Source organism: Chelonia mydas, chromosome 1 (genome assembly GCF_015237465.2).
Source record: "Chelonia mydas isolate rCheMyd1 chromosome 1, rCheMyd1.pri.v2, whole genome shotgun sequence".
In the NCBI taxonomy this organism is placed as follows: Eukaryota; Metazoa; Chordata; order Testudines; family Cheloniidae; genus Chelonia; species Chelonia mydas.
In genome coordinates, this window is record NC_057849.1 from 306,109,740 (window position 1) to 306,230,126 (window position 120,387).

Sequence of the window (120,387 nt, forward strand, 5' to 3'; positions counted from 1 at the left end):
TCTCCCTCTACCTGATGTGGAGCAGGGACTTGAAGCCAGATTTCCCAGGTGAGTGCCCTAACCACTAGGCTATGTGTATTCTAGGGGGGGTCACTACCTCTCCTCTTGAAGCTGTTCCATTTTGTATACATAATTACAAACCTCTTGGAACAGGGCCTGCGGCTTCTAGGTGAGTACATAAACCACTAGGCTAAAGAGTCACTCACTCTCTCTCTCCCACTGACTATTTAAGTAAGTTTTTATGTCACTTTCTGAAATGGGACTTAGGCTCCGAAGTCATGCGAGACCTTCTGAACATTTTACCCTTTGTTGTTTCTTGATTGCTGGAGGAACAGAAGTTAACTCTGGAGGCTGAATTACTTCATCTCTTCAATGTCTTTTGCACCAGTCCATTGACTTACAAACCTCATCCTGCTCCTCCAAGATTTTCTATCTGCCTTCAGTTCCCATTGACTTCAGCAAAAATGCTTAGGAGTTTGCAGGTCTGCACCCAAAGATGCACTAGTACAGATTGTACAGCATCACAGGCCACCCTACTGAAGTTGGGCTAAAATACATGTCCTCTTTGAGCAGATAGTTGATGTACCTTGTCCATTCCACATTCCTTTGTTGAATACAAAGTGACCATTCACATTAGTCATTTGAACACTGATTGCTTTTGTTGGCATAATGACTGCCAGGGGATGTCATAATGAAAGGAGATGTGGCAGCCATATTAACGTTGTGCTGAGCAGGGAAGGAGAGAGTTTAAGGAACACACCTATTCCCCACTTGTTACTTAGGTCCAAGTTAGAATTGTAACATCCAAATTACTGTTGAAGTCAGTTTTTTGCCACTTGGAGCAATACTTTTTCACCCCCTGTTAATATCAAAAACAAAAATTGTGACAGGTGCTAAATTGTGTAATCAAACACTTTTAAAAGCAGTCTTTGTGCCAACCCTGCATAAGTGGAACTAGGATATCATGTTATGAGTAGAAGTGGTCGAAAAAGTTTTGTGGGACATTTCTAAACTGTTTCTGGGTTTTGTGAAAGTTTCCTTGACATTCTTATGGCTTTTTAAAATCAAAATTCTCTTTAGAATCCTTATCAAACAGTTTCATTTACCAAAAATTGTATTTTTGGTGAACAAAAATGTTCAATAATTTTTATACAAATTTTGATTTTTAAAAAATGGGTAAAAAAAATCACAAACTTTGGAAAATTTCAGTGCTGACAATTTGCACAAAAAATGTGACTTTAAGAAAAAATCGTTTGTCTGCAGAAAAGCCTTTAATGTGAAAAATTTCAAGCAGCTCTAGTTACATGTGATGACAGAGAGGCCTATAGACTAGAAAGGCTGTACAACAGCTCCACAACCTGGCTCTAGTCTGAAGATTTCACCAACACAGAGCCTGATGTGCATGGAGTTAGTTTTATCCCAGTGAAAACAAAAAACACCAAGATTAGGAAAGTGTTGGTTTTTTAGTCATTTATTTAGGATTAATGACTTCGATGAATGGCACCTCTTCCATTTTTTCTTGTTTCTCAATAGATTTGGAAATGGGTTTGGATTTGCTCCCACAGATATTCAGAAATGATGGTTAAAAACTTGTAAGTTTCTCATAGCCCTAAAATTTATTCATGCCCTTAACAAATGAAATGCTACTTGCCTTACTCACTTGATGTCTCATCCAGGACTGAATGTAGGCAATCCTGGAAACCTAGTCACGTCATAACTCCTCCCACATAGAACTTTCCTTTTTCTATGTCCTCCTCCTCTCCTGACTTGCTGGGACACGAGCATAGGCCCTCCTTCTTCTCTCCCAGCAGCGGCAACAGGGTTCCTCCTCTCAGGAGCTGCATCAGCAGGCGTCCCCTCTCCCACCTTAAGGATGGCAGCAGGGGATCCGTAGTATTTATCCCCAGCAGCCAGGATGTATTCATTTGGTTGAGTGGAGTGAGCCCACTGCACTCTTCTCGTCCTGCCACACTTAGAGCCCTTTGCTGGGGTGGCAGGGACTCCCAGAGCAATGTACATTGGAGTTAACACTTCATTGTGATGCATGGGGCTATTCAGTGTCTCTTCCCTCCCCCCCCCCCCCCCGAGCTATTACTGCAGGCTGTCTGCAGACTCAGGCATACATCACATTTCCAAGCTATTTTTTGTAAACACGAGGGCTAGATACTTATTCTGTTTTGAAATGAAAGCTTAGATTCCGACGTAATCAAATGACTCCAGAAGTCAGGGCCTTATGTACAGTTCTGTAGTGTCTGTGCCTTAATCCAGCCCTGACCTGATCCACTTCCCATTAATGTCAGTTGTAAGACTGCCATAGGTTTCAGTAGGATATGGATCAGGGTCTTGAATAGTCTCATGGAAAGGACTTACATCTGGGATGAAATTGCCTTATTGAGACTACTCATGTAAGACAAGTAGGATTTGTTTTATATCTGAGCTTATGTCTAAGTAGTTGAAATCTTCCATTACTTTGTCCATAATTGGTTTCTCAAAGGTTTCTAGTCTTATTTGTTTCCATCACATACAAGGCTTTTCCTTTCCTATTATACTTCCTAGCACTTTACAATATCTGGCAGTGGATAGTACTATTGATTTTTACTTTTCCACTACTACTAACCACTTGAAGTAAAAAATTCCTAGTAGTTTCCAAATAGGATTAGACATTTATTAATGTGCAGTCTCTCTGGCTGAGATAACATCTGAAGAGCTATTATGATTCTTGGCATAAAATGAACATCAGCTGGAGTCAGGAAACATCTCCTTTCATAGTAATGTATTCTACAATTATGTACATCCAAGGGTATAAGCACAGCTTCTGGTAAAGCAGCTCGTATTGTTCATCTTTGCAGACAAGATCACACACTAGATGGCCCAAGATTCACTATGCGCTTCCCACCTGTCCCAAACTCCCGTGCTGTGCTGGCTTGGGAGAGGATGTAGATAGTATATGGAGGTTTCACATTAAACAGGAGAGGCAGCAGGGTATCTGCCATATGTCCCAGTCATAGCTGTGATGAAGAGAAATTCCGCTTCTCTCCAACTTCACATTATGATCCTCACAGAGTTCTGTCAGCGTCATGCACTACATTTTCCCTCCAATGCAGCAATGGCGAAGGAAGCGTAAAACAAGACTTGTGAGTGACAGCCAGTGCAGTTGTCGGGGTAGTGACATAGGCTGCTCTGCTTTGGACTAAAAGGTACTGGATATAAGGCAGTATTGTACAAAGAGCTCCTCACAATTAGCTCTTTCGGGGTCAGTGCTTTCAGTATATTACTGTAGCAAGGCGTGACTCACCGGCGCAGCGCCTCCCACTGGTCATCCTGGGAATTAGCTCTCTAGCCTCCGGAGTGCCCTCTGCAGGCTGGTGTCCTGCTTGCTTCAAGCCCCTGTGTCCTTCCCGGACCCTGGTGCCCCTCTACATCAGGGTTCTGCCCCTTGCAGTACTCCCACAGTCTGGGTCTCCCCTCCCCGGGGAATCCACACCCTCTATCCCCACCTTGCCTCAGCAGCTACTGCCAGTCCTCGTCTAGCTACCGTACACTGGGGCGGACTCCAGTCTGTACCACTCATCATCGGCAAGGAGGGTTTGGGACCTGCTGCCTTTGCCTAACCTTGGGCTGCCCCTCTGCAACTCCAGTACCTGCTTTAGGCCTTCAGCAAGGCCTGCAGGCTGGGGGTTTTCCGGCCTGGAGCTCCCCAGCCCTGCTTCACTCTAGGTACCCTGGTGAGCTCCCAAGCAGCCAGGCCCTTCTCTCTTCACAGCTAGAGAGAGACTTTCTGAGCTCCTGGCTTACAGCCTTTTATAGGGCCAGCGGAGGCCTATTGGGGCGTGGCCCCAGCTGTGACTGCCTTCCCCATCAGCCTAGCCTTTGGCTCACAGCGCCAGCCCTCTCCCAGGGCTGGCTGTAACCCTTTCTGGAGTGGGTGACTACCCCGCTACAATTACTCATGAAATATTGGAAGGAATCATAAGCCAGTGTTGTGCAAACTATAACTGCTTCCCTGGGATTGTACAATGCAAACAGTAAAGGGTTAACACTTGGTTGGAATGGATGAATGGTTCACAACATGCACACAGCTCCATCTGCTTTTGCAGTACGAACATTGCAAATTATGGTATTTTCTATGCCACCCATTTTCTCCTCCTTTGATACGTTATAATAGCACCTGAACAAAGCAAGTGACATCTGAAAAAAGAAGGAGACAAGCATGTGGTTTTTCTAATGCTATGCAAACCAATCTTTTCAAGTCAATCAAGGATGTCAACAAAAGGTGTCTCAATCTTGTATCTGGATCACTGCCATTTTTAGAGGACAACAAAGCTTCAAACTGCCAGCTTTAGCTTATCAAACCTTTCTAAATGCTTTAAGTGTATGGCAGTAACAAGTAGAGTCTTGCAAGATGCTATAGATGATAAAAGCCAATTATTCAGACAGCTTATTTAGGAGAGCAGGAACTCTTTGCACACACTTTTATATGTAAAAAAGAAAAGGAGGACTTGTGGCACCTTAGAGACTAACAAATTTATTTGATCATAAGCTTTCGTGAGCTACAGTTCACTTCATCGGATGCATGCAGTAGAAAATACAGTGGGGAGATTTTATATACACAGAGAACAAGAAACAATGGGTGTTACCATACACACTGTAAGGAGAGTGATCAAGTAAGGTGAGCTATTACCAGCAGGCGAGGGGGGAGGGGGGAAAAACCCTTTTGTAGTGTTCAGAGTAGCAGCCGTGTTAGTCTGTATTTGCAAAAAGAAAAGGAGTACTAGTGGCACCTTAGAGACTAACCAGTTTATTTGAGCATAAGCTTTCTTGAGCTACAGCTCACTTGTAGCTCCCGAAAGCTTATGCTCAAATAAATTGGTTAGTCTCTAAGGTGCCACTAGTACTCCTTTTCTTTTTCCTTTTGTAGTGATAATCAAGGTGGGCCATTTCCAGCAGTTGACAAGAACATGTGAAGAACAGTAGGGGGAGAAATAAACATGGGGAAATAGCTTGAATTAATATGCAAACTAGATACCATTAACCTGGGTTTGAATAGAGACTGGGAGTGGCTGGGTCATTACACATATTGAATCTATTTCCTTAAGTTAAGTGTCCTCCCACCTTCTTGTCAACTGTCTAAATGGGCCATCTTGATTATCAGTACAAAAGTTTTTTTCTCCTGCTGATAATAGCTCATCTTAACTAATTAGCCTCTCACAGTTTGTATGGCAACTTCCAACTTATCTGTATGTATATATCTATCTTACTATATGTTCCATTCTATGCATCCGATGAAGTGAGCTGTAGCTCATGAAAGCTCATGCTCAAATAAATTTGTTAGTCTCTAAGGCGCCACAAGTACTCCTGTTCTTTTTGCGGATACAGACTAACACGGCTGCTACTCTGAAAAAAGAAAAGGAGTACTTGTGGCACCTTAGAGACTAACAAATTTATTTGAGTATAAGTTTTCGGGTAGCTCATGAAAGCTTATGCTCAGATAAATTTGTTAGTCTCTAAGGTGCCACAAGTCCTCTTTTTCTTATTCCACTACTGCTGATTCAAACAGTTATAAGTAGCAAAGTAACCGTATAAGTAGTATAAGTATTCGGTGTAAAAAACCCGCATGAACCTTGGTGATGCTTTGTATACTGAAGAAAGAGTTTCTCAGGGTGATAAATTACTTTGAAACCTGTTTTAAAATGCACCTGTCCTAAGCGATCACCCCACATACTTTACTATAGACTTTTTTTCTTGTCTAAAATTTGTATTCTTATAATAGGAAATTCACTAACCTGGAATCTGTCTCTTGGGTTCAACGATGGATTGACTGTTTAGGGGTATGTATATTAAGCTACTTATATAGACAAGCCCTCTAAAGCCATTCAGAACTGGGCCCAGATATAGTAGTTCCTAAGAGACCAGGTGAACTGACTTGGACTTCCATGCACCCATGGCACAGAGTGGGCTTAATCCAGGAGCTGCCACCCAAACCAATGTCTGCTGAAGTCTCTGGAAAGATTCTCCCTGACTTTAGTGGGCACTGGAAAGGTACCCAGTGTACTGGAGATTGCATTTCATGTAGATATATGGATTGCTTTAACCTTTTATACTGAACCTCCTGATCGCAGATGATAGAAAAGCGTTCCATCTTTATTTCACCTCTCAACAAGATGCCTAGTGGAAAGACCAGTGTTTCAGCTACAAGTGACTTTATATATATTTTAAAAACTTTTTTTGTTAAGTATTTACATTTCACTAACAATAAAAATGTGAGTACTTCAGCATTTGCGTCTGAAAGTATTTTATAAGCTAAGCAGGGCTTTTGTTGTTGTTAAATACCTATAATTTATTCCCTAATGAGATTTCCTTTAGGTTTATCCATGATGGTCCTTTCCTGCAATGATTCTGAAATATTATGACAATAGAAAGTATTTTAAATTCTCAGCCACCTTTGTCAAAAGGCTGCCTTCCTTCACAGATCAGGACCCATTAAATGAACACTTAACACAGGTTTCTCTGTACAACATTTGGCAAATATTACTTTTACAAGTAAGATTTAAGCATGTGAAGGTATAGCACTGTCATACAGTAATTGTACATTACACAGGTAAACTGAAAACATACAATAACTTCCAAGAACAGTGGGGGAAAAGATAGCACTAAAAAGCAATTCTATGTATATTGGTCAAAAAGAGACTAAATATTTAGTCAACTTTACAGACACAGGTGGATAATTTATTGTAACATTGATGTGGTATTTCCCTCAGTCATTAATATTGTATGATTTTCCTGATGCTTCAGTACTTTGGGGCTTCTTAGTGCTGCTCCAACGGCACAAAGAAGCTCCAAACCTGGCAGATCTGGCCACTGAAGGATTTCCCCTACATGGGGGAATTCTTCTGTGGTCTAGAGCTGCTATAGTGATTGCTACACTCTTTACTCCTGGCTACTAGTGCAAGAGGGTGGAAAGGGAAACACGAGTGTGGTGAGAGACCATGCACTCCAGCTGTCATCAACTGTTGTAATGGTATCCAGGGGCCATTGGCAATTGGGCATAAGTTGCCGCAGCCTTCAGACTGTTGTACTTGACACTAGGGTCAGCTTGGCATTTGGATTCTCAAAAGACTGAGGGAACGTAAAGGTGGTTTTGAGCCACCTCTCTCCGTTTTGAGCCACTGTGCTGAGTGCTCCTTCGCTGCAGCTCAGGGTATGCACTAGGTGGGTGCGCAGGCCAGATGAGCTGAAGTTCCTTGAAGTATCTGATTTGTATTTTCTGATAATTTGAACACATGCCTCCAAGAAATAAAGTGAGGGAAGGATAAACTAAATACTGAACATCAATAAAAATAGCAAAACAAAGGCCTGACCCTACGCCTATTGAAGTAAAAAGCAAAATTCCCACTGAATTCCTCAGGTGTAGGATTGGGGCCACTAGTAAATAGTAATTATATTACATATCCTAAATGTTACTTATATACTAAAACATTCTACTTATACACATTAATGGAAGAGGAAAACACATTCATTTTTATATTCATTTATGCCTGAAGCATTAAAAATATTTAATATATTCATCATATTGGTCAATTGTTAAGAATAATTTTGACCATTTGCCAAACCGTATACATCCTCTGGATAAAGCCATAAATAACTAATGCACTAGTGACAAAGAGGACATTTTCCTTTGGCAATTGGAATGGTGCCCCTTGCAGCCTGTCAGAGATGAATCAACCCAACCTGTAGAGCCTAACATTTTGTATTTCTATTTTCCCTCTATTCTTAACCCTTTAGAACCAATACTTTGTGGTTAACATTATCAGTTCTACATCTGCAAACTATCCAGTTTCTTTTCCAAATGTTAGATTAGAGGGAGGCATAGTCCAGATTGCTAGGATAATCCTAATTATGCTTCTCTATTATTACTGAGGTTTTAGTTTAGTGTAAAACATTTTTGAATTTCCATGCATTTAAGCATTTGTCATTTTAACTGACTACTAACTATCATGATGATGTGAAGCTCGTGGCAGACTATTGGCCTGCAGCCAAGATTTTCCAAGACAGTTTCTAGTGTATTTCATCTGCATAATGCAAGTGCAAGCCACAAGCTAAATGTTTTCCTCAATGGCCAATGTCTGCAGCATGATCCAAACCCGGTTTACCTCAGTGTGACATTGATCATTAATGGGCCACAACCACTTGAGACAGATGGTAGCCAAAGTCAGCACTTGGAATAACCTGCTCAGAAAATTGGTTGGTTCAATCTGGAGTGTGAGCACCTGGACCAGTGGTTTTCAACCTATTTACCTTTGTGAACCACATAGGCAGCTCTCTCTGTGTTATGTGGGCTGCATCCACACAATACATATACTACATGTATGGCCCTGAGGATGTCACATGGGCCGCAGCTGTGTGCTGTCTGGGCTGCAAGCAGCCCTCGGGTTGAGAACCACTGGCCTGGATGCTTAGAACACCAGCCCTTGCCCCCTGCTATTCAACAGCAGAGTACTGTGCTCCTGTCTGGTGTTGCTTGCCTCACACAAGACTGGCTGAGATAAAGCTTAACAAAGCTATGCATATTGTTACCAGGACTTTACAGACAATGCTGCCATTGCAATGGCTACTGATCCTTAATAACATAGCACTGTCCCATATTCGCCATGAGAAGGCCTCTGTTATTCTGCTGGCCAAGATCCATGAGAATAGCGACCTGCCTTTATAGGCAGACCTTTTTAACCACCCACCAACTTGCCTGACTTCTAGATGCCTTTATGGTCATTTATGCCACCACATGACAGGACAGTGGAATGTGCTTGGCTCAATGAGCTATCAGTGATGAGTGTTATTAATCACTCTCTCATCATTTAGTTGCTGATTGGTCCTGCTTTGAGCAGGGGGTTGGACTAGATGACCTCCTGAGGTCCCTTCCAACCCTGATATTCTATGATTCTATGATCATTGACCTAACCATCTGTCCAAAAGGTTTTGATCTACCAAGGCACCTGTAGTCATCTCTGACCTGGTTTCGAATAGGACAGGGCAACTGTGCAGCCAATCTCTTTAAATGGGGTTTTTCTAATGACCCACGATGCAGCTGTGGTCAATTTCAGACTATGTTGCATATCCTTGAGGAGTGCCCACTAACTTATTTCAACAGCGGGCTACCAGTGCTCCACCTAGCTGATGATGATGCCATCAAATGGCTGGGCACATTGCGCATATGCTGATATATTTTAACTGAAATATTCTTTAAAAGATTTTTCAAAAAGGTTGTTATGTCTGAATTTAACAAAGCTGGTTTGTCTGCTAATTTCCTTAGTTTTTTAAAAAAAGTTTAACAGTGGTTCAGTCACAGGAATCCCACATTCACTCAACCACCCACTCCTTTACTCATGAAAGGATAACATTCTTTTAATGAAAATTGTGCTCATTTTAGCTGTCACTACTGTCATGTGATATAATAATTAAAATATTGATAAGAATAAAAATCAACTCACTCACAGCATTGCATTTCATTTTGAAAATAGTGCTAAAGGAGTTGGCGGCTGTGATTGCAGAGCCATTGACCATTATCTCTGAAAATTCATGGCGATCGGGGGAAGTCCCGGACGACTGGAAAAAGGCTAATGTAGTGCCCATCTTTAAAAAAGGGAAGAAGGAGGATCCTGGGAACTACAGGCCAGTCAGCCTCACCTCAGTCCCCAGAAAAATCATGGAGCAGGTCCTCAAGGAATCAATCCTGAAGCACTTACATGAGAGGAAACATCTCTCGGTGTTACATCAGGAACAGTCAGCATGGATTTACCAAGGGAAGGTCATGCCTGACTAATCTAATCACCTTCTATGATGAGATTACTGGTTCTGTGGATGAAGGGAAAGCAGTGGATGTATTGTTCCTTGACTTTAGCAAAGCTTTTGACACGGTCTCCCACAGTATTCTTGTCAGCAAGTTAAAGAAGTATGGGCTGGATGAATGCACTATAAGGTGGGTAGAAAGTTGGCTAGATTGTCGGGCTCAACGGGTAGTGATCAATGGCTCCATGTCTAGATGGCAGCCGGTATCAAGTGGAGTGCCCCAAGGGTCGGTCCTGGGGCTGGTTTTGTTCAATATCTTCATAAATGATCTGGAGGATGGTGTGGATTGCACTCTCAGCAAATTTGCGGATGATACTAAAGTAGGAGGAGTGGTAGATATGGTGGCAGGTAGGGATAGGATACAGAGGGACCTAGACAAATTGAAGGATTGGGCCAAAAGAAATCTGATGAGGTTCAACAAGGATAAGTGCAATGTCCTGCACTTAGGACGGAAGAATCCAATGCACCGCTACAGACTAGGGACCAAATGGCTAGGCAGCAGTTCTGCAGAGAAGGACCTAGGGGTGACAGTGGACGAGAAGCTGGATATGAGTCAACAGTGTGCCCTTGTTGCCAAGAAGGCCAATGGCATTTTGGGATGTATAAGTAGGGGCATTGCCAGCAGATCGAGGGATGTGATCGTTCCCCTCTATTCGACATTGGTGAGGCCTCACCTGGAGTACTGTGTTCAGTTTTGGGCCCCACACTACAAGAAGGATGTGGAAAAATTGGAGAGAGTCCAGTGAAGGGCAACAAAAATGATTAGGGGTCTGGAACACATGACTTATGAGGAGAGGCTGAGGGAACTGGGATTGTTTAGTCTTCAGAAGAGAAGAATGAGGGGGGATTTGATAGCTGCTTTCAACTACCTGAGAGGTGGTTCCAAAGAGGATGGTTCTAGACTATTCTCAGTGGTAGAAGATGACAGGACAAGGAGTAATGGTCTCAAGTTGCAGTGGGGGAGGTTTAGGTTGGATATTAGGAAAAACTTTTTCACTAGGAGGGTGGTGACACACTGGAATGCATTACCTAGGGAGGTGGTGGAATCTCCTTCCTTAGAAGTTTTTAAGGTCAGGCTTGACAAAGCCCTGGCTGGGATGATTTAATTGGGGATTGGTCCTGCTTTGAGCAGGGGGTTGGATTAGATGACCTCCTGAGGTCCCTTCCAACCCTGATATTCTATGATTCTATGAACATTTATAGCAAATATTACTATTTTTATAAGTTTAAATAAGGACTATATTTTGTAATACACCCAATACCTCCTCCATATCATCCAAAGTATGATATTCTCTTATGGTTAGTGATCATATAGAGAAACACCTTATATTAAATAAGTTTGGCAGAATTTGATTTTTATTTTTTTATAATTTTGACAAAATCTATTAATTTGTAAGCATTTTTTTTTTCAATTTAAATTTTCAGTTGCTCAAAATTATGGGTTAAGTTTTTTTAATATTTATTTAAATTTTCACACCTGCAGGAAATTTTAGGGGGATCAGAAAATAGCGGGGTCAGACGTTTAATGACAATAGACACTGAGATTCAAAAAGTTAAAGCTTTATAACCATTAACACACAAATTGTTGACATCACATGACAAAATATACAAGGTAAATATCTTTAAATCAAACTAATAAGTTCTCAAGCAGCATTTTTGTTCCTATGCTATCAGTAAATTTCAATCATCATTGATGGAAATATTTTTTCTTCAGTTTGTGTGTGTACAGTGAAATCAATATTTACTGACATTTGCCAGTAAAAATCTAATCCTTCCAAGCCTAATCATAAAGAACATGGACTCTCTGAAGGCCCTTTCAGGCCAGAGTCAGAACATGGTAGAGTAGGAGGAATGCATGTCAGGAGGCATTGGGAAGTGTCCTCTGCTACACACTTTAAAATATCCAAAAATAGAACAAATCACTGCAGTTTATATTTTCTGTACAACTCTCACTTCTCCCTCCTGCCCCCTGCAAACTATTCACTTCAAATACAATCTGTTCGTAAAAAATAACTTTTAAGAGTACATCCTTTCCTGAAATGTTTAAACTTGTCTCCAGTTTATTTGGATGCTTTTTTTATGCTGTCAATGGGATCATTAAAAGCCTCTAAATAAAACAGCAGTAAAGCTAACTGACAGTTCTACTGTACAAACTAAACCTCAGTTTTATAATGAAACAGTTGTATTAACTGTTAAGGGGCTGGCAAAATGTAACTAGTCAGCATTTTCTTTAATAAAGATGGGGAGAATACAGGTACCCGAGCATGCAAGCTCCAGGAGCTACATTCTGCTTTGATAATTGCTTGCTGGGACTAAAACTCAGGGGGCCACAATGCCATATTCAAGATGACAATTTCAATCAGTGCTGCTGTATCAACATTACAACACTGGGTTGTAAGCAATAAGCAAATTGCCTTGGTTGGGCAATATTTAGATGCCCCAGAAATAAGACAATAGATATCCTTGGGATTGCAAAGCCTGGATAACTAAGGATGTCACATTCATTGTGGCAAAGGCACAAGAGGTTTGCTTACTTCATGTTTTCCATAGCAGAAGAAAATATGCCCCCTTTCTTCAAACTCGCCAAGAAAATATCTTTGTAAAATTTTGCTTCCTGGGATTGCCTGAAGAGACACCAATCTTATTTTTGTGAGGTTCCCCCGGGGGAAAAACACTCCTATCGTCCCATCCCACTAGGGTTTACACTGTTTGTAAGGCAGCCACAAAGGTGGACCTGATCTCAGGCATGCAGACTTGAGTCTGTCTAACACTTGGATTATGGTACACATAACTCACTAACTACTGTAAGAGGAGAATGTTATAGCTCTTAATCTGCAAAACACACTATAACAATGTAAATGATCTCTAAACAGCTTTTAACTGTAAACTTCCTCTTCAATCACATGGGCTTTTTTAAGGTTTCTAACATTAATACATTCTAGGAAGCTTAAAATTGTACCTATCCTGAAGGGGATATTAACTTGTTAAAGAGAGTTGAATTTTAACTCTCCAGGACTATATACTGTGTATTAATCTAAAGAATGCATCTATTGTTTTGACAGGTACTGAGCAGAGAATGATTCTGATAGGGTTTATTCTTCACTCTTATAGGCTCCAATTCAGGAGAGCATCTCTATCTAGGACAACTCTAAAGTATGTCCTTAACTTTAAGCAAATGCTTAAGTCATGCTGACCCTGAGCTCCAGCAGCTGCCGGCCCTGGGTACAGATCCCCGGTGCGACAGCAGGTGCAGACCCCAAGTGCCAGCTCCAAACCTGCTGGCAGTCAAACCCTGGCTGTGTGCTCTGACCCCCAGCCCTGGCCGCTGACCCCGGCACTGCTCCTGGATGTCGACCCTGGGTTCCGGCAGGTGCTGGCCATGGGGACCGATCCCCAGCCCCTGGTGCAGATCCCCAGCCCTGGTCACGCAGCAGCAGACACCAACCCCAGGCTCTGGCAGGTGCTGGCCCTGGATGTCAACCTCCAGTCCCCGTTGCACAGCAGCTGGCTCCGGTGGGTGTTGGCCCAGGACACTGACTCCTAGCCCCATCAGTGCAGCAGTGGGCACGGACCCCAAACGCTGACCCTGGGTACCGACCCACAGCCCTGGTCGCACAGCAGCAGGTGCCAACCCCCAGCTGCATGGCAGTGGGTGCTAATCCCCGGCCCTGGGCGCCAATCCCTGGCCCTAGCCATGCAACTGCGGGTAATGACCCTGGGCTCCAGTGGGTGCTGGGCCAGGGCACTGACCCCCAGCCCCAGGTGCTGACCCACACCTCCAACCACGCGGTGGTGGGGCCCCCCATCCATCGCCACTGGCCTCTGCTGCCTCATCCCCCAGCCCTCCATCCAGGTCTTAACTTGCCAGGACTTTCTGTGAAAAGTGATATTAACAAACACACAAATATCACTTTTCACAGCATTATTTTTATTGAGTCTGAAAAAAAAAATCCTACATAAATAAATTGCATGATCTGGATGTGTATACATGCATATTTATTTGTTTTTCCTAAAATTAATTAAGTATTTTAGGGAAAAGTGTCAGTGTGGCCACCAGCAAGAGTTGCAGCCACCAGCTGCACTCTGAGGCCACCAAAAAATTTGTTGTGAGAACCCCTGGCTTAAATGCAGTCCTGAATAGGGATAGATTTAAATAAATGCTTCATTGCTTTCCAGAACTGGGGTCTGAATGATTCTCCTTGCAGATAGTGAGGGGACGGCCAGAGAAACATTGACAGAAAAGCGGTAGTATAAATGCCCAGGCAGCTCTCCACGGGTTGTACTTTTCCTACAAGATCAGATGTATGGACAGGGCCGTGAATGGATTGTTCAGACAATCCTCAACCTGACCTTTCATTTGTAATCGTCATCATCATCAAAAATTTTATGACTTGGAAAAAAAAAATACAGTGTGTTCTACAGACCAGCAGCAAATGTTCCTACAACATTTAAAATAGATAGCTCCTGTTATTTTGGACCCCAAGAACAGAGCCAATTTGGCAATTATAAAGAACGTGCACATTTATAGATGGTACTCGACAACATGTACAAGTAAAATCTGAATAAGACGACCTGGATAAGAAACACATTGAAGCTTGATGGTGTTTGCAAGGTCCATATTTGGATAACATTATTCCTGATTAGGATCAGCAGATCATCAGTCCCTGGGACTGGGAAATATAGATCACTATCATTATTGTGGTGTATTTTGCATTACTACTAACTCACCAAATAATAGTAAAAAACCCCACAAAAACCTTGCCAGACAGTTTTTACGGCCCTGTGTTATTCACAGTGGAAAGATCTGGTGCCCAACTTGGATATGTGGAAAGATTTAACAGGGGCACTGCCCATGTTGTGACTGCAAGCATAACTACAGCAACTCCGATGATATTAACACCCAAGCCAGCCTTCACCTAGAGTAATAATAAAAATCAAAAGTTGGTAACAGGAAAACTAAGCAATTCTGAAGAAAATTTCCAAAATGGCAAAATCAGACAGCAGCATTAGTGTGATTATCAGAGAGCAACACTGGATGTTATGGAATTTTTGTTAATAACTCACCATTTCAATAACGTTCAAATGACCATATGAATATACAATGGCATTGGGTGGATTTGATACGGGAAGCAGGAATGCAAATGAAGTACACAGTGTAGTAGGTATCAAAATATAAAGTGGATTCACATGAATAGCTTCAGCCTGCCAGATGGTAAAGATAATGAGAAATAACAGATTTCCAGGGACACGTACCTACAAATACTTACTTGCTACAATAATACAAGTGCATGAATGAACTGAATAACTTGTTCAAATACGAAGGAACAATCTTCTAAAGAACAACTTATTCGTTTATATTGTGTAACAAAATATTATAATTGCAGCATGATTACATTATAATACTTCTTGTAATTATAATTAAACATTAGCATAGAAAATACACAGTGTTTTATGAACCACAGACTAAAACAAGGGCCCCTGCATCAGAGTGTTTGCATTCTAGCAGATATGGTGCAACAGTTGCAGGAAGAGCTTTGAAAGAGAGTGTGATGAACTTGAATTTGGATGTGGTAAAAGACAGGAAGCTAGTGAAGGGATTCAGGAAGTTAAGTAACGTGACTGGAGCAGTGGGAGAAGAAGATAATTATAGAGGATGGGGGAGCCAGGCAAGATGAGAAGGGGGGGAGCTGAACATAGTAGGTTACAAAGGAGGAGGAAGAGTAGAGAACAGAGAGGGTGCAAATGGTAAAAGGAAGGAGAGGATGAACTTTATGCCATTCCCCCAGTATTTGATCAGGAGGACAGTGATTGACAGTGGGAGAAGTGATTGAGGAAGTGGGAAATACATATTCGGGTGGCTTACTACTGTTTTTCAGATTGAGCTTGTCAAAGATTTTGACTTTTGATTTTTCAACAAAACGTTTTCTCAAAAATTTCAATTGTGATAAAACCCTCTTCCAGAAATTTTCTTTGAAACGCTTCCTTTTTAAAAAACAAGATATAGAGATTGTTGGGGATTTTTTGATTTGAAAGCATTCAAAAGTCCATCAAAATTTTGAAAAAAAATTAAAAATCATGTTTTTTGTTTGTTTTAACTATTTCTTTGACCAGCTCAGTTTTTACACTGATGGCACCCATGCTTTGAAAGTCTATTATATATCATTGTCACTGTTTCTTGGGATAGTCTCTTGAGGGGTCTCAGCTTCTCCTGACTGACCCACCTTACTTTGTTTCTCAGTCAGGTCAGTTCCTGGACCCTCACCTTCAATTAGGTCTACCAGTCCTTCAATTTTAGGCCTTATAGTCTCCTTACTTTTTCTTGAAGGCAGCCTGGCACAGGACTGTCACCCCTTTGCTAACCCAGGACTTTCTACTCCCCTTCTGGCTCTGTACTCTCCCCTTTATAGCAGGCTTTGTTTTCTCTACTGGTTGCAGCTGTGGGTGCCTGCTTCCATGATTGGCAGCTGCATGGTGTGTGTGTGAGTTTATAGACACATTACAATTATATAGTGTATTTTTCTTGCATAGAGCAAGGAACATGAAGGTTAAAACAGACCCAGATAGGGTACTCACCAAAGGTGCTAATATAGGCAAGAATATAGTGATGGTAGCTGGATTGCTGGCCACTTCTGTTACTGAGGTGACAATCAGAGATGATATTAGGTTGATCAACCACATTGGTAATGATCCCAGAGGGGTTATTTTGCTTCCTATCCAAGCTGATAGTTTTGAAACCTGAATAAGGAATAGGATATTATTATGACAACAATTATTGAATGAAAAATGTAACCAACACAGTATTAATGAAGTTTATTCACTTATTAATATGTGGCATATTTGTATAGTTAGAGATAACAGATTATAAAATATACTTCATCCTACCATGTGTTTTTATTGCAGTGCTCTCATATCAAGACATTGGCTTATGAGAAGAAATGAGAAACTATACTGCAATGTTTATACCTCACAGATGTTTACAGAGACAACCTCAAATGTTTTTAGTCTGCTCAAAAAAGAACTAGATAAATTCATGGAGTATAGGTCACTCAATGGTTATTAGCCAGGATGAGCAGGGATGGTGTCCCTAGCCCCTGTTTGCTAGAAGCTGGGAATGGGTAACAGGGGATGGATCACTTGATGATTACCTGTTCTGTTCATTCCCTCTGGGACACCTGGCATTGGCTGCTGTTGGAAGACAGGATACTGGGCTAGATGGACCTCGGGTTTGACCCAGTATGGCCGTTCTTATGTTCCTGGACAAGCTCTAGGACCAAATCCTGCTCCCCTTAGTTATGGGATAAATCAGTGCTGCTCTACATGGGAACTCCACCCATGCAGAATAAAGATGGGAGAATTTTTTTGGCAAATAGTTTATTCACTGAAAAATGCAGTTTTGGGCAACCCGACACTATCTGTGAATTTGTGTTTTCACTGTATAGTTTCAACTGAGAAACCTTTCAGTTTTTTGGGCTGGAGTCAGAGCTCTCATAACTTTTAGCCTGGTGGTTGGGGCACTCACTCAGGCTTTAGGTGACCCAGGTTCAGTTCTCCTCTCTACCTGATGTTGAGAAGAATTTAAACTCAGCTCTAGCCTATACTATAGGGAGACTGCCTTAGCCACTGAGCTATACTGAGATGGGTACATCTCAATCTCTCCTGTTGAAGCTGTTCTATTATGTATAATTAATTAACTAACCAGTGGAGTAGGGCTTGAACTTGGGCCTCTCTCATCCAAAATGAGTACCCTAACAGCCACAGAGTCTCTCTCACTCACAGTTTCTTGCCAAACCTTGGATGTGGGAGACCAAAATTCAAATCTTCTTTCTGGAGTCATGTTATTTGTTTGTATAGTTTGTAGTACAATGGGATTCTAAATCCCTCTTTGGATCCCTAACAGCTACCATAGTAACAACAACAAGTAATACAAATCTGCGACAGGATTAAAAGATTTTGAAATGACTTCACTGACCAAAATATTTGTATTTTTTTCTCCAGTTCATTGCTTGCCTTTAGATTTTTTCCCCTCAACAGCAGAAAAATACAACTGTTCAGGTAACAAAGATTTTGGATTAACTGGGAGTCATTTATATGCAGTGAAATTCAGCAAGTAAGTCTTTATGTCAAACTTCTGTGCACAAAGACTTAGATGTTACTAGCTTCAGGCATATAATTTATGAAGTCTGTTAATTGAGGCTTGACTCTGTTTTTTTTAGTGTCCTATCTGAATATTCTTGAATCTTCTCTGCATTTCCATGTTCCAGGTTTAATAGTTAGCAAGATACACTGGTAAAATGACATCATAACCTTGAATAACCTCAATAACAGACTTAAAAGTGGCAATTCTTCAAAAAAACCCTTCAAAAGCAGACTCCAGTGAGAAACTGCAGAACTGGAATTAATTTGCAAACTGGACACCATCAAATTAGGCCTGAATAAAGACTGGGAGTGGATGGGTCAGTACAAAAACTAATTTCCCCCGATGATAGTCACACCTTCTTGTCAACTGTTTGAAATGGTCCACCTTGATTACACTGGCCTCATTAGCACGAGAAAAGTGATTTCCACCCCTTCTTGTCAACTGTTGAGAATAGCCCACCTCCACCTTAATTGAATTGACCTGTTAGTACTGACCCGCCACTTGGTAAGGCAACTCCCATCTTTTCATATGCTGTGTATTTATACCTCCCTACTATGTTTTCCACTCCATGCATCTGATGAGGTGGGTTTTAGCCCATGAAAGCTTATGCCCAAATAAATTTGTTAGTCTCTAAGGTGCCACAAGGACTTCTCGTTGTTTTTGCTGATACAACACAGCTATCACTCTGAAACTTGAATATGCCATTAGTCTGTGTTCATCTTGGCACAGGTCATGTTAATTGTTCAGAATCTTGTAGAAATTGCATTACCTCACAGCCCTCTGCCAGTGCAAAACCTCCACCAACAAGAATCATTATCTCCCAGGGCATGCATGACTGAAATTCCTTCCAAGTAATCAGCGGAGTGTAATCAAAAACAGCTAGGGGAAAAAACGTTTTTAAAAGACCTTTTGATACAGCTTTTCTCCAGATACACAAGTGAAATATTTAAAGCCAAATCTTTATCATCAAATTAGGAAGGCTTTTCTTCTGATCATCTTGAACTTCCTGGGGCAGACCCTTTGCAGCTGTGAATTGTCATTACGCCATTGACTTCAGTGGAGCCATGATACTTTACACCAGCTGAGAAGCTGCCCCCTTATGAAAGATAGCTATTGATGAGACTAATGCAGCAAGATGGCTACTCTATTTAAACAGATTGCAGTGTAAATTCTGGGCTTCACTGAGACACATTTAGGGTCTGATCTTGTATTCCTTGTTCATCTAAAAAACCTACTGATATCAGTAGGAGTTTTGAGTATGTACAGAATTCAAACTCGGGTCATATTCTAATCTAGGTAAATTACTTTCTAAAACAGAAGAAGGGAATGAAAATAGACTCATTCACCATTTTATATTTTCCTAAGGTTAATCTAAATAAGAGCTGAAAATATTTTGTTAAAAAACAAACTTTAGTGTCTGATCCAAAGCCCACTGAAGTCAATGGAAAGCTTTCCACTGAATTCAATGGGCTTTGGATCACTAAGAGTGATCCTACTTCGAGTGAACTTCTGCTGCCCTTACACTGAGTCTGTTCTTACTCTGCAAGTATTACCACTTGATTTCCTTGGCAAGGAATTAATTTCCTGCTAAGGTATTACTCATTGTGATGGTGGCAGAATTAGTCCCCTAGTGAGAAAAGAAACCCCCCCCCACAAACCAATAACACCCCCACAAAAAAATCCCCCACTTTTTATCTAGGAAAAAGTATATATATACAATTCTGATTCTCATTTATGCTACAGAGACTTTACACAACTCTACCAGTGTAAATGGGCCTTAAAGCAAGTGTAAATTTCAAGGCCCCTTTCCAATATGCCCTTTTAAAAACCTCTTTCCACTGCCAAAGCTATGTAAAGCCACCTTATTGTAAATGAGAATCCGGCCCATATATGCACATATCAGTGAACCCTTTTTATGAACACATGTAGCTAGTTTATGTACGATAGCAACAATAATATGTAAAGTAACATTCAGTGTTACATGGAGTTAATCTGGATTTACGTGAGTGAAACTGAACAAAATCTGGCCCAAAAAATTTTAACAATCAAATGTACTTCTCGCCACTTATCCAGCTATTTTTAATTTGTTCTATTTGGTTTTCACTCGCTTTGGACACTGAAATGAAGCTCAGTATCATTTTCTCTTCATAGGTCAATTTTGCTTTCTGAAGGTTTGTCATCATTACCAGGGAGATTGACACTGCTGCAATTGATGCAATGGGTGTCAATTTAGCAGGTCTAGTGAAGACATGCTAAATCAATGGCAGAGCGCTCTCCGGTCAACTCTGGTACTCCAGCTCCTCGAGAAGAATAAGGGAAGTCGACCAGAGAGGGTATCCCGTTGATGCAGTGCAGTGAAGACACCGAGGTAAGTCAACCTAGACTACGTCGACTCCAGATACGTTATTCACATAGATGGAGTAGCGTAATTTAGGCTGAATTACCCCAGTAGTGAAGTCGAGCCCTAGATCTCAGGAGTTAACTCAGTGCTCTTGTGTTATGGTTTCTAGCACTGCAGGGGGAGGTTTAAATGGGAACAAAAACTATTTGAATTGATATCATGAACATTTTTCTATTTCTATCAGGTTTTTCTAACAACTCCCACCCTCTATCCACTTTTCTTTTTGTTTAACAAAATCTGTACCTGTTGGGCTTAAATACCTGATAGATTTCCTAGACCAAACACTGAATTATATTCACATAGGGTCACCTACAGTCCTTGCTCTAGCAAAGCTCCAATAAAAATATACCCAACTGTTTTCTCCATTTGAAGTCTTAGACAAAATTTTTGCTGGAATAACGAAGAAGAGGAGGCCAATTATTAAGGCAGCTGTTGAATCTGTAGCAAAACCTGGGTATCTAAGGAGAGATTAAATGTATATTTAGTAAAGAAAGAATAAAGGATATACAGCTCCAGGAAAAATAAATATTCTGTAGAAATATTATATAACAATATTATAAATACTAAACCTTTTAGTCTGCATGTGACTGTACAGTAATTTGTCGCATTCTATCAAGTTTATAAATCTGTAGTTATAGGGTACTTAAAGATTCCCATTTCCACACAAAAAATGGCCAGATTCTTGGGTGTAATATAGTTGCTTTGCACTTCTCCCAGTGGTAGAATCTAGCAATAGAGCCAATGTAACTGGTCCCAGGAAGATCATTCCTGCCCAAAGGGGAATCCTCTCATGATCTAGAGATGACATGGAGTCTTTTATGGCAACCTCTCTCTGCTGCCACCGTAGGAGGCATAACCATAGAGTGTGGGGTGCCCCTATGCCGCACTTATCTCTTGGTGCATTTTCAGCTCCTTGGAACTGTTTGCAAGTGGTGCAAATTAGAGTAGCCCTTACACTGCTCTGTTTACTACAGGGGATCAGCTCAGCATAGAGCAGGCTCAGGATCAGAGGAATGAAAAGGTGAACTTTATACCACCTTAACACACAAATACTCACCCAATTTATGCTGTGTGCTTCTCAGGCACAGGCAAAGATCTAGTCGATTGTGTCCAATTCTGCACTTCTTACTCAGCCAAAACTCCCATTAAGTAGAATGAGAATTTTGCTTGAGCGAGAAGGATCCGAGCCAATGTCTTGTTAGTGGTTTTTTTGGGGGGGGGATCTCCTTATTTTTGGATTGATACAGAGTATTTTTCCTTGCAGCATCATGCCACATTTCCACATATTTCTGGTCCTATCCTGATTTAGTATGTTCCAGAAATAATTTGGCCCTTAGGTTTTGTATTATGTTAGTTATTTCCTTGGAATAAAACATCACACTTTCTTACACTTTATAACATTGTATAATCCAACAGGGCAACCTAGGGAATCCTAGATTTATTAACAGCGCTGAGTGAAACTCAAAGACATTTTAATATGAATATTGCACTGAAACCACCTCATAGCTCTTCTAAAACTAATTTTGTCCCACAAACTCTCATGTGAAAGGAATGCTGCTAGCTAGCTTCTTAAGGATGTAAAAAAAGGAACGGTCCATAAATGCTGGGAGTGTGCTTTAAACATATTTTTGTTCTGTTGTCTGCTACCGCGGAAAAGATTTGTTTTTGCAAGCTATTATTTTTAGAAATATGTAGGACACATTAATGTCCCTGCTACTAAAATATCCTTATGGCCGCATGTACAATACTCATGTGAGAATATTGCTCAACTTTCCCACTAGCTTCATCAGTTCCTAGCACAGCCCAGAGGTGAAAGTAAGCCGGACCGGACCGGCTTCCCCAGCCCCTTTAAACCACCGCCCGAGCCCCTGGGGTAGCGGCGGCAGGGCTCCGGCAGTGATTTAAAGGGCCCGGAGCTCTGCTGCAGTAGCAGCGGCCGGAGCCCGGGGCCCTTTAAATCGCCCCTGAGCCCCGGGGCTCCCAGCCGCCTCTGCAGCTGATAGCTCTGGGGGTGATTTAAAGGCCCCAGGGCTCCCAACCGCAGCCGGAGCCCTGGGGCCTTTAAATCTTGATTTAAAGGGCCCAGCCCCACCTCCTCCTGTTGAGGCCACACCTCTTCCGGTCGAGGCCACACACCCCTGCTCAGGACTCTGGAGTACCGGTAAGTCCTTTAAGTTACTTTCACCCCTGACACAGCCACATACTCCCTGGTATTCCAAGCAGAAATTTATAGGAGGATCCATTTCTGCACTCTGGTATGAACTCACTGGGAGTTGTACTGGAATGTAGGATTCGGCTTGTAATGATATAATGCCTGCAACTACCATGTCCAGGCAGCAGACACATCTGTGAACAATAGTGAGGTTACAGAATTAGATTTTTTGATGCAATTGCATTATTCCTGGAAAATCTGCTCTTGGGACAATATTGCATACACAGAAATGGATTTAAAAGGAGAACAGTACCTGAACTGGAATTAAAAAATGGCAGCTGTCACTGCTGTTTGGCCTGATGGGCATGGGTGTCTCTCTAATTGTAGTTTTCCAAAGATCACAGTGTATTGAAATATAGGATTTTTAAGCACCTATTTGCCTGACTTGTGATACATGGGTACAAAATATGTATCAGCACGAGGTCCTATAAAAATAATTGCCCCATATATCAGCTCAGTACTGTCCTGTAAGGAAATCTCACAATGGGCTGATTTGAAGCAATTCTGGGAAATAGGCCCAGTGGCAACCTAATGTGAATGATTCTATTCAGGTTCTTGTCCCACATTCATCACTGTGGTCTCTGAACACCTTCCAGAAATGCATGTAGATGGCCTAGTATTAGAATTGAGTAATAAAATATAATCAATATATGTCATCCTTGCACACACTCCACAGTACATTATTATATTAAAATGAAAGTAATTCAACCCCTTGAACAAATTCTCAACTCCCTGCTGAAACTGCAATGTACAAAACTTGGACAAAACTATATTTATGATAAATCTAAGGAGGACTGTAAGAATAAGAATATAACTGCTCATTTTTATGGAAATTATTACACAATTAATTAATTATAACAAGAAGAATACTGAATAGCAAGACATGTTATTTCTTATGCTTTCATTGTAAAGAAGTACAGGCTTTGTATTTCAACAGGTTAGGTCAGCTATCATACAATACAACATGATTTAGCCTAATGTGAAATGGCACATGTTTGCATTCTATTCCAAATGAAAACATTAAAGGACATCCACAAGTAACACACTTGTGCAGTACCTGTAACTAGTGAATAGTATAGTTACACTCCACTTATCTCTTTTTAAGATCAAGATAGTTTGATAAACAATAAACAGAGAAGATAATATAGGAACATATCAGGGTGTGCACCTTTAACAAGCTGTTTACAATTGCTTTTTTAGTATCAGGGATAGGTCATTCAGTGGTGCTATCTGAACATTACATGCTATTTTAAAGCAGGTAGGCATGGCCAAGGCAGCTTGATTGCTTGATTGGCTGAGTGCTTGATTAGCTCAGCACTTTAAAATCTTTTTTAAAAAGATGTTGCTTCAAGAGCAAGAGCAAGATCAGAAGCTCTTCTATTGTTGCTGTGGGGATAGATTTTTTTTTTTGTGCATTTTTGCTACTGTTTGAAGAAATATGTTTAAAAGATAAAAAAACAATTTTAAAACTCCAAGATGCTTTATACCGATCAGGATAAACTGATGATCTTTCTTTGGGTGTCACAAAATAACTCTACTTAACACTTTACTTTTTCAAAGAGTTACAACCATTAACTAATTATTCCCTATGATACCATCCCGGTGTACGTTTTGGGAAAGCAAGCGACTGTGTGTGTGTGTGTGTGTGTGTGTGTGGGTATTTATAGACAGTAATGAGAGAACTTACTATCCCAGCTGAGATAGAGATATAGATCTGGGCGTCATTATAGATAGTATTTAAAGCTAGCAGAGCGAGGTTTGCCCAAGGAGAGGATATATAGAGAGAGAAGAGTGGGGCCAAGGACAGGCTCCAGGGGGAACAACAACAGACAGCTGGAGAGTTGAAGAGGAGGAGGAGCTACAAGAGGATATGCAGAAGAATTGGTTAGGGAGGTAGGAATAGAACCAGAAGAGATGAGAGAATAGTGAGCTTGGGGAGGAGAGTTTTCAGTATAGTGAAGTGATCAACATGTCAAAGGCAGCTGACAGACCAAGAAGGGTAAGAATGGAGTTGAGTTATTGATGAAGTGCCCAAGAAATTTGAAAAAAGAAGAAAAGGAAGATGGGGTGATACCTGGATAAGCAAGTGGGGTCAATACAGGCTTTTTGAGAGAATGAGATGAAGGGTGATGAAAAGGGAGGAGTTGAGAAGATCAGGAGACAGAACTGGATTGAAGGACATGCAAATGAGAGGAGGTTGGACACTTTAGAACCAGAGATCATGCTAAAGGAGGAGAAAATGACAGGCTGTGGGAAATGGGGCAGAGAGAGGGGGATTGTTTCACACCGGCTCACACTGATTTTTTTTTTGGAAGAAGAAGTGAGTCAGATATTGCAGGTTGAGGAGGGCGTTGAAAGCAGAGAGTGCACTTGTGTGGAGGAATCATGCAGAACTAGTTTCTGGATTTTCTCAAGAGTCATTCAGGGTACACAAGCAGCAGCAGACAAAGAAGATGCAAGGAGTGAGCCAAGCCTGGGCATGTGTGGGATAAATATGGCTGTTTGAGAGAAGTGCAAAAATACCTGAGAATGGATGAAAAGATAGAGTTGTGTGTGGAAACTATGGAGTCGATGTAAGAGTGAGGTAGGACAGGGAGGAGTGGATGGAGGGCATCAGGTAAAGTGTTATAGGACATTTTAATGTAGGTTGCCAGATGGATTCCTTCCAAGCCCAGAAATAACCGAAAGATGCACTATTTGGTGGCTGCATTATGGTCTGCATGAAGTTATTGATATTTATTATTTTATGACACACACAAGTGTGCTAATTGCTTCACAGAAAAACTGCAAAAGGACAGATCCTTGCCCCCAACACCTTCGAATCCAAATGGAAGACATAACCAGCAAAAAGAAAAACAAGGTGGTTAAAGTGGCCCATTAACACCCCTCCAGTCAGAGGGAGAAAAGAAATAGGGAGGGGGGAAGGCAAAGCAGCTCAGGAGAGTTGTTAGTGGATTATAGATTGTTGTAATAAGCCATAAACAGCCCCCTCCCCAACTGGAGAAGTGTTAATGGGCCACTTCGCCATGAATGGTCCCTTGAAATATGTGTTAACTACAGGTGCTAAACAATTCGTTCCACCTTGTTTTCAGCTGTGACATTCTGTGGCCAGGTCTACAGTACAGACCTATATTGGTATAATTATGTCGCTTAGAGCGTGAAATATCTATACTCCTGAGTGATGTAATTATACTGACCTAACCGCCTACCCCTCTGTGTAGACAGTGCTGTGATGAAAGGAGAGCTTCTACTATCGACATAGCTGCTGCCTCTTAGGGAGGTGGATTAATTATGCCAACAGGAGAGACTTCACTTAAGCGCTACAGTGGTACAGCTGCACTGTGTAGACCTGCCCTGAGTTAGTTTCCCAGATCTGAAGAAGAACACTGTCTAAGCTTGAAAGTTTCTCTTACCAACAGACGTTGGTCCAGTAACAGATATTACCTTACCCACCTTGACTCTCTAATATCCTGGGATTGACATGACTAAAACAACACTGCATGCAGGCAAAAAGGAAGGGGAAGGTGAGAAAGGGGCACAGGTTATGTACATGTGGTTATTCCATTTAAGTAACACACTGGTCATGATGGTTCAAGAGGTTTGTTTTCTGTTTTGACTGAAACAAGGTGGTGCTTTCAACTGAATTCCTAGTAAGTGGTTGTCTACATCACATCTGACACCACTGTTTGGAGTTTCAGCAGAGAGGCTAAGGACTGAAAGAACATGGAAATTGAAATACCTTTTCCTCCTGGAGGTATTTCGTCCAGGTTCAGCTGGAAGGTGGGAAGAGTCTGGAGAAGCTTGCTGTACTTGTTTGGGTTTGGTCATCTCATTGGTTATTCACCAAATCACAACCACTCTCTGCATTCGAATCCACCCTAAAACCTCATTTCTCTGCATTGCTGATAAGCAGCGAGTTAAACAAAGCACATTTTTACATACTCAAAAGAACCACCAAGATGTGTCCACTCATAATTAATCTCATTTCTCAGATAACTACAAAATCCCCACCCTCTTAGTCAGTCTCACTCACTGGGCATGTCTGAAAGTAGACTGAAGCGCCTCAAATGTCCACCATGTCCTTGAATTTGTTCTGTAAAATTAGTCCATTTTAGTACTAGTACATTTTCAATACGGTATAAAGAAATAATATTGGTGCCTGTGCTGTACCCATTTTGTAGATAAACACAGATTTCCACTGCTGTCAGTCTATGGCCTTTCACAAGTACTAAAGTTCACTTTAAATCTGGAAGAAAATGCAAACACTTAGCCCTGGTCTACACTGGGGGGGGGGAAGGGGGATTGATCTGAGTTACGCAACTTCAGCTACATGAATAACGTAGCTGATGTCGACGTACTTAGATCGACTTACCGTGGTGTCTTCGCCGCCGTGAGTCGACTACTGCCACTCCCCCGTCGACTCCGCCTGCGCCTCTTGCAGCGCTGGAGTACAGGAGTCGACGGGAGAGCGCTCGGGGGTCGATTTATCGCATCTAGACTAGACACAATAAATCGATCCCCGCTGGATCAATCGCTGCCCACCGATCCGGCGGGTGGTGAAGACATACCCTTAATTAAATACAGTACAATCATTGTTGGTATTTCAGCTGTTTTACTTACTGAGGAAAAAGAGAAGACCATCCAGGGATGAATCCAGGTTCTCTGGTAAACCACAAGAGGGCCATTAAAATGAACAGGACAAGGGTAGCAATTTCTGGGTAGCTGCAGCAAAAGCACAATTTGTTAGTGTCTGGATTTCCTTAAATTTAAATCTGTGCTTGTTTTGAAATGGCCTGGTGTTTTGCCGTCTGTGTTACCTTATTGGCCCAAGCTTTGCGTACTCCTCTTTAATCACCTGTGCTGAGGCCTGTTCTCTGGCTGTTTTTTCCTTGCCACATCGGAACATTTCTTTGAAACTGGAATGTAAGTCAACAATAATGGAGTGTTATTCTTACAGGATAGTCACAGATCCCAACCTTTCCAGCTAATTGTACCAATTTACTAGGCTAAGATTTCAGTTCTACCAGCCAGTGCTCATTATCTCCTATTTCATTGTGCACAGTCTGAACTTTACAATACTGATTTGGAGTAACCTGAGCAGACTGGAGTCTACACAAGTGAATGGGAGCTTGGCAGAAGCAGCAGCAAAATATAGCCCAACACTCAGGCTTGTCATTAAGGGAGAGGAGGCAACCTACATCACTAGGTTCTATAAGGATGCATCCTGGTCTAGTGGCTAAGGCACTGGACTGGGAAATGAAGAGCCCTGGGATCTATTCCTGTAATGTACTGTCCCTTTTAAATGTTTGAGCACTCTGCCCTCTGCAGTGCAAAATCTCACTTTTGTGTTAGTTTCAGTTTTGCGAGCACAGCAAACAGCTGTCTTTCTATCAGTTCCCTCTGTGTCTGTGACTCTCTCCTTCTCTGCTGGGTCCAGAAATATAACATTGGCCACACAGGATTTATATCCCATGAGCGTCCAGTGCTCCCATTACCTGAACAACAAAGAGAAAGAGTGAGCAGATAATACTGTGAAAGGGGAACAAAGTTCACCTAGAGACACAGGGTAACAGACTTTTGTTCCTGGGAACTAGTTAGCTACAGAGGGGGAAGTAGGCAATTAGAAGCAGAACAAAGGAGCTGTTCAAACAAGACAGTGAAGTAGAAGCAAGCAGCCATCTTTGTTGACCAGGTGCAAGCAGGCAGGCAAACAGCCTTTAGCCTGCACTACAGCATCTATAATCAGCAGAGGGAGCCCAAATGCAGCCAAAGGAAGAATTCTGAATTTTGCAGTATAAGAACACAGCCAGCAGAGGGTGATCCAGAGAAGATAGTGTACAATTGGGGGTGGGGGGGGAGGTAAAGAAAGAATTTCCCCATGGAAGAGAAGTCCAGGAGGTGCGAAGTTCTACAGGAGAGCAGTAAAAAGACAGCTTTTATGGGCAATATTGGTGAATAATGGGTGGTGTACCTCAAACGTTCTGAGCAATTTGTAACCTGCAACACCATTCCAGATGGACAAAGAATTTCAACCTTACTGACAGTGATGCCATATGGACTGCTGTGTCTCCAACTATGCCCAGAACTGCCATGTATGCTGCAATTACTGCAGCAATGCAGGAATATTTTTCTTCTATCCCATTGATGATAGCTGAATGATAGTGTTTTCATCAGTGACATCAGGGAAGTGGACAGTCGGTAGCACAGTTTGTTGCCGTTCTCAGGAAGTTGTCAGAGCATTGTCAGTTTGGAGAAACATTAAGTGATGCCCTGCATGACCAGTTAGTCTCTGGGTTACACAATGACCACATTAGAATGAAGTTACTGGCTGTAACAGAGGTTACATTCAGAAAGGCTGTTGATGTAGCAGTTGCAATGGAAACCACAGAGATGGGATTCTCTGTGAAGGGATAAAATCCATATGCTGTTTATGTTACAACCTGCTATATAGACTGTGTCAGCTCTTTTTACAGGCCCAAAATCCAGAGTTTGGTCAAGAAGACAGAGGCCTAGCAAATAGTGAACAATATTAGCTAAGTAGCAGAACAAACAAAGGACAACCTTGCTTTTTGCTAAGATAAGCTTGGTCAGCAAGAAGCCAGGTGAAAATTATAATTGGGGGCTTTATCTCAAAGTTGCAAACAGACCAAAGGAATGAAAGGGGTCCTGTTTCTTCTGTAGAAGAAGTGCCTTCCTACACACCAGCCTTGAGTTTATGGAAGAGGTTCAAACATGTCAGTATGAGATACGATATCCTCCCTCTCACAGATGTGCAGCTCTCCTCCAAGCCATTGCCAGTGCCTGCCTTAGAAACACAAATGAACAACTAAAAGACAATCTTTATTGCTATATACTTTTCATTTGTCCTTTTGCTTTAACTCCTAGGTGTGTACCTGTCGGACAATCAGGGGAGCTACTTCATTCCTATGGATCCCAAATCAGAATTCAACATATATATTTTATACTAACACACTGTATATATTTTTTAAAGGAAAACACCTGTGTACTAATTAAGTGTCATGTGTTAACCTGAAACCATGGGCGAAAACATTATGTAATCTTTGACTATTGGCTACTCTGCTTATCTTGTCTTGCTGTTGGACCTATCCTGGGGTCTGGGACTGCCTACCCTGTCATTTCCCTCTGCCCATGGAAAATCCATAGAATGTATTGTAATCAATTGTTTGGCAGTGTCTCTGAGCCTAATAAGCAAGGTGACACTCCGCCAGCACTGTGCGTAATAAACCCACATGCTTGATTCTACACGGTGTCCATATTCTATTCCTTCAGATGGGGGCTCACCCGGGATGCAAGCTTGTGAACTGATTGAGGAACTGAGACTGAAATCCAAAACGAGGTGAGTATGTTTAATTTACCACTTCATTAGGCCAGGGATAGAAGTCTCTTATCCCCTTTCGGACACATCTTGTTCTCACTTTTTAAATTTAAGTGCAAAGGAACCTAGACACGGGTAGTATAAACAGAGGGGTTAATAAAGGTACCAGTTGGGAGGGGAGACGTGCAAGAGGGTTATGTACTGTTTAAACTAAGGGGTGTGTTACGGAGGACTTGGACAAACCACCAGCAAGCGATTGGCTATGAGTTAAGCCCAGGACTGGCTGGGTACACGAGCGGTAGGCAGTACAAACTGGTGGTCCCATTTCCTCATTGCACGTAACATTGCAAGCCCTAGGGGAGTGCCCCCCCCCCACCCTCGGCATGCGACGTACTTGCCTTCGAATAGCACAAGTCTCCAATAAGGCCGGCAATGTGCATCCCCATCAAAGCTGTCAGTGTGGAGATTTAGACCACAGTATTCAAAAGGGGAAACGTAAATCCCCATTAAGGCTGACATTTGTGGAGATTGAGACCACAGAAATAAGAGGGAAGATGTACATTCCAAACAAGGTCAGCAGCCAGGGTGAGTAAAAGCCCATGGCATCAAAAGGAGAGGCGATAATCAGCCCTCGAGAATATTTGGAGTATAAACATGTCAAAACCCAACAAACAGCAGCTAAAAAAACAAACTATTCCACTTCCGGACCAAAGGCAGATCTGGTTACTTGGTGGAATAATCAGAAAAGTGACAAAACAGACAAGGCAGTAATAGTGATATTGGATATACTCAACCTAAAAGAAAGAGAAATTGCAACTTTAAAATCTGAGAATAGGCTGTGAAGGATAAGAGCTTGTGCTTTAAACCATGTAATTGGCAGGAAATTGGAAAGATCCCAGAACAAAAGAACTACATTCACCATGCCTGGGACACACGCCCAGAGTAGGAGGGGGAGAGCCCACTCCCGGCATTTGTCAGCCAACCCCAACAACGGCGCCACTGATTAACTATCTGTGGGAAAATTCAGCAGCACAAGACAAAGGGGAGGAACAGAACCCCCCTCCATACATTATTTCATGTGAAAGGCCAAATTTAAGCCCCCAGAGAGCTAATGAAGGGGCACCACAAGGATTAATTGCCCCAGCAAGTACAGTGTATGGCTCCAATCAAAACACAGCTAAGAAGGTTCAGAAATGTTAAGGCGGAGGGTGAACAAGTAAGGGGACTCAGGACAGAAGCCACTGAAATCTACCATCCCTTCAGCCCCCCAGGAAAAACAGGCACTGTTGTCTGATTTACCCAAACTCAAAAGTGATAACAAAAACACTGAGTTCTGGGACAAGCTGGATGGCCTTACTGAAATACACGGCCTCCATAGGAAGGATGTTCACATCCTGGTCATGTCAAATGCCCCAGGGATGTGTGGGACAACTTAGAAGATAAATAGAAGATGGGGCACTGGGCTGAAGATCATAGCCCCAACCCTGCGGGAGGGGATTGGACTGAAGAACCAGCAGGAATTCCAAACCCAGATGCAGGCACTGTAACAGAATTCAGGAATGAACTATCTGCTGTTCTAGGAGCCCAGACCAGTAACTGGGGGGCTTTGCAATCAGTGGTTCAGCAGAAAGGGGAGTCTGCCATGTCCTATGCTGAAAAGAAATGAAATGCATTTTGAGCTTATTCAGGTCTGGAGAATATAACATCCCGAGACCATGATGCTAAATTCTAAAGGAAGGGCTGTCTGCAGACCAACAAGCAGTCCTGGCATTAGGCATCTCAGTGGGAGAGACATACTCAGCAGTAATGAAATGGGCCACAGAAGTAGATAACAGGAAAAAAAGAAAGGTAGCAGCAACCATCCCCTCTGAGGAAGTTGCAACAGTTCATGCAGTCAGAACCACCATCTGCTTCACTTGCAATAAGCCTGGACATTTGGCACGTGACTGTAAAAGTAAAAAGAAAATCAAAACATGCAGTAATTGTAAAAGGAGCGGCCACCTAAATGAAAGCTGCTTCCACCCCTCCCCCCCGGTGTGGGGGGGGCGGGTAAGGAAAGTCAGTGGCTGAACAAGCAGAATAAAACTGATACAACTAGCACCCAAGAACAGGAAAAGGATAAACATATGTAGGAGTTATCTCAAAATATAGCCATGATTGCCAGTAGTAAAGCAATAATACCAAAGTGGTGGGGGGGGGAGGAAGTCCAGTAAAAACACTGTGTTCCTTTCACCCTGAAGTGTGGGCAACAAATAAACAAGATTGTGGGCTAGTAAACATGAAACCTATATCTGTAAAAGGACCAACTCATAAAGTCCACAGGCAGTACCCAATTATACCAGAAGCCTTAGAGGCAGTTAAAAATATAATCACTAATTTGGAATCTAGAGGGGTAATTAAAAAAAAACACCTCCACAACTAACTCCCCAATTTGGCCCATCCGGAAGCCAGACGGGACCAGGAGGTTAACTATAGCCTCCACCAACGTCAACTGGGTGACTCCAAAGGCATATCCTATTGTGGCAAGCCCTGCCACCATCCTTAATTTACTAAAACCAGGACACTCAGTATTCTCAGTCCTGGATACAGCTAATGGATTTTGGAGTATTCTCCTTGCAAAGGAGAGTCAGGAGAAATTTGCAGTGGGAGACCAGCAGTACACTTGGACCCGAGTACCTCAGGGGTTCCATAATTCTCCCCCCATCTTCCACAAGGCAATGGCAGAAATAATAGCACAAGTATCCTTGGAGGGGGACACAGTGATCCTGTAGCATGTAGATGACCTGCTAATTGCCAGTTCAAATGAAAAGGACCATTTAAAAACCCTAAACAGACTGGATGAGTGAGGCTGGATTTAAATTAAGCGCGAGGAAAGCTCAGTTACAGCAGCAGCATGTTTTATATCTAGGGCATGACATAGCACAGGGAGTTAGAAAACAGGCAATTCGAGAGTTAAAAAGACCACGGACAGTTAAGGAAGTCTGGAAGGTATTGGGACTCCTTAATTACTGTAGAACATATATACTGGAGTACTCAGAGATGGCGGAACTGATTCAAAACCTCACTAGAGGGGGAAAGCCTGAAAACGAGTCAGTAATATGCGGCACAGAACAAGAGAAGGCATTTATAAAAATAAAACAGGCTTTAGCCTCCACCCCCAGCCTGGGCTTACCCGATATGGGAAAGCCGTTCCACCTTTACTGCAGCCACAGCGAGGCTCAATACTCAGCTGTACTGAGACAGGTGACAAGCAGTCCTTACCTATCTACCTTAAGACCCCCTGTATCCCAGGGACTAGGAGTGTGTAGCAGCTCTGGATTGTTCTACTGTGGGCGGTAAAAGCTTGTGAATCATACACCCTCATGGGGAAATTAGTGCTACATACACACTTATTGATCTCCTTAATACAGGGCGGCTAAGATCTGTAACAGTTGCCCGGAGGAGTCAGTGGGAATCAATATTGTGTTTGCAAAACCCCAACTTCTCTATAGTAAGGGACAAGGGAATAAATGTAGCTGAATACCTGAACATAGAAGGAGAGGTGCACGAGTGTCTCATAGATAGGGCAGAGGAAGTTTTGGGAAAAGTTAAGGAAGAACCATTAGAGAATCCAGATATAGTTTTGTATGTAGATGGGTCAAGAAAGTATGAAAATGGAGTGCCACACACCGGATGGGCAGTGGAGCTCAGTGACAGAACAGTGATAGTTTCAGGACAGCTGGATGGATCCAAGTCAGCACAAGAGGCAGAGCTGACAGCTCTCACTGAAGCTCTGAGAGTGGGGGAGGGCAAGAAGCTCACTGTGTATACAGACAGCAGATATGCATTCGGAGTAGTGCATGATTACATGGATGTGTGATCACGAAGAGGTTTTATAACACCAACCTGCAAGCCCATCAATAATATGGAGGCAGTTCAAAGACTAGCAGAAGCTGTCAAACTACCATCAGAACTGGCAGTAGTAAAGATAAAAGCACATAAAATCTCAAGTGAGGAACAAAAAGGAAATTACTGGGCAGATAAATGTGCTAAAGAAGTTGCACATGCAAGTCCTATTAAGGTCTGTGCAGCTACAGTACCAGAGGAAGAGGTGAATTTAAAAAAAAACTATATGCAACCATAAGCCCAGAAGCGAAAAGTAAATTGGAAGAACAAGGCAGTTCTTGTATGTGTATAAAAATCACCTCTGATATGGGCCGGGGGAGTGGGGGAGGGGGAAGCTGGTAGCCCCAGAGTGCATATGGGCTCTGCTGCTCCATGCCATCCACTCTCCAGCTCATCTGGGGTGGAGACAAATGAGGGCTGCCCTGGAACAATTTCTCAAAAGATGTGTGATGCGCACAAGTGAATGTGGGGAGAAGGAAAAAAGTACCCCTGAATCACCAGCCACGGCCAGAGGGACCGTGGCAGAATCTGCAAATTGATTTTACTGGACCCTTGCCACAAAGCAGGGGGTTCACTTATATCTTGGTAATTATTGACACTTTTACCCGATGGGTAGAGGCATTCCCCACTAAGAACTGTACTGCCACAACAGTGGCTCAGATCCTAGCGGAAGAAATAATACCCAGATAGGGTCTGCCATTGTCAATAGAATCTGACCAAGGAACTCACTTTACAGGGCGAGTAATGAAAGAGGCATGTAAGGCACTAGAAATAAAGCAAGGATTCTATATACCATACCATCCTGAAAGCTCAGGAATGGTGGAAAGAATGAATAGAACAATAAAAGCAGCCTTAACAAAAGCAGTACTGGACACAAGGAACGGGTGGGCTTGTATGCTTCCTACTGTATTGTATCGGCTCAGAGGAAGCCCAAACAGGCTGACTCAGCTGACACCCTTTGAACTAATGACAGGAAGAGCAATGAGAATGCCTAGTAATGTGATCCTCCCCGCGGGAGGGGTTGGGGCTTTTTGCAGACAGGCTGTAGAATTACATCAGGGCACTGGAAAGAGAGTTAAAGGATTTATACAACCAAGTGAAAGAAAATCAAACCCAGCTGGATGTTAACAGCAGTTTGGACAAACCTGCATTTGAAGTTGGGGATTTGGTAAGGTGCTGTATTTACCCAGAAGTTAAAGGAATTTTAAAGCCAAGGTCGCAAGGCCCTGTGAGGGTCCTTCTGACTGCTAATACACATGCAAAGGTTGGGGGCAAATTGGGAACTTTTTGGAGGCACCAAAATCAGTTAAAATTGTTTCAATCAGCAACTGTCAATATTAACAATGTTTCCACAGGTGTCTCCACAGGTGAACAAGAGGAAGTGGAAGAGGAAGGACTAAAGGGTGACCAGGGCAACCAGAGTGACCATGGGGAGGCTCCTGCTGTGGCTCCTGCTGTCCCTGTGGTGCATGAGGAAGGACGCAAATAGTGTGCCATGTGGAAAGGAGGACTGGGAGTGGGTGACTAGCCCCAGTCCTCCGAGTTTGCTTCGCTTCAACTGCCACACTAAGGAAACACTTAGCTTTTGCAAAACACGTGCAGTGGTCAATAAACAGCTCTGGCCAAAGGTAAAGGTGGCACTATGGTTAGGACATGAGCACACAGTGGAACGTAAAAAGGTCCAAATAAAATCATACACTGATGCTCATAACAATAGGAAGACTAGTAACATCACAATTTTAATAACAGCTGACTGCCCAGTTATTCGCTGGTGTCAGGTGCCAGAGATTATGGAGTTTTATGGAGGCATTTGGAAGGAATCATGGAAGTGCATGAGCTACCCCTTTGAGCAGGGTGACAGCCTTAGATGATGCTGTGGCCCTCTTAGAGGGACAGTGTCTATACTTAATGCAACCAGTGTCCGGATTACCTTTAAAGGGGGACAGCTGCATACTACTAGTGAAGGGGACTACAAAGTCCTGGGCTACCCCTCATTTGAACACAATTACATGGCTTGGGAGGAAACACATAGACCTCGGTACTGGAATTTGTGTGGGATTTTGTGCGAAAGAAACCAAACACTCATGAAAGATCATGTGCCAATTATACTGACATGGTACCTGTGGAGGTTGGGCCTGCTGATTCAGGATAGGGCTTACCACTTAAAGCATGGACCGAGGTAACCCCAAAGGCATGGCGAACGTCGTTAAATGATGGCCCAAATTAGAATGTCCACGACTGGTAACAACCAAGTTATCAGAGACAGAGTGGAACCACCTGACTGTGTGTCATGCCCTGAACAAATCCCTGTTCCAGAACCAGGATTGGTAATGATAGGACCAGCACTACTGGTCCTCACCTCGGTAGTATTCCACACCTACAGAGTCGAGGGGCATATTCCATTAGAGGAAGCGAACAGACAGTGTGCAAAGGTCAGGCCTCGAATGAGTAGAAATATTACTAGCCTAACAAATCAAATTGGTGAGCGCTTAACTAGACAGAAAAGGGGTTACTAGATACCATTGCAGGATGCATTGGTGCAGGTAATTCTGTTGGCAACACCTATAACATAGCACGCCAAGCTGAGAAGAGGGATCAACTTGAGTCAAGGCTGGCAGACGCTGTAATCTCTAATGCCTGGGGAGGACTGGATACTAATAAGGCCAGTCGATTGATCCTAGACAGTTTAAAGGATCTGTCAACCTCTGTATCCACCTTATTAGATATAACAAAATACCTGGGTAAAGAAGTCACCACCCTGCTGATAAATGATACCAAAATAAAGGCATTGGAAGAGAGTTGTTGGAGAGCAGGACAAACTTTGGCCATCACCACATGATCTCCTTGATGGCTGGATCCACCCAGCCCTTATGGAAGTGGTGGGACCCTATCTCCCCAGTACCCCTCCGTGGGCATGGGGAAACAGAGAATCAATGAGAGTCCAAAGACCAGTTTGGACAGGTCACAGTATACTCTTTAACCTTCTGGTACCTCTGGGCATCCCTCATTTACAGCGAGCCAGGATGGTGACCTCCTTGCCAGTATGAAGGAGGGGTCATGTTATTAAGATAGAAGGCGTTGCATACTCTGAGGTCGCTGGGAGAGCACTGTATCCTAGTGAATGTTGCACCCACTCTGATAAGGAAATTCTGTGTACAAGCCCATATAATATTCTAACGAATTTGTCTAGGTTCGAAGTGGCCATCATTGAGAAACTGGCACACACGGAGCTGGTCCAAATGAACAGTACCTATTGGTGTGTGACTGCCCAGAACCACTCCATCGAGCTAAATGGAAAGCCCTGCCCCTCGAGACATCCATCCGTGTGCATGACAGTACCCCGAAGGGCGACCCTGACCGTTGATGGGATGCAGCTCCACAGATTATGGTCAGTGCCATCTCAGGTGATGGCCCATACAGGCCCAAAATCCAGAGTTTGCTCAAGAAGACAGAGGTCTAGCAAATAGTGAACAATATTAGCTAAGAAGCAGAACAAACAAAGGACAACCTTGCTTTTTGCTAAGATAAGCTTGGTCAGCAAGAAGCCAGGTGGAAATTATAATTGGGGGCTTTATCTCAAAGTTGCAAACAGACCAAAGGAATGAAAGGGGCCCTGTTTCTTCTGTAGAAGAAGTGCCTTCCTACACACCAGCCTTGAGTTTATGGAAGAGGTTCAAACATGTCAGTATGAGATATGATATCCTCCCTCTCACAGATGTGCACCTCTCCTCCAAGCCATTGCCAGTGCCTGCCTTAGAAACACAAATGAACAACTAAAAGACAATCTTTATTGCTATATACTTTTCATTTGTCCTTTTGCTTTACCTGTGTACTAATTAAGTGTCATGTGTTAACGTGAAACCATAGGCGAAAACATTATGTAATCTTTGACTATTGGCTACTCTGCTTATCTTGTCTTGCTGTTGGACCTATCCAGGGGTCTGGGACTGCCTACCACGTCATTTCCCTCCGCCCATGGAAAATCCATAGAATGTATTGTAATCAATTGTTTGGCAGTGTCTCTGAGCCTAATAAGCAAGGTGACACTCCTCCAGTGCTGTGCATAATAAACCCACGTGCTTGATTCTACACGGTGTCCATATTCTGTTCCTTCACTCTGCAATTTAGCCTGCACTGAAAAGTTCATCTCGTGAATCAGCAAGACAGAGGACCACAGAAACATAAGGAATTTCCATGTGGCAGTTTGCACAAACTGTGCTTGCTGAAAAGGACTGCTGGGCACACCAAGTCACTTGCAGAAGGAGCGACACATCAACATGATCTGTCGCACAGTTCAACAACTAGTAACAGAGTAAACATACATAAAAGACACCTGTGACAACTGAACCTAAGAAAGGATGGAAGTTGGGAATTCATAATGTAGAAAAAGACAAGAGCTGTAGTGACACTGATCAAGGCCTAGCACTGCATGTGTTATCAGAAGATGGAGTCAAAGACGGGATCCGAGTCACACCCTTGATAGAAGGAGTTCCTACAAGAATTCAGCTTAATACTGGGGAGCTGCTGTCTCATTGATTTCTGCATCCACCTATCACCAGACTTTGTCACAAGTTCCACAAGAAGAAACATCCATGGTTTTGAAATGTTAGTCCTAAAAGGGATACTCCAGGTGAAAGTTCAACTATATGGACTATCAGTTGTTTTACCCTTGTATGTAACTGAACAAAAGTATCCACCATTATTTAGCAGATCTTGGCTTGAGATGCTCAAAGTGAATTGAACTGATATCAAGGCGATCACCAAAGCACTTCAAAATCTTCAAGAAATACTGGACAGACACTTCAAGCTCTGTTTCAAAATCTTTGGACAGAGCAACATGTCATGAAGCTCACTGTTAAGTCTGACAGCCAACCATAATATTGCAACCCCAGAGTTATGTCTTATGCGCTGAAGCCTCTAGTAGAAGCTGATTTGGACTGTTTAGTGAACATTGGAGTCTTGTTATTGGTTTCACACGGTGCGTGGGCTACATCTATTGTACCAGTGTTCAAGAAGGAAGGCTCAGTCCAAATTTGTGGAGATCTCAAAGCGATGCTGAATCCAGTTTTACATGCAGACCAGTATCCTCAGATGAAGTGTTCTATCTCAATTTGAAGGATAGGTTACTCATCACTAGCACAGACATCCACAAAGAAACTGCTAAGGATAATGTGTTTTTGCTTATGAAGGGAATGGTACTACAGGGTATGGCATTGGATCAAAATAATCCCCAGTTTACACAATTCATATCACATCAATATGAATTATCTGTGAATCATAGTTGCATTTTATGGAGAATGGGAGTGAATGTTCCAAAATCACTTCAGGGTCAGGTTTTGGAAGCTCTTAATGAAGGTGATTTTGGCATTGTATGGATGAAGACCATAGTCTGGAGTCATATCTGGTGGCTGGGGACTGACAAAGCTATTGAGAGGAATGTAAAGTGCTGTACTATGTGTAAGCAAATTCAGCATGATCCTGACCCATCTCATCTACAGCCTTGGTCGTGGCCTCAGACTTCTTGAATATATATTCATGTGGACTTTGCTGGACCTTTAGAAGATTGCATGTTCAAAATGGCCAGAAGTTTTCAGAATGACTTCTACAACAGTCACTAAGACCATTGGACATATCTGTAGTTTGTTTAGCAAGTTTAGTTTACTGGTACAGTTGGTGAGTGACTTTGGACCTCAGTTCTGTTCTGAAGAATTTTACAGGTTCCGAGCTTCAATTAAAATTCAGCACATATGCTCTGCACCATACTATTCTGCTACAAATCGACTAGCAGAATGCTTTAGGTAAATACTTAAGAATGCCTTAAAAGCTAACAAATCTATTTTGAGTCATCAGCAGAAACTGGACAATTTCTAGCTTCTCTCCAGGAACCCTCCACATGCTACTACCCAGGAATCACCTGCACCTCTTTTCTTGAAGCAATATTTGTGTACCTGTTGGAACCTGCTACGTCCTGAAATTGCTTCATGTGTAGCCAAATTCCAAGCTATGCAAATTGATCAATCGTATGAGACTCGTCACCACTGTTTTCAAGTTGGAGACTTAGCCCTGGACTACACTACGAGTTTAGGTCGAATTTAGCCGCGTTAGATCGATTTAACCCTGCACCCGTCCACACAATGAAGCCATTTTTGTCAACTTAATGGGCTCTTAAAATCGATTTCTGTACTCCTCCCCGACGACGGGATTACGGCTGAAATTGACATCGCTGGGTCGAATTTGGGTTAGTGTGGATGCAATTCGATGGTATTGACCTCCAGGAGCTATCCCACAGTGCTCCATTGTGACCACTCTCGACAGCACTCACAACTCGGATGCACTGGCCATGTAGACAGGAAAAGCCCCGCGAACTTTTGAATTTCATTTCCTGTTTGGCCAGCATGGGAAGCTGATCAGCACAGGTGACCATGCATATTTCATCAGCAGAAGTGACCATGGAGTCCCAGAATCGCAAAAGAGCTCCAGGATGGCCCGAACGGGAGGTACTGGATCTGATCGCTGCATGGGGAGATGAATCTGTGCTATCAGAACTCCAATCCAAAGACAAAATGCCAAAATATTTGAAAAAATCTCCAAGGGCATGAAGGACAGAGGCCATAATGGGGACCAGAAGCAGTGCCATGTGAAACTTAAGGAGCTCAGGCAAGCCTACCAAAAAACCCAAGAGGCAAATGCCCGCTCAGGGTCAGAGCCCCAGACATGCTGCTTCTATGATGAGCTGCATGTAATTCCTGGGGGTGCCCTTACAACTACCCCACACTTGTATGTGAACTCCTGCAAAGGAGTCTCATGCAAAAGGGATGAGGATTTTGGGGATGAGGAAGATGATGAGGAGGGGGAGGTTGAAGATAGCGCACACCAGGCAAGTGGAGAAACCATTCTCCCCGACAGCCAGGAACTGTGTATCACCCTGGAGACAGTACCCTCCCAAGCCGGGCTCCTGGGAGTTTAGTTGGGTTTATGCTGCACGTTAACCCGAAAACATCAGCCTCTCCTTTTAAATGGCCAATGTGTCTTTTTCAATTTTAATCTCCCTTTTTTTCCTCCTGCAGCTGCAAATGTTTCAACGCTGTGACTAGCATCTCCATCCCAGAGGCTAGCACAGATAAGAAGGCGAAAAAAATGCACTTGCGATGAAATGTTCTCTGAGCTCATGCAGTCCACCCAAACTGAAAGAGCCCATCACAATGCATGGTGGCAGACAACGGCAGAGTCCAGGAAAGCACAAAATGAACACGAGGACAGGAGGGATGCATGAGAGGACAAGTGGTGGGAGCAACAGGAGAGGTGGTGGGATCAAGAGGAAAGCTGGTGGCAACATGATGAAAGGAGGCAGGATGCAATGCTGAAGCTACTGGAGATTCAAACTGATATGCTCCGGTGTATGGTTGAGGTGCAGGAAAGGCACAGACCGCCACTGCAGCCCCTGTGTAACCAACCGCCCTCCTCCCCAAGTTCCATAGCCTCCTCACCCAGATGCCCAAAAACGCGGGGGGGGGGGCTCCCTCTCGGTACCCAACCACTCCACCCCAGAGGACTGCACAAGCAACAGAAGGATGGCATTCAATAAGTTTTGAAGTGCAGTGCAGCCTTGTCCTTCCCTCCTCCCCCACCCCACCCAGTGCTTTCCTCACAGGATAACTATAGGCATTTCAACATCCCCAACGTTATTTTCTGGTCTGGAAAGTAAGTCCCTTGATGCAGCTGTTCATACAGACCAGAGTTCCTGAAGATGCGAGCGTCATGTACCTTTCCCACGTTGATGCTGGTGAAACGTCCCTTGTGATCCACCATTGCTTGCAACACCATTGAAAAGTACTCCTTGAGGTTTATTTACTGGCTGCCTTGGTGGCCCGGTCCCAAGATAAGGATATGCGTTCCGTCTATTGCCCCACCACAGTTAGGGAATCCCATTGCAGCAAAGCCATCCACTATGACCTGCACATTTCCCAGAGTCACTACCGTTGATAGCAGCAGCTCAGTGATTGCGTTGGCTACTTGGATCACAGCAGCCCCCACAGTAGATTCGCCCACTCCAAATTGATTCCCGACTGACCGGTAGCTGTCTGGCGTTGCAAGCTTCCAGAGGGCTATCACCACTCGCTTGTGAACTGTGAGGGCTGCTCTCGTCTTGGTATTCTTGCACTTCAGGGCAGGGGAAAGCAAGTCAAAGTTCCATGAAAGTGCCCTTACGCATGCGAAAGTTTTGCAGCCACTGGGAATCATCCCATACCTGCAAGATTATGCAGTCCCACCAGTCTGTGCTTGTTTCCCGGGCCAAGAATCAGCATTCCACGGCATGAGCCTGCCCCATTGCCACCAGGATGGCCAAATTGCCAGGGCCTGTGCTTTGAGAGAAGTCTGTGTCCATGTCCTCATCACTCTCTTCACTGCGCTGCCATCGCCTCCTCACCTGCTTTTGCAGGTTCTGGTTCTGCATATACTGCATGATGATGCGTGAGGTGTTCACAATGCTCATAACTGCCACGGTGATCTGAGTGGGCTCCATGCTTGCCATGGTATGGCATCTGCAGGAGAGCAGAGTTGCAGGGGAAGCGGTGGTTGGATGACCAGTTTTGCAGACCTACTGTACCGTCTGCTGCCAGGCCACAACAGTCGAGTGGGCTGCACGCTTGCTGTGTTATGGCAAGACAGGAGCAGCTGAGCAGAGTGGCAGCGGAAGCGGCCCTGCGAGACCACCAGGAGAGCAGAGTGGCAGTGGAAGCGGTGGATGACGACGGTCATATAGAGGAGCTGCAAGGTGGATTCATAGCATCAGGAGAGCAGAGTGGCAGCAGAAGCAGTCATTCAATGATGGTGAGCAGTCCTACTGCACCGTCTGCTGAAAGCAGTATGGCACCCGCACGGAAAAAAGGCGCAAAACGATTGTCTGCCGTTGCTTTCACGGAGGGAGGGGCAACTGACGACATGTACCCAAAACCACGCGTGACAACGTTTTTGCCCCATCAGGCACTGGGAGGTCAACCCAGAATTTCAATGGGCAGTGGAGACTGTGGGAAGTGTGGGATAGCTACCCATAGTGCACCGCTCCATGAGTCGACGCTAGCCACGGTACTGTGGAAGCACTCGGCCAACTTAACGCGCTTAGCGGGGACACACACAATCGACTGTATAAAATTGCTTCCTAAAAAATCGACTTCTATAAATTCGACCTAATTTTATAGTGTAGACTTACCCTTAGTGTCGAATTGCAATTACAATTGGAGAACTTGTAAAATGCACAGGACCTGTTTTGTTCATGGTAGGACTATCCAGTAGTATTTTATGGAAATAACATGGACCAGTTTCAGTCCTGTTGAGTACCAGAGTCCAGGGATGTTCCAGTAGGACTTTTTGTTCCTCTAACTGAGCCTCCTTCTCTTGCAACTCTTAGTTTTGATGACTCGTCGGAAAAAAAATGTGGTACCCGATCCAGCTGATTCCATACGAGATGCAGCTGATCCCTTGCCACCGACTGCTCCTGTTATTCAGAACTCTGCTGCACCACCATCACCACATTGTCCCAAGATAGTGAGAAAACCACTTAACCTGTTCAGTTACTGAGTTGCTATTGCAGGACAGAATAATCCCTTGCATTTTAAGAGTCTTCTGTAGTCCACCCACAACTCTTAGTCAGGTAATATAGTGTTTATTTTTAGTTATGTGAATGATAATGCATGTGTGTTTGGAAAGTTTTTATAGTAGGTTGGAAGAATGTGATGTCCTGTCCCTTGAAATGCTTGAGCATTCTTCCCACCCCTGTGCAAAGCCTCACTTTCACGTTAGTTTCAGTTTTGCAGCCTGAACAAGAGAGCCAGCACAACAGAGATCTCTGGTTCAGTCAAATCTCTCTGTGCCTATGTCTATCTCCTTTTCTGCTGGTTCCAAATATAACAAGATGTGGGCCAAGATATGGCCTTAGGCAAGTCACTTTACTTCTGTCTCTCTCTGTCCCATCCCACTCTTTGTTATTCTATTTAGATTGTAAACTACTTGAGGCAGGCACTGTGTCTTGCTATATGCTTATGCAGAACCCAGCATAAGTAGGGCTCTAGGCTCTGCCATCAAAGAAATGATATTAATAACAACAACAGGCACATAAGACTGGAGTACTGGTGTGTCTACCAATAAATATCTATAGCTAAGAGCCACCTCATGTCAGAACATGGGAAGTTCATGTTTTAGACAATCATCCTTATGACTGTACTGTATTATTCATCATAGTATTTCTGTCAGAAAGAACAAAGGCCTGAAAAGTCAAATTGGCTTGTTTGCCCAGGAAGGGCAGTGCTTACACAAAGGAACAAATTAAGCACACAGTGTATCCATCTAATTAAGGGAAGTCATCTGTGTCTTCGCTGAATCAGACTCTCTCCTGTTAATACATTGCCTTCTTTTCTAATGGGAAAGTTTTTACTGTGTAACTAGCCAGCACATTAATCAGGGTGTTCTGTAGCATCTTTCACAGGGGACAAGATTAACAATTTTGGCTTTCAATCCACACTCTTTTGCGGTGAGCTACTCCACAGTGTTAATAAGAACACTGTCAAAATGGCCTAGAAAAATGAAATGTTAAAGTTTCAAACTATCAGTGGAGTGAGAAGGAAACTTAAGATGCTTCTATTTAAGATTAAATATAGAAGGCCAAATTTTCCACTGTCTGCATCTTAAGCAGCCATTTATACCTGTGGAAAGCAAATGCTATATGGGAAGCATTTCACACTAAATTAGCCTGGCTCCATTTTTCATACTTTTGAACACCTGCTTCATACAGCTGTAAATAAGTATCCAGAGTGCAAGGCAATTGAGAATTGGGCCCAAAGAACTGTCATTCTATCCAAAAACTTGAAGCACAAAACTCAGGAGTGAAGCAAACCCACGCAAAAAACACACACAGGAATATCTGTGAACAGGAACCATTGTATTTTTCTCTAAATATAATATATCAGTCTGCTCATCAAGTTTGTTAGATAAACATTGTTCAAACATAGGGTCAAATGCTGGCCTCATTGAAATCAGCCAGGAAAGTACTGTTATTTCAATATCATCAAGATTTGGACCACAAACTGTAAAATCTGAATTCTTCTCTCAGATACTCTCTACTAATGGTGTGTGTATATTCTATAGAAATGTACAACATATTTTACAAAATGGATCCTTGAATAAGTTTTCCCGTGGTGTCCTGTTGGACAGTTCAGAGAAGCCACAACAACTGGCAGTGTGAATTCCCAGCACTTCCAGAGAACTCATTTGCGCTATTTGACACTGAAAGGACAATAAATGGTCACCATTCTACAGTGTGTGCATTAGATATAGATATGATATTCTTTTTGATCTGTATAGAATATCTTTTAACATTTACTCACTTGAAACCAAGGAAAAGCCATTGGAGCCAGACCCAGGAGAGCAACATCATGATAATAGTGATGGGGACGCAAAGTGCAAACCAGGACCCAAAATTGATGCACTGGCATTCTGGGTAGCGTCTGAATGAAAATAAAATAGGCTTAAATTAGGCATTGCAAGAGGAATCGAACCACATGTAAAATGCCATCAGGCTCTGCTGCAGCAGGAATACTTGGGGAAGGCTGCTGCTATCAGCTGCCTCCAGGGAAGCAGGAATTTTCAGCCAGAGACTGTCAATGGCCTGCTCTCACCTCACTCTCCCATCCTGTCCCATGATGATAATGGCCATTAAAGTAACTGGGCTGCTCATACCTCTGTGTCCAACCCTCTTGCCATGAGCACTGAATATCAGAGCAGCAACAGAAGACCCCATTGCTCACTGGATTGAAAGAATTAAATATCTACTCTGTGGTAAAGGCTCCTCATGGCTCATGGGGATGGCAGTGGAGGAGGAAGGGCCATTAGGACTCTGGGGCAAGAGGAGATGGGAGGAAGAGAAGGAAGGGCCTTTCTCTGAGAAGGGGTAGTGGTGGAGGAAGATAGGGCCTTACGGCTCTAAGATGGGCAATGGAGATGGGAAGGCAAGAATTGGAGGGAAAAGGGCCAGTGCACATTTAATAACAATGATAATTGCTCATAAAATGTCCAAGAACATTTGCTGGGTTGGAGCCTGTGGGACAAGTGGGTGGAGCCCTGCGATCTCGTTGGGGTCCCATATAATCTGAACCCACCATGCAGGTTTTCAAGTCAAAGGGCCACCCAGCCACAAAGACCCCCCACCTGCAGACCTCTAAGGAAAGTAGAGTTGTTGTGGGATTTTCTGAAAGAAAAGGACTGGCTGTTGCAGGAGATGGAGACCAACTGGGACCAACACTTACTAATGTATTTTTATTATTTTTAGAACATTCTTAAGCATTTATATGATTAATTCTGGATACGGCCTGACTCTTCCTTGTGGAGTTTATGGACGGGTCAAAGTCAATTACCTGACTATGTTTGCAATAATCTAGGGAATTTTCAGTGGGCCAAACAGAAGGAAAACAGAGGTTCCCCTCTGCAGGATCACCCCTGTTGAGTTGTAGGGGCAGGAGTCAACATCCTCTGTGGCACCATCTCCAGATGCCCCTCCCTGGGATCAGGCATTTGTAGTTGGATAAGGAGTAATCTGGGGGTAGCACATCATCCCAAGCCTACAAAAAGTTAATGCAATTTAAGACTTCATCACCCTTTCTGTGGCTTTCCTCTGCATTTGGTAATCTGCCTTAAAAGTGGGTCTTGGGACAACCACCAGCTGAAAGACTCTCTTTACTTACAAACTCAACTTGCATTTGATATTGAAATCACTGAGACACAATGAATATGAAACCCCACAATGCTATTTTAACTGTACTGTAACAAAGTGGCCAACTCTAGAACCCTGCATAAGGATGAAAGGCTCCTTTGCAGAATCATCCTGTTATCAGGTTTTTGAATTGTCCATGACGGTATAGTGCAAAGATCTGTAGACAGGTCATACTAGTGGGGCAATTCAGTTAACTTCCAACAGGATATAAATGCGTTTGGAGCCTCTCTTGGAGCAGAGGGAACTAATCATTTGGACAAAAAAAAGAATGTAATGAAAACCCTGGGAACAGCCAAGCTAAGGTTGAGGAGAAATAAAGCTTGAGATTTATGATTAGTAAATGCCCTGAAGGATGTAAAACTGGATGATGTGTATCTATACTGTTTTCCTAGGATGGATGGGGAACAATGCTGCTTACACACACTTGAAAAGACTGCTAAAGTCTAGGGAAGTTGGAAGATAGGCTTTGAGCCAGTTTCCTTCAACCTGAAGGAGATGAAAGATGGCAATGCCTGTCCCTAACTCCCAGTGTCTTGGGGACCTCCTAGGCTGCTGGAAGAAACTGGTTCCTAGCAGAATCAGTTAAGTGATTATACACTAAATGCATGAGCACTTAGCTGTTGCTACAGATTTCTGGAAATTTGCAGGAACCCCTACAGACTTACAAAGGTCTTTCCTGCAGGGCTCCGTCTCATTCAGACAGCCCTGTGCATTAAGGGCTACACTGCAATCTCAATCTACTCTGCAAAAGGAGCAGCATGTCATTGTGTTGCCCCACGAGCAGACTCTGTGTTATAATTTGGTTCCTACTTTCCCCACTGCTCCATGGGAGAAGTAATCTGCACCAGGCCTTTTCCTAGAGCAGTTTGCTTCTCCCCCTCCTCCCCGTACCAGTTCAGCTGTGGTGGCCAGTGTATTGTGGGGTAAGAGCCAACTCTCCACTCCCCACCTCCCATCCCTGATCACTGGCACTGGAAGGGTAGCAGCAACCCATCAGTAGCTGCTCTCCTCTCTGCATTGCTATGAGTGTTACAAGTAGCAAGCACAGGGGAATGAAAAGAATGTTTACGCCTCCTTACTTCCCTGCCTGAGTATGCAGCAAGGGTCACACACTGGTTCTGAATGAGAAGGGTTTCAAATGTTTTAGTCAAATCTCATATTCCACACAGCTTACTTATACCCACTTTCAAAGCCATTACAATGATAGGAGATCATTATTTATCAAACTCTTATTGTTAGAAAAATAGTACACATATGTGGAGTATGATTCATGCTGTTGGAACAATGAAGAATGAAAGTCACATGTTCAGAGTGTCTCCATGCCAAATCTACCTACCTACCCTCCTGCTTTGGTGCCAGAGCTGCTCATAAAACATTGTACAATTTTTTTTCATTTATTTATTTTTAGTAGTGTCAAACATATTCTTTCCCAAACTCTTCTTGAAAATGGTTGGACTTTTTTCCTCAAAATGTCCAAACTAAAAAACACACATGCTTGGTCAGAGAGCAGACCCAGAAAATTTCAGTCTTGAAAAGATTAAAGTTTGAGAAAAGTTTTACACAAATGAAAAAGGAACTTTTAGATGAAAACTCTTAGACTATTTATGACTTCCACTGTGTGCTACAGATTTGATTTTACAATCTATTAAACAGGTTTTAGGGTTTGAAAACACTGTCTTCAGACTGGTGCAAATGAATGGAAAATCAGCGTTAGGGCTGAATCCTCAGCTGTGAGCAAGAGCAGGAATTGGCTGTGATCTACCTAGGACGAGCTGGGGACCAAACTACCCCATAGTACAAGTTAGAGTAGCCACAGGTCTGCTCTAAATTATGCTAATTGGAACAGTCTCTGAGGGACTGTTCTGTTGGCACAGGAGCACAAAAGTGCAGTGCACTTTGGCTCCACTCCAACATGTTTCTTTCTATCCTAGAGGCTGAGGAAGCAGGTGGTTACCTCACAGCAGCAGAATGTGCCGTGTCCAGATATAAAACTGATTTTAAGTCCCATTGTGATGATGGAGACGAGGAAATAGACCTTAGCTGGAGCCTTAGCTGTTTTGGTTTGTTTGTCTGTTGTTTTTTTTTAATCTAAATGACGGTAAAAGTTCTGTAAAAGTTCAATTTTCAATTATGCCAGTTTTAACAAAACATAGGGGGCAGTCAGACATTATTCCTACTACTTAGAAATCACATTAGCCCATTAGAGACATTTGGGACACAAAGTGAAACTGACAAAATGATCATTGATATCACTCAAAGAGATGCCAAATAGTATCGGGGAGATAAAACGGTGCTGTCACAGCTGCTTTGGAATTAAAAGGCAATAAAAACTTAGCTCCAATTCTATTTAGCAATGAGCAAACGTCTCTTAGAGCCAGAAATTGTGCCATTGGTTATCAGTATTTACACGGAGTGGTACCTAACTCCTCGAATAAACCCACCTGTTTCAATGGGAGAATTCAAAGAGTAAAGTATTATTCAATTTGAGGAAGGATGACAGAAGTCTGGCTGTCATTTTGCATTTGTAGAATGAGTCCTTGCAACCTTCCCCAGTGCAACTGAATGTACGCAAATCAGATATCATCATGGAATTTCATTGTATGTCTTATGGGAAAACAACAAAATCATGATGCCAGGCATTGCCAAGTCATAGTATAAAACTCCAGACTATAACACACTTGGGGGGAACCAGCTAAGAGTACAAAAAGTAGTATCTGGACTTCTGGGTAACAGGTACAGAAATAACTTGGTATCTCTTACGTATTGAACTGCTCAGCAAAAATCAAATTTGTTGATGTTCCTGTGATTGTAGTCAGCCCTCCAATGGTAGAAGAATAAGCAATACACAAGCACATCATTTTGCACATCATCTGGTCTTTCTGGTTTCTGTATTTCCTTCCTGTCTCAGCTGGGGGCAGATTCTGCTCAATAAGAATACATATTGATTAATGTATGAGAAAGGTTCATCTGACATCATAAACTCTACATAAAAAACAGTGTCTTTAAGAAGCAACCAGCTTTCAGTATTTCCCAGCATTCCACAGGGCTGTTTCATTTGCTAGGAGTATTGTCATACGCAGCATTTGTTGGTGCCTAGGACTATGGTTAGGGCCCTACCAAATTTACCGTCCATTTTGGTCAATTTCACAGTCATGGGATTTTAAAAATAGTAAATTTCATGATTTCAGCTATTTAAATCTGAAATTTCATGGTGTTGTAATTGTAGGGGTCCTGACCCAAAAAGGGTTTGGGGGTGGGGTTGCAAGGTTATTGTAGGTGGGGGCTGCGATACCACTATCCTTACTTCTGCACTGCTGCAGGTAGTGACCCTGCCTTCAGAGCTGGGCAGCTGAAGAGTGGCAGTTAGGGGCCAGGATCCCAGCTCTGAAGGCAGAGCCACCCCCAGCAGCAGTGCAGAAGTAAGGATTGTATGGTATTGCCACCCTTATTTCTGTGCTACTGCCTGCAGAACTGGGCCCTCAGTTAGCAGCTGCCACTCTCCAGCCGTCTAGCTCTGAAGGCAGCAGCGCAGAAGTAAGGGTGCCATGGTATGGGGTATTGTCACTCTTCTGTGCTGCTGCTGGCAGGGCACTGCCTTCAGAGCTGGGTGCCTGGCCAATAGTCACTGCACTCCAGTGACCCAGCTCTGAAGGCAGCAGTGCAGATGAAAGGGTGGCAATATCACAATCCTCCCAAAAATAATCTTGCAACCCCCTTTTGAGTCAGGACCTCCAATTTGAGAAGCTCTGGTCTCCCCTGTGAAATCGGTATAGTATCGGGTAAAAGCACACAAAAAGACCAGATTTCACAGGGGGAGACCAGATTTAATGATCCGTGACTTTTTTTTTTTTTCATGGCCATGAATTTGGTAGGGCTCTAACTATGGTAATAGAAATATTACAGAGAAGAGTTTTTCTCTAGTTTTTCTCAGTCCTTACACAGGTAAAATTCCCACTGAAATTAATAGTCCAGGATAAGGATGAGTAATAACTGATTAATAACTTCAGGATTTGGCCCACAGACATTCAAATTCTGGGAAATCCTGACTGGATGGTGATGTGCACTGGTTGCCTTTTGGTGGAATGTACTAATTTATTCTATTGTGGGTGGAGCTAAAATTCCTCCTTAGAACTGATGCCTAGCCATTCGGTCCCTAGTCTGTAGCGGTGCATGGGATTCTTCCATCCTAAGTGCAGGACTCTGCACTTGTCCTTATTGAACCTCATCAGATTTCTTTTGGCCCAATCCTCTAATTTGTCTAGGTCCCTCTGTATCCTATCCCTACCCTCCAGCATATCTACCTCTCCTCCTAGTTTAGTGTCATCTGCAAACTTGCTGAGGGTGCAATCCACACCATCCTCCAGATCATTAATGAAGATATTGAACAAAACCGGCCCCAGGACCGACCCTTGGGGCACTCCGCTTGATACCAGCTGCCTACTAGACATGGATCCATTGATCACTACCCGTTGAGCCCAATGATCTAGCCAGCTTTCTAACCACCTTATAGTCCATTCATCCAGTCCATACTTCTTTAACTTGCTGTCAAGAATACTGTGGGAGACCATATCAAAAGCTTTGCTAAAGTCAAGGAATAACACGTCCACTGCTTTCCCCTCATCCACAGAGCCAGTTATCTCATCATAGAAGGCAATTAGGTTAGTCAGGCATGACTTGTCCTTGGTGAATTCATGCTGACTGTTCCTGATCACTTTCCTCTCCTCTAAGTGCTTCAGAATTGATTCCTTGAGGACCTGCTCCATGATTTTTCCAGGGACTGAGGTGAGGCTGATTGGCCTCCTTCTTCCCTTTGTTAAAGATGGGCACTACATTAGCCTTTTTCCAGTCTTCCAGGACCTCCCCCAATCACCATGAGTTTTCAAAGATAATGGCCAATGGATCTGCAATCACAAACACCAACCCCTTTAGCACCCTCGGATGCAGCGCATCCAGCCCCATGGACTTGTGTTCGTCCAGCTTTTCTGAATAGTCCTGAACCACTTCTTTCTCCACAGAGGGCTCATCACCTCCTCCCCAAGCTGTGCTGCCCAGTGCAGTATTCTGGGAGCTGACCTTGTTTGTGAAGACACAGGCAAAAAAAACATTGAGTACATTAGCTTTTTCCACATCCTCTGTCATTAGGTTGCCTCTGTCATTCAGTAAGGGGCCCACACTTTCCTTGACTTTCTTCTTGTTGCTAACATACCTGAAGAAATCCTTCTTGTTACTCTTAGCATCTCTTGCTACCTGCAACTCCAAGTGTGATTTGGCCTTCCTGATTTCACTCCTGCATGCCCGAGCAATATTTTTATACTCCTCCCTGGTCATTTCAAATGTCCAATCTTCCACTTCTTATGTGCATGTAATGTGTATTTAAATATCTACATATATATGTGTACATATAAAAAAATAAACATTTAGATAACAGTGAGAGGTGCTATGTAAAAACTAGATTAGATGGCTAGGTTAAAATTATGTTAATTAACATGTACTAACTGCATGATTTTTTTTCTCAAAATAATCGCATCTTAAATACCTTTTCCTTTTCAGTCTCGCACACCGTGTGATCCTCACCATTGTTATCTCTGGAAAAAAAATTCCTTACTGTAATAAAAGAACTATTTTGCTTAAACAAATTCTTAAAATATGAATGATGAAATCCATAAATTATACCCTTGAACTTCTTTTGTTTTCTCTTTCCAGTCACTAGCTTCACAGTCTTTAACACTTTCTGTAAAATATTAGTGGAATTAGAAAGATAAATACTGCAATTTAGCTGGTCACTTTCAAACTGAAGAATGAGGGCGGATGAATATCAAAACTGTATGTATGCACACCATCAAGTTCCAATGCCTCATTGGTGGATCCAGTTGCATAATTCATCTCCAAGGCATCGGCTTCTGCTTCGGCACCCATGATCTGCTGAGCTACAGCCTCTACAATTGGCATCACCATAGCAGCAGTAGAGGTGTTGCTAAGCCACATAGACAAGAAGCCACAGCTAATCATGAAACCCAGCGTAAGCCTGAAATGAGAAATACTTCAGTCTTTGACTGTTCCAGTCTATTACTGTTCCATTAACCTCTGCTATCAGCATCCAATTCAATACAAAAGCATAACTTTTTCGGCATAAAAATTGGGACGATAAAAAACACCAGTGTTAAGGGCTGTTAATTTGATTGTGATTTTTTTAATATATAAAAGAAGAGTTATTCACACAAATTGTATACACTGTAAAATTGTGTACAGATTAAATATATTATACAATTAAAACAAGAGTAATGTTATTGACTTATGGTATCATCCATTTGGACAATACTTGATTCAAGATGTCATGACACATCAGACTGTTACAAGCTGAAATGGATGCTGCAGTCACAGCTCTGATTGCAGTGCAGGCATACATAAAGTCAGCACTGATCCAGTGTCCCTGGATGGTATTAGGGGTCACCTGCAACACATACCGTCTTTCAAAGGAAACATAAAACTGAGGTTAGATCATATCAGCTGTTCCTGATCCTTGGTTTGGCACTGATCTCACTTACAGTGGTTTTACACTGATGTAACTCTGTTGACTTCATTGGAGTTACTCCTGTTTTACCACCACTGAAAGTACATCAGAAACTGATGCTCCATGTCACTTTCTGTAACAGCAGATGAGTTAAACCTAGCATCATGAACAAGTTTTAATTAGGAATTTATCATCTGTCTACCTACATTTTTCTCTGTAATTTTAAATGAATACAGCCTGCTTCACTTCCTATACTAAATGGTTGTGTACTACTGAGCGCAGTTAAACAGTTGACATTTTTCACACCAAGAGGTGGCAGCAGTTCAGCAGTGGGTAAACTGAAATGAACGAATATAATTTTGTGCAACCAGTTAGTGAAGGTTGCAAAGCTCTTTGGAACCTCCCTGGCTGAAAGGTGTTACATCAATTATAAGGATTACTCAACTCATCAGGAGCAGATTTTTTAAAAAAAATATGTACAAAATAATTTGAGTATTTTTTAAAAATTCAAAATTACTCCCGTGGCATTGCTCTCCCTAATGACTAAAGGCAACATTTTCATTTAAAAATAGAAGTCCTTTTTCATGATAGAGACACACAAAAAAAATGAGTGGGCTAAATTCAGGCCCTGGACAAGTAGATGCTCTCTCTGCTTGTATTTCTGCCCATTTTTAATAGCCGTGATAATACAGAGTTGTACTTTTTTGACTGTAGAACTTGCTAATTTACAGTCTGATCCCAAACACTAGAATGACACTCATGGACCTCACAAGGCTTTGGATTAGATCTTCAGTTAGTCTCTTGTAGGAGTTGTGTGAGAAGTGGGTCTCCAGGACCAGGAGGCATTTGAATGGGGGAAGAGGAGTGGCTTTGAGGAAGACCAAAAGCTCTGGAAACAGATTTTTTTTATACTGGAAAAACATACAACCTTAACAGAGCTAGCAGAAACCGTAAGAAATAAAGAAAAAGAAGACATTCACTGACAGCTGCTTTGAAACAATTTCTTATTAACTTAATACATTTGATGGTCAGATGTTCAAAGGATCATTCAATACATTGGAGAATTAACCTATTCCCAGTAGCTCCAGTGATTAAGAGCTGATGATTCACTGATCTAAAAAATAACAGAGCATGTCCTAACCTGTTCAACCTCAATTTTTCCTAATCTGTTCCACCCGCAGTATTTCAAGTGAGGCTTTGTATGAAATCGTGGTTGACGGCTTCATTTATAACGAATAATAAAGCTAATACCCTTTTGCCATATAACAATGAGAGGAGAACCCTGTTTGCCTTACTCACGCAATTCGTCCCTGTGGGCTACATCCTCAGCTGCAAGTGAAATACGGTGCAATTGGTGGTGAGGCAAAGGTTACTCTATGCGATCTCTGTGTTTTTTTTTACTAATCTTGGGGCCAACAAGGGAGTGGCCCAGTCATGAGTGTAATTTAGAGTAGCCTCAAGGCTATTCTAAGGTATGCCATGCGAAGCTGTTCATGGCCCTCAGGGGCCTTTCTGGATGCCAAGAAAACCAAAGCACAGTGCAGCTTGGCCAGACCTGAGGATGGAGCCTACTGTCTGTCGAATTCTTGAATGAAATCCTGGCTCCATTGAAGTCAATGCCAAAACTCCCATTGACTTAAATGAGACCAGGATTTCACCTCTTGTCTGTGTTGAGGTCTAGGGCATAGTTCTAACCTGAACTCCAGGTCAGATGGTGCACAGATGTCACAACTGCTCATTTAAAACACAGCTAGCCTGGTTGACTAAGAAAGCATCTCTACCCTGTATGATTTTGGCCTGCATACGAAGTGGTGGTACTACATCTCAAACTATCAAGGTTGTAGGCTTCTCTGTATTTTACTGGTGATACTGCATCTAAAAAGCTGTATTTGAAATGCAAAATACATAGTACAAAACTGGAGGGGATTTAGCGAAGAAGAAAAAATGGGCAAACCCAGCTTTCACTTCTGTGGCTTTATAGTCTTCACTGTCAGAGAAACTGCTGTGGTTCCTATATGCAAGGGCAGGGCTCGGGTGCAGGCTGCTGCTCAGAGGAGCAGAGAGCTCAGCACAGAGAACTTGTGCCTGGTAGTTTGCAGAAGGCATGTGAGAGTTGGGCATGAGCTGGATAGGGCTGAGGGTGAGGCTCGAGGAACCTCCACTACTTAGAACCTTCTCAAGAGGAGGTGGTGGTTTAGCGGTGGGGTGGGGTCAGGGCAGAACTGCTGCAATCCTCACGGTTTCAGTATTGCCTGTGGAATGGTCTACGTCCAGCTTGAGGGCAGGATTCCTTTCTCCATAACTGCACAGGGGGCTACCCAGCAGAGTCCTCAGCACAGCATTCAGGTCATCTGCTAGGTTACTAGACTTCAGCCAAGATGAAAGGACTGGCGAGTGTGAGTGATTAGGAAAGATTAAAATAGCTAATGTGCAAAGCTTGGCTAACCAATGAGGAGGGGAAGATACAAAAGCTCGGTACAAATATTTGATAGGCATGAACATCAAGGAAGGAATAGAATTCTTGAGGGGGCTCAAGGAGGGTAGTTAAGAGTAATGGGAGAAAATTGAACACAGTAAAATGTAGAATAGCAGGAAGATTTTTCTAATAATAAAACCTGTCAGGGAAGAGAATAGTTATTAAAGGAAGTGGTGGAAGGCCCATTTAAGAAATTATTGAAAACTAAGGCAGACAAAGCATTGGAGAATAGGGATAATTCTGCACTGCCAGAAGGAGAGATTAGATGATCTAATAGGCATTTTCCACCACTAATATCTGACTTCTTTTTGTCTGGCCTTTTAACGTCTAGCTTTTAACGTCTGTTTCTTAAAGTAAGATTATGAGAATCTCATATTCTGGGGAGCCAGACTGACACAGCACATTTCCTGTCCAGTCTTACTGAGATGCTGATGGAGGCCTCTACTTCACCCAGAGCCTTCTTGTTCAGAAGCCAAGGGTAGGGTATTCACCTCATATGACATCGCTAGCTCATTATCAAGAGATGAATGTGTGATGAGTATTTTCAGTTCCTTCACTGCATCATCTGACCATTCTGAGGCTATGACTACACTAGCACTTTTGTCGGCAAAACTTTTGTCGGTCAAGGGTGTGAAAAAACCCACACCCCTGACCAACAAAATTTACACTGACAAAAGTGCTAGTCTGGACAGTGCTATGTCAGTGGGAGAGCATCTCCCACTGATGTAGCTACTGCCACTCATTGGGGGTGGTTTAATTATGCCAGCGGAAGAGCTCTCTCATGCTGGCATAGAGCGGCTACACAGGAGACCTTACAATGGAGCAGCTGCAGTGGTACAGTAGTGTAGACATAGCCTGAGTTGGAGAAGTTCAGTTCTGTTTGGTAGCTGCTTTCTTCACAGATAATGGCAAAGAGGAGGCTCGGTCTAGAGAGCTGAGGCCCTCAATTTTCTTTTCGTATGTTTTCCCCCTCTCCTCCTCCTTTCTTATTGTCCTCCCTACCTTAAACTGTGAACTATTAGGGTTGAGGACTGTCTTACAGTAGATTTTGAAAGTGCCCAGAACACTGCAAGTACTTCTGAAATACAAATTACTAATAATAAGCATGTGACATGACTCTTCAGTTGTGGGCTTTACAATCAATCATTAAGAAATATGAGTCTTAAATATATTCACAAATTCATAATATATTTGTTCTGAATATTACATAGTTATTGTGAATATCAGAGGCATTAGAAATAGAACTCATTCATATCCTAATTATCCCTATAATTAGAATTTCAGCAAAAGAATAATGTTTCACCTACTATAGTTCAATCAAAGCATTTCACATATTTTCATTTTATTTCAGCAGCAAAAGGTGCCTGGAACAAAACAATACCCCTCTGTAGGCAATTATTTCTGTACTACCAAGTTTTTCATGAGCATTACCATATTCCAATGTAGTATTTAGTACATACCATGTAGGGTTCACACCCACCATCATCACCATTTTCAAAGCAATTCTCTTGTGCAAATTCCATTTTTCTACTGATGTGGCCAAACAAATTACTCCAATTAATAGCAAATGAAAATCTTTGAAATAAGAGGATGCCACCTGAAATCAAAAACAATTTGTTAATGAAACAGGTGCTTTTTAGCTATCATTTTTAATATGACCAAATAAAAAATATCAGCCTCAGTAGAAACAAGTTAAGGCATGCATTGAAATATGTGCTGGAAAGGTCCCATTTTGTTTTAATTAGGTCAGTGCTATCGCTTAAATCCATGTGAATCACTGGGTACATGGAGTTAAATAGGTGTGAAACAATGGAAGAAAGAGGATAAGTAAGGCTGTCAATTAATTGCATTTAACTCAGGCGATTAACTCAAAAAAATTAATCACGATTTAAAAAATTAACCAGGATTAATCTCACTGTTAAACAATAGAATACCAATTAAAATTTATTAAATATTTTTGGAGGTTTCTCTACATTTTCAAACATATTGATTTCTGTTACCAGACAGAATTCAAAGTGTACAATGCTCATTTTATATTATTTTTATTACAAATATTTGCACTGTAAAAATGGTAAACAAAAGAAATAGTATTTTTCAATTTACCTCCTGCAAGTACTGTAGTGCAATCTCTTTATTGTGAAAGTGTAACTTACAAATGTAGATTTTTTTTGTTACATAACTGCACTAAAAACAAAACAGTGTAAAACTTTAGAGCCTACAAGTCCACTCAGTCCTACTTCTTGTTCAGCCAATCACTCAGACAAACAAGTTTGGTTACAATTTGAAGGAGATAATGCTGCCCACTTCTTGTTTACGTCACCTGAAAGTGAGAACAGGGTGTTCGCATGGCACTTTTGTAGCCAGTGTTGCAAGGTATTTACATGCCAGATATGCTAAATATTCATATGCCCCTTCATGCTTCGGCCAACATTCGAGAAGACATGCTTCCATGCTGATGATGCTCGTTAAAAAAAGAATATGCTAATTAAATTTGTGACTGAACTCCTTGGGGGAGAAATTTGTGACTGAACTCTTCTGTTCTGTTTTACCTACATTCTGCCATATATTTCATATTATAGAAGTCTTGTTTGGTGACCCAGCACATGTTCGTTTTAATAACACTTTCACAGCAGATTTGACAAAGTGCAAAGAAGGTACCAATGTGAGATTTCTAAAAATAGTTACAGCACTCGACCCAAGGTTTAAGAATCTGAAGTGCTATCCAAAATCTGGGAGGGACGAGGTGTGGAGCATGCTTTCAGAAGTCTTAAAAGAGCAACACTCAGATGCAGAAACTACAGAACTCGAACCACCAAAAAAGAAAATCAACCTTCTGCTGGTGGCATCTGACTCAGATAATGAAAGTGAACATGCGTCGGTCTGCACTGTTTTGGATAGTTATCAAGCAGAACCCATCATCATCATGGACGCATGCCCTCTGGAATGGTGGTTGAAGCATGAAAGGATATATGAATCTTTAGTGCATCTGGCACGAAAATATCTTCCGGCACCAGCTACAACAGTGCCATGCAAATGCCTGTTTTCACTTTCAAGTGACATTGTAAACAAGAATTGGGCAGCATTATCTCCTTCAAATTGTAACCAAACTTGTTTGTCTGAGTGATTGGCTGAACAAGAAGTAGGACTGAGTGGACTTGTAGGCTCTAAAGTTTTACATTTGAATGCAGTTATTTTTCGTACATAATTCTACATTTGTAAATTCAACTTTCATGATAAAGAGATTGCACTACAGTACTTGTATTAGGTGAACTGAAAAATACTATTTCTTTTGACAGGTTTCAGAGTAGCAGCCGTGTTAGTCTGTGTTCTCAAAAAGAAAAGGAGTACTTGTGGCACCTTAGAGACTAACAAATTTATTTGAGCATAAGCTTTCGAAGTGAGCTGTAGCTCTAAGGTGCCACAAGTACTCCTTTTCTTTTTACTATTTCTTTTATTTTTCACAGTGCAAATATTTGTAATAAAAAATAAATATAAAGTGAGCACTGTACACTTTGTATTCTGTGTTGTAAGTGAAATCAATATATTTGAAAATGTAGAAAACATCCAAAAATATTTAAATAAATGGTATTTTATTATTGTTTAACAGCATGATTAATCCTGTGATTAATCATGATTAATTTTTTTAATCACACAATTAATCGCGATTAATTTTTTTAATCGTTTGACAGTCGTAATAATAAGGTTAATGATGTAAGCAGCCTAAGATCATCAAGCACATTTCACATATGAACTAAGCTAAAGGTGAAAGCCTGCTGCATTAGTCCATTTGATCTTTAATCGATCCAGCTACCTCTCCATAGCAAACACTTTGAGATATAAGGATTTAGGACATGATCCTACAGTGTCTATCACAATGGTACCTCAAGCTCAGGACTATTCACATGTTTAAATGTTTTTCTGGTTTGAAATCAACTGGTATCTATTCCCACTGATATCAAGGTAGGCGTTATTGGGCCCTTAGCATGTCATATTTCTGATGTAATGTAGTGTAACATTAATAACACTTTGCATGTCCATAGCACTTTTTCATCTATTGATCTCAAAGCACTTTGCAAAGGGAGATACATTTTATTATCCCCATTTCACAGATGAGACAACTTTGGCTAGGAGATGATGCCTGCAATAATTTGTGCTGGCTTCTGCTGCAGGTTTGAGCATGAGATGGAACCAATTGAATATATCTCGGTCCAGAAAAACACTTAAGCTGTGTGCTTAACCTTGAGCATGCGAGTAGTCCTGAGCTTGAGGTCCCATTGTGATAGATGCTGCAGAAACACATAGTAAAAACAGCTGATGAAATTGCAGCATTACACAGTTCTTTCTTTGGGGATTCCACAGTTTATGGCTATATAACATGTGAAGCGTAAGAAGATGGGGAAGAAGAGGAAGGTTACCTCCTTGGATTCCATAATACCAAACAATGGGAACATTAAGGCAGGAAGTAAAGCTGAAACAGCCAGTGGCAGAACTTCTGTGAGCCAAAAGATCGCAACCACAAACAGCGTGTATGCACATTCTGCTTCCTAGAATACACAAGACATCATTAAAAACAAGATTGGCTTCATCTAGCAAACAATCCTACAGTTGTATAGGGGACCAATCCAAAGCCCACCGAAGTCAATAGAAGGACTCCCAATGACTTTACTGGGCTTTGAGTTGGGGCCCAAAGCTTAATTGTACTTAATATTATCATCAAAAGCAGATAATTTGATTTATATCCTTATAAATAATAACAAACATTATGACAAAACAACATTATTTTATGCATTTATTATTTTATTTATTATTTTTCTCTGTTTATAAACACGCACCATTAAAAAGAAACACCCACCATTTGCTCCAGGCACTTCAGGGACATTTTGAAACTACGATTATGTAAGTAGATTATGCCAGGAACCTCCCTTCACTCAAGAATTACAATAAATCATAACCCCCAGCAACTAAAAATATCCTTTTGATCTTTATGATTGCCCAAAGAACTCCCATACAGGCAGTATGTGATAATTAGATTTTGCCATTGACATCAATGGAGCAAGGATTTCACCCAGTCTGCTTCGATACAGTTGTCCTTATGTCTTGCAGTTTTAACAGGTTTTTCATTCTGAATCCTGAAACACAGGATTCACTTTACCTTCGCCACTGAAATGCAGCTACCGCGGTAGCAATTGAAGCTGTAGAAGGAATTGGGGTAGATAGAATGAAATTACCAAAACTGGAGTTTGGCCAAACCTGCTCAGAGCTTTGGGTTTGTACTGAAACCAAATGCATTGTATTTGGAATTGTTAGGCATATTTTGCACAGCTCTGGTTTATACTTCTGCTTCTTGAAAAAAGTGCTACAGAACCTTTCTTACCATGTGAGGTCAGGAGAGGAAAATGGCATATGTATTGTTGGCATCCTTTCTGAATCCTGAAACACAGGATTCACTTTACCTTCGCCACTGAAATGCAGCTACCGCGGTAGCAATTGAAGCTGTAGAAGGAATTGGGGTAGATAGAATGAAATTACCAAAACTGGAGTTTGGCCAAACCTGCTCAGAGCTTTGGGTTTGTACTGAAACCAAATGCATTGTATTTGGAATTGTTAGGCATATTTTGCACAGCTCTGGTTTATACTTCTGCTTCTTGAAAAAAGTGCTACAGAACCTTTCTTACCATGTGAGGTCAGGAGAGGAAAATGGCATATGTATTGTTGGCATCCTTTCATCTATGAGAGACGGTGGGAATTGCAGGCTGTGATGTAGATGATTTGCAATGTCTCATGTGACTGAATAATCCAATCTGAGATTTGCATGATCTTTGACAGTTATTGCAAATATATGTATCTTGGTTGGGAGCAGCTTGCTTCCTATGGGCTCTTTTCTCTTCAAGCTGTAGGAGCCAGCTTCTGTCATGGACTTTGATACCCTGATGGAGACGATGGCACCACTTGTTACGATCATCATATGTATGTACAATGGCTAATAATAAAAGATGTAGCTTTGGGGATAAATGATGGGATACAGTTTTTACCTTAGGAAGGCTGGTTCAAATCCAGACCAGGGGAGTAATGGCCAAACATTACTCCTTCTACTGGCAGTTTTTGCTCTATGTGAAACAAGCTGAAGTGTCTGTATTGCAAAACTTCTACCACATTTGACAATAATTTGCATGTTTATTCACACATTTAGCAGAAACTGGACTGATTCCCACCAACTAACGGTGAATCCTGCAGAAAAAAAGAGGTGGATTTGTGAGGCAGGGTGCAGAACGATGCAATCTGATAGCATCTGTTCTGTGGATAACAAGACACCTTCATTCTCCAGGACCATCAATCTAGCACCTTTTATTTACAGTAAAAATATATTAATAGTTTAGAAAATCAAGCAAGCAATGGTATCCTTTGCATTGCTGTGTATGGTGTTTACATTGGAATATGTATGAAAGTATCTCATGTAGTTTCTCTGATATCAGCAAAATTTAGGCCCCCAAAAGTCAAATTAATGTCCACGATTTTTGTCAGGTTCAGTGAAATCCTTACTTGCTTAATGCAGCTATTTCTGAAGGATTCAGTGAATGATTTTCCCCCCATTTTGGTTGTTTAATTTTATAATGGGAGTTTTCCACTGAGTCTCAATGACTTCTGTACTAGACTTTTACGTGCTACTGAGATCAGATCAGTGCGAAGAAGAAGTACCAGAAAAACCATTATCCAGTGTGATTGTTCTGCCAACGTGGAATTGGCATACCAGGAGCCATTCAAGCCTCAGAAGTTGCTGGCCTGAAATTACTTCATACATTTAGTTTAAGTGTGACAAAGTTCTTCCTCTACCTTGGTGGGTCTTGCACTTATTGGCGGATTTGCTCGCCTTGGAGCTTCACAGTAGCCCTTAGTTTGGCCATTTTCATGAACCCACAGTCCAGGTCAACTCCTCCTGTGTCTGACCAGGAGTTGGGAGGAAACCGGGCCCGCCCTCTACTCCGGGTTCCAGCCCAGGGCTCTGTGGAATGCAGCTGTCTAGAGTGCCTCCTGGAACAGCTGTGCGACAGCTACAACTCCCTGGGCTACTTCCCCATGGCCTCCTCCCAGCACCTTCTTTATTCTCACCATAGGACCTTCCTCCTGGTGTCTGATAATGCTTGTACTCCTCAGTCCTCTAACAGTATGCGTTCTCACTCTCAGCTCCTAGCACCTCTTACTCCCTGCTCCTTACACGCACACCACAAATGGAAGTGAGCTTCTTTTTAAAACCAGGTGCCCTGATTAGCCTGCCTTAATTGATTCTAGCAGCTTCTTGATTGGCTGCAGGTGTTCTAATCAGCCCATCTGTCTTAATTGTCTCCAGAAGGTTCCTGATTGTTCTGGATCCTTCCCTGTTACCTTACCCAGGGAAAAGGGACCTACTTAACCTGGGGCTAATATATCTGCCTTCTATTACTCTCCTGTAGCCATCTGGCCCAACCCTGTCACATATTCCCCCTCCCCGCCGCTCAACACTTTGGGGTTAGGCAATTTGAGACGTCAGGCAGTGTAATCGTGACAAGCCATCTGCATTGCCATGGTGGTTCCAGCCTGGTGTTGTATAGTGAATTGGAAAGGTTGTAGGGACAGGAACCATCTGGTCACCCTTGCATTCTTCTCTTCATTTTGCTGCATCCACTGCAGGGGTGCATGGTCGGTCACAAGGGTAAACCGTCGTCCCAGAAGGTAATAAGGTAGTGTGTCCATGGCCCATTTCACAGCGAGGCACTCTCTTTCAACCACAGTATACTTCTGCTCTCTCGGGAGGAGTTTCCTGCTGAGATAGAGGATTCGGTGTTCTTCATCTCTGACTGTCTGCGATAGGACAGCTCCCAATCCTACTTCAGATGCATCTGTTTGTAAAATGAATTCTTTGTTGAAGTCTGGGGCTATAAGCATGGGGTTACTGCAGAGGGCTGTCTGTAGATCCATGAATACACTCTCTGTGGCATCTTTCCACTTCACTATGTCTGGACCCCGGGCTTTTATCAGGTCTGTCAGGGGACTTGCTCTGGTAGGAAAATGGGGATTAAATCGTCAGTAGTACCCCACCACCCGCAGGAATACCCGGACCTGCTTTTTCCGATTCGGCCGGGGACAATTTTGGGTAGCCTCTAGTTTGTTTAGTTGGGGCTTGACCATGTCCCTTCCTACAATGTAGCCAAGGTATTTAGCCTCGGCTGGGTTGGCTGTGAGGCCAGCCCGTCTTAGCATGTCCAGAATCACTTCCATCTTTTCTAAGTGGGTTTCCCAGTTGGGGGTGTGAATAATCACATCATCCAGGTATGCTGCTGCATAACTGGTATGGGGCTGTAGGAGCTTGTCCATAAGACACTGGAAGGTGGCAGGTGCCCCATGCAGTCCAAAAGGAAGAACAGTATATTGAAACAGACCCTCTGGTGTAGAGAATGCCATCTTTTCTTTCACATCTTTGGCAAGGGGAATCTGCCAGTATCCCTTTGTTAAATCAAGGGTGGTCAAAAACCGGGCATTGCCCAGGCTGTCAACTAACTCATCGATATGGGGTATGGGGTATGCATCGAATCTGGATATCTCATTCAGCCGGCGAAAGTCATTACAAAACCTAGTGGTGCCATCGGGTTTGGGCAGCAACACAATCGTGCTTGACCACTGACTGTGGGACTCTTCGATGACTCCCAGCTCCAACATCCTTTTTACCTCTGCCTTGATCTCCCTTTTTGCCGCTGGGACCCAATAGGGCCTTAAAGTTACCTTTGCCACAGAGTCTGTGATAATGTGGTGATATGCTTCGGTGCTCCGACCTGGTTTGATTGAAAACACGTCCTGGTATCGGTTGATCATCTCAGTTACCTCCTTCTCCTGGTTTGGTGTCAGATCAGTGAATATCCTGATCTGCTCCTGCATATTATTTCCCTGGATCAGGGTCTCTTGGGCCACTACACACACCTCTCGTTGGTGCCAAGGCTTTAAGAGGTTAATGTGATAAATTTGTTCTTGTTTCTGGTGTCCTGGCTGCCACACCTTATAGGTTATTTCCCCCATGGGTTCAACCACCTCATAGGGTCCCTGCCATTGGGCCAAAAGCTTGCTTTCTGCCGTGGGTACCAACACCATCACCCGATCCCCTGGTTGGTACTGTAGGACTTTTGCCTGGCGATTGTAATGGGTTCGCTGGGCCTCCTGCGCCTTTTCCAAATGTTCCTGTACAATAGGAATGACCCGGGCTATCCGTTCTCGCATCTGCAAAACATGGTCAATTATATTTCTCCCCTCATTGGGTTCCTCTTCCCAGATTTCTTTTGCGATATCTAGTATACCATGGGGGTGGCGTCCGTATAATAATTCAAAGGGGGAAAACCCAGTTGAGGCCTGAGGTACCTCCCAGATTGCAAACATAAGGTAGGGTAGTAGGGTGTCCCAATCCTTCCCATCCTGACTTACCACTTTCCTTATTATTGCCTTGAGGGTTCGGTTAAACCTTTCTACCAGCCCATCAGTCTGCAGATGATAGACTGAAATTCTCAGGGTATGTATATGGAGCAGCATACACAGGTCCTTCATTAGCTTCGACATAAATGGGGTACCTTGGTCTGTTAATATCTCCTTTGGTAGCCCCACTCGGGCAAAGATCCCCACCAACTCTTTAGCTATCGTTTTAGAGTCCTTGTTCCGCAGGAGGACGGCTTCTGGGTAGCGAGTAGCATAATCCAGAACGACAAATATATATTGGTGGCCCCGGGCTGTCTTCTCCAGGGGTCCCACTAGGTCCATGGCTATTCGCTCGAAGGGGACCTCTATGAGGGGAAGGGGTACTAAAGGTGCCCTCAAGTGGGGACGGGGACTGTGCAGCTGACACTCCGGGCAGGATGCACAGTATCTCCGCACTTCTTCATGTACTCCGGGCCAGAAGAATAGTCGCAGGACCCGTGCCAGGGTCTTCTCTACCCCCAAATGCCCCCAAAAAGATGACTATAGGCCAGACTTAAAACAGCATTCTGGTGTTTTTGAGGTACTAGGATCTGCTGTACCTTCTGCCCCTGTACTGGTGCAACCCGGTATAAGAGATTCTTCTTCATTATGAAGTAGGGTCCTGGTCTCTGGGTTTTCCCTTCCACGGGGACCCCATCTATTTCGGTCACCTCCTTCCTAATGTTGTCGTACCTTGGGTCTTCAGCCTGGTCCTGTCCAAAATTTCCTCTCCCGGGGCTACTCTGCCCGAGATCTAGGGGGCCAGTCTCTGTTGCCTCTACTGGTTCAGAGGCGTTAGGGTGTGGGTCAGACTCGGGTGCTTCTCCCTCCTGGGTGGCATCCTTCTCAGCTGCTCGGGTCCACCTACCTACGAGAGCGACCCTCTGGCTTACCCAGGCACGAAGGTCTGGCAGTAGTCCTCTCATGTACCGGTCGATGACCAGAACCTCTAGTATTTCCTCCGGACTCTGGGACTCAGTTCGTAACCACTTTCATGTGAGATGGATGAGGTCATATAATTGGGACCATGGGGTTTTGTTTTCCTGATACCTCCACTCATGATATCTCTGGGCCCGCACTGCGGTCATTACCCTATGTTATACCAATAATATAAAAACCAGCAGCATCTTATTAAAGGGGAAAAGGCAAAATGCCACATTTATTGTGAATACAGAAAGAATCATAGTAAGCAGTTAGTTATAGCTATAACATTCCATTCAATTTCATATTTATTCACACATTCATTCATACACACACACACACACACACACACACACAAACAGGTTCTGCAAGGCTGTTATCATAGTTACCAGCCTTAGAGTTGCTCATGCGAAGCCACTGGCCAGGTGGCCTGGACATGAAGAGGGAGCAGGGCCTTGTCAGATGCTCATCTGATGCTCCTGGAAGTTGGTTTGCAGAATCAGACCCCAAAGTTCTCACTTTCTAGAGTCCATTTTTATAGGAATTTCTTCCTATGCCAGTCTATGGGAATTGCTTCATCATGCTGTTGCTGAATCAATCAGCAGATGGCACACTCCTGATGGCTCCATGCTGCCAGATGTTACCTTGTTCTTTGGTTCTCCCATCCTTGAGGCTGTTGGGTGGATTCCAGTCTGCCCTCCGGAGGTCCTCTGGTTATTTCCACTTGACGCCTTCTTAGCCAATGGACACTGGATTCTTAGGCTGGCACCTCCCTGATCATTCAGTTATTATCCACACCAAGCCTCCATCCACATACATCCTCTATCTCTATTTTAATCACAATTGTTAACAAAGCAAGATGAATACAACAAAAGGGCGGGGAGTCTCTGGGTGCTGTTTCTGTTGTTACAGAGTATTGCTTTGAGTCTCTCTCTGTGTGAGTAGTTGTTGTTACAAAGAATTGCTTTGAGAACAGACTCTGTCTTATAATGTACTAACACAATTAGCAGCTTGCAAGTTTCACGCAGAGAGGGAGAGAAACAGTACCAAAAACCAAGAGACCTCTTAATTAGTAATACCCTGGAATTTAAACTATGGGGAATCAAATTCATTTGTGATTTTAATACAGAACTTCTTTAATATGATCCAACACCCAGATCTGGATTTCTGCTTTCAGCTGGGGGTACTCTGCCGCAGCCTCTTCGGGCAAATCATAGTAGGCCTTCGGGGCCTCCCCACACAGGAATGGAGCGAGGATGCCAGACCACTGTCCTTGGGGCCAAGCCTCCCGCAGGGCTGCCTTCTGAAAGGCCAGGAGGTATGCCTCTACATCATCCTGCTGTGTCATTTTCTGCAACCAATTGCTGGCCCGCATGATCTGCGTCCCATCATAGCCGCGGTTCAGCTCTGTAAGGGCCTTTACCTGGTTTACCAGTTCCCACAACATAGCTCAGTCTTGAGCAGCCTGGTCCATCAGCAAGAGATTAGTCTCTTGCTGCAGCCGCACTGCCTCCTGTTGGGCAACTGCCTGGACACGGGTAGACTCCTGCTGGGCAGCCGTGGCTTGTATCAGTGCCCGCACTACCTCCTCCATTGTGGTGAAAAAAAATAAAAATAGACCCTCTCCCCTTTTTTTTCCCCCAAACACTCTCCTTCTTCTGCCGCGCTGTGTACACCAAATCCCACCACTGACACCAGTTGTGACAAAGTTCCTCCTCTACCTTGGTGGGTCTCGCACTTATTGGCAGATTTGCTCGCCTTGGAGCTTCACGGCAGCCCTCAGTTTGGCCATTTTTGTGAACCCACTGTCCAGGTCAACTCCTGTGTCTGACCAGGGGACCTCTACTCCGGGTTCCAGCCCAGGGCCCTGTGGAATGCAGCTGTCTAGAGTGCCTCCTGGAACAGTTGTGCGACAGCTACAACTCCCTGGGCTACTTCCCCATGGCCTCCACCCAACACATTCTTTATTCTCACCATAGGACCTTCCTCCTGGTGTCTGATAATGCTTGTACTCTACAGTCCTCTAACAGTATGTGTTCTCACCCTCATCTCCTAGTGCCTCTTGCTCCCAGCTCCTTACACGCACACCACAAACTGAAGTGAGCTCCTTTTTAAACCCAGGTGCCCTGATTAGTCTTCCTTAATTGATTCTAGCAGCTTCTTGATTGGCTGCAGGTGTTCTAATCAGCCTGTCTGTCTTAATCGTCTCCAGAAGGTTCCTGATTGTTCTGGACCCTTCCCTGTTACCTTACCCAGGGAAAAGGGACCTACTTAACCTGGGGCTAATATATCCACCTTCTATTACTCTCCTGTAGCCATCCGGCCCAACCCTGTCACATTATCTAGTCTGACCTCCTGTTTAGCATGAGCCATAGCACTTCCCCCCAAAAATTCCTGGAGCATATTTTTTTAGGAAAACATCCAGTCCTGATTTAAAAAGGGCCAGTGATGAAGGATCCACCATGACCCTTGGTAAATTGTTCCAATGATTAATTACTTTCACAGTTAAAAATTTATACCTTATTTCTCATCTGAATTTGTCTAGTTTCAACTTCCAGCCATTGGATCGTGTCATAACTTTCTCTGCTAGATTGAAGAGCCCATTATTAAATATTTATTCCCCATGCAGGTACTTATAGACTCTAATCAAGTTACATCTCAGCTCTCTCTTTGTTACACTGTACAGACTGAACTCCTTGAGTCTATCACTATAAGGCATGTTTTCTAATCCTTTAATCATTCTCCTGGCTCTTCTCTAAACCCTCTCCAGCTTATCAACATCATTCTTGAATTGTGAGCACCAGAATTGGACACAGTATTCCAGCAGCGGTCGCACCAGTACCAAAGATCTGTGAGAGTGAGGGATCATTTTTCAGGATAGGTTGTAAATCTTTGATGATGCGCTGGAGAGGTTTTAGTTGTGAAAACACCATCCTGGCCACTATGGATGTAGAAGCCCTCTACACCAACATTTCACACAAAGATGGACTACAAGCTATCAGGAACAGTATCCCCGATAATGTCACGGCAAACCTGGTGGCTGACCTTTGTGACTTTGTCCTCACCCACAACTATTTCACATTTGGAGACAATGTATACCTTCAAATCAGCTGCCCTGCTATGGGTACCTGCATGGCCCCACAGTATGCTAACATTTTTATGGCTGACTTAGAAAAACGCTTCCTCAGCTCTCGTCCCCTAATGCCCCTACTCTACTTGCACTACACTGATGACATCTTCATCCTCTGGACCCATGGAAAAGAAGCCCTTGAGGAATTCCACCATGATTTCAAAAATTTCCATCCCACCGTCAACCTCAGCCTAGACCAATCCACACAAGCGGTCCATTTCCTGGACACTTCTGTGGTAATAAGCCATGGTCACATAAACACCACTCTATACTGGAAATCTACTGACCGCTATACTTACCTACATGCCTCCAGCTTCCATCCAGGACACACCACACGATCCATTGTTTACAGCCAAGATCTAAGATACAACCGCATTTGCTCCAACCCCTCAGACAGAGACAAACACCTACAAGATCTCTATCAAGCACTCTTAAAACTACAGTACCCACCTGCTGAAGTGAAGAAACAGATTGACAGAGCCAGAAGAGTACCCAGAAGTCACCTACTACAGGGCAGGCCCAACAAAGAAAATAACAGAACGCCACTATCTGTCACCTTCAGCCCCCAACTAAAACCTCTCCAGCGCATCATCAAAGATTTACAGCCTATCCTGAAAAATGAGCCCTCACTCTCACAAATCTTGGGAGACAGACCAGTCTACGCTTACAGATGTTAAGGAAAATTTAGCACATGTGACTCCATTTTGGTTTGGGGCCCACCATTGTCTAAAAGCAAGCACATCATGCACCAGGAGGAGTGTTCTTTAGATACTGCATTCCTGTGAAAATCCTCCTCCTTGTCTCCAGCCTGCCTTGACTCCCGGTATCTGTTCTTTGTCTGTCCCTAACTCCCTATCGCCTGGCCTTTGATGTGAGGCCTCCCATCCTGATAATAAAAGTTACTGATGCATCGCTTTAGGACCATGCTGAATTAACATACTAGTTTAGCACGAGGAATGCACCAAGCAGGGATAGGTGGTAGATAAGAAAAGGGTTTGTTTATTGGCTAAGGTTTCCGATGCACGAGGGCAACATGCTTTGCTAAAAGGTATATAAGCTTTGTATAATCTGTATTTGGGGTCCCCTCCTGGCTAGCAGGGGGGCACCACACTCGAGCGTAATAAACTTGGTGTTTTTTGGGAACTCTGCAGTTGTGGACTTTGTTTATGTGCCTCAGCCTAGATTTGAACTGTGCGTGACCTATCAGGTATAATTCGTAGCATTTGTGTGCATGTCCTACCAGGTGTAATTCATAGCATTTGTGTGCATGTCCTACGAGGTGTAATTCGTAGCAGTTGTGTGCGTGTCCTATCAGGTATAATTCGCAGCAGTTGTGTGCGTGTCCTATCAGGTATAATTCGTAACACAGACAGCCCCCCAACCTGAAGCAAATACTCTCCAGCAACCACACACCACACAACAAAAACACAAACCTAGGAACCTATCCTTGCAACAAAGCCCGATGCCAACTCTGCCCAAATATTTATTCAAGTGACACCATAGAATCATAGAATATCAGGGTTGGAAGGGACCTCAGGAGGCCATCTAGTCCAACCCCCTGCTCAAAGCAGGACCATCATAGGACCTAATCACATTAGCCACGGCATCAGGGGCTCGTTCACCTGCACATCTACCAATGTGATATTTGCCATCATGTGCCAGCAATGCCCCTCTGCCATATACATTGGCCAAACCGGACAGTCTCTATGCAAAAGAATAAATGGACACAAATCTGACATCAGGAATCATAACATTCAAAAATCTGTAGGAGAACGTTTCAACTTCTCTGGCCACTCAGTGAAAGATTTAAGGGTGGCAATTTTGCAACAGAAAAGCTTCAAAAACAGACTCCAACGAGAAACTGCTGAGCTTGAATTAATATGCATACTAGATAACCATTAACCTGGATTTGAATAGAGACTGGGAGTGGCTGGGTCATTACACATATTGAATCTATTTCCTTAAGTTAAGTATCCTCACACCTTCTTGTCAACTGTCTAAAGGGCCATCTTGATTATCACTACAAAAGTTTTTTTCTCCTGCTGATAATAGCTTATCTTAACTAATTAGCCTCTCACAGTTTGTATGGCAACTTCCAGCTTCTGTGTATATAGATCATCTATATCTATATCTATCTATCTTCTTACTATATGTTCCATTCTATGCATCCAATGAAGTGGGCTGTAGCCCATGAAAGCTTATGCTCTAATAAATTTGTTTGTCTCTAAGGTGCCACAAGTCCTCCTGTTCTTTTTGTGGATACAGACTAACACGGCTGCTACTCTGAAACCTGTCATTAAAAATAAAAGTGTCCTGGATTGTCAGTCCTGTTGCTTGAAGCCCTCCTTTTAACCCACCAAACAGGTACCGCACGGGCAGCAGCACATTGCCCTACCAGTGTGCTCCATTCCTAACATTGAGCCCTGTGTCAGAGAAGGAAAGCTGGCTGAGTGTGCATGTCCAGGCAAACTCTGGCTTCCTAAAACAGCCTGTGAGGAAGGATGCCCATTAGCATCAGCAGTGATGACACAACAATTAGATGTTTTCTTTAATATAAATCTCAGCTCTTGCAGTTAAGATTAGCTGAAACACAGTGAGGTGGGTTTTTTAAAAACTTTAATAGTGATTGCTAGCACATTGCTATCATTCCAACCACCATTAGATGCTTTAAGTCCCGACAGCAACTGGCCAGCTCAGCTGGGTGGTGGGGAGAGAATGTGGACTTTGGACACTCCTGCCCCCTCCTCATCCCTCTTGCATAGCAATACTGCTGGCAGTGGAGACATTGGATGATTTTTTATAATGGGGATGCTAAAAGCCATTGAACAAAACTGTAAACCCTGTATGTGAAGGAAGCCATGCATTCGGCTGCTGCCGTATCTTCAGCACCCCTAGTTCCAGTGCCTCTGGCTGGCCGTGTTACCCACCTGCACGCTCTGCAATCCCCAGACACATTGCCACTGGCCTCTGGGCAAGTGTGCACATGCACAGAAGGTTTGGGGCCCCCTCTTACACTCGTGCCTTTGCACAGGGCCAGCCATGATCTCACTTTTAATACTGACATATTCAAACAGAGATTCTTAATTTAACCCAGTGTTGTTCCACTGGCATTTCCATTGGTTTGAATTGGATCCAGTGGTTTGGGCCATGGGCCAAATTCAATGGAGCAGCACTCATTGGCACCAGCAGAGAAGTAATTGGATCTGTGCCAGTTTATACCAGCAGAGAAGTTGGCCCCATTTATCTATTGCTATCTCTTTCATTTTTAAAGCAGTGTCTCAGTTTATGCATTTTTAACCTTGAAAGACATACTTTCCTTCCTTTGATGGAGGACAAGAAACAATTGAAATTAATACATTCCTGCTTTGATTAGTGACAGATGGACTGATTAAGAATACATTTAGCATACCCATAAAATTCAGATCACTTTACTGCTCAGGGAAACATCTTTTTATTGACATTATTATTTACTTCTAACAAATGTCTTGATTACACAAGAATGGCCAGGGACAAATTCAGTTGTGTCCTAGATGCTCAGTAAATGCAAGGACTGTAATCTAAAGCACTGATCTTATGTACAACAATTAGACATTTTCTTAAATGTAAATTTGGCTTTTGCTGTTAGATCATACAAAGCATTTTTTCCCTTTAAAAATACTTGCTGCAAATTTCATCTGAAAGATTCAGGCAGACACACTTGAGAACAAGTGCAGAACAGGGGAAAAGATACCAGTTGAAGGGAAAAGTTAAAGGTTAAAGGTAACTAGAGTAATGGACAAACATAAGGAATTCCACTTTTATAGGAAGACATGTCCAGCCTGCCTAGGTCTAAGACCAAATTCTTCCCTTTTCTTCTTTCTACACATATGAGCCAGCAAAACCTGTCAAGTGAAGCAGGGGCACTTGCTCTGTAGCAAACCTCTTCATCGGGCTCCAGGAACATGGGCTTAGGGGCAGGCCTATGAGTGCAGCAAGGAGGGACTGATGAGCATGGTCTGCTGCAGATTTTGTGGAATAGCTCAGATCTGTACTTAACATTTTGGGACAGGCCTGTGAAACATTTTTTCACCAGTCCATCCTATTCAAATAAGGTATGCAACAGCTCCTACTCCAGTTCTCCAGTCTTCAAAAGAGACCTCCAGGTTAGACAAGAAATTGATACTCCCGATATTTCTAACGTAAAGAAGAAGCAGAACTTTCCTTTTTAAAAAATGAAATACAGAGATCTTCTTTGTACATCAGGAAGAAACAAAATAAAGGGCAAAACCCCATGTTTCCCTCTTTTTAGTTCATCTATATTGTATAATATATTGCAAATAGATTGGGCAACTTCATTGTGTCCAAAATTAAAACAAACCAAACAGGGTGGAATTTTCCGAACAGGCAATGTGATTTGGATGTCCAGTTCCCAATGTTAGTGAGAAATCTCTTAGCCAGCTCAGCTTAAGCAGAGAAAATAGATATAAACGGTTTCAGAAATAATTGTCACTTTGCTGTTTACATTAAACTTGTTCTGTTTTATATATTTCTGTAAAAACACTGCAATGTGAAGAAAATAATCCCTGATGCAAACATATTTGAGAATCTGGCCATTCTGAAAGGATGTGGGAAACTCACACAGACATACAGTATATAATAATTGCCTATAACATCAGTTCACTTACTTTGGTTCGAATGATGAGTGGTAATGGAAGTAAAAGCAGTGGAGTGAAGAGAATCAGTAGGAACCTTCGGTAGACCCAAAGCTGACTGAAAATTTTCATTGCTGAGAGCTGGCGGCTCAGTTTTCTGGTAGAAACTACCAAAAAAAAAAATCAGATGGCCTATAAATAGTTGACTGATTAATATTTCTCTGTCTAAACTATCACCTTTAGCCTTTGCAACAGACTGATTAGTCAAGCTGAGTTAAAAATAAATCTTGCTCTTTATTGTTTTAGTGTCTTTACTAACACTAGGAAGATAAGACTGGTGTTCATCAGTAAACCCCAGGCTTCAAACGTGCTCTGCGTTTAAGGTTTAGTAGTTTTCTTATTACTATCTGCCCCCACCCCTAACATATTCCTATAACTGGAATAGGGAATAGAGAGCAAGATCCTGCAAGGTGTTGAGAAAGCTCTTAACTACCATTGACCTGAATAGGAACTGAATACCCCCACTCTTATAGGAGTGGCCCCTTGCAAGGACAGGTTATATCTCTATGCTTGACATTTTATTTATGTTAAGCTCAAGCCTAGCCTGCTCTGTTTTAAAGGGAGCCCAGGAACTAACAAGAACCACAGAAAACGTGTGATCTGGAAGAAGAAAATTGTCTACCTACCAATGGCACTTCTAATACAGCTTTACTGTTAGTGAAAAAACAGGGTTCATTAGCATGAACAGGACATCAGCTGGCATTTCTGAAAGACATAATTGAAAATAAATGCCTACAAAATGTAAAGTAGAATGGAGTGAGAGTCAGATCTCTGACTGTAATGGCCCATGGCCTCGTATGTGCTGTGAGAGATGCACTCAGCTCAGAAAAGCTTTGCCAGGCTCCCACTGCCACCGATCCATTTTCATTTCCTCGACTTGCTGCGCAGAGTGATTGACAGCTGGAATTTAATAATATTCAGCCCTTAAATAGCACTTTTCATCCATAGATCACTAAGGAAGGTAAATATCATTATCTCCCTTTTACAGAGGAGGAAACAGAGAAGTAGAGGGACTCGTTTGAGGCTGCACAGCAGACAAGTAGCAGAGCCAGGATGTCTCCCGCTTCATTGATGCCCATGATGCCTCCCATCAAATTAGAGGTAATGTGAAGAGGAGATGGCAATGTGCTGGGCCTTGATGAGGAGTCAGTTCTCTGAATAACAAAGGGAGGGTCAGAAGCAATGGATATTGGACAAAGGCCATGGCATCTCTAGGATATAGCCACTGTAGTGGCAGACAGTACTATCCACTTTTCTTTCCATGTATTCAAGAGCTCCCCTTTCTGAACTCATAAGCAATATGGGGTGAGAAATGACTCTCTGGCCAGCTGCAGGATTTAATACATATGTATGCACATACCTACTAAGGGGGATGCAATCTGATACACTTTAAACCTACACGTTTATTGTTTGCCCTTTTTCTGATTCCCTCCTGATGAATAATCACTTCTGACCCCAGCAGAATTCCATCATGGAGAATGCAATTAGATTGCAAAACAATAAAATTAAATCAATAAATAAAAATAAAAACCAACATGCAGAACAACTGGAAGAAACAACTCTATAAGATTTTAATGAAATGTGATTTAGGAATCTGGACAAGAAAACATGGGTTTAGGTCTCGGCAGAGGTGCCACTAAAAACATTTAGTTTGTAAAGGTTCCTATGATCTCTTTAGCTTGATTTTCTTAGGGCTGCTAGTGGATTGTAATTTTCTATTTTTCCTTCCAGCTATTCCAGGACTTCTGTGACTGAATTTACATTCAAGAGCTGCAAAGCAGCTGAGAAAGAGATAGCAGCATAGGAGAGTCCATTGGCAGCCTTTGAAGAAGCAGCTCACAGAAACCACATGAAGCTCCATTTTCTTCATGTGACCCTGTGGTCCACTTCTCCATAGAGTGGGGGGAAACCACTTATATTTTATGCTTAGCTATGACCTCTATTGCTGACTGTAAAATAGTTGGCTTGCATCCAATATATTCCAGAACAGTGTTCTTGTAGCATAGTTCATTAACAAAACATTTTGCATTTTTAAAATCTTACAGTAAGAAGAAAAGTGGAAGCTTTGTGAGCTATTGATTACAATACATTTTATGGCTCCTGTGAAGCTGGGTGACCAGGTCATGTCAGAGTGTACTCAGCTCAATTCACTTGTGTCTAAGTATAGATCAAAGCAATTAGTGTTTTGCGTGTTTAAACTTCATAAAACTAATGGGATGTTACGTGAGTTGTTTTCACTTATCTGTTCCCGTCATAATGTAATACCAAACATGCTCATTGTAAATACCCCTGTAACTAAATAACTCAGACATCAAAGCCTTGGGGAATGCTAATGAAGGACTTTATCAGAAAAGGTGCTAAGTCCAAAGCAAATGACTATTATGATGACCTGAGGTCAGAGACTCAATGTGCATTCCGCATGCAAAGGAAAACTCCACATGGGTAGAGCCCATCCCCAGAGTTATTCTGGGTACTCCTGAGAGAGTTTTGGGAAACTGGCAGATTATTACATCTCTGCTATTATTTGGAATTATAAACTGAGACTCACCTGTATATATATTTTACCTCCTTTAACTTCTCAATATCTCTCCTTTCCTTTGCTTAGCTAATAAACCTTTAGTGAGTTTACTACAACATTGGCTGCCAGCATTGTCTTGGGGTAAGTGACTGGTATCTTGGGACTGAAAGAAACTTAAATCTGATTTGATTTTTGGTTTAAGTGACCTTTTATCACAAAGTCCAGTTTGTCTGGGTGGCAAGATAGACTGGAGAGGCTAAGGGGACTGTCTGTGACTCCACGGTAAGTCTTAAAGTGATCCAGGAGTTCACATTTGTTACTGGCTTGGTGAAATCTAATTATAGAACACATCACCAGTTTGGGGTCTCTGCCCTTGTTTTCTGACAGTCTGCCCTGAGGTAGGCACTCACAGTTGTGAGCCACTCCAGACTGTGAGAAAGTTCCTTTTTAATTTTCGCAGGCATGGAATTCCTCTCATGCCTGGATGCTATGGTCATGGTTGGGGGTTAGAAGTATCTCTGACCCCCTTTATAAGTCGGAGTGCACCCCCTCTCAGGGCTCAGTCCTTGAACGTTCACATCTCTGCATTGGAATCATGTGATTCTCCCACCTTTAGACCAGGGTACTGGGCTACAGACCCCCTGTCCACCAAATGTGATTACTCAGCAAGCCCACCAGGGCTTCTCCACACTACGAAGCTCTGTTTCCTCACTGGGAAGTTCTGACACCATGCTACTCATCCCAGGTTTCCAGACTGATGTGAACCCATCTGGTTCTCCTGCACCAGAAGCGATGGTCCAACCATGGGCATACCGTGGGATTCGCCATATCTGTTCCATGTGAACTGAATGAGTTGTCATTGACCCTCCTGGTTATCCATCTTCAACATGTCAGAATATTCAGCCCAAATTCTATCCACCTACTCCACTGTATAACCATTTGTCCCATGATAAGAAGCAGTTGGAGAAACAGAGCACCATCCCATTTCTGCATTTTTTCCACCCAGTTTAGCAGGGAATTACAGTGAGGGGCAAAGTCATCAGGAACTGCCATCGGTAAATGTTTGATTGAGAGGGACAGCATCAATACTGCATAGGGAAGTGGTTCCTAGAATGTCTCCCTGTCTGCACAGAACCCTGGGATACACCATACAATTTCAGGGGTGGTAACAACAGTGACAGAGTGGATGCAGATATACGTGTATACACAGTGTAAAACCCATGTCCAGCACAGCATAAGATGGACACTTGCGGTGGGGAAGGGGAGTGTGCGTGAGCATGTACGTGGTCCAGGACTCAAGTGTGTGCATCAGCACAGACCTAGCCTGTGTGGTCCTCCTGCTAGAGTAACAGTCCTGCCATTAAAATAACCATTCCATACAGTACATCTCTAAATAGTCACACAGTAAACATTTCCCCTGACCCAGTCACATACAGTCTCTGAATTAATACAGATCAAGTATTCCTAAACTATTATATATCAGCCAACGTCCTTCACGACTACACCAGTCTAAGATTGCATGGTGTTACTTATTGCATGCACTACAATGCCCAGGCACCGTAGGCTACAGCTGACAAACACTGATAATCCTAACCCGGCTTTTCCTCATTTTTTTAGATTAAATCCTTAACACTGTTTCTCTTCCTGTGTGATATGTACCTAATTGTGTTCTTATTGCCAGGTGGTTACCCAGATTCCCCTGGATGCACTTATCCTTTATAGCCAAATCCTCCTCACCTTATTCACACAACTCCCACTGAATTCAGTGGATGTTTTACATTAGTAAAGAACACTGCTTTTAGACCTTTATGATTTTGTTTGTTTTTTACAAGTCTCCTTTTATAAAGTTGTGAGGTGCTTTACAGTGTTGTTAAAAAGTGTGTGCCCGCATACCCTATGCTGTGATTCAGCACTGTGAGATTCCATTATTCTTGGTTGGCTCTTCCAGGTACCACCTATTCCTTTCCTGGTCAGCAGGCATCCCTACAGCCTTCCTTCCGGGCTGCCCTGGGTGCAGCATTCTCCACAGCCCACCTTCTAGGGGCTGCATTGAAGAATCTTTTAACAGGTTTCTCTGCTGCCCTAGGCTTCCTTTAAAATCGGCATCATTCTGTAATCTCAAAGTGAGTGCACTCTTTGAATTCACTTACAGCTACAATCTTATTGGATGGCAGAAAAAGCTTCTGATTATGTAACATGGCACTATTTATTCTAGAAGAGATCTCCTTCATTAAAATGAAATCTGTTTTGTACAGTCATCCATCAACAAGAATATGAGTCAGTAGCATTATATTGGATCAATTTCTGTTGAGACAAGTCACCAGAAAGGGGAATTATTTACAGCAGCTCATCATTGGTTCATATTAGTGTTAGAGCACTTAACCACTGCAATTATTTCAAGTGATCATAGTTAATTTAGGCAGCATAAGCCATACTTTTAGGCAGCATCAACTGCATCTTAATGACAAAATAAGGTTCATGATTAATTCAAATATATCCATACTGGCTTTATCTGAGTTGTTAGATCAATTTATATTATATCAGGGTACAATATTAATTGGACACAACTCTGAGCTAATACCTTGGAATGATTAATATTCAGCACAATCAGTTAATCAGCTTCCTCTCTCAGAAACCCATGGGGATAAAGAATATTGAGGAAGAATACTCAATTGATCTTAGTCAAACAGCAAAATTGAATCAAGTTAACAACAATGAATCAACAAACAAATTATTCAAAAAGTTTCAGCAAATGAGTCTCATTATATCTTTCTTGGTGGGTAAATTAGTAACCACTAAGACATTGGTAGTTCAAGTTTAAATTACTGGTGGAAATTTTCAAACTTATACGAGGGGATCTATTCACACAACTCCTATTGAAATTAATGGGAATTGTGTGGCTGAAATCTTCTAGTCAAATTTCCATGTGTGTGTGAGTGCGTGTGTGCCAATTAAAAAATTATTTAGGAGTAGTTACATTGTTAATAAAATTTCTTTGGAACATTCAGAATTCCAAGGTCCCTGGTAGGAAGTTTGAAACCTGTAACTGGAGGAATTAACTCTTATATTTTTGAAAGTTACCAAATTATTAATACATAGCAAGTTGTGGCTTCTATGGTCAGCACTGAAGTCTCCTGCCACACTAGTTGAGCAAGAAACTTGGATTTTGAAGGATAAATTCTACTTGCTAAAAATCATTTGCATAGATTATATTTTCAAACTTCCACAAAAAGAACTTGAAGGAGAGGTCAAGTGGGGGGGGGGGGGGGAACTCTTGAGAAATACTTTTCAAAATTGCTAATACTTAAGTGATGAAAATCAGCCAATGTAAAATGGTCTAGTGTTCATAGAGTTAAAACAGACTTATTAACAAATATTCTAGTCATGCAAATTAAACTATTTGTAACCAGTCACCTTACAAGAAGTCTCACCAGCTTCTGGAGCAAACCCCTTAATGTGCAATAACAAGCAATGAGCAATTTTTCATCTCAAGAGCAGGTATGAATTTCCTTGCTTTCAACATATTTTCACTTCAGTAAACCTGTTTATTGAAGAATCTGAGGGCAAACTCCTAACAAAAGAGCTTGTTCCCATCAACAATACTGATTTAAGAGCTGTGACTAATGTTACATTTCTTTTAAGACAGACGACTGATAATTACCAATATGTTTTAGGTTCCACATGTGAGATCACACTACGGATCTCTCTTTAAACATCCACAATACATTTATTAAAACAATACAATAAAAATACAGAATAACTACTTGATCTTTTAATACTTCCTTTAAAAACAGGCATGCAGTGCCAATTTCAGATCCAGAGTTAGGGCACCCCAAATTTTAGGGATCCACAAAGATTCTATTTGAAAAATTTGAGTTTGGTTTTTAAAAAGCCTGAAAATCCAATTTGTTCACATCCTTTCTGTAGTGGGGGGCCCAAAACTGGACGCAATACTCCAGATGTGGCCTCACCAGTACTGAACAGAGGGGAATAATCACTTCCCTCGATCTGCTGGCAATGCTCCTACTAATGCAGCCCAATATGCCACTAGCCTTCTTGGCAACAAGGGCACACTGCTGACTCATATCCAGCTTCTCATCCACTGTAATCCCCAAATCCTTTTCTGCAGAACTGCTGCTTAGCCAGTCAGTCCCCAGCCTGTAACAGTGCATGGGATTCTTCCGTCCTAAGTGAAGGACTCTGCACTTGTCCTTGTTGAACCTCATCAGATTTCTTTTGGCCCAACCTTCCAATTTGTCTAGGTCACTCTGGACCCTATCCTTACCCTCCAGTGCATCTACCTCTCCCCACATCTTAGTGTCATCCGCGAACTTGCTGAGGGTACAATTCATGCCATCCTCCATATCATTAATGAAGATGTTGAACAAAATCGTCCCCAGAACCGACCCTTGGGGCACTCCGCTTGATACCGGCTGCTAACTAGACATTGAGCCGTTGATCACTATTCATTGAACCCAACAATCTAGCCAGCTTTCTGTCCACCATTAATCCAATCCCTACTTTTTTAACTTGCTGGCAAGAATACTGCGGGAGACCATATGAAAAGCTTTGCTAAAGTCAAGACATATCACATCCACCCCTTTCCCCATATCCACAGTGCCAGTTATCTCATCATAGAAGACAATCAGGTTGGTCAGGCATGACTTGCCCTTGGTGAATCCATGTTGACTGTTCCTCATCACCTTCCTCTCCTCCAAGTGGTTCAAAATGGTTTCCTTGAGGACCTGCTCCATGATTTTTCCAGGGACTGAAGTGAGGCTGACCAGTCTGTTTCTTTGCTTCCTCCTCTCAAGAGTTACACTCAGCTCCTTCCCCTGGTTTTCTCTGCCTCCAGCACACACACAGCCTGCCACCAACAGCTTAGCCCCTGATTTTACAGCCAGAGAAACTCCTGAGTCCACATGGCTTAGCTCTGACCTGCCACATGGTCTAATGCCTCAAGTGGTAGCCACACAGCCCTCAGCTATTTCTGCCACGGAAGGGGCTTGATTGCCCCTTCTGGTGAATCTGAAATAGAGTGCTTAAGTACACCCAGGAGGTCTGTGATTGTATTTGGATCCAAGACCCACTACTGGCAGCCATTCACTCTTTTCTGCATAACAATATTAAATGGTGTAGTTTGAAAAACATGAAATCTCAATGTCAAAGAGTAGCAAATGTACCCAGATAGGGACATTCTCTGCTGTTAGTTAATCTAGGGGGTTTAACTACAAATGCTGGCACAGTAGTTGTTTGTGCTGTCCAAAACCAAGTGTAAGAAGATTAACCAAATTAGTTCCAACAATAAAGGGCACGTTGACCTGACTGATTTTACTATGTACTGGGAGAACAACAGGGTCTAATGTCAAGATTTTCACAGAGGAAAGCCAATAGTAGTACTTTAAATGCCACCACACTGCAGTAGGATAATACCTATTTGAATTTACTTTCAATAGATTGTCAACGCACTTATACCTCTCACATTAGCACAGCACTGCACTGAAGTTAATCCTTCCTTCAGTATCTCTATCACTTTTTACTGAGTCTGTCTGTGTCAAGGTTCCTCCCCCACTCTGAACTCTAGGGTACAGATGTGGGGACCTGCATGAAAACCTCCTAAGCTTACTTTTACCAGCTTAGGTTAAAACTTCCCCAAGGTACAAATTAATTTTATCTTTTGTCCTTGGAATAACCACTGCCACCACCAAACTCTAACTGGGTTTACTGGGAAACGTAGTTTGGACACGTCTTTCCCCCCAAAATCCTCCCAATCCTTGCACCCCACTTCCTGGGAAAGGTTTGGTAAAAATCCTCACCAATTTGCATAGGTGACCACAGACCCAAACCCTTGGATCTGAGAACAATGAAAAAGCATTCAGTTTTCTTACAAGAAGACTTTTAATAGAAATAGAAGTAAATAGGAGTAAAGGAATCACCCCTGTAAAATCAGGATGGTAGGTACCTTACAGGGTAATTAGATTCAAAACATAGAGAATCCCTCTAGGCAAAACCTTAAGTTACAAAAAAAGACACACAGACAGAAATAGTCATTCTATTCAGCACAATTCTTTTCTCAGCCATTTAAAGAAATCATAATCTAACACATACCTAGCTAGATTACTAACTAAAGTTCTAAGACTCCATGCCTGGTCTATCCCCAGCAAAAGCAGCATATAGACAGACACACAGACCCTTTGTTTCTCTCCCTCCTCCCAGCTTTTGAAAGTATCTTGTCTCCTCATTAGTCATTTTGATCAGGTGCCAGCGAGGTTATCTTTAGCTTCTTAACCCTTTACAGGTGAGAGGATTTTTCCTCTGGCCAGGAGGGATTTTAAAGGGGTTTACCCTTCCCTTTATATTTATGACAGTCTGTGACCCATGAACCCGTTCATGTCTACTGGCAAGGGGGTTACAAGAATATCTGAATGCTCATATGTACATTCTGGGTCACCAAAGAATGTCACGGGAGGGAGGTCTTAAATGAAAGCAAGCGTCACACTGGTCATTGTGATATCACTGTGAAATGTGTGTACAGATACTATGTAAGAAGTTCCGAATGTATACTGAAAATGGGTCTTAGATTCTCTATCACAGAAGAGGTGGAGAAACAGGTTTCCTGTCAGACAAAAGATGTTTATTCACCTGTCTCACCATCGGCAGGTAAATTAAGCATTGTAAGCCAACACAATGGTGGAACATTTACATAGAAAGTTTAAGTCAGCAAGGAAGAGCACACTGTGGGACAGGAGAACTTTATCTTGAGATACACTTCAGTGGTTTGCTGTTTGGGGAACAGAGAAGACACCCTGTCATCTGCACTTAAGTAGTAAATGGTCAGCATGTTTACATTCATGAAAATAGGCTCTCTGCCTACCTTGGTGTAAGATGCTGCAAAAGACTTTGGTGAGATACGACTGCTTTAGACAGTAGGTTGGCCTATTAAGTTTAATCTCTAGAAAGTGTGTTATGATTTTGTTTTATACATAACCCTTCCCCCATCCTTTATCCTAGCTCACCATCTTTTGAATCATTGTTAATAAACTTATTGTTGTTTACACTATTATAACGATGTGCTGTGATATTACATGCTGCTGATCCTGAGTTGAATCAGACAAGCTGGTGAGTACATTGTTCCTTTGGGACAGCAGACCTGGTATTTCTGGGAAAGTAAATGGGAAAGTAGTCAACTCAAAAGTAACAGGGTCAAATCTTCTGTGCCTGACCCAAATGAATGGCTTCAGTGGGACTGCAGGTGTGAGTATGAGGAGCAGGATTTGATCCTTACGGCTTCTAATGGACAGCATGCTAGGCATGAATTTGCAATGTGGTACACAGCAGCCAAAAGGCCAATGTAACTTTGGGCTATAGACACTGAAGCACCAAATCACAGAACAGGCAGATGTAAGCCCCCCTCTTTACAGTTCAGGTGAAACTGCACCAATAGTTAAGAGGTACCTAAAGATACCAGAACTGTTTTTATTAGGAGTAGGTAAAATTTTTCTAGAAACAGCTTACAGTACTCTAAATGGCTCATGTAAAAATGAATTTATTTGAAATTGTTCTTTGCATTCAGTCACTTTTGCATAATGACAGGCATGCTGTTCCTGTCACTTCCATATAGTTATGGTGAGAATTTACAAAGCAGAGCATAGGATTTAGATACCCATATATTATCATACAGTTATAGGTCTGCTAAGCATTTCTCTGGTAGGAAGAGCACTTGCAACTTGTCCATTGATGCCATGCTAGTAAAAATTAAACAGCTGGAAAATAACATTTGTTTTCTTTTCCAAAATCCAGGTTATTTAGGAGAAAGCAGTGTCCTTATGGGCGGTGGGTTCATTTGCATGAAAAAATGTTAAGGTATTTGGGAGTGATAAATCTATAGCATTTTTTATTTTTGGCTGCTCTTGAGAAAACCTAAGTGAACCCCGCAAGTTCTTCGTAAGGTTAATTTTTTGTGTGACTTTATTTGCTGAAGGTTCCACATGGCTGCATCTGTGAAGCATCTGGAAAAGGCAGGTGTCCTGCCATTTAAAATGATTGGCAAAGTACTGGCATTTTAGCATCTTAGCTTGTCACTTCATCACTTTGCATAATGGCAGCAGCATGATGATAGGCACCCAAAGGACAAATTGCCAGATTTCTTTTACAAAGAGGTGTTGAAAGTTAGACTCCCAAGTCCATATTCAGGCATCTAAATAAATGGCCTGTTTAATCTCTAGAAAGTGTGTTATGATTTTGTTTTATACATAACCCTTCCCCCATCCTTTATCCTAGCTCACCATCTTTTGAATCATTGTTAATAAACTTATTGTTGTTTACACTATTATAACGATGTGCTGTGATATTACATGCTGCTGATCCTGAGTTGAATCAGACAAGCTGGTGAGTACATTGTTCCTTTGGGACAGCAGACCTGGTATTTCTGTGAGTGTTCAGTAGATAAAGGGCTGAACACTATTTGGGAGAAAGTTTCAAGGGGATTTGGGGTTTACGTATTGTTAACCTGCAAGGCAAAGTATGGGCTGGCACAGTGTAGAGGAGACTGCTTGTGTGGCTAACACACGGGTGGTGTCAGATCTAACACCCAATTAAGCACAAGCGAGTCCCCCTTTTGCTGGAGGCGCAGGGGGGGAGGGGGAGAGGGTTACAAGGTGACTAACAGTCCTGGGTATTCCAAGACTGTCACAGTGTCCTACCTGCCTTTCCATGCAATACACATAATCCCTTACTAATTTTTCTCATTTTATGATTCAAATGTCCCTCCTGATTGAAAGTCTTCAAGTCTATTGATAATTCAACCACCTCTTAAGTAAAACAGATGCATATAGAAAACACAATTCAATTTCCAACTCTGCCACTGACTATGCAGACCTTGTGCAAGCCATTTAATTTCACTGTGCCTCAGTTGTTCATGTGTAAAATGGAGATAATAAACCCCACCCTTTGATTGTCTTGTGTATAAGCTCTTTGAGACATGGAATGTTTTTAGTAGGTGTATTAAAAGCACCCACAAAAATGGGCCCCCATCTCAGCTGGGGACAATTGTAATAATTGGAGCCACGCAGGCCTACTTTAATTGTTAGCCTAACTGGTGGAAAGTGGGTAACATTTCATGAAATTAATACACCAGGCCTCCAGGCCATACCATAATACAAATAATAAATATTAGTATCCATCTTAAGATGAGCGTGCTATGTGTGACAGTATGGTGACCACATCCGTCTCAAGTTATTTTTCCTACTTTCTTACGTGGCATATACATTTCCTTTGGTTGTAATGTAAGAAATTATAATGGGATAGATAGCTTGAGTCAGATCTTGGGCCTTTCTTACACTCCTTTAACCTGCCATTTTGGAATTTCTCTGGCATAGTGGGCCATGCCCCTGCATTCCCCGTTACTCTCCCATCAAGGTGTGAGCAAAGCAGAAGTGTCAGGATAATCTCTGACTGCAGACAGCTTCTTTGTGACTGTTGTAACCCGGTCTAATTTAGCGTAGCCCTGAGGCCGCTTTACATTATGCCAAAGGCTGCCTTGGCCCCAGCCAGCCCCAGGTTGGGGAAAAGCTAAAGTGTCTTAAACCTACCTTCTCCCCTCCTGAGCTGAGTCAAGGAGTAGCTGGTGGCGATTGTTGTGATTTTAGAAACCTAACTACGCAAAATGTTCACAACAGAACTTGAAACCACATAAAACTTGTCTAGTTTTGTGACAAAACTCAGACCAGGTACACTGAAATTCACAATTTTCTTTTTCTTGAGCAGCAATGAAGTGACTGTACCCTGCATGAGGAAAGTTGAAGAAGTGAAGAAGGTGTTGCTCCAGTGGTTTAGTCAGACAGAAAGCTGGCAAGTGCTCAACATTGTAAAAATCCAGCAATTCAGCAGGAGTTAGGGCTTTCAGATTCAATAAAACTAAGAATCCATGTTGTACTGAGACTAGAAAGACAATCGTGGCACAATTGTGTGGCCTATACAGATGATGTGGAAATGGTATTTCCTACTTAGAAAACACAGAGCCAGCTAATGGACTAGGGTATCATGGTTTATTTTAAGAATTGTAATGACTCCCTTGTCCTTCATTGTGTCATGAGCATTTTAGATGCAGACAGTGATGAACAAGCAGTTACGCTGGCAAAGACTTTTACCCCACTTGACTTGATGCACCTGAAAAAGAAGGCATGGAGCCATAGGAACAACAGCCACAACTGCCAAATGTTACACGCTGTCAGCTTTCACAGTTCTTTGTCATATGTCAAAATCTGGAAAAGACAGATTTCTGATAAAAGGTATTTACGTTCCTCAGATTTCAACCTTTATGTAGACATTCAGTATCAGCACTTACCCCAATGTCAAAAGGAGGAAATGGATTCAGAATTGTGTGCGCCAAGTGGAAAACAGAAAAGTTTCAGATGAAGGACACAAAGGTGATTGACGTCACAGCAGTGAATCAAACTCTTCAAATCAAACACACCCCAGGCTACTCAAGGCTGTAAGATTAATCACATGCATAAATGTTTTCAGGATTAGAGCCTAGGTTTCCTCTTGGCTTTATGCAGTTTAAATGGCTTAGATGGGTTGCAATCTTATAACATTTTCTATCAAATCTAAATGGTCATTTGTGTGAAGAGTGTGTGAAAATAGGCACACAAATCCATGTCTATTTTTGCATACTGTTAAAAAAAATTAGGCACATAATGTTTATTTGCTCTCTAACTCACAATTCCCCTTGTATGGTTGCCTAATGATTAAATATATTAACCTTCACTATAAACCAGGTAGGAATATTGATCTATCAGCGTGTCTTTGGTCATACATTGTAGTAAGGCTGCATTTATTAATATTTAAACAAGACTTGCTGATTAAAGATGTGATAAGCATGAGTAATATGTGTTATAGATGGTTATAAACACATCAGTAGAAGATGTTATTGATTGTTGTAAACCAGTGATATTCTGACTCAGCCTCACGAGCGCAAATGGCTCTTTAATGGTTCTCCTGTGGCTCTTTGCTATACATGGTATTAAAACACTGTGATTTATTATTAACCAGTCAGAATGCTTTCACTATATGATTAACCATTTGTAGTTAATAAAAATAATACTTGGTCAGTCATTTTGCTGTGAGAATAACATACATATGTACATGAAAACTAAATATTTCCTCTGTCATACTGTTTAAATATAAATATGTAGTACTATAATAAATGAAACAATGAATTCACACTAAGGTGGCTCATTTAGTGTTGATCGCTAATTTGGCTCCTGAACCACTGAGGTCTGAGTATCCCTGTTATAAACCAAGCTATTGGACTCTAACAATCTATAAACAATTCATTAAAACATCATCATTAACCCTTTATAAAACTATTTATAAAATGGAACCTTAATAGCAGGACTGAATCTTCTATAGCAACTCATCACCAAAGTATCTCAAATGCTTTATATAAAAAATGGTGTTTGTACCTAAGTTATCACACCTTTTGCTCTTTCTGTATTTTGACATCAAATAAAAATATACAGTAGTTCCCTGCTCATAAATTTTACTTAAAAATAGAATAAAAAAACAGCCTGTCATTAATTGTGTGATTTAGGGCAAGTCACTTAACCAGCCTGTATCTCATTTCCCCCCATGTATAAAATGGGGATAATAATGCTTAGCTTGATAAAGTGCCTTAGGAACCTGGGATAAAAGTATTGTTATGAGTGTGTCTTGATTGTTACAATTGACCAATCTCTGCTGTACAGCCAGTGTTGAAGGAGGTGAGAAAATGCTACGGTGCCCTTGATTTCAAAACCATTTTTAGAAATCACAGCTTTCCCCGGTTGGGAAAACATGTCAAAGAATAATGGCAATTCTTATACCACCACCAGATTAGAGGTCTGTTTCTAATTTTGGATTGCTATGAGACTGGTGATATGAGAAATATAATGTGTTGTCTGAACCAATCTAAGCTATTGTGCAAACAAACTGGCACTGTAAGGAAAAATTCTGGATTAGGCATATTGAAAGCCGTGATCCATATAGTATCATCTTGTTTGCGGCTTATTTGTTTTTGTTGCTGTCACAATGAATGAACATAACGTATTGTACTGGTCTCTGTGTACAATTTTGCTAAAGTAGTATTAATTTGGAATGCCAAAAACAATTAGAAAGTGAACGGATTTCTTTTAGTGTGCCTCACTACAGGAAATACAAAAAGGTGCTTTAACTTATAATTTGAAATCAGGTGAATTTAAAAAACAGAAAGAGAATAGTGAGTAAAAGGTCTTCAGCATCGGTCCTGTCCGATTACAGGCTTTGGGTCTCAAAAGTATTACATAAGGAGCATTGAGTTATGAGATCCAAGTCATATTTGGCTAGAGGACTAGCTATTTTTTGTAATAGCGAAGGTACAGCACAACTAGGCATATATTTTGTACATAAAGAGAACCGAGTTTATTTTGGCATTGTGCAAAATAACCCCTAAATCATTCATCCTCACTTCAGTTTGAAGAGTTTTTGTCTCAAGCAAGAGATGGTTATTTATTTTATTTCTACTTTGCAAAACTGGGGGAAAAAATCAGGGCATTTTGTGACCTTTGTTGCCAGGCTTGCAGAAGGATGGCAAAATGGCTGAGGTGTCTGTGAGACTGCCTGAGAGTCTGCAATGCAATTGCACAATTGTACAAAATCCTAAAATGAGTTCCGGTGTAATGGAGCTGCTAAGCAGGGGGCTACAACTCCCATCAGCCCTCTCCCAATTGCACAGACCTTATTCCTGGCCAGGTAAAGAGAAAGGTCCCAAACCAGGAAGTGGCTGGACTGAGTTTGAGAGTGGCAGCTACATGGCAAGCCACAAGCTGGATGCAGAGTAGATTCTCCAGGAACTGTAGGCAGAGCCTTATGTGGAACAGGCTGTGACTGCCGGACATCACAGTTGGAGGAAGGTGTGTGAGGGACTTATGGGGGAGCAGCAGCAGCAAGGCAGAGAGCCAGTGCAGAGGGGCCACAATGAGAGACATTAACTGAGCCCTTAACTGGAAACCCACAAACTCTTATTTGCTTGACTAGAGACCAAGGCACAAGGCCTGAAGAGCCCGGTCTCTCCTGGACCTCTCCCCCGCAGGGAATTAAACAGCAATTGCCCTTACTCACTGTGAACTGTAACTGTTTAAAGTCTCTGTACCTAGGGTATTTGCAACCCTCCCTTTCCTGACAGCCCTAGTAAAATGCCCTTTCCCTTAGCCATGTATCTGAGTGGTTATTGGGTCCCACCAGGGCTAGAACCTACAAGGCCTGCCTGCTAGAGCATCTACAGTGATTGCCTCCAAGGCGTGATGCACCTGGCACCATAGGGGTTTGGTGTACTCCAGTACTGAGTAGCCTGAATAAGTTACACCAGTTTTGCTGTGAACTGTTTGGGACAGTAAACATCAGAAGCTCTGTCCTTCATTAGAGAGCCATTAGATTACTTTGACATCAGGGAAAGTCATACTGTTCTTATGCCAGAGCACATCACTGACCAGGTTCTGCTTTCCAGCCCCTTTCAACAAGCAAGTTAGTCCCTGGTTCTATATCCTTCTGAAATCAATGGGAAAACTCCCATTGACTTGAATGCGGCAGGATTGGAGCCTTAGGGTTAAATTGTGGTCCCATTGAAATCAATGAGATTTTGCCATTAAATTAAAGGGGTTCAGGGTGCTGACCCTTAGTCTATTTTTTTCCTAAATATTTTCGTGCCAGAGATACGGAGAGGTGTTCTCACTGAAACCCAGGGGGGGCTGATCATTAAAGGCGAAACAGTCACACTACAACTATCAGCTATGTGCTGTAGCATGTATAGTGCTGTACCTCCAGCTGCCACTGGGGATTGCTCATGGAGTTGAAGCTCCTCCAGCTCCTGGAGGTTGCAGTACACCTGGCTTCAGTGGGTCCTGAGGGCTTGCAGCAGTGGGAGGAGGTACGGAGTAGGGAACAGGATACAGATTCTGGGTGGTAATTCACTTCAGACCCACAGAGGCAGAGCACATGGCTGCCTGCATGTGTGCTCTGCTCACATGTATACAATTCAGTATTCTCCTGCAGACTGAAATTCCAAGGGAGCCAATAAGAATAGGGAGGAGCTGAAACAAAATCCTGGGCCTGAATCACACCCCCACACTTTGGGAAAGCCCATGTTCATCTGCAGCAGCTCTTTGTGGTTGGGGAAGACACTCATATCTGTATCTGAACTTTATTTATTTATTCAGGATGGTAATAAGTCACAGTCATGGTGATAATCATTTTATTTGCGAATCACCATTCTCCCTAAGCTCCATTCACTCCAATACAGATGCTAAATGTAATGAAAATAAAATGCAATAATGATGGCAAATGGAAAAATAGTTTAGCCTCAGTTAATTGCTGCTTTAACACTGCTTAAGTCTCCCTTAGCAGACAATTTTGATTTGTAGTTTGCAAGCAATTTGTTGTGAGCATTTGATATTTGAAATTCAAAGTGTGTGGTTAGCTGTGAATAGATACGTGTGTTACAATGGTCTGCTTCTGTTACCTGTTTCCTCTGAATTTGTACAGAGGTTGCAAATATGAGCATTTGCTAATATATAACTCACTTTCTGCAGATATTTTCCATTGTTTGCTGTTTTCACAAACATTTCTATGTAAACACATTCACTAGCCTATTCATGAATAGCAAACACAAAGGAGGCACAAACACCTCAAACAAGCACCACAAACCAGCAAATTCATTTAAAAGTTAGAATGGAGATTCACAATAGTAATCCCTCTAGTTTTCAGTTATGTTCAGTTTCCTGGCCCTGGGTCAGTTGAACTGAGCCTTTCCTATCAATAGTGCCTTGCTCACAGCACCTGAAACAGTTTCGCTACCATGCCTGGCAAATTTATGAGCAGGGAACTACTGTATATTTTTATTTGATGTCAAAATACAGAAAGAGCAAAAGGTGTGATAACTTAGGTACAAACACCATTTTTTATATAAAGCATTTGAGATACTTTGGTGATGAGTTGCTATAGAAGATTCAGTCCTGCTATTAAGGTTCCATTTTATAAATAGTTTTATAAAGGGTTAATGATGATGTTTTAATGAATTGTTTATAGATTGTTAGAGTCCAATAGCTTGGTTTATAACAGGGATACTCAGACCTCAGTGGTTCAGGAGCCAAATTAGCGATCAACACTAAATGAGCCACCTTAGTGTGAATTCATTGTTTCATTTATTATAGTACTACATATTTATATTTAAACAGTATGACAGAGGAAATATTTAGTTTTCATGTACATATGTATGTTATTCTCACAGCAAAATGACTGACCAAGTATTATTTTTATTAACTACAAATGGTTAATCATATAGTGAAAGCATTCTGACTGGTTAATAATAAATCACAGTGTTTTAATACCATGTATAGCAAAGAGCCACAGGAGAACCATTAAAGAGCCATTTGCGCTCGTGAGGCTGAGTCAGAATATCACTGGTTTACAACAATCAATAACATCTTCTACTGATGTGTTTATAACCATCTATAACACATATTACTCATGCTTATCACATCTTTAATCAGCAAGTCTTGTTTAAATATTAATAAATGCAGCCTTACTACAATGTATGACCAAAGACACGCTGATAGATCAATATTCCTACCTGGTTTATAGTGAAGGTTAATATATTTAATCATTAGGCAACCATACAAGGGGAATTGTGAGTTAGAGAGCAAATAAACATTATGTGCCTAATTTTTTTTAACAGTATGCAAAAATAGACATGGATTTGTGTGCCTATTTTCACACACTCTTCACACAAATGACCATTTAGATTTGATAGAAAATGTTATAAGATTGCAACCCATCTAAGCCATTTAAACTGCATAAAGCCAAGAGGAAACCTAGGCTCTAATCCTGAAAACATTTATGCATGTGATTAATCTTACAGCCTTGAGTAGCCTGGGGTGTAGCCTGGGGTGTGTTTGATTTGAAGAGTTTGATTCACTGCTGTGACGTCAATCACCTTTGTGTCCTTCATCTGAAACTTTTCTGTTTTCCACTTGGCACACACAATTCTGAATCCATTTCCTCCTTTTGACATTGGGGTAAGTGCTGATACTGAATGTCTACATAAAGGTTGAAATCTGAGGAACGTAAATACCTTTTATCAGAAATCTGTCTTTTCCAGATTTTGACATATGACAAAGAACTGTGAAAGCTGACAGCGTGTAACATTTGGCAGTTGTGGCTGTTGTTCCTATGGCTCCATGCCTTCTTTTTCAGGTGCATCAAGTCAAGTGGGGTAAAAGTCTTTGCCAGCGTAACTGCTTGTTCATCACTGTCTGCATCTAAAATGCTCATGACACAATGAAGGACAAGGGAGTCATTACAATTCTTAAAATAAACCATGATACCCTAGTCCATTAGCTGGCTCTGTGTTTTCTAAGTAGGAAATACCATTTCCACATCATCTGTATAGGCCACACAATTGTGCCACGATTGTCTTTCTAGTCTCAGTACAACATGGATTCTTAGTTTTATTGAATCTGAAAGCCCTAACTCCTGCTGAATTGCTGGATTTTTACAATGTTGAGCACTTGCCAGCTTTCTGTCTGACTAAACCACTGGAGCAACACCTTCTTCACTTCTTCAACTTTCCTCATGCAGGGTACAGTCACTTCATTGCTGCTCAAGAAAAAGAAAATTGTGAATTTCAGTGTACCTGGTCTGAGTTTTGTCACAAAACTAGACAAGTTTTATGTGGTTTCAAGTTCTGTTGTGAACATTTTGCGTAGTTAGGTTTCTAAAATCACAACAATCGCCACCAGCTACTCCTTGACTCAGCTCAGGAGGGGAGAAGGTAGGTTTAAGACACTTTAGCTTTTCCCCAACCTGGGGCTGGCTGGGGCCAAGGCAGCCTTTGGCATAATGTAAAGCGGCCTCAGGGCTACGCTAAATTAGACCGGGTTACAACAGTCACAAAGAAGCTGTCTGCAGTCAGAGATTATCCTGACACTTCTGCTTTGCTCACACCTTGATGGGAGAGTAACGGGGAATGCAGGGGCATGGCCCACTATGCCAGAGAAATTCCAAAATGGCAGGTTAAAGGAGTGTAAGAAAGGCCCAAGATCTGACTCAAGCTATCTATCCCATTATAATTTCTTACATTACAACCAAAGGAAATGTATATGCCACGTAAGAAAGTAGGAAAAATAACTTGAGACGGATGTGGTCACCATACTGTCACACATAGCACGCTCATCTTAAGATGGATACTAATATTTATTATTTGTATTATGGTATGGCCTGGAGGCCTGGTGTATTAATTTCATGAAATGTTACCCACTTTCCACCAGTTAGGCTAACAATTAAAGTAGGCCTGCGTGGCTCCAATTATTACAATTGTCCCCAGCTGAGATGGGGGCCCATTTTTGTGGGTGCTTTTAATACACCTACTAAAAACATTCCATGTCTCAAAGAGCTTATACACAAGACAATCAAAGGGTGGGGTTTATTATCTCCATTTTACACATGAACAACTGAGGCACAGTGAAATTAAATGGCTTGCACAAGGTCTGCATAGTCAGTGGCAGAGTTGGAAATTGAATTGTGTTTTCTATATGCATCTGTTTTACTTAAGAGGTGGTTGAATTATCAATAGACTTGAAGACTTTCAATCAGGAGGGACATTTGAATCATAAAATGAGAAAAATTAGTAAGGGATTATGTGTATTGCATGGAAAGGCAGGTAGGACACTGTGACAGTCTTGGAATACCCAGGACTGTTAGTCACCTTGTAACCCTCTCCCCCTCCCCCCCTGCGCCTCCAGCAAAAGGGGGACTCGCTTGTGCTTAATTGGGTGTTAGATCTGACACCACCCGTGTGTTAGCCACACAAGCAGTCTCCTCTACACTGTGCCAGCCCATACTTTGCCTTGCAGGTTAACAATACGTAAACCCCAAATCCCCTTGAAACTTTCTCCCAAATAGTGTTCAGCCCTTTATCTACTGAACACTCACAGAAATACCAGGTCTGCTGTCCCAAAGGAACAATGTACTCACCAGCTTGTCTGATTCAACTCAGGATCAGCAGCATGTAATATCACAGCACATCATTATAATAGTGTAAACAACAATAAGTTTATTAACAATGATTCAAAAGATGGTGAGCTAGGATAAAGGATGGGGGAAGGGTTATGTATAAAACAAAATCATAACACACTTTCTAGAGATTAAACAGGCCATTTATTTAGATGCCTGAATATGGACTTGGGAGTCTAACTTTCAACACCTCTTTGTAAAAGAAATCTGGCAATTTGTCCTTTGGGTGCCTATCATCATGCTGCTGCCATTATGCAAAGTGATGAAGTGACAAGCTAAGATGCTAAAATGCCAGTACTTTGCCAACCATTTTAAATGGCAGGACACCTGCCTTTTCCAGATGCTTCACAGATGCAGCCATGTGGAACCTTCAGCAAATAAAGTCACACAAAAAATTAACCTTACGAAGAACTTGCGGGGTTCACTTAGGTTTTCTCAAGAGCAGCCAAAAATAAAAAATGCTATAGATTTATCACTCCCAAATACCTTAACATTTTTTCATGCAAATGAACCCGCCGCCCATAAGGACACTGCTTTCTCCTAAATAACCTGGATTTTGGAAAAGAAAACAAATGTTATTTTCCAGCTGTTTAATTTTTACTAGCATGGCATCAATGGACAAGTTGCAAGTGCTCTTCCTACCACAGAAATGCTCAGCAGACCTATAACTGTATGATAATATATGGGTATCTAAATCCTATGCTCTGCTTTGTAAATTCTCACCATAACTATATGGAAGTGACAGGAACAGCATGCCTGTCATTATGCAAAAGTGACTGAATGCAAAGAACAATTTCAAATAAATTCATTTTTACATGAGCCATTTAGAGTACTGTAAGCTGTTTCTAGAAAAATTTTACCTACTCCTAATAAAAACAGTTCTGGTATCTTTAGGTACCTCTTAACTATTGGTGCAGTTTCACCTGAACTGTAAAGAGGGGGGCTTACATCTGCCTGTTCTGTGATTTGGTGCTTCAGTGTCTATAGCCCAAAGTTACATTGGCCTTTTGGCTGCTGTGTACCACACTGCAAATTCATGCCTAGCGTGCTGTCCATTAGAAGCCGTAAGGATCAAATCCTGCTCCTCATACTCACACCTGCAGTCCCACTGAAGCCATTCATTTGAGTCAGGCACAGAAGATTTGACCCTGTTACTTTTGAGTTGACTACTTTCCCATTTTTTCCCCTTCCATGAATTACGTAGCACTTAAAAATCCCAACTGAAATTGTATCTCCCCTGTACTAGGCATCTGCAATCCGCCACACATTGCTGGAGGTGCAGCAAAACTGGGCGTCTCAGACGTGACACTCCTCTCACTCCAACCAGTTTTACAAGAATGTAATTCCATCAACTTCAACTAAAGTACTCCCAGTTTGGCACCAGTATGAAAAGGGTATTAGGACAACCCTTTGTATCCAAAAGAAAGAGGGTTTAAGCAACATTTGACCTAGACTACAGCTGCAGTTTTCAATTTAAGTCCAAAGCAACATCTGTGCCAATAGCACAAACAGAAAGAACTTCTGGCTCAGGAAAGTGGATGTTCAGTTATCAAATGACAGCATAAAATACTTTGCAGTTCTTTAGCATTATTCACCTATCTCCAGGTGCTTCCCAGAAATGGTTAAGTGCCACTGCTTCCATTATACTGATGTGGTCACAGAAGTATGTCTACACTTCGAGCTCGGGGTGTGATTCCCAGCTTGAGGAGACATACTCATGATAGCGCTCATCAAGCTAGCACACTAAAAATAGTATTGTAGCTCTGGTAACACTGGCACTAGCAATGGTGGCATGGGCTAGAAACTTGAGTACATACCCATAGGGTCCTGACAGGTTTGTACTCAGAGCAGCTAGCCCCTCACCACTGTCTATGCTACTGTGGACGCACTACTATTTTTGGGGTGCTAGCTTGATGAGAGCTAGCACAAGGAGGTCTCCTCAAACTGGGAAGCACACCCCCAGCTCCAAGTACAGATATACCCTGTGGCAGAAAGAGAGAGAGGAGGGTCCAAATTTTCAAAATTGGCTTGTAATTGTGGGTGCCTCAACTTTTGGGTGCCCAATATGTGTTGCCAGGTGTCTGGTTTTTGACTGGAAAGTCCAGTAAAAAAGGGACCCTGACAGTGTCCAGTCAGCAGTGCTGACTGGACACGAGAAGTCTGGTTACCTGCAGTAACTGGCCTCCGCCACTGGGGGGCAGGAAGAGCAGCAGCTGCTGCTGGAGCCTGGAGGAGCATTTAGGAATGGATTCAGTGGTAGGGGTGCTGATAGCTTCCCTTTCTTACCCCAAGCACGGCTCCTGCTCCCCTGCCCCACTCACCCCCTCATCTCTGCTCATTTGGCCAGGTGAGGGAGGTGGGGCGAGCAGCAAGTGACAGTGGGGGTGGGAAGAGAAGCAAGAGGCGGGGCCTCGATGGAAAGAGCCAGAGCAGGCAGGAGAGGTTCCAGCATAGGGTGACCAGACAGCAAATGTAAAAAATTGGGATGGGGCGGGGGGTAATAGGAGCCTATATAAGAAAAAGACCCAAAAATCAGGACTGTCCCTATAAAATTGGGACATCTGGTCACCCTATTCCAGTGCTCAGTGTCCGGTCTTCACACATTCAAAAGTTGGCCACCCTACCAACACTAGATATAATAGAATATCAGGGTTGGAAGGGACCTCAGGAGGTCATCTAGTCCAACCTCCTGCTCAAAGCAGGACCAATCCCCAATTTTTGCCCCAGATCCCTAAATGGCCCCCTCAAGGATTGAACTCCACAACCCTGGATTTAGCAGGCCAATGCTCAAACCACTGAACTATCCCTCCCCGCTAAAGCAACTGCTGCCCTGTGTGAGGACTATCTAGGACTTGATTTTCAGAGGGACTCTGCACCCACAACTCCTACTGAAGCCGAGTGAAACTGGAGTGCCTAAGTCAAGCCCAAGCAGCCTGCTTGTCAAAGGAGCTGAGCATCTGCACTTCTTCTAGACTTTCACGGGGTTGGCGGGTACGCAGCACTTCCTAGAATCAAGCTCTAGGTCAGGCCCGCACAACATGCGGCCCCCCGTGGGCTCACTGTGCGGCCCGCGGGGGGTGTAGGCAAGCGGCGGGGTGGGGCAAGCCAATGGCTGGCTGGCCGGCCGGCGGGTGAGTGGGCGGGGTGGTGAAGAGGCCAGTGGCAGGGGGCTGGTGAGCTGGCGGCGGGGGAGGGGGGCTGAGGAGGCAAGCCAGCGGCGGGAGGCGAGGTGGGGGTGAGGGGCTGGCGAGCCGAGCAGGGCGGGCAGTGGCGGCAATACCGGATTTACCATGGTGCCACTGGTGCCAGGCCCACGGGTCCAAAGGGGCCCCGGCCTGGCCCGCTCTTCTCTGTCCCCCTGCTCTCTCCTGTGGGGGCAGAAGCTTGATGCTGCCGGCAGCTGGGGCTCCTGCTGCAGCCGGGCTCTGCTGGCAGCCAAGCTCCTCCCCCGCCTCTTCCCCCAGCGTGCTACATTCCCTCCCCCCGCCCCCCCCCCCCGCTGCTGCTTGCCGGCAGGAGGGAGGGGGAAGAGCGGACCCTCAGCATGCTCGCTGCTTCGGGGAGGAGGAGGAGGAGGAGAGAGCGTGGCCTTGGGGGAGGGGCTGGAATCGGGGCATACCCCCTCCAGCCCCTGCCGTGAGCACCCCACGACCCCAGCCCCCTGCGCCCCCCTCACACACCCCAAGCCCCCTGCCCTGACCTGACCCCTGAACCCCCTCACACCTCCCCAGCCCCCTGCCCTGACTCCTGAACCCCCCTCACACCCCCCAGTCCTCTGCACCCCCTCACACACCCCCAGCCCCCTGCCCTGACCCCTGCACCTCCCCACATCCCCACCCCAATCCTGAGCACCAAACAGGAGCTTCCCCAGGTAAGCACTCCACACCCAGCCGGCGGGCGGGGTGGTGAAGAGGCCAGTGGCTGGGGGGCAGGTGGGGGGCTGAGGCGGCAAGCGGCGAGTTGGTGGCTGGAGGGGGCATCCATTTTCAGTATTTTAAATTTTTGTTACTGTGTTGTACTTAAAGTACTGTACAGGATCTTTTCAGGGGGAATAAGGCAAAACGCCACATTTATTAGTACTACATGTAATAATCAACACTATCATATGCATATGATATAAATATCACACTCATGCACTCACATACACACACACAAACACACTCCGTCTTGCTGTTGTTACCAACGAGTTGCTCCCCTTAACTTCATCGGCCAGGTAAGTTAGATGGGGGAGGCGTGGAGCCGGGCTTCTGCCGATCCGGATCGATGCTCCGATGTTGACAAGATGAAACCTAGGGTTCTTTGCAAGACACCTCACTTTTATAGCAGCTTCCCTCTTATGCAAATCTCCCAGATTCAAAATCTGGGACTGTGTCTGTTGGTGTGGGCTGGGGGTTGTCCCAATGCTGCAAAGAGGGTGTTGCCAAAGGAAGGTGCTTGCTTCTAACCCCCGAGGCAGTCAGTATGTCTGCTCTTCTCTAGTCAGCCCACTTGACAAGTTTGATTGTCCTTGGTTGTCCTTGACAAGTTTGATTGTCCTTGGCTCCCATCACCTCTCATAGAATCATAGAATATCAGGGTTGGAAGGGACCTCAGGAGGTCATCTAGTCCAACCCCCTGCTCAAAGCAGGACCAATCCCCAATTAAATCATCCCAACCAGGGCTTTGTCAAGCCTGACCTTAAAAACTTCTAAGGAAGGAGATTCTACCACCTCCCTAGGTAACGCATTCCAGTGTTTCACCACCCTCCTAGTGAAAAAGTTTTTCCTAATATCCAACCTAAACCTCCCCCACTGCAACTTGAGACTCCTTGTCCTGTCCTCTTCTACCACTGAGAATAGTCTAGAACCATCCTCTTGGAACCACCTCTCAGGTAGTTGAAAGCAGCTATCAAATCCCCCCTCATTCTTCTCTTCTGCAGACTAAACAATCCCAGTTCCCTCAGCCTCTCCTCATAAGTCATGTGTTCCAGACCCCTAATCATTTTTGTTGCCCTTCGCTGGACTCTCTCCAATTTGTCCACATCCTTCTTGTAGTGCGGGGCCCAAAACTGGACACAGTACTCCAGATGAGGCCTCACCAATGTCGAATAGAGGGGACGATCACGTCCCTCGATCTGCTGGCTATGCTCCTACTTATACATCCCAAAATGCCATTGGCCTTCTTTGCAACAAGGGCACACTGTTGACTCATATCCAGCTTCTCGTCCACTGTCACCCCTAGGTGATTTTCCGCAGAACTGCTGCCTAGCTATTCGGTCCCCAGTCTGTAGCGGTGCATTGGGTTCTTCCGTCCTAAGTGCAGGACCCTGCACTTATCCTTGTTGAACCTCATCAGATTTCTTTTGGCCCAATCCTCGAATTTGTCTAGGTCCCTCTGTATCCTATCCCTGCCCTCCAGCGTATCTACCACTGCTCCTAGTTTAGTATCATCTGCAAATTTGCTGAGAGTGCAATCCACACCATCCTCCAGATCATTTCTGAAGATATTGAACAAAACCGTCCCCAGGACCGACCCTTGGGGCACTCCACTTGATACAGGCTGCCAACTAGACATGGAGCCATTGATCACTACCCGTTGAGCCCGACAATCTAGCCAACTTTCTACCCACCTTATAGTGCATTCATCCAGCCCATACTTCTTTAACTTGCTGACAAGAATACTGTGGGAGACCGTGTGAAAAGCTTTGCTAAAGTCAAGAAACAATACATCCACTCCTTTCCCTTCATCCACAGAACCAATAATCTCATCATAGAAGGCGATTAGATTAGTCAGGCATGACCTTCCCTTGGTGAATCCATGCTGACTGTTCCTGATCACTTTCCTCTCGTGTAAGTGCTTCAGGATTGATTCCTTGAGGACCTGCTCCATGATTTTTCTGGGGACTGAGGTGAGGCTGACTGGCCTGTAGTTCCCAGGATCCTCCTTCTTCCCTTTTTTAAAGATTGGCACTACATTAGCCTTTTTCCAGTCATCTGGGACTTCCCCTGTTCGCCACGAGTTTTCAAAGATAATGGCCAATGGCTCTGCAATCACAGCCGCCAATTCCTTTAGCACTCTCGGATGCAACGCGTCCGGCCCCATGGACTTGTGCACGTCCAGCTTTTCTAAATAGTCCCTAACCACCTCTTTCTCCACAGAAGGCTGGCCACCTACTCCCCATGCTGTGATGCCCAGCGCAGCAGTCTGGGAGCTGACCTTGTTCGTGAAGACAGAGGCAAAAAAAGCATTGAGTACATTAGCTTTTTCCACATCCTCTGTCACTAGGTTGCCTCCCTCATTCAGTAAGGGGCCCACACTTTCCTTGGCTTTCTTCTTGTTGCCAACATACCTGAAGAAACCCTTCTTATTTCTCTTAACAGCTCTTGCTAGCTGCAGCTCCAGGTGTGATTTGGCCCTCCTGATTTCATTCCTATATGCCCGAGCAATATTTTTATACTCTTCCCTGGTCATTTGTCCAATCTTCCACTTCTTGTAAGCTTCTTTTTTATGTTTAAGATCCGCAAGGATTTCACCGTTAAGCGAAGCTGGTCGCCTGCCATATTTACTATTCTTTCGACACATCGGGATTGTTTGTCCCTGTAACCTCAATAGGGATTCCTTGAAATACAGCCAGCTCTCCTGGACTCCTTTACCCTTCATGTTATTCCCTCAGAGGATCCTACCCATCAGTTCCCTGAGGGAGTCGAAATCTGCCTTCCTGAAGTCCAGGGTCTGTATTCTGCTGCTTACCTTTCTTCCCTGTGTCAGGATCCTGAACTCAACCAACTCATGGTCACTGCCTCCCAGATTCCCATCCACTTTTGCTCTCCAAGGGTTGCAGCTGTCTGGAGGTGCCTGCCTTCCACGCCTTCCTCATTCACACCTCATTCATTCAACAGGGCAATTGATTACAAAGTGAGGGGGGAAGGGGAGATCTTATTCTACTTCTAGCAAAAATACATTTTTCTTTTACCTTAATTATACTACCTTAGGGGCCTGCTATAACATAGTACCAAGGTTCAATACAAAGTCATATAAAAGTTATACAAAAATGCATAATGCAGAGATTTATCTACAAGTGCATTGATTGACTGTTGTGTGCAGTAATATAGTGACCCCTGGGTCTTTGAATGAGGCTTTATACTTGGGGAAGGCGAGGGGGCGAGCGGCGAGCCGGGGGCAAGTGGGTGGGCAAGTGGCGGATGGGCGAAAAAGGCAAGCAGTGAGCCAGAAGGGGATCTAGGGGCGGACATGCAGGTTTCTGGCAGGGGAGGGAGGAGATGAAAGGAGGCGAGTGGTGGGTGGGGGATTGACTAGGAGGGACGCAGCAAGCCAGCAGGGGGCTAGGGGGTGAAGAGGGGTGTGATGGTGGGGCTGAGCGAGGATGGGGGGGGGTCCTATTTTACTGCTGTGATCTGGTCACCCTATGCATGCCGTTTCTTTCCCCCTCTGCAGGTTTACACACACCATCAGCGCCTTGTTAGTGTGCTATGCGCCGTAAGATCTCTCTTCTCTTTGTGTGTGACTGAGAGTGTTTCCCTTGTGTGTGAATTTATTCAATACAATCTAGAGCTTTATAATGGATACCATGAGAGAAAAGAAAAAGAGAAAAATAGAATCAGAGCACAGAGTTTTTAACACTGAATGGACGAATAAATACTTATGTACTGTTTCCAAAGACAAAATACTGTGCCTCGTGTGTCGCGAAACGTTAGCCGTTTTCCAAAAGAATACAACCTTTGGCGGAACTTTGAAACTAAACATCCCAATCTCGCCAAATTGAACCCAAATGAAAAATAATTAAAGCAGCCAATTTAGCGAAAAACCTTTGTGGAGAACAGCAAATTTTCTAGAAAGTGAGCACTGAGAACGATACGGTTACTAAAGTAAGCTTTCAAATTTCTAAGGAAATTGCTGCTGCTGAGAAATGCTTCACAGAAGGCGAGTTTTTAAAAAAGTATCGATTGCTGTATCTGAGTTATGTCCAGAGAAGAGGGGAATATTTGAGAATGTCAGTCTGTCACGCATGACTGTACAGAGAAGAATAGCTGACTTTTCTACCAATCTAAGTGACCAGTTAAAGCAGAGAGTCAGTGAATTCTGCTTTTACTCCCTAGCTATGGATGAAAGCACCGATTTAAAAGACACTGCCCAAATTCTTATTTTTATTAGAGGTATTGATAAAAACTTTGAAATTACTGAAGAACATGTGCTCCGTGACAGGTCGCACAACCGGAAAAGAAATCTCCAGTAAAGTGATAAAGTCTATGAATGATAAATAGAGATTAGATTTCACAAACTTGGTGGTCATTTGTACGGATAGTGCTTCAGCTATGTGCAGAAAAAATGTTGGAGCAGTTACTCTTCTTGAAGAATTTTTTGGGAGACAAATCACCAAACATCACTGCATTATATATCAGCAGGTTTTGTGTAGCAAAGTCTTAAAATTTGAGCATGTAATGTCAGTGGTAGTTTCCATTGTAAACTACATCCATTCTAGAGGACTAAAACACAGGACATTTTGAGCTTTTCTTGAAGGGGTAGACGCCGAGTGCAGCAACTTTATCTACCGTACGGAAGTGAGGTGGTTGAGTCGAGGAAGAGTGCTCCAGTGTTTCATTGCTTTGAAAGACGAGGTAGCAAAATTCCTAGAAAATAGGCCAATAAAACTCCCAGAGCTTGAAAATGAGTCCTGGAATCAAGATCTCTTTTTCTTTTGTGATGTTACAGCACACCTGAATTATCTCAACATTCAACTTCAGGGAAAAAAATCAACTTATATTTCAAATGTGTGCAGCAGTGAAAGTTTTCAAAATGAAACTGAAACTTTTCAGAAGTCAGCTGTCAAAAGGCGAAATGTGTCACTTTACCACTTGTGCATAGCATATCCCTCAGCACAAACACGCCGTTAGAAGAAAAAATACGCAAAGCACATTAATCTTTTGATTGAAGAATTTGACAGAAGACTTACTTTGTCTAAAGAAGACGACGTCCAGTTGAAGCTGATTGAATATCCCTTTTCCGTGGATCCAGAGGAAGTGCCACTGGATTTGCAGTTGGAGGTTATTGAACTTCAATGTTCGGCAGCTTACCGAAATAAGCACAGAGAAAGCAGCCTGCAAGACTTCTACAAAAGTCTGGACAATGAAAAATACAAGAATCTTATCAAGTTGCACTGAAAACGTTCAGCATTTTGGAAGCATTTACATATGTGAACAAGCAAAGTTCTTCTCTGATTGACGACCATTTGGAAGACATTATGAAAATATCCACTTCAAATATGACCCCAAATACGACAAGCTTGTTGCCGAAAAGAGATGTACTATCTCTCATTAAGTTTGCAAGGTAATTATGAAAAGTACAAATGTTTTCTTTCAACGGAACAGGTGTTTTTCATTTTTCCATGATTCATTAAAAAAATTAAAATTAAAAAAACTGTTTGCTTTAATTGAAAAATTCTTAAAGTATTACCCCTCCCCCCACCTTCCTTTTCGGCCCACAGTTCGGCAGGGCGGGGCTGAGGAAGGAGGGTTTGTTTCCACAGGGCAGGTGGCCCGGGGGCAGGGGGTTGTTTTGGTGGGGCCAGGCGGCGCTGGGATGGGGGGGTTTCGGCGGGGCCGGGGGGTTTCGGACCTCAGCTCTTTACTTTGGAGTAATATGGCCCTCGTCGTTTTATGAGTTGTGAAGGCCTGCTCTAGGTGTTGAAAACTGTACCCAAAATTAGAGGCCTCTTGAAAATTTGATCCTAAGTGACTTTCCCAAGATCACACAGTAGATCATTTGTAGGGAATGTAATCCTGATCTCCTGACTCCAGTTCTAACTTTCAGATAATACTCTTTCCCCTGTCTCACATGACCCTGGTGTTCTCAAATTCTTGTTATTTTGAAAACCTAAGAGACTAACTTTTTGAGAGGTGTTAAGGAAAAGTTAGCACATGTGACTCCATTTTGGTTTGGGGCCCACCATTGTCTAAAAGCAAGCACATCATGCACCAGGACGAGTGTTCCTTAGATACTGCATTCCTGTGAAAATCCTCCTCCTTGTCTCCAGCCTGCCTTGACTCCCGCTATCTGTTCTTTTTCTGTCTCTAACTCCCTATCTCCTGGCCTTTGATGTGAGGCCTCCCATCCTGATAATAAAAGTTACTGATGCATGGCTTTAGGACCATGCTTTGTAATTAACATACTAGTTTAGCACGAGGAATGCACCAAGCAGGGATAGGTGATAGATAAGAAAAGGGTTTGTTTATTGGCTAAGGTTTCCGATGCACGAGGGCAACATGCTTTGCTAAAAGGTATATAACCTTTGTATAATCTGTATTCGGGGTCCCCTCCTGGCTAGCAGGGGGGCACCATGCTCGAGCGTAATAAACTTAGTGTTTTTTGGGAACTCTGCAGTTGTGGACTTTGTTTATGTGCCTCAGCCTAGATTCGAACTGTGCGTGACCTACCAGGTGTAATTCGTAGCATTTGTGTGCATGTCCTACCAGGTGTAATTCGTAGCATTTGTGTGCGTGTCCTACCAGGTGTAATTTGTAACAGTTTTGGCGACCACGAAGGGACTCTAGGCTTGCCCCAACAAGCCAGACTACACTCCTCCTCTTGGACAGCTCCAGCCGGCATAGGGTGAGTTCACCTTTGAAAACTCCGAGGAGGGGGGGTGTGAGCCATCGCTTAGGCGATAAGGTGGCACATTTGGTGCCAGAACATATTGGGTTCTGGGCAGAGTGTAAGTAAGGGGACCCCTTTGGCTGAAATTCTCGAGAACTGGGGGAATATTTCTGGTACCCATGCGTTAGGTTAAAAAAAAAAAAAAGCTGTAATCTTCTTCAAGGTTGAGTGGCCAGCACTAACAACTCAAACACCTTTTGAATGGCCACCGGATGGTTCCTTTGCTGGGGAAAAATTAAGAGCACTTAGGAAAAGGCTGGAGAACAAAGCTCCAGCCCAGATGCATTATTGATATGTATGGGACAACTGGGCTTATGCGCATGCGAAAGGACGGTCCTCTTTCCTCCTCCTTTTCTTGTTCATCTCAGGGGTCTCCAGCCCCGCTCTGTGCTATGCCTGCTTCTGCTCCTCCTCCGGCTTACCCTCGGCTTTCTGACTTATGCCCGTCACCTCCTTACTTGCCAATTGGCCGTGTGTTCTGTCCAGGTGACAAGCCTCACGGGGGAGGACTTGGGTAGCCCATGTGAGTGAGAATATTTAAGAGAAGAGACCAGGAGTGCTGGGGGGCTAGTTAAGAAGCCCACCCTCCTTGTTAAATTGGTAGTGAAACAAAGCTGGTGCTCATGGAAGGGACAGTTCAGAGAAAAAAAACAGGATCGGGCCCAAGCAGGCAGGCAACAGATAGAGAGATTGGAAAACAGATTAAAAAACTTGGAGGTCATAATGAAAAAGGAGGAGTAAATAATTACAGGAATGGGAAACGTAAATCCGGGAATAATACTTGGAATGGTAAAATCTAAGTTATTTGGGTGTGGTTTTGGGAGATAAGCAAGTGATTTAAGAAAGAAAAGTGAGAAGTTAACTCTGTAGTTGCTGGAAAAAATTAAGCAGTTAAACTTTGTGAAATACTGGAAAAAAAAATTCTTGGTTTCTTTGCAGCCATTTTGAGGAAAATGGGCCCTTTTCCAAAGGAATGCAATTATACAGTGCTACTTAATTAATATCTTGTTAGGCTTCAAGGGGCTACAATAGGTGGAGTCTTCCTTTTCAGGTCACTGTGTGTTTGACAACAGGAGTTAAAAGTAAAAGGCAATCAAAAGTCTGGTAAAGTTTATTGTGCCCTTTTTAAAGTAAGAATCTTTAAGCTGTGAATCCAAAGGCAAGCCGGAAAGCATTTGTTTTAATGTAAATTGCCTAACTAATAAGGTAGAAGCCACTAAAACCTGGGCTGCCTATGAAACAAATACAAGAAAATATGCGTAATTCCTCTGTTTTGCCTGCAGTTAACAAGGGTATTTGTATAAAAAGAAAATATTTTAAGCAATGACTAACTGCCCAGAAGGGGTAGATCTATGTTCTTTTTGTCTTTCAGAAAATCAAAGAAAACTGATGCCAGCTAAAAAGCAATTCAACATATCATAAATTGACTGGCACAATAGGAATTCTGTTCTGTGTTCTATGTGTCCTGTCTTGTGGTGTTTGTCTTGTGGCCAGAATTGCTGTGTTTAATTTTTCATAGGACAGTTTAGTTTAAAACTAAATAAAAGGGTTAAATCAAAATGCAGATATTTGTTTTATTCAACTTGGAATACAAAGTGTTTGGATAATATCAGAAAAATGTGATATACTAAAGTTTAAGTAAGTTTAAAAGTTTAAAAAAAAATGTCATTGGCCAGATCTTTTAATTGAAAAAAAATGTTGTTAAAATTCACACACCAACAGTCTTTGAAAGCAATGACATGAAAGGTTAACCCACTCCCCATATTATACATGAGATCCTTCTGACTACCTCAAATTTCTAGCCAGAGGGCTGGGAAGGGAGGAAAGCTATTGGACACCAGAGGTTGTACCAAGTGGACTCCTCAAAAGTGGGTGTGCTTGTCGTGGTTTGTTGCTCCAAAGCTCTGTAATAAAGTCATTTTCCTAGAAGGGTGTATGTGGCATACATTAAACAATAAGACTAAAGTGCTGTATAATAGGCAATGTACATGTGTTCATTTTTAAACAAAGATGTGTGAGTGGAAAGTGAAAGTTTCCTTTGCAGGTTAATAAAAGCCAAGAAGGGAAAGAGAAATAAAACAGAGGACGAGCTAATTCAACGCTGTAGCTGGCAGGCTCTGTCCAAAGATAAGACGCTGGCCTGCCCAAGGACACTACTCACAGCTAGGATTTGGCTAACAGCCAAGAAAGAGGGGGGCTTGAATGTGCCCAAGCAGCTGTGAGATCTGCAACACACTGCCAGACATTAATGAAATGTGTTAGGTCTCTGTATTTACAGATGAAAAGAGTCCTGCTTCAAGAATCCTGAGCAAACCTGCCATTTGTTAAAACCAAGTAACTGGGTCTACATAAAGGTCCATCAACAAAAGACTACTCTGGCCCCATGCTGGAAAGGCCCTTATTAAGTCCTGCTAATTACCAACACCGCTGTAAAGTGCCAAGAACTGACTGCCTGAACCCATGCTTCTTACTGCAAAAAAGACACCTCCACCTCAAGATGACTTCACTTTGACTACTAATCAGCCTGTCCCTCCTTCTGGTTTTTTTTTTCTTTCCTCCTTTTGGACAGCAAGGAAAAGGACAAGGTGAAGTGCTAGTAACCTCTCCCTTGTCCACTGACAGAGCTAACCTGCATTCAGTATTTGCTAAAGAAACCAAAGCACTACAGGGCGACGTGCTAGTAACCTCTCCCCTGTATAATGCAAAACCATGACAGTTCCAAGAGAAAAGAAGGAATGCCTGCTCTGCTGAAACCACCAAGATCCAAGGATTCCTGACTGCAAAAGGCACTGAAAATTGGCCTTGGTGGCAAAGACAGAGCATTGTACATTGGCAGGAAGGGAGTTGCGGAATGTATTCTTGGGAATGTGGAGTGAAGTGGTGGGGTGGGTTTATTCCAGGGGCTGGAATCTGTGCTTGTGGGCAAGTATAAATACCAAAAACGCCTTACTGCCACGAACATTACTCCCACCATCTGCCACCACTCCTTTGCAGGTAAAGGTTCCTGGATCCATCATAGCTACGTTAAGTTGGCGCTGGGACCCCACCTAACCGTGACAAGCCATTGGACAAGCCACGTCACAAATGAACACCACGACCAACCCATGGACTAAGCTTTCCAGCTATTGGAACCTTTACAGCCCACCAGGATTTCTTGTGTTCCTGTTTATCGGACTTACATTGGTGGTGTTGTTTTTTGTATGGTATAGAGGAGAATGCCGACATTGGTATGGTTTGCCTGGGGGGTTCTTCTCCCTATTCCTAAGTCTGGTACAAGGATGGGAGGGCAATAGCTTCTTGAATTTAACCCGCGCTATCAAACAGGGTGTAAATCAAACGCAGCGTTGAATTTGTATTCATACCCCCACATATTTGGGTCAGGGGGTCCCGTTGGTAGGGGTACCTATTCCCCTTAATCGAACACTCCAAACTAAGCTATGGGCAATCACTACATTTAACTGGAATGTTACAATCCAAATATGGTCTATTGATATGGTGGCCCAGGGTAATTATGCTTTATGTGTGTCACGACGTAAGGGCATAAAAAACACAGTTTTTGTAAGAAATTTTGTGGGGTGCAAGGACACCACCCAAATCAGCTCTGGTGCGGGAGGCCCCTCCACCTACTCCAGGACCCCGTGGCCAGTCCCCGAGGGGTCTGGTTGGTATTGGTTATGCAATCACACAGCCTATAAGGTTCTCCCAGCAAACTGGTGTGGTACATGTACCTTAAGGGCTATAGTACCCGCCGTGACAGTACACCAGACCCTGACCCAGGGAGAGATCTGCAATCTAGTATGAAGGGACCGATGAAGTATTCCTTTAAACCCCCTTTCTCAACGGCCCAGAGGCTTTCACTCCTTTGCGCAATGGTTTCTGCCATGGTTAGAAGTAAGCGAGCTAGAGAAAGCTATAGTTAACATTTCAGCTGCTTTAAAATTAATGGCAAATGCAACTGCAGATGCCTTATCTGCCCTTCAAATTGAAGTAACTCAGCCTTCCCAAACTACATTGCAAAACCACCTAGCCCTGAATTATCTCCTTGCAAACCAGTTTGTGCTCTAGTTAACTCAAGCTGTTGTGTATTTGTAAATCAGCAGCACAGGGTGAAAACTAATATCCACATCCTCATGCAGCAGGCAGACCTATTCCACCATGCCAGCCTCAACAATACCAGCACTGGGTTCCAGGAGGTCTGGAACTGGCTCATCTCATGGCTACCGGATGTGGGGGCTTGGGGACGTTGTATTTTGTATTTCATCCTTTTGGCTGTTATTGCTTTTGTGTTATTTTTTGTATGCCTACAATGTTGTGGTATGTGCTATCGGCAACTGCTAACCCTGCATCGCGGTTACTCAGCCCCGATATAGCTTACTGACGTACAAAAAAAAAAGGGAGGACTATTAAGGAAAAGTTAGCACATGTGACTCCATTTTGGTTTGGGGCCCACCATTGTCTAAAAGCAAGCACATCATGCACCAGGAGGAGTGTTCCTTAGATACTGCATTCCTGTGAAAATCCTCCTCCTTGTCCTGCTGTGAATTATACCTGGTAGGACACGCACACAACTGCTGCGAATTATACCTGATAGGTCACGCACAGTTCGAATCTAGGCTGAGGCACATAAACAAAGTCCACAACTGCAGAGTTCCCAAAAAACACTAAGTTTATTACGCTCGAGCATGGTGCCCCCCTGCTAGCCAGGAGGGGACCCCGAATACAGATTATACAAAGGTTATATACCTTTTAGCAAAGCATGTTGCCCTCGTGCATCGGAAACCTTAGCCAATAAATAAACCCTTTTCTTATCTATCACCTATCCCTGCTTGGTGCATTCCTCATGCTAAACTAGTATGTTAATTACACAGCATGGTCCTAAAGCGATGCATCAGTAACTTTTATTATCAGGATGGGAGGCCTCACATCAAAGGCCAGGAGATAGGGAGTTAGAGACAGACAAAGAACAGATACCGGGAGTCAAGGCAGACTGGAGACAAGGAGGAGGATTTTCACAGGAATGCAGTATCTAAGGAACACTCCTCCTGGTGCATGATGTGCTTGCTTTTAGACAATGGTGGGCCCCAAACCAAAATGGAGTCACATGTGCTAACTTTTCCTTAACAGAGGTGAAAAAGCCTAGGTGCATTTTTTGTTCTTGGTCAACACGGATTCATGCATACAGTAAATTAAAACAGGAACAATAATAATGTAAAGGAAAAACACATAAAACATGGAGATATGAATATGAGACAGTGACACCTATCTCCACACTGGGCCAACCAGTGTGGAGAAAACTTATTACATTATTGTACCGATTTCTACAATACCCCAGCACTGAAAATGAGATTAAAGCCTCTCCCATATTTCCATTGTGTCACCTACTGTATAAATTGTGGCTACTCAAAACAGAGAATGAGATTGCATATTTAGGCACAATTATAGTGATGAACAGCAGCAAGTTCATTTCCATATTTCCGCAGCCACTCTAGATGAGGATTAGGATTGAAGCCCAAGGAAGGGGAATGCAGAGCTATCTGAGGGATGAGTGGGAGAATGTACACTAGCACAAATGAGGGAGCTGAAATGTCTCATTATCTGCCCTTTCAATGTGCTGCAGCCATTGAATGAGGGAGAGAACGAAAGAGCTTCTATTAATGTGCTCCAGACTTGCCTAATGAGAACAGACACACAGAAGGGTAATTTCATTCATTTTCACCAGCAGGCTTAGAAATGGACAGCGACATACTGCAAGTAAGAGACAAAATATGAAATGAAAAAAGATGAATAGATCTGGTTAGCCATTCACTATCCACTGGGGTGAGGGTTATGGCAGCAGAGGATAGGAAAAATACTTTCCAAGTAGTAATAATTGATAAGCCTATGTGATGCATTTCTAGCAATATTTCAGAGTAGCAGCCGTGTTAGTCTGTATTTGCAAAAAGAAAAGGAGTACTTGTGGCACCTTAGAGACTAACAAATTTATTTGAGAATAAGCTTTCGTGAGCTACATCGTGCATCCGATGAAGTGAGCTGTAGCTCATGAAAGCTTATGCTCAAATAAATTTGTTAGTCTCTAATGTGCCACAAGTACTCCATTTCTAGCAATGCACTTTGTTAAACTTTAAAAAGATCAGCTTCCTTTCACTGAGCTGCTTGCCCAGTTGGCTGCACTGAAAATTCACTCACTGTTCTTCCATTTGCAAGCTGTTTGCACTTTAAAATGGAAATCAATTTTCCTTCCTTTAGCATATTTTGTTGCCGATAATGTTGGAGAAAATTTCTGGCTAATTAGAGAGATGGTGAGAAAAGAAAATGAATCAGAAGAACCATTTGTTTCCAGGGAAGCAGCCTCACTTTAGCTCCATCCAGCTTTCTTTTACAGGACTTGAAGGACTGGAAGGATTTAGACATCGGGTCCAAGTTTCCCCTTTCTCTGCATACCTGAGTGAGCTAGTGAAACAGAACAAGTCATACACAGAGCATAACAGAACTCTGAGGTGTAAATTAGTGTCTCGCCCTGCCCCCTGGCCATTTTGGAAAGAGTAAAACCAAACATAAGACCTAGTTCAGACAGAATGTGAGAAGTGTACCTTTAACCAGAACAGCATTCAGAGGATTGTTAATGGGCTGTGTATTTTGCAACCCACAGCTCAGTCTGTCCTGCAATGTGCTATGCTACTTTTCTTATATAGACCTGATCCAGAACCCATGGAAGTCAATGGAAAGATTCCCATTGACATCAATTCGTTTTGGACCAGGCCCATGGCTGCAAGAAGTACTGCTTTGCCCCTATATGCATGATGTCACAATGCATCCATTTACCACGTTCACCTGCCCGCAGGTAATTCTGCATGCTCAAAGACACCTAACACATGAAAATCCTCTTTGGACTAGAGACCTTTTCAAATGTTGAAGGGAGATCACCCAGGTGGAATTCCTATCTCTTTTCCTTTTGTTGTCATGGACGCTGGCTGCTGGAATATGCACTGACTGTAGCTCCAGAGAGTTGTTACATGTAGCATTAATTGTTAACACAGCTGGGCAAAAACAAAACAAAAAACCAACCCCACAAATACCAATTTCACACACACAAACATTGGAATAATTTTCTTTCTGAACAAAGCAAAATGTTGAGATTTCAGTTTCCCTAGGCACAGCATGATGTGGGTGCCATGATGCCACTTATGATGGTAGCAGCAGAGATGCTCACCTTAGGAGGGGACATGGTGCATATGGGGAGTTAGAAGTTTGAAACACTTGACTTTCTTTTACATATTGTGCCTCACAAATAGCAACCTTGCCTGTAGCCATGCTAGGCTACAGCCTCTACGATACTCAGCATCCAAGAGGCAGATCTGCAAACGATGCAGTAATGCTGGCCAGAAAAAGTCTTGTCTGTTCTATGATCTCTTTTGCAGAAGTTTTGCTTTTGCAGTATCACCTAAAGGAATGATGTGATTCAAAATACCCACTTTGTATACTGGTCTCTGTACAGTCCTTGTGTTTGAGGTATCAAACATTTTGGCTCCTCTTTGGATGATGTTATGCTGGGGGATGAGAGGGCGGGAAGCAGTGCCTGGACAGTCTCTGTAATCATATAATATGTGCGCAGCTCGTTTGCATTGGGAACTGCAAGAAATCTGTGCTGATTTGTTTGTAATCACTCACCAGAGCAACAATTACTTCACTGAAGACATTAACACAGTTAATTAACAGAGACAAAATCCGAATGTTAAGAGCTACAGCAATAAGCACATTTTAAAGAGGAACTTCATAGTGTCCCTGGTAACTTTCTGAATTGTATTTTCCATTTTGCAAGCTATTATTTGATCGTGCAGTGAAGTCCTGTTTGTTATCAGAGTCTGTTGCCATAGAAATGACTGAAATATCACAAGTTAAGCATTATGACCTCTATTTCCCAAACAAATAAGCTGCTTTTCCCTGTGCAAAGGGACTGGAAATGGTACTTAGGCTGCTCTCAGATCTGCTCTCCATTTTCCAACTGCTCTGAGCAATGTGGTTAGCTTGTAAACAAACAGGAAGGACAAGCTTGAAGGTGCAGCCTTATTGTATACAAAGAAGTTGGAGTTTTGGCCATTGCAGTCATTTGGAGCCCGATTCCGGCACACCCAACACATGCCGAATAGTTGTCACATTGGAATCACTATAGAAGAGGGGCAGAATCTGAGCCTTAGGACGTGGTTGTGGCCTGCATGAGCAGAAGGGGTGAAAGTGAAGCATGAGTACGCTCCACACAGCCACAGGACCAGCTCTCTTGTCTAGTGTGAAACAGGGTGGGCCCCACCTCCTCTAAAGAGGAGAGTGTCACTGTAAGTGTTTACTTCGGAGTCACAACATTTGAGCAAATGGCTACCGTGCCGCAACTGCATGGATCTGCAACTGCATGGGTGTGCACCTTGTTCCCCAGGAACGTGAGCAGCAAGATAAATGCAAGGTGGGACATCACTGATTCCTCATGGTGAGACGAAGATAACTGTTTCCCAAGAACAAACACTACCTTGATCGCTTTCCTGTGAAAGTAGATGCTTTATGAAGAACAAAAACGAGCTGTTTAAAAAGCTTGACTTTATTCTTATGCTCCATTTAACACCAAACTCAGTCATACAGATTTAAGTTTTCAAGACCAGAACCATTCCTGGTGTTTGAAAATAGCTACATTTTCCTGATTTATTTGGGCTGAAAAGCAGACAGCTTCTATGCTCCTATAGAAAGGGAACGGAAAAGGGGCAGAAATAAATGATTATTGCATTTCCTCTTTTTCACTGGAAGCTGTTGTTTTTTTAAACACACGTTCTTAGCATTTTGCATGTAAAATGAAGATCAAACACAGCCATTCTTCCCTGCATATTGCACAGTTTTCCTGTTTCTGATTTTCAAACCACAGCTACCTGGGTAAAAGGAAGTTGGAATTGTGCTCACTTTTCAGTATCAGAATTCCTCTACAATGCATACAAATAAGAGGCACAGCAATTTCCATCAGACAAGGAACTAGGGCTATATCCAGCCACTCCTCCCTTCAGTTACACTGCTAAATTGTTGACAAATAAGCAGTGGTTACAAGAGCTTCCTTATGTGGTGAGCCTAAAAGACTAAAGTTAGGCCCTGACTTCATGGTCTCCCGCCATACCAGCTACAGCTGTGAATTTACAAGTTAAGCAGAGTTGGGCTTGGTTAGTGATTTCATGGCACATCTCTAAAAAACAAGTAGCTGCTGTAGGAAGGTGTGCTGGGGACTGGCACTTCTTCCTGAATCATTGCTGAACCACTGAGCTGCAGACATAACCAAATTTCTTCTCACAGAATAACTATGGCATTTTCGAAAGTGTGTTAGCCCTAGTATCTTGGCCAAATTCTTCCTGCCTATGTTCCCAATATGGTCTCAGCAGCATTCTGTATTCACCCTATGTCTTAAACTACTGCCTAGTGTTACTGCATGCTGATAAACAGTATGTTATGTTCTGCCCAAGAAGTAGCTGCACTCCAGTGACAGCTGAAGTAATTTCTCCATCTATGGTTTGCAAAGTATTTTGGAATCTTTATGGATGAAAGGCCCTGTATTAACGGAAGGTATCATGTCACAATTGCCATCTCACTCAACAATATATCAAGATACGGAGTTCCTACATAAGTATATTTTTGTTTCATAACATTAAATATATTTAAGATGGTTGGTTAAACTGAAAGCTCCGCAGGGTGGAGACTGGATCTTCTCATGTCTTGTGCAGCATCAAATTTGTTAAGCATTGTTGCTGCTTAAGAAATAAGTAATAATAATAGAATATTTTTGCTTAGAACTCTAACATGCAGACTTCATTCCTCCTCTATGTTCCTAACGCCCTTGCATATCTATATGTAATTTATAACCATACAATTATAACTCAGACGAAGATCTGTAGCAAGGTCCTCCGATTTGGACCCAATATACTATAATATCATTTTTGCCTTACATTTTTGCCAGTAATTTTGATAGTCATATGCTTTCTCTTCACAGTGTTGGTGTTGCAATAAGAAGTTTTCCAAATGACAATCAAGTAGCATAGCAGTGGAATTCAGTCCTAGTGTTGTGATATGTGCATTGCTTATTAGATAAGATACACATTTTGCTTAATGAACAACATGCACAGTCATGCCTAATCCTTGAAGTGAAGCCTTTGTCTATCTCAGATAAAGACAGCAATGTGACTAACGGATGTCCTTAACTTGTCTGATATTGTGATAAGAGTAATTAGCTCCCGGGAGTTAACCAGTGGCTTTACAACAAGCAGCAGGCGAGACTTCTCTGGTCATGCATTAGGCACATGCACATGCATTAGTCTCTCTTGTGATCTACACACTGTGATTTATGTGATCTCTTAATCTAGGAAGAAGTTTAAGGGTCCTGCAATGGGAAATCTGAATAGTCATTCCGTAGTTCTTATCCAAACTATGCTTAGTCCTGCCATCAACCCCCACTCAAAGTTTCCTTTGACTTCAGTGGGAGATCTGCACATGCACCTGCAGCAGAATCAGGCCCAGACTAATATTGCAACAGATGGAAGCTTTCTGTTCCCAGACAAAACTGGTACAATAGTGTCCCTCTCTCTATATTAAAAAAAGCATTTTCTCCCTTTAAGTATCTATATCTCAATATTTAGCTGCAAGCGCAATATGTAAGTCAATAGAAGGCAATAAAACATTAAGGGCTAAATTTTGCCCTCACATACACCCAAAGCATCCCAAGGGAAGTCAGTGGAGATGTACTTAAGAACGGCCATACTGGGTCAGAGCAAAGTTCCATTTAGCCCAGTATCCTGTTTTCTGACAGTGGCCAATGCCAGGTTCCCCAAAGGGAATGAACAGAACAGGAAATCATAAAGTGATCCATCCCCTGTCACTCATTCCCAGCTTCTAGCAAAAAGTCAGTGCAAGTCAGTGCAAACTCTGACACTTCACTCATATCCGTGAGAGCTAGAGAGCGTTTAAAAACCCTGACCTGCTGCAAAGTTCTGGGGGGCAACTCAGACTGGTAAAGAGTTACGTCACCTTTTACCCTGTAACCCTGAGTGCCTTATGATGTCTCACCACTGACACTCTCTGCTTAGGCTGTCCATGGGCAGCAATAAGCATGCCCTTAATGTCCATATCAGGAACAGGCAAACTTTTTGGCCTGAGGGCTGCATCGGGTTTCTGAAATTGTATGGAGGGCCGGTTAGGGGAGGCTGTGCCTCCCCAAACAGCCAGACAAGGCCCGGCCCCCGGCCCCATCCGACCCCCCCACTTCTCACCCCCTGACAGCCTCCCCGGGACTCCTGCCCCATCCAACCCCCCCCATTCCCTGACGGCCCCCTGGGGACCCCTGCTACGTTCACCCCCCCCGCTCTCGGTCCCCTTACCACCCCCGGACTTCCTGCCCCTAACTGTCCCCCGCCGCCCCATCAACCCCCGCTCCTTCCTGACTGCCCCCCTGGGACCCCTGCCCCATCCAACCACCCTTTCTCCCTGACCGCCCCTGGACCCCTCGCCCCTAACTGCCCCACACCACCCCATTCAACCCCCCTTTCTCCCTGACCGCCCCCGGACCCCTCGCCCCTAACTGCCCCACACCACCCCATTCAACCCCCCCTCCTTCCTGACTGCCCCATCCACTCGCCCTTCTCCCTGTCCCCTGACCGCCCCCCACCGCCCCATACAACCCCTCCTCTCCTTCCTGACTGCCCCCCTGGGACACCTGCCCCCATTCAACCCCGGTTCCCCGCCCTCTGACCGCCCCAACCCCTATCCATGCACCTGACCACGCTCCGAACTCCCCTGCCCTCTATCCAACCCCCACCCCCTGGCTCCCTGCCCCCCTACCACACCGCCTGGAGCGCCGGTGTCTGGCAGCACGGCTGCATCAGGACAGAGCACTGGGTCAGGCTGGGCTCTGCAGCCCCGCTGCCCAGAGCATTGCGCCATGCGGTGGCATGGCTGCGGGAGAGAGGGGACAGCCTCCTGGGCCAGGAGCTCAGGGGCCAGGCAGGACGGTCCCGTGGGCCGGATGTGGCCCACAGGCCATAGTTTGCCCCCCTCTGGTATGTATAGACAGCCCTGGTTCAATGCTTTGGATTCAGGAGCCTGCCTGCAATACCAGACTTCCACTGGTCTCTACCAGCCTTGGTTAACCACTGGTAAGGTGACGCTGCACTCTCCCCAGTCCCGAATTTTCCCAGAAACATGTGTTCTGCACTCTCCAGCCCTCCCCTGGACAGTTTAGATATTAAAGATGTGTTGCTCTTGTAAACAGTCAATATGCAACAGTTTGCTACTTTATTTGGAATTACCAAGCGATTCAGTTTAAACACCACACTGGATTATTTAGATCAGAGGTTCTCAAACTTTTGTCCTGGTGAACCCTTTCACATAACAAGCCTCTGAGTGTGACCCCCCCTCCCTTTTAAATTAAAACCACTTTTTAATATATTTAATACCATTATAAATGCTGGAGGCAAAGAGGGGTTTGGGGTTGTCATAAATATAAAGGGAAGGGTAAACCCCTTTAAAATCCCTCCTGGCCAGAGGAAAAATCCTCTCACCCGTAAAGGGTTAAGAAGCTAAAGGTAACCTCGCTGGCACCTAACCAAAATGACCAATGAGGAGACAAGATACTTTCAAAAGCTGGGAGGAGGGAGAGAAACAAAGGGTCTGTGTCTGTCGGTACGCTGCTTTTGCTGGGGATAGACCAGGAATGGAGTCTTAGAACTTTAGTAAGTAATCTAGCTAGGTATGTGTTAGATTATGATTTCTTTAAATGGCTGAGAAAAGAATTGTGCTGAATAGAATGACTATTTCTGTCTGTGTGTCTTTTTTGTAACTTAAGGTTTTGCCTAGAGGGATTCTCTATGTTTTGAATCTAATTACCCTGTAAGGTGTCTACCATCCTGATTTTACAGAGGTGAATTCTTTACTTCTATTAAAAGTCTTCTTGTAAGAAAACGGAATGCTTTTTCATTGTTCTCAGATCCAAGGGTTTGGGTCTGTGGTCACCTATGCAAATTGGTGAGGATTTTTACCAAACCTTTCCCAGGAAGTGGGGTGCAAGGGTTGGGAGGATTTTGGGGGGAAAGACGTGTCCAAACTACGTTTCCCAGTAAACCCAGTTAGAGTTTGGTGGTGGCAGTGGATATTCCAAGGACAAAGGATAAAATTAATTTGTACCTTGGGGAAGGTTTAACCTAAGCTGGTAAAAGTAAGCTTAGGAGGTTTTCATGCAGGTCCCCACATCTGTACCCTAGAGTTCAGAGTGGGGGAGGAACCTTGACATGGTGGCAGAGTGGTGGGATTAACCTGAAATCATTTTGAGATCAATTTGAGATTTTTTGAACTAGAAACACAGATTTTAAAAAAGAATTTTTTTTTCCTTTGGGGCTGCTGGAAAGGAGGTCCAGAAAGCAGCTGAAACTGAAAGCAGCTTGTTTTTTCTCTGCTTTGGGGCCAGAGGAGAGACAAAAGGGGATTACCTTTGTGAATTGCAGGTTTTCTTTGCCTGGAGGCAGGGTACTTAACCTCCTGCAGGGAAATTCACAGTCTTGGTAAACCAGAAGTTTTTTTTTTTCTAAAAGTAAATAGGGGGGGGTGTTCTATCCATTTGCCTGGAGACAAAAGTGGCAGGGGCTTTTTTTTTTAGGATTTTGATTTTTTTACAAGGACTATAAGTTTGAAAAGGAATTTTTTTCCTTTGGGCTGCTGGTAAGCAGGTTTCCAAGTAGTTGGAGGTTTTTTGCTTTGATTTGTGGTCAGAGCAGAGACAAGGGAATTGTCTTTTTCTTTAGGCTGACAATCACTATCAGAGAATAGGTATTCTATTCCAGCACAGCAAAATTTTACAGCCAAGTTTTGTTTGTTTATTTCTAAACCTCGGATGTAAAGTTAGTTAAAAACAGAGAGGTTAGGATGACAAAATTCACGGCTCGACAAAAGCTGGAATTAGCCAGATTTCAGGCTAAGGAAAAACAAAAGGAACATGAAAGACAGATAGAACTCATGCGGCTGAAGAAGGAGGAGAAGGAAAAAGAGAGTAAGCATGTGAAGGAGGAGAGGGAAAAAGAGAGGAAGCATGCACTGGAGATGGAGAAGGTAAAGGCTCAGCAGAATATACCAACAAACCCTAGCAATCCTTCTCCAGGTACCACTCCCCATCCCAGAAAGTTCCCCACCTACAAGGCAGGCGATGATACTGAGGCCTTCCTAGAAAACTTCAAAAGGGCCTGCCTTGGGTACAACATCTCTACTGACCAATACATGGTAGAGCTGAGGCCGCAGCTCAGTGGACTCTTAGCTGAGGTGGCAGCTGAAATGCCTAAAGAACACATGAACAAGTATGAACTGTTTAAATCCAAGGCGAGAGTCAGAATGGGGATAACACCCGAGCAGTCTCATTGGAGGTTCAGAGCCCTAAGGTGGAAACCAGAGGTGTCATTTACCCGACATGCCTACCACATTGTGAAACACTGGGATGCCTGAATATCAGGAGCAAGTGTTGAATCTCCAGTAAATTTGCCCTTCCTAATGTAAATGGAACAATTCTTAGAGGGTGTTCCTGAGGAAATAGAAAGATACATCCTAGATGGGAAGCCCAAAACTGTAATCGAGGCAGGAGAGATTGGAGCCAGATGGGTGGAGGTGGCCGAGAAGAAGAAAACTGGTCACAGTTGGAGCGGAGACCAGAAGGAACAACCCCAGACCACACCCTATTACCGGGGGCCGCCCAAGGCCCCACCTACCTCCCAAAGAACCCTCCAGACCCCTTATCGTCCCACCACCCCATTCTCCAGCAACCCACCTCGCCCCAGTGACCCGTCAGCTGGACGATGTTTTAAATGTAACTAGCTGGGGCATGTAAAGGCCAACTGCTCCAAGAACCCCAACAGATTACAGTTAATTGCACAAAAATCACACCAGAGGTCCGCAGGCCCAGATGCCTCCCAGATACCCTTGGAGGGGAGGGAAACTGTGTGTGTGGGCGGGAAGAAGGTCACCGCGTGGAGGGACACCGGAGCACAAGTGTCAGCTATCCATGCTTCCTTAGTGGACCCCAATTTAATCAACCCAGAGATCCAAGTGACGATTCAACCCTTCAAGTCCAACTCTTTCAATTTGCCTACAGCCAAGTTGCCTGTCCAGTACCAGGGCTGGTCAGGAACGTGGACTTTTGCAGTCTATGATGATTATCCCATCCCCATGCTGTTGGGGGAAGACTTGGCCAATCATGTGAAGCGGGCCAAGAGGGTGGGAATGGTCACCCGGAGCCAGGCTAAACAAGCCGTGAGGCCTAGCTCTGTTCCGGAAACTTCTATCAGGACCCAGTCAGAGGTGATGGACC

General features: G+C 43.1%; 1 protein-coding gene and 1 long non-coding RNA gene across 2 annotated transcripts; one reads left to right on the top strand and one right to left on the bottom strand.

Moving 5' to 3' along the window:
* Nucleotides 1–5,798: 5,798 nt before the first annotated feature.
* LOC122466473 lies at nt 5,799–37,378 on the top strand. Its single transcript, XR_006291995.1, has 3 exons — nt 5,799–5,828; nt 29,884–29,950; nt 35,170–37,378. It is a non-coding gene; the product is annotated as an uncharacterized LOC122466473 (long non-coding RNA).
* Nucleotides 13,909–73,850, bottom strand: SLC13A1 (solute carrier family 13 member 1). The gene is made up of 15 exons (XM_027825594.3): nt 73,751–73,850; nt 59,980–60,108; nt 57,025–57,161; nt 52,415–52,602; nt 52,251–52,308; nt 52,114–52,162; nt 49,338–49,498; nt 45,196–45,315; nt 27,411–27,509; nt 27,214–27,315; nt 20,736–20,839; nt 18,750–18,859; nt 16,417–16,578; nt 14,908–15,045; nt 13,909–14,759 (listed from the first exon to the last, which is right to left on the bottom strand). Exons 1-15 carry the CDS (start codon nt 73,847–73,849, stop codon nt 14,616–14,618), a joined length of 1,800 nt encoding a protein of 599 aa, XP_027681395.2. The 5' UTR covers nt 73,850; the 3' UTR covers nt 13,909–14,615.
* Between the last annotated feature and the right edge of the window lie 46,537 nt (nt 73,851–120,387).

What these genes read in the sequence shown, in the direction of transcription:
- SLC13A1 (XM_027825594.3), bottom strand. Translation starts at nt 73,849, where the DNA reads ATGAAAATTTTCAGTCAGCTTTGGGTCTACCGAAGGTTCCTACTGATT. An exon ending in TGAGGCATTGGAACTTGATG is followed by an intron (nt 52,309 to 52,414) that starts GTGTGCATACAT and finishes AATATTTTACAG; the next exon opens with AAAGTGTTAAAGACTGTGAA. An exon ending in GACTTCAAATGGAGAAAACA is followed by an intron (nt 18,860 to 20,735) that starts GTTGGGTATATT and finishes TTTTTCCCCTAG; the next exon opens with CTGTTTTTGATTACACTCCG.